This window comes from Marmota flaviventris, chromosome 6 (genome assembly GCF_047511675.1).
Source record: "Marmota flaviventris isolate mMarFla1 chromosome 6, mMarFla1.hap1, whole genome shotgun sequence".
In the NCBI taxonomy this organism is placed as follows: Eukaryota; Metazoa; Chordata; class Mammalia; order Rodentia; family Sciuridae; genus Marmota; species Marmota flaviventris.
The window spans coordinates 128,502,979-128,647,157 of record NC_092503.1 but is presented as its reverse complement, the minus strand read 5'-3'; the positions used below and the strand labels follow the sequence as shown (position 1 = coordinate 128,647,157).

General features: G+C 38.5%; 1 protein-coding gene, 1 long non-coding RNA gene, 12 other non-coding genes and 1 pseudogene across 15 annotated transcripts; 3 read left to right on the top strand and 12 right to left on the bottom strand.

The window, feature by feature from the left end:
* Window positions 1-7,940: 7,940 nt before the first annotated feature.
* On the bottom strand, window positions 7,941-8,012 carry Trnaa-agc (transfer RNA alanine (anticodon AGC)). Its single transcript has one exon. It is a non-coding gene; the product is annotated as a tRNA-Ala (tRNA).
* Window positions 8,013-19,129: 11,117 nt separating this feature from the next.
* On the bottom strand, window positions 19,130-19,201 carry Trnaa-cgc (transfer RNA alanine (anticodon CGC)). Its single transcript has one exon. It is a non-coding gene; the product is annotated as a tRNA-Ala (tRNA).
* A 14,405-nt stretch (window positions 19,202-33,606) lies between these two features.
* On the bottom strand, window positions 33,607-33,678 carry Trnaa-cgc (transfer RNA alanine (anticodon CGC)). Its single transcript has one exon. It is a non-coding gene; the product is annotated as a tRNA-Ala (tRNA).
* Window positions 33,679-43,626: 9,948 nt separating this feature from the next.
* On the top strand, window positions 43,627-43,698 carry Trnaa-agc (transfer RNA alanine (anticodon AGC)). Its single transcript has one exon. It is a non-coding gene; the product is annotated as a tRNA-Ala (tRNA).
* A 1,876-nt stretch (window positions 43,699-45,574) lies between these two features.
* Trnaf-gaa (transfer RNA phenylalanine (anticodon GAA)) lies at window positions 45,575-45,647 on the top strand. The gene has a single exon. It is a non-coding gene; the product is annotated as a tRNA-Phe (tRNA).
* Window positions 45,648-59,640: 13,993 nt separating this feature from the next.
* Trnaa-agc (transfer RNA alanine (anticodon AGC)) lies at window positions 59,641-59,712 on the bottom strand. The gene has a single exon. It is a non-coding gene; the product is annotated as a tRNA-Ala (tRNA).
* A 9,156-nt stretch (window positions 59,713-68,868) lies between these two features.
* Window positions 68,869-68,940, bottom strand: Trnaa-ugc (transfer RNA alanine (anticodon UGC)). Its single transcript has one exon. It is a non-coding gene; the product is annotated as a tRNA-Ala (tRNA).
* A 5,862-nt stretch (window positions 68,941-74,802) lies between these two features.
* Trnaa-agc (transfer RNA alanine (anticodon AGC)) lies at window positions 74,803-74,874 on the bottom strand. Its single transcript has one exon. It is a non-coding gene; the product is annotated as a tRNA-Ala (tRNA).
* Window positions 74,875-80,609: 5,735 nt separating this feature from the next.
* On the bottom strand, window positions 80,610-80,681 carry Trnaa-agc (transfer RNA alanine (anticodon AGC)). Its single transcript has one exon. It is a non-coding gene; the product is annotated as a tRNA-Ala (tRNA).
* Window positions 80,682-82,192: 1,511 nt separating this feature from the next.
* Trnaa-agc (transfer RNA alanine (anticodon AGC)) lies at window positions 82,193-82,264 on the bottom strand. The gene has a single exon. It is a non-coding gene; the product is annotated as a tRNA-Ala (tRNA).
* An 8,061-nt stretch (window positions 82,265-90,325) lies between these two features.
* On the top strand, window positions 90,326-90,398 carry Trnar-ccg (transfer RNA arginine (anticodon CCG)). Its single transcript has one exon. It is a non-coding gene; the product is annotated as a tRNA-Arg (tRNA).
* A 4,099-nt stretch (window positions 90,399-94,497) lies between these two features.
* Window positions 94,498-119,550, bottom strand: LOC139706063 (uncharacterized). Of its 2 annotated transcripts, XR_011707782.1 has the most exons (4): window positions 118,170-119,550; window positions 117,497-117,595; window positions 113,107-113,329; window positions 94,498-98,219 (listed from the first exon to the last, which is right to left on the bottom strand). It is a non-coding gene; the product is annotated as an uncharacterized lncRNA (long non-coding RNA). The 2 variants fall into 2 exon arrangements; XR_011707781.1 differs by lacking the exon at window positions 94,498-98,219 and having other exon boundaries at window positions 112,819-113,329.
* Window positions 109,945-110,861, bottom strand: LOC114080545 (mediator of RNA polymerase II transcription subunit 28 pseudogene; annotated as a pseudogene).
* On the bottom strand, window positions 113,431-113,536 carry Trnal-caa (transfer RNA leucine (anticodon CAA)). The gene is made up of 2 exons: window positions 113,499-113,536; window positions 113,431-113,476 (listed from the first exon to the last, which is right to left on the bottom strand). It is a non-coding gene; the product is annotated as a tRNA-Leu (tRNA).
* Window positions 119,551-120,098: 548 nt separating the features above from the next.
* Trim27 (tripartite motif containing 27) lies at window positions 120,099-137,901 on the bottom strand. Its single transcript, XM_027922154.3, has 8 exons — window positions 137,103-137,901; window positions 135,807-135,902; window positions 133,319-133,549; window positions 127,964-127,986; window positions 125,863-125,978; window positions 125,581-125,613; window positions 124,105-124,131; window positions 120,099-121,730 (listed from the first exon to the last, which is right to left on the bottom strand). The coding sequence occupies exons 1-8, from the start codon at window positions 137,520-137,522 to the stop codon at window positions 121,135-121,137; spliced, it is 1,542 nt and encodes a 513-aa protein (XP_027777955.1). The 5' UTR covers window positions 137,523-137,901; the 3' UTR covers window positions 120,099-121,134.
* Window positions 137,902-144,179: the final 6,278 nt, after the last annotated feature.

Below are 144,179 nucleotides of genomic sequence, written 5' to 3'. Positions count from 1 at the left end.
TTTTTAAATATTTACTTTCAGGGTAGATGGACACAACACAATGTCTTTATTTTTTTTATGTGGTGCTGAGAATCGAACTCGGGTCCCACCCATGCTAGGGGAGCGCTCTACTGCTGAGCCACCATCCCAGCCCCTCAACTAATTTTTTAAATATCACTTTATTTAAATGTTACTGAAAACAGGCTTAATAAATAAATATATATGTATATATGTTTTACAGGTAGTACTTGAATATATCTAGAGTGTTTTTATGTTAATCCCAAGTATTTACCCAACATAAAGAATATCTGTCGAGGTGTAGTAAAATAAATCTGACCAAACCCCAAAAGTAGAAAGTTCAGCAAGGCATTTAAAATAAAATTATCATGAGAATATAAAAAGGCAGAATCAGTGAAAACTAACCCAATGGAGTCCTCCTAGAAATAGATTTATGCTCAAAAAAATAAATGCGTGAGTAAACTGAAAGAGTAAATAAATCACAGGAAACACCAGACCAATTCCACGCAAAAATGCTAGCCCTGTTCAGTTTTCTGCAAGCCAAGTAAGGAGAGCCTAGAAAAGCACTTGAAGGATTGAGAATATATGGATGAAAGAAACTGGTGACTCATTCCCCAGACTAATGTCTTCTTGCATCTATTAGAATGAGGAGAGGGAAACACGAAATTTATTGAGAAGGCAGGATAAAGAGGAGATAGAGAATCAGTTCGCAATTTCAGTGTTTGGTGGCTGTAAGGATTCTGGCTGTGAAAATGTACAGGACAGCATTCCTCTAGTGAGCAAACTCCTGGAAGGTAACAGGCACCCTGTTTTCCACATTTGGAATATTCTGCAGTTTCCCCCAGGAACTAGTAAGATAATTAATACATGTGAAATGCCCTGCATGAGGAGGCTCTGTGCTAGTCTTATCCGCCTCAATCTTGATCTCAGACACATAGCTCCTGGGAGTAAAGGAACTTGCTTACCAGGTAACTACAATGTTTCACTAAGTTGGATGCTCCTGGGCTGCCCCACTAAGGGTAACTTCAGAAAATGGACTTTCTGGAGAGCTACACAAAGCTCCTAACTTTGCATATTGTAACTGCAGAACGTAACTGAGGAATAAGCTGCATAATGTTGCTAACTCTGTAACCTGCCTAATAACAAATGAACAATAATGGACTACTAATGTCAATGACCTAATGTAACCTATTGATAAATAAAGCTGGCAGCTTGGGCCAGAAACCTTCTTCCATTCTGCCATTCTGCTCCTGCACCTTGCTTCTGTCTTTGATTTCTTTACAGCTTTTTTTCTTTCTTTTTTTTTTTTTTAGTTGTCAATCAACCTTTATTTTATTTATTGATACATGGTGCTGAGAATCCAACCCAGTGGCTCACACATGCTAGGCAAGCGCTCAATCTGCCACTGAGCCATAACCCCAGCCCTACAGCTTTTTATTTCTTACAGGTGGCACAAGGCTGAGTATTCTGTGGGCAATAAGAACACAATAGAATGTGTTAACTTAAGATATCTTTTTTTTTTTAACGATGGCTAAACACAGGATAATGGGAGAAGGAGCTATAAGATGAACTGTCAGCAATAAGAATGGAGAGGAAGGGTGTTTGAAATAATGCGAGCTAGAACAAATTTCCTGTATCAAAAAGTTGTGCAGTGGCAAGGCCTTCAAAGAATTTGGAGAAGACCAACCATTTTGGATTCTTGCCTCAAGTGTAGTCAAGGAGAACCAAGAGAAGATACCATTTAAATTATATTCTCCTTACCTTCCTCTCCTGGATCTCTTTACTCTCCACCATGTATGTGGATTCCGACTTCTGTATATGTTCTCCAAAAGTGAGTATTCCCTCTCTCTGCACCCTCTTCTCTGTCTTCTCTCCCCCTCCCCCTTTCTCATTATAGATTTCCTAGTGGTTATAGGGTGAAGTAGTATCCCATTGTGGGTTCAAATTGCATTCCCTAATGACTAATGATGTTGAGCACCCTTTCAATTGTTTATTGGTCATTTGTTCCCCCCTACCTTTGGAAAAATGTCTGTGCAAATACTTTGCCATTTCGAAATTGAATCATTTTTTAAATTGTTGAACTATAAGTGCTCTTTATATATCCCAGATATAAGTTCCTTATCAAGTATATTTGAAATTATTTTCTCCCTTTTCCCATTCTTAGGGTTTTTTTCACTTTCTGGATGGGGTCCTTTGGAACATAATTTTGTAATTTTGATGAAATCTGATTTATTTTTTTCTTTTGTTGCTTGTACTTAAAACTGAGCAATGGTTTCTTAGAACATCAAGATGTTCTAAGTTACAAGGATTTACTCATGATTTCTTCTAAGATTTTTATAATTTTAAAAATTTTACCTATAAGTTTATGATCCAGTTTAAGTTAGATTCTGTACATAGTGTGAGGTAGGGGGTCCAAATTCATTCTTTTTTATTTGTATATTCATTGCTCTAACATCATCTATTTTGCAGTATTAGGAATTGAACTAAAGGGCTTTCTCCCTCCTTCCTTTCTGACAGGATCTCCCTAAGTTGTCCAGACTGGTCTCAAACTTGAGATCTTCTTGCCATAGGCCACCTCTCCATCTGTTTCAAAGACTTCTTTACCATTGGGTAGTTTTGGCATCCTTTAAAAAAAAAAACAAAACTGTGCAAACTTATATAAATACTCATTCTTTCATTGTGACACCTTTTGGGGCTATTACATAGGCTTGTTTGTATATCACTAAATTATAATTTTTAAACAATTTGATTTTTTGGTGCATTACAGTTAAACTGCATAATAGTGGGATTTCTTGTTACTAATTCATAAATGTACTCCATAGAACAATATAATTTGGTCAATTTTATCCCCCAGCACCTCTCTATTCCCTCCCCTCCTTTCTCCTACCAGTCCCCTTCTCTATCAGTCTCTTGATTTTCATGAGATTCTCCCACCTTTTTCTTTCTCTCTTTCAAGTATGAGAGAAATCATATGACCTTGACTTACTGAGTTTGGCTTATTTCTCTTAGCATAATGCTCTCAAGTTCCATTCATCTTCATACAAATGGCATAACTGCATTCTTCTTTATGGCTGAACAAAACTCCATTGTGTATGTATATGACATTTTATTTATCCATTCATCCACTGACAGACAGTAAAGCTGGTTCAAATAATGTTAGATATAAATCACTATAGTATTCGTACTCCAATTCTTTAACATAAATATCAAGGAATATTTATCCTAGTTAGCTGGATCTATAGTGGCTCCAGATAATGGTTCCATTCCTAGTCTTTTGAGGAAACTCCATACTGGTTTCCATAGTGGTTGTACTAAGTTACCATCCCATCAACAGTTCATTTCTCCCCATACCCTTTCTGGCTTTTCTTATTATTTGTTTTCTTGAAGGCTGCCATTCTAAGTGGAGTGAGATGAAATCTCAGTGTAGTTTGATATTCATTTCCTTCCTTGCTATAAATATTAAATATCTTGTCACAGACTTGCTGGCCATTTGTATTATTTTGTGAATTGTCTATTTAGTTTATTAGTGTTTTGTCAACCTTGTTGATTTTTTTTCTTTTTTAATGGTCACAGTCTGAGACTTCCACTGATGCCTTGAGTAAATAATTGAGGTATTTAGGATTTTTTTCTTTAACATTTTCAATGCATAACATATAATGTTTCCACCCACCATTCCTTTTTTATGCCCTTTACATTATTACAGGGCAGGGCCACTCTGTCCCCAGTCTTCCCTCCAGTGGGACATTCATTCCAGGTGACCACAGGTGGTAACTTATTTCATATTTCAGAGATTCTTGCCAAGCACTGCCAGATTTCCTTTGCTGATGTTTAAACTCTTCTGTATTTGACACATTTTCCTGATGTTAGGTTTCCTGGAATGCACTCTGGTTACAAATGTCTTGTGAGGAGAAATGCTCTCATTGGCTTCTTTCCTGAGACCTGGGTAGTTCTCCTTTTGAAGGAGGTCCAATGTAGTCAAGTAGCAAGAGAAGTTAGTTAAAAAAAAAAAAAAAAAAAACTATATCATATATATTTTATTTTCAAATTATTGAGAGCTCATTGGCCACAACCTAAGAATGAACTGTGCAAGGATTTCCATACAGTACAATGTAGATCTGCTGTATCTCATTTCTCCTTGTAATGAAAGGATACATTGTATTCTTCACTAAATGACCTTAATTCAGAGCTAATTTTCTCTAGTCACAAGGATTTTGAAAAACTACTAAATGGAGTCAAATTCAGGGTAGGCTCACAGGAGTTTCATTGCTAGTAAATAGGAGTCTTTGTAGCCTTTCTTTTAAATGCTAAGAAATAAATATCAGCAATTAGAAGGATTTTCAGCTCTGTTCATTTCTATGTTATTATGAAACAGGCTTCTTTATTTTTTTTCCCTTTAAAAAATATCTTCATTAGTGGGGTTGGGGCTGTAACTCAGTGGTAGAGTGCTTGCCTAGCATGTATGAGGCACTGGGTTTGAACCTCAGCACCACATAAATAAATACAATAAGGGTATAGTGTATATCTACAACTAAAAAGTGCATTTAAAATTTTTTTAAAAAGTTTTTATTAGTGCCTTATAGTTACACATAATGTTCGTTTTGACATAATCATACATCCGTGGAATACAATTTGCTCCATTTTTGTCCCAGTACTTCCACTTTCCTTTCCCTCCTCCCTCCCCCTGTTCCCATTCCTCTACTCTATTGGTTTTCTATTTGTTTACTTATTTGCTGGGAGCCATTAGCCAAGTAGGTATGACAATTTCCTTGCCAGCGTACCCCATGTTGCTTAGTGGAAGGACTCGTGGAAATAGGACATTTTGCAGTGACATTGCATGTAGGTGACCTTGTTCAAGGACCAGGGCGGATTAGGGTGTTCCCGGTTTAGGATAATCGGGTTTAGGGCGTTCCAGGTTTAAGATTATTCCTGCTGGGAATAGGGCATATCCTGCTGCCTGAGTTCCCCTTGAGTTCTCACGGGATTCAGACAGTATATTTTGGGAGACAGAAGCCCAGTGGTAGTGGATTTGGGCAGAGAACATGGATTTCCCCAGAACGTGATTGTAGACGGCTGGTGTGAGTTCGGGAATAAAGAGTTGCTGTTTGAATCTACAAGCTGTGTGGTGGCTCGTGATTGTGTGCCCAGCCAGACTGCGGCACTTATTGTTTTCTCTTTTTTAAAAAATTTTGTTCTAATTAGTTATACATGACAGTAGAATGTATTTTGACACACTGTACACAATGGAGCACAACTTCTCATCAGTAGTGTAATCATACATGTATATAGTGTAATAATGTCTGTCTCATTCTATTTTCCTACCTTTTGCTTTTATTTAATAGTCTTTGGGCAGGGAAAAAAACTACAGAAAATGAGATTAAGCTTTATTTAATTAAAATGATAACCTCTTGAAATATTGTTTAAAGTATTTTTATTTTCCTATCAGGGATCCATAGTCATGTGATAAAACATGAAGACTTAGTCCCAAGTTATGAATGTCAACTCTTCCATGAAATAAATTTATTTCAGGAAACTTACTATATTCTTTGCTTAATGATTAAACCAAGACCATCATCCCATTAACAGATAGCCTCAATTTTAAATGTGGGGAAGCACGGTTTAGGGTATATCTCTTCTGTGCCAGAAAGCCTTGAATTATTGCATGGACTATTTTTTTCCCAGTGAATAGCTTTGCAAATTAGAGATCTCAGAAAGTAGAAATTTTGAGTTTATAGTCCTAGGACAATCATGATAGAATTAAAAATAAATAAATAAATAAATAAAAGCTTCTCTCAACTAGGCAAGACTAATGTGAAGAAATTTTTATATCCCTTTGATTACTTCCTCTGTCCTTGATTTAAAAAACTATCTGGGGACATAACATGTCTTTGACTACTTTAGTAGCCAATAGTCTCTCTAGATAAGCTCAGCCTGAGAAAGGAATAAACTTGCAAATATACCTCTCGAATGTTTTCTTCTGCCTTTTTGGATATTTGGAGATAATTTAAGGGAGACTTTCTAAACCAGTGATTCTCAACCTTGACTGCATATTTAAAACACCTGTTTGAGGGGGCTTTAAAAATGCCAATAACCAGGTTACATACAGACAAACTAGAATCCCTCAAAGAGGGATCCAAGTATAAGAAAAAGTCAGCACTCTCCATGTGATTCCAACATACAGCCAAGTTAGAGAATCACTGCTCTTGTTGAATGAAATTTGGAGACTAGGGAAACTATATTGATTTCTGTCTCCTTTGAGTCCTTTCATCACATAGGGCACACACCCTACTGGACGAAATAAATTTGGACATTTTTCTTGTATTGTAGCTACATTTCAAAAGAAGTCTTTCTGTGTAGTCAGAAACAGACATTTCAAAAAATAATCTTTGAGCAATTGATCATAATCTGGCGATGACCTTGATGTGACAACAAAAGGAAAGGTGGAAAGAATGAAATGGAAGGCATAAGGAATAATTACAATTTGATACTGTTTACTAGGTGGAACTGGTATTTCACAAGGTCTAGCCTAGGCTGTGGGTGATACAGCACAATGAAAAAGCCAGAAACCAGAAAGAAAACATTCTGTAATTGGTTTCCACATTGGCCATAGCATCTGTTGATAGATGCTATGGTTGCTACTTTTTACTTAGTTCAGAGTGTTCTAATGTCTTTAAAGCTACATCAGACCTGTAATAATTATAGGCCTGTAATAGTTATTGGTGAGAGCAATTGTTCAATAATTGCGGCACAGGGTGATTTAATCTGGAGGTAACAGATGCTAATAGAAGCTAAATTTCAGGGCATCACAGTTTCATACACCCAGTCTAAGGCCCACACCTTAATTTTGGTTTTCCTTGGAGAGGCAGGTGGCACAAGCACTGGGTACACCTATGGCCATCTAGAGTTCTGACATAAAAGACAATAGGTAGTTATTAATACTTTTTAAGAATTTAATACCCGACCCTCATGTCCATTAAGCATTTGAGTTCACTGCAGGCAGGCTGAAACTGCTTATTAACTGAAGTTGCTTGAAGTCTTGGCCAAGTGGGAAAAAGGAGAACACAGGAAGTTCTGTCAATGTCCTTTACTTGTTAATGCGACAGGGTGTCACTAGCTGGAAGCTGAGGTTGAAGCTCCAAGATTAAAAAAAAAAAAAAAAGATATGCCCCTTTCCCAAAGGGGACTAGACCTTCCACTAAAGAGACAAAAGAGCTAGCCCGAGAAAGCCATACTCGCAATGAATAACCTAAAAGCTCCAGTTTTACAAACTGAACCTGTTTTTTCTTGAGAGGAAGAATTGAAGTGAGCAGTTTGAGAATCAGTGAGGCAAATATAGAAATTAAAAAAGAGGTCACATCCAAAATGATGTGAAATTACTGACAAAATGCAGTAACTGGGAAAGAAGAAAAAAAAAATCTGTGTCGAAACGTTTCTATATCACTTCTTTGTGTTTGGTTTCTGAGAGAACTGCCGCCTTTTGAGATCAATTTACCCAGTACTGCATATAGTCAGGCCTGGAATAGAGCATTTTCTTTCCGGAGAGTTTGTGTGAAATCCATCATCTCTCCAGGAGCCTGGAAATGTGAAACCTGAGACCAGCGCTCAGCCTAACCGCCCATCCCCCATCCCACCCCTGCACCAAAACCGAGTGAAAACACTAATTCATTCACAAACTTTTCTAATTTAACATTTATATTTATATAATTGAATGTAAATCTTTTTTTTCCCCATGGAACACCGTCAAAAATTATTCTTGTTTTCCCTTGTGGATCACCACCTGTAAAAGCTGCTGAGGACAGAGAATAATGAAATTTAACAAAATTTAAAAATCTAAAAGACTACACATAGCTAGAGCTATATGTAAGCACCGGGAGAAGAAGAATTTTCGAATTCTACATGGATGGGCTGTGATTACAATGTAGAAGAAATGATGGCGAGAAAAGGATTGGAGATGCTGGGGATCGAACCCGGGACCTCATGCATGCTAAGCATGCGCTCTACCACTGAGCTACATCCCCGACACGCTGCATTGCCTCTTTTCAAACCACTTTCATGAAATACAATACATTTACTCCCTTTAAATATTTACATGTGTTCTTTGGTGAGCGAGTATTAGAATTTTCATCTTCCTTTTTTATAGAACTTTGCCACCGAGGAAACCTGATGGCCCACATTTTGTTGACGTTCTGTAAGGAATGCCAACAGCCCAGTATCGGAAATCTCAGTAAGAAACACTCTCCCTGATCCGCCCTTTCAGAGTGACTTTCTCTTTTTAAAAAGACCTTCAGGATAAAGAATAGATCCTTCCAGGAAAGACAGAAAACGTTTTACCAATGACTATCTTTACGTAACTGCAGCCAATCAATTCCTTCCCCCATCTTCGCGTCCTTTTCTCGGACGGACGCCAGAAACCTCTCTGCACTTTTTCTTATGACAAGAGGAGCCAATGGAAGAAAGATTTCTGCTAAAATGATGATGATATGATGATGACGATGATGACGATACATAGAAACTTGTTTCACTCTCTTAACTGGGAGGGTTAAAGGGTAAAGATGTTAGATTGCCTCCCGCAGCCTCGTGATCCGCAACACAAATCAAATCCAGACCAAGACTCCTCGGGTCTTGCTCTGATTCTTCGGATTGAAAAGCCAAGAATGAAGCAGAAACGTGTTCTGAGATTGAGGAGCTCTACTTGCTGTTGTTTGATTTTCTGCTGAGGGGGTGATTCTACCGGACCTCTGCCTAGAGAGTTCAGGAAGACCTCAGATACAGTGACCTGTGAGCAATCAGGAAGGATGGACACGGAATGCCTAGTAGAAATCAGGGTAGAGCTAAGGAGGTAGTGTAAGGGGAAGCGTGGCAACACTAAGGATACCAGGAGGAGCAAGGGGAAGATGAGGCTGGAAAAGCTGTCTTGACAAGATGACACCAGCATTTCTCACCCCCTTTCCATTGCTAAGGAGACCTAAATTTAATAGTAGACCGTTTGCCTAACTAATGAGTGGTCTAAATCAATTATGGGTGGTTTTTGTTGTTGTTGTTGTTGCTGCTGTCATTTTGTTTTTTGCCAGTGATAGTTTGAAGCGGGGTGTGGCCTTCTGGAGGTTAAGACATAATGGACAGATTTCCCATAGGATTTCACATTTTCCTGCGAGAATAAAAAGAGAAATGTGAGTGAAGAGGCTTGCATTTTATTGTAGCATTGCTATTTGCTTTTCAAGGAACGCAATCTGTGATAACACTCAGGAATCTTGAGAGAACTAGATTAAAATTTTCTCTGTGTAAGTAATGATTGTTTAGCTAAGAGCCACATGTAAATGAAGTTGCTGTTGTTTGAACAAGAAACAATGTTAAATTACATTAACCATATACCAAGCACTAGACGCTTTCCATATATGGAATAGACTAAAAAAAATTATATACATATATATACATATATACATATTATATATATATATATATATATATATATATAGAGAGAGAGAGAGAGAGAGAGAGAGAGAGGCTACAGAAATTAAACAGCTTTTTCTAAGTCACAAAATTATTGATAAGCAGATATGCCAGAGTAATTTTATAGGGTATTGATTTAACATTTGAGCAGCCATCTTAAATGTTAATGGCCATTTTGTGATAAGTTTGGCTTTCCTGTACTTCCTCTCACACGAAATCTTCCCACCCCCATTAGTGACCTACCCCCTGGTACCATAACCCTAAGCCAATCCCAGAAGGACAGGACCCCTTTGCTCTGGAAAGCCCCATGGTAACATCAACCTAAGCCAATTCCATGCTATTCCCCACCTGCCTAGCTCTGACCCAAGCACCCCCAGCCTATCCCACAGTGACACAACTCCTACTCCAAACCCCTACCCTACAAAAGCTGAACACCCGAACATGTCGGGCCTCTCTCTCCTATAGAGAGATATTCTTTATTTGTCAGCTCTGAGAATTGAACTATCATGTATCTCGGCCTGGTATCCATCTTTCATTTCTCACCCATCTCTGGTTCCTCTTTCACTTCAATTTTATTATACAGTCTCACCAGATTATTCTTTCAAAATGTAAATTTTTGAAAAACACTTAATATAAATGTTATTTATTGCTGAGTAACACTCTAAATTTTATTTGGTTGGAAAATAATTTTATTATCTTACACATTCTGTGGGTCAGGACCTCAGGAGCGGTTTAATTGAATAACTGGGGCCCTGGTGTCTCATGAGTTTATAGTTATGGTCTACTGCACTTCAGTCCTGGTGCCAAAGTCCGGCTGCAGCAAAATAACCGGGGGTGAGGAACAACTTGTGTAGATTGATACAGCAGGAGTGGGAGCCATTTATTGTAGTACAGGAGGGGTATTTATACATTCCACACAGCTTATCTTAATTAGCATAAACTAGATACAGCAGTCAACCAATCTCCACACTTAATGGCTCGCTGGCATTACTTCACAAACCACTCCCTCTGGCAAAATGCCAGGCGCCATCCAGACTTGTTTACAGACTCTAACATCCTGGGAAGATTTTCTAGGTCTGTAGAATCTGTTTCCAAGATGGCTCACTCACATGTGGGTAGGGTTCTCAGTTCCTCCCAATGTAGGATATGGAAATGGAGGAAATTACACAAGGGTAGGATTAGGGCCATACTGGAGGTTAGCCATCAAAAAAAAAAAAAAAAAAAGATGCTTACATAAATGAGTAAACTGGAGAATATTTTCAGTGGCCACTTAGGAGATTGTCAATGTCAGAAATTGTGAGATTTGCCTTGAGTTTTCTAAATTTCATTAGAAGAAATGAAAAATTGAGGCTGGGCACGGTGTCACATGCCTGAAATCCCAGTGGCTTGATAATGCTGAGGCAGAAGGATCACAAGTTCAAAGTCATCCTCAGCAATTTGGTGAGTCCCTAAGCAACTCAGTAAGACCCTGTCTCAAAATAAAAAAAAATTTTTTAAAAAGGCTCTCAGTGGTTAAGCACCTCTGAATTCAATCCCTGATATCAAAAAAGAAAAAAAAGAATCAGAAATTTAAACAAAATTTTCATAAAATGTAATTTCCATTGTGGGACAATTTTATTGGCAAGTTCTATGATATCTTTTTTTTCTTTACTTTTTTTTAGTTATAGTTGGACAAAATATCTTTATTTATTTTCATGTGGTGCTGAGGATCAAACCCAGTGCCTCACACGTGCAAGGTGGGCACTCTACCGCTGAGCTAGCAGCCCCAGCCCCAAGTTCTATGATATCTTAATGAAAAACAGTAACTCCTATTTATACAAAATATTCCAGAAAATTTACAACTGTTATTTCAGAGTATAATATCAAAACCCAAAACCCAATGGCAATAATACAAGAAAAAAAATTATAGGATCACGTCACCAATGAACATAGAGGCAAAATCATTAAAAAAAAAACTAGCAAACAAAAATTAGAAATTAGAATATATTTGAATATGTTACTATGGAATGAGGTATTGTTTTATTTAGGTTTTTTTTTTTTTTTTTTTTTTTTTTTTTTTTGTGGTGCTGAGGATCAAACCCAGTGCCTCACACATGCTAGGCTAGTGCTCTACTACCACTGAACCATAACCCCAGCCCTGCCAGAGTTATTTTTAAGAACTGAAACATTTATATCAGCAGAGTTTGGGTAAAGCAGTGGGTAGAGTTCATTCAATCAGTTAAAAGCCTTAAGAGAAAAGGGGGAAAAGGAGGAAGGAATACTGCTCCCAGTCAGCCTTCAGACTCTAGACTGCAACATCAACTCTTGCTGGAATTGCTAACCTGCAGCTCTACAAGAGCTGAACTTGCTCTTTACAGTAACTGCTTGAGTCAATTTCTTAAAATAAATCTCAATATCTCAATGTAACAGAAGTCTGCCTCATGCTTTGAACATAATCCTTGTTTTTCTGTCATTATGGGTTTTTTTTAATATTTTTAAAAAAATTTTAAATCATAGTGGACACAATATTTTTATGTGGTGCGAGGTTCAAACTCAGTACCTCATACATGCTAGGCGAGCACTCTATCTCTGAGCCACAACCCCAGCCCCATTATGGTTTATTTTTAAACTGACATTTTCCCCCTTTCTCTTTTCCCCACCCCACTCCCCTCAATCTTGGGAGAATCTCTGTTCCCATCCTATACCAAGTTATTTGTCTTTGAGCAGACACATATTGTTATGCTCGAATTCGGGACCTCTAAAAGACCACCAGAGACCAAGATCGATGTAAGCAGCAAAGAGGTGTTTATTGCGAGCTAGCTCGGTCCTCCACACACACACACAGTGTTAGAGTCTGTAAACAAGTCAGGATGGCGCCTGGCAAAATGCCAGAGGGAGTGGTTTGAGAAGTAACAAAAGCAAGCAATTAAGTGTGGAGATTCCTGATTGGTTGACTGATGTATCTAGTTTATGTTAATTAGATAAGCTGTGTGGAATGTATAAATACTGCTCCTGTCCTGCAGTAAACGGCTCCCACTCCTGCTGTATCAACATACACAAGTTATTCCTCACCCCCTGATTATTCTGCTGCAGCCGTACTACGGCAGATGGTGGCCCGTACCGGGAGCCCCGGGACACTCGGGGGTAAGTGACAAAAAAAAAAAGCTGCTCGTCCATAGATAGGACGGGAGCAAATCTGCTCGTCCCTTGTCAGATAGGGCGAGAGGAAAAATGGCCATTTCGAGAAAATGGAGAAGATTGATACAGTATGTTTGTGTCTTGTTTTGTCTCAGTGTATTGTATTGTCTTTGTGATGAAAATATGGAAGGGGTGAGAAGTAAATTACTAAGGGAAGAAGGCACCCCAGTGGAACCAAGAATAGTTAGGGCATGTGTTGATAAGAGCCCAGGAACTCTAGTCAGAAAGAAAAAGAAAGTTCAGAAGAAGAAGGATTATCAGAAAAAAAGTTGCAGCAAAAGATTATTACTAAATACTTTTCGTTACCGGAGGGTGCATGAAGCGGAGAGGTGGCTGCCGAGTGTGCAAGCCGGTCACAGCGCAGCAAGGATTTTCCAAGAGGCTGCGGCGACTGGCCCTTCCCCACCTCCTGGCCGGGGAGCTGGCTCTTCCACTGCCGTGAGCCCAAATCTAGACCTGACCTGGAGGCACAGTCTCGCAGGCTCTTGCTCCCTGTGCCCAGTAGCAGTTTGAGTCCAGGACACTCCCCAGGGCCATCTGGAGCTGCCCAGGCACTACAGCCAGCAGAAGACACTACTGGTGTCCCTGATGTTTGGTCATTTTCAATGCCAATTAACTACAATGGTTCTCCCACACCTGGAAGCTGATGAGTAATGAGCACTATTAATGCTTATTTCAAATGCAAAAAAAGAAACCTTGAGATAATGTACTAAATTGTTCAGAAGGTTGTTTTCTTAGTGCAATGCTACAGGATTTTCTTTAGCCATCCGGAGTTCCTGCCTTCCTCCCAGTGCGGGTGAAGACGAAGGTGGAAGAATTTCCAGTGTTGCTGAAAACCGGATGAGACTTCGGCTGAGAAACGGGCGAGACTGCGGATCAAGCTAGTTGCCTGCAGAACTTACCTGGACTGTGATTTAAGCTAGCTGCCTGCAGCACTTACCTGGACTGTGATTTACCTGGACTGTGAGTTAATCTATTGAGACACTGCTTTACCTGGACTGAGACAACAAACTGTAATCTACAACAAATTGGAACTCGGTATCTTTGCTAACGGTGTCATTGCTGGTATAATTTTTCCAAGGGCTTCTTGCATGAAGCCATCAATTGGCTTGGTATTGTGACATTTTGTATCCTCCCCTTCTGCTTGTAGCAGATTATTTGTGGTGTTTATGTAAAAACCACTATGGTCATTATTTAAATCAAACAAAAGGGGGAAATGTTAGAGTCTGTAAACAAGTCAGGATGGCGCCTGGCAAAATGCCAGAGGGAGTGGTTTGAGAAGTAACAAAAGCAAGCCATTAAGTGTGGAGATTCCTGATTGGTTGACTGATGTATCTAGTTTATGTTAATTAGATAAGCTGTGTGGAATGTATAAACACTGCTCCTGTCCTGCAATAAACGGCTCCCACTCCTGCTGTATCAATCTATGCAAGTTGTTTGTCACCCCCCGGTTATTTTGCTACAGCCAGCCGGACTGCGGCAACACAGCAACTGGTGACGCTGAGAGGCCCCGAGCCCAGGGTTTGCAGCAGTTTTATACATTCTTTGGAGAAGGCAGGGACCCCCACATACGTCATATCATCTTTTAGCAAATCATCACACACCTCGGGAAAATCAAATAACAACTCTGAAACATGATTAGCACATTCACTAGCGGGAACAGGTTGGGTAGGGGTGATTGGTTGCTACAAAAGGGGTATTCATTTGAACTGATTGGTTTAAGCCAAGAGGGGTGTTCATGCTGAATTACATGGTTTCCCAATACCATAAACTACTGGGAGGGTCATCTGGCATCCCAGGTATTTCCCTGTCTCATGCTGATTGGTGGCTGCTAGGGGGTTGCTATGGGTCCCCACCTAGCCTGACTGAGTCAGGGACACCTGGCACAGCAGATCTCATTTGTAGATAAGCAACTTAGCAGGGCGGGAATGTGCTAGGAGTGCTCTGTGGGTCTTTCCAAGGACAAAGATCATGTCCCTTTCCTTGGACAGGCTTTGCTCTGAGGTAGAGGCTGATTTTTCAATATCACAGGAATAAAGTAATTCAGACTTCAGGGATGGTGCCAGAAGACCTAAGAAGAGCTATCTCCCAAGTCTACAAGTGAATTACCACCCATGATAAGGCACACCTGGAATGTAGCCTTTGAATGTCATCTCTTTAAAGGCCTCTTGTTCCCCCTGACTGGCAGAATCACAGCTTCTGGTCTGTGTATTTCTAGTAGCAAAACAATAAAACCTTTTTTCCCCTTTTTCTCAAAACCATGTTCTCATTATTGGATTGGCATTTTTACCAAAAACTTGGTCCTTGTCCCCAATGCCAATCCAATAACGAGGCCACAGTTTGAGGAAAAGGAAAAAGATTTTATTCTTTGCTAGCAAAGGAGTAACACAAAGGACTCCTGTCCTAGAGGCTGTGATTCTGCCCATCTGGGTGAACAGGGGGTTTTTAAAGAGGTAGTTCAAAGGCTCAAGGCATGATGTCTGTCAGAGTTGTAATTCACTTGTTAATTTGGGAGATAGTCATTTCCTCAGAAATTACTATGTTCTGTTGCCATCCCCAAAGTCTGAATTACTTCATTCCAATCATTGGTGTGTTCTCAAGAACAGATAACTAGTTTAGGATGAGGAAGAAAGGCCATCTGGTTTCCTCTGAGATTAGGGAGTGGGAGAGATTAGGAAGGAGCAAAGAGAGAGGAAGAGAAAGAAACATGTTCATTTTAAAAATAGTCTCAGTTACAGAGCAGCAAGGGTTATATTCAAAGCATAAAGTGGACCACTGTTACAGCATCAGGAGCAAGAACTGAGTTTTCAATAACATCAACAAATAGATCACTAGGTATAGCTCTGTGAACTCATAGTTCAGAATACAAAACTGGAAGTTCAGGATACAAAAATGGAAGTTCTGGTAGACTAGGGCATAAAAAAACTACCAGAGAAAATACAGTTGCAGAGAAAATCCACGGATCTAAAGGATTGCCCAAGTATTCAGCAGAGTTCTAATCAATATGCATGTGAGAAAACTACTCAAACCTGGAGAAAGAACTATCTGAATTAGAGGAAACAGTACTGAACACACAGGTCTGGAAAGAATATGTTTGTTTTCACCCAACTAGACTGTAAAACCTTACTATTCAAGGATCCTTAAGTTTGAGTACTGAGAAAATTCTTGCTTTATTTGTGAAAAATTTGCATAGAAATTGTACCTGCCCTACCTAACAAATCTTTTTTTAAACTATTTTTTTAAAAACAGCTTTACTGAGGTGAAATTGATATACAAAAACTTATACATATATTTAATTTCATAGATTTGCCCATATACATATACCAGTGAAATTTTAACAGTGGTTTACTTTATGCTTTGAATATAGCCCTTGATGCTCTATCACTGAGACTTATTTTTAAAATAAACACCTTTCTTTCTCTTCTTTCCCCCCCTTCCAAATCTCAGGGGATAATTGGTTGCCTTTTTTCCCCATCCTAGACTTATCTGTCCCTGAGCATACACCCACCACTGGAATGAAGTAATTCAGACTTTGGGGATAGCACTAGAATATCTCAGAAATTACTAGCTCCCAAGTTAACAAGTGAATTACAATTCCAACAGAGAACCATTGGAATGTAATCTCTTTAAATCCCCCCTCTTTCCCATATTGGCAGAATCACAAGCTCTGGGACAGGAGTCCCCTGTGTTTCTCCTTTGCTAGCAAAAATAAAACTTTTTCCTTTTTTTCAAAACTGTATCCTCATTATTGGATTGGAACTGTGTCCTCCTTATTATTAGATTGGCACTGGGGACAAGGACAAAGCTTTAGGTAACAAATCATCATCACAATCAAGTTAATAAGCATATCCGTAATATTACTCATCCATAAATAAGAATGAAATTATGGCATTTGCTGGTAAATGGAAGAATCTAAAGACTATCATGCTAAATGAAATAAACCAATCCTAAAAAACCAAAGGCCAAATGTTCTCTCTGCTATGCAGATGCTAACACACAATAAGGGTGGTGGGGGGTAGAATTTCAATGGATTAGACAAAGGGAAATGAAGGGGAGAGGGGGATGGGAATGGGAAGGACAGTAGAATGAATTGGACTTAACTTTCCTATGTTTATATGTGAATCCATGACCAATGTAACTACACATCATGTACAACCAAAATGGGAAGTTATACTCCATGTTTGTATGTCAAAATACACTCCATTGTCAAGTATATCTAAAAAGAACAAATAAAAAATAAGCATATCCATCACCTCCCAAAGTTTCCTTTCAACTCATTTGTGTGTTTATCTGTTAAGAATACTTAACTTGAGATCTATCTCTTGACCATGTAGTATGTTGCCTCACAAATCTTAAGAGAAAGACCTTAAAAATTCCTGAAAAAGGAACCCACATACTTCACAGATTGTGGGAATGTAAATTGAAATCACTATCTCTAAATAATTGACTATTCTTTGGTAATGGAGGGAGTTGAAACATTTGTATGGGTTAACCAATTACCTTGAATAGCAAGAGCAGAACCTTAAAAACATTGTGAATACTTATAATGTGAATTGTTTTAGGAGGTAAGAGGGGCAGTTTTTGTTGTTTCTGTTTTGGGGATACATTTTATATCATTTCATATTCTAGGCATTTTTAGTTTTTCCCAAAAGCTGCCACCAAGGATTGGGCCATATCAATAGATTCTTGTTGTGCCATCATGTCTTGAAGATACTCTCAGCTCCTGAAGAATGCTACTGTGAATTGGAAAGCAAAGGAGAAAGGGACTAGGATAAGTGGATTGAAGTAGAATCTGAATAATAAGGAATCAATTGTATAATTAGATAAAGAAATGGAACATTCCATGGAGAGGGAACAGAAAAGATAACAAACCTTGTGGTAGGAATTATCTTAGTCAATTCAAGAATCATTTTAAAAGGTAAGTATGGTTGAACTTAAAAATTTAAAGTCCTAGTTTTCTGAACCTTTGTTGTATAAACACAGTTTACTTTTCCTTAGTGCTTTTCACATTCAGTAAACAATCCAGGAATATTACTATTTTGTAAATTGTAGAAATGTTATATTGCAAAACTTAACTAAGATTTGTTTGCCACATTGCAAAATCAACTGGACAAGATGGGCATGACTCTTGGCTTTATACATTCAACACAAACATATTGGTGTCTTCATTGTGTTTATTTCATTCATAATGGTTCTTTTAAAGATACATGAACTTGAGTATATACTATTATAGTTTTCTAAAGTAGTTATTCTCAAGTATTTACATAAAGAAATAAGTATGTTTATTATATATTTAAATATCTTAATTTTCAATGCACAATTACATAATTACTGTCTCATTCACAGCCCAGTCATGCTGGGGCAGTAGGTAGTTTGCATTCCCTAATAAACAATATGTTTATTAGGGAATGCTTACATCAGATCAGAAACTGCTCCAAGAAGAGTTTAATGGCAACAGGATGACAGCACTTCCATCCCTCACAGTGCTTTGCCAAGCATTTCCTCCTCCTGATGTTTTGTCTAGTGGTGGTTGGCTGGGTGAATGACATGTATCCTTTCCACAGCTCCCTCAGTTCCTAACCTGTCCTAAAAAGGGTTTTTATATATCAGGCTGCAGAAGCAGGACATCAGCATCAGCTTGCCTAGTTTGCTTGTCTTAGCAATGGTAGATAAATAAATACTTGTTTCCATTTTCAGTGTATTTTTTTATGTGAACATAAACAAAGTAACTTATTATCAATATTCCAAAGCACTCTACTGAATCAAAGAATAAAAATAAGTGCAAGACAGAAATCACATAAATGGAAAAATTCATCAAATTCATTGTCCAGATTGCAACCTTAGTTGGCTTTTCAGTGCTGAGACAATCTTTTCTGGGTTTCTAACAAACTCTATCTACCATTTCCACAGGCTGTTTCTAACCTTTGCTACTTTTCTTGTCCTTCTGTGCTGGATATGACCAATTCTCCTGGGTAGAAATCTTGAGATGTAGTGAAAAATGAAATGACAATTAGGTTAGTAAGTGTAGCACATGAGGAAATTACTTCTAGGATGTACCCTTGGATACCAAAGTGCAACACCCACCCTCAATATTAAAAGAAAAACCACATTACCTGGCCTGTCTCCCAGACCTACCACCTACTTTCCACAAAAATAAATAAATAAATAAATAAATACTAAGACATATTAATTTCAGATTGTTTCCCATTGTAAGTGGGAATGGCAAGGTCTCATTTTAATACAGGTTGGAACATTATTTGATATGCAGCTGTATTCCCATTTCCTGGATTGTCCCTCTGGCACCGCTCACAACATAATAAAACACCCCAGGGAACGCTACAGGAAACAGAAAAGTAGGTTGCTAATTAAGCAAATGGAAGATAAATAAGCATAAAGGCAAGATATAGCTCCAGTTAAAGGAAATGATAACGAAGGAATTGAAACTAAGTATTTAACAATCGTAGCTCAAAGCCTGAATTAAACCAAAATGGCAATAGAAAAATCATCCTGGAGATGCCGGGGATCGAACCCGGGGCCTCATACATGCGAAGCATGCGCTCTACCACTGAGCTACATCCCCTGACACAAGATAACAGTGGGATAGAATTCCTGTCCTGTTAAAACCCCGAAGCATTTTGCGTAATTACCTTGCTATTTTGTGTCCAATTTGGAAGTAGAAGACTCCAAGCATGAATTCCACCTAAAGTGTCATACAGATTACATCCAAATACTTTTCCAGAGCACACCGACAACATCCAGCTCATATCGTTACTAAGAGCATAATACAAACCTAGAAGCTTTAGCACAATGGGTCCTTTATTTACCAAGTAGAATTCCAAACTGAAAGAATTAAGGATTCCTTCCCCCTCTTTCCAGTACTCTGAGGAATGTACCGCCAGTCAAGGCTCATGGAAAATGCAATCCAAATTCCTTGTGGCTGATTTAGGTTGAAGGGTCAAATGTATCTTTTGGAGCTGTCGCTCCCTCTTGGTCCTGATTGGAGAAGAAATTTGTTCATGCAATTGTGAAAATTCTGCCTGATCTTTGTCCACACAGGCGACGGATCAGCCCGCACAGACCATTTAGCCCACTGACATCGGAGCAGATCTGTGAACTTTGACTCCTAGGTCCTTCTCAGTCTCTGTGCAGAAGAATCAACCTGGAATCAAACAGCGTTAGGCCGAATCTGCGTGAGCCAGGAGGAGCAGCTGCTACAGCGCAGCAGCTCCGCTGTGATTCTTTAAATTAGCTGTACAATTAAGACTGCTGAGCCGCTGGAGGCACAAAGGTTTTTAGCTTTTGGTTCAGAAATTCTAAAGCAGAGAATAATGGCTCTTCCAAGACTAGGAGAGACAACAACAAAAGGAATGATTCATGAAAATAAATTATGTAATTTACAAGTTAGACTTCATTAAAATTAAGAACGTTGGCTCTGGGAAAGGTACTTTCAAGAGAATGAGAAGACAAGTCACAGACTGGTAGAAAATATTTGAAAACATAAAGTCCTGATAAAGGACTGATAGCTAAAAATATTCAAAGAACTCTTAAAATGAATCAATAACAAAACAAACAATCCAATTAAAAAATAGTCCATCAACAATGAAATACTATACAAACCTATCAGAATAGCCCAAATCCAGAAAACTGAGAGTAAATGCTAAGGGGGATGTGGAAGAATAGGAATTGTCATTCATTGCCAGTGGGAATTCACACTAGTACAATCTCTTGGAAGATAGTTTGTCAATTTTTTATAAAACTAAACATAGTCTTACCATGTAACCCAGCAATTGCATTCTTTGGTATTTACCTAAAGGAGTTGTAAACTTCTGTCCACATAGAAACTTCCACACAAATGTTTAAAGCTGCTTTATTCATGGTTGCCAAAATTTGAAAGTAGTATGTGAATGGATAAATAAACCATGGTACATCAAGACAATAAAATAGTATTGAATGCTGAAGAGAAATGAGTTTTTGAGTAAAAAAAAAGACACATGGAAAACTTAAATGCATATTACTAAGTGAAAGAAGTCAATTTGAAAAGCCAGTTGGACTCTATGAGTCCAACTAATGACATTCTGGAAAAGCCAGAACTTGGAGACAAAAAGATCAGTGATTGCCAGTGCTTAGTGAGGGATGAATAGTCAGAACACAGAGGACTTTTTAGAACAATGGCAATACTGTATATGATACTGCAATGATGGATACATGTCATTAGACATTCATCAAAATCCATTGATTGCTGAGAAAACTGGAAAGCCATATGTAGCAAAATGAAATTAAACCTCTGTCTCTCACCCTGCACAAAACTCAACTCAAAGTGAATCAAGGACCTAGGCATTAGACCAGAGAACTTATGCCTAATAGAAAAAAAAATTAGGTCTGAATCTCCACCATGTTGGCTTAGGAACCAAATTTATCCATAGAACTTTGAAAGCACAAGAAGTAAAATCAAGAATCAATAAATGGGATGGTATCAAACTAAAAATCTTCTTTTCAGCAAAAGAAACAATCAAGAATGTGAAGAGAGAGCCTACAGAATGGGAGAAAATCCTTGCCACCTGCACCTTAGATAGAGCATTAATCTCCAGAATATATATACACAACTCAAAAAAATTAACACCAAAAACAACAACAACAACAACAAAAAGCCCCCAAAAACCCAATCAATGAATGGGCAAAGGAACTGAACAGACACTTCACAAAAGAAGAAATACAATTGGTCAACAGATATATGAAAAAAATTTCAACATCACTAGCAATTAGACAAATGCAAATTAAAACTACAAAGATTTCATCTCACTCCAGTCAGAATGCAATTATCAAGAATACAAGGAACAATAAACATTGGTGAGGATGTGGAGAAAAAGGTACACTCATATATTGCTAGTGGAACTGCAAATTGGTGGAAAGCAGTTTGGAGATTCCTCGGAAAATTTGGAATGGAACTAAGATTTGACTCAGTTATCCCACACCTCAGTTTATACCCAAAAGACTTAAAATCACATACTGTATATGTAGAGCTGTTTTAGATTCACAGCAAAAGTGAGTGGAAGACACAGGATTCTTATATGGTATCTGCCTTCCCTCCCCTGGCACAGTGGGAATTCTTTTCAGTGGCATCACATCAATACTATACTATATGTTATAAGCATCAATGTTTATAGGAGCTCAATTCACAATAGCTAAACTATGGAACCAAGCTAGTTGTCCTTCAACAGATGAATGGATAAAGAAAATATGGTACATATACACAATGGAATATTACTCAGGCATAAAGAAGAATAAAATTATGGCATTTGCTGGTAAATGAATGGAGCTGTAGACTATCACGCCAAGTGAAATAAGCCAATTCCAAAAAACCGAAGGCTGAATGGTCTCTTTGATATGCAGATGCTGACTCAAAATGAAGCAGGAGAGGTTTATTGGATTAGATAGGGGGAATGGGGGAAGGAAGGGAGGATGGGAATGGGAAAGACAGTAGAATGAATTGGACAGCACTTTCCTGTGTTTGTATATGAATGCATAGCCAGTGTAAGTCTACAGCATGTACAACCACAAGAATGGGAAGTTTTACTCCATGTATATATGATATGTCAAAATACATTCTACTGTCATATATAACTAAAAAAAAACATATAAAAAAAGGAAAAAAAAAAAAAAAGGGTAAACCCCAGGGCTGAAGTTGTAGCTCAGTGGTAGAGTGCTTGCCTAGGATGTGTGAGGCACTGGGTTCGATTCTCAGCACCATGTATAAATAAATAAAATAAAGGCCCATCAATAGCTAAAAAAAAAAAAGCCCTAATGTAAACTATGGACATTGATGGTTATGATGTGTCAGTGTAGGTTCATCAAATTGTAACAATTCTACCACTCTGGTGGTGAGATAAGTAGGCTCCTGGGGAGAAAGAAAAAGAGACTCTTAATAGATGGAGGTCTGAAAATAGGAGAATCCTCAGTTATGTTTGTCCCATCAAACATGAACAAAACCTCCAGTATATGCTTGTAACAGATCAACTAGAATGAAAACATAATGAATTTAAATGTCACCAGATTTAAATACTTCCATAATGTGCCCACAACTGATTTATGGCTAGACTGCTTAACCAAAAAGAATCATTCAAATCCAAAATTTCAAATGATTGCCATGAGATTTGATTTTCAAAAAAAGTTGCCAGAAAACCTGCATATTTCTTCCCAGGAAAATCATATATGCAATCAAAGATTTCAATTCTGGGAGCCTCACTTGTCTTCTCTTCTCTGAGAGGCAAGTGATGCTTGCACTCTGCCTTTGGGACATATATTCATTTGCTATCCTTAAATATTTAAACCTCTTATTGTGCCTTGATTTTATTTATGTGTCCTGGAATTCTTTTCAGTGGCATACACCAAAAACCCACCAAGGCAGAATTGAAGTCTCATTGCTCCCTTGGAGGAATCCTCTGGGACCGTTGTCAGTGACAGTGGAACAATTGTGGAGGAGGCAGTGCCAGGAGAGGGAAGGCAGATACTATATAAGAAATTTCTGTATCTTCCACTCAATTTTGTAGTGAACCTAAAACTGTTCTAAAAATATAGATGATTAAAAAAAAAAAAAAGGAAATGTGGCCTCAAGAAAAGTGACATGGAAGGCATGCCATTCCATGCACATCCTCTGCCTGCATTCTATCCATAAAGAAGAAGGCAAAGAAAACAGTTTCCAGTTTTATGCTATGGCTGGACAAGTCAGATTGGCCAGTTGGTACAGGTAGGGACTTGCTTCTAGATGATGAAAAAAAAAAAAATACTCTGCCAAATATGATCACAATCCAGGTCCAATTCTCAGGCCTGGTTACTTAGGACATAATTAAAGAGATGCTAATGCCTTTTGCTCCTCCTTCTTTCACAATGACTTCCTTCAAGCAGATAATCCCTTTTCAATGTTGTCTTTTAAAAAGCCAATAAGTGAAGTAAGCCAATCCCAAAAAACCAAAGGCCAAATGTTCTGATAAGTGAATGCTGATCCATAATGGGAAGGGGGGTACATGGAAAAAATGGAGGAACTTTGATTGGGCTAAGGGGAGGAAGGGGGTATGGGGGCAGGAAAGATGGTGGAATGAGATGGACATCATTACCTAGGTATTCGTTCGTATGACTGTATATATGGTGCAACGCTACATAGCATACAACCAGAGAAATGAACAGTTGTGCTGCAACTGTGTACAATGAATCAAAATGCATTCTGCTGTCATATATACCTAATCAAAGTAAATAAATAATTTTTTTAAAAAAGGCAATGGGAGTGGGTAGTCTATTGAAATCTACCCAGCTGCTTACACTAAAGCTACATGTGTCAAGGTACTCCCATCAGAGAAGGACTTTGTCACTGGACAATCTGAGAAGAAAATCTAGCTCTTCCAATAGATGATAAAAACAGGTGTACTTCCTCAGTTCATTAAATTAGAATACTATACAATGGAGAAAATGAACTTAGTATTTTTAAAATTTACTTTTTTAAAATAGCATATTTTAGAGTACTTTAAAGTTGACAACTCAACTAAGTGGAAAGTATAGATATCCTATATGCCCTCTCCCAAACACACAGCCACAGCCTTTACCTATTGTGCATTCAATTGGTTAATATTTTGTTGAGGATGTTTGTATCTATGTTTGTTTTTTCTTCTTGCAATATCTTTGTCTGGTTTGGGTATTAGATAATTCTGGCCTCAGAAGCATTCCCTCTGCTTCTGTCTTCTAGAAAATTGTAGAGAATTGGTATAATTTCTTCCTAAAAATGTTAGAATTCATCAGTGAACCATCTGATCCTAGTTCTTTCTGTTTTGGAAGGCCATTAATTTCTTTAATAGATATAGGCCAATTCAGATTACCTATTTACTTTTTGGGGAGGGTACCAGGGATTGAATTCAGGGGCACTCAACCACTGAGCCACAACCCTAGCCCTATTTTATATTTTATTTAATGAGACAGGGTCTCACTGAGTTGCTTAGTGCCTATCTGTTGCTCAAGCTGGCTTTGAACTTGTGATCCTCCTGCCTCAGCCTCCCAAGCCACTGGGATTATAGGCATATACTATGGTGCCTAGCTTGTTTATTTCTTTTTGTGCAAGTCAATCAGTGTATTTTTCTCCCTTTTCCTTTTTACTGTAGAATATTTCGATATGTAAAGAGCAAAAATATTACAATGAATTCCTACGTATCCGTTACCCTACGTATCCGTTACTCACCTTTATTATCAACTGATAGTAATCTTGCTTCATAATCAGAGTTCTGATGTGTAGTTCTATTCTTGTGATGATTAGAATGAAGCAGAAGACTCGTACAACTTCAGAGACTGAGTCATGAAAGACAAGGTAATGTATTGTAGAGCAATAAAGAACTAATACATTGGTATATATTTATTTCCTATTTAGTCTTTGTATGAACTTTCTTATTGGATTTTTGTTGCATCTATATTATCAGAACACAAATACAATTTTGCTCTTATATTGTTGAGAGCCACAGACAAGTCAAGATGGCGCCTGGCATTTTGCCAGAGGGAATGGTTTGTGAAGTAACGCCAGTGAGCCATTAAGATGACAGAGATTCCTTAATGACTGACTGCTGTGTCTAGATTATGTCATTTAAGTTAAGCTGTGTGTAATCATTAAGATGATGAGGATTCCTTATTGGTTGACTGTTGTATCTAGTTTATGTTAATTAAGATAAGCTGTGTATGGGGCTGGGGATGTGGCTCAAGCCGTAGCGCTCTCACCTGGAATGCGTGCGGCCCAGGTTCCATCCTCAGCACCACATACAAACAAAGATGTTGTGTCTGCCGAAAACTAAAAAATAAAATATTAAAATTCTCTCACTCTCTCTTAAAAAAAAAAGATAAGCTGTGTATAATCAGTTAAGTGTATATATACCTCTACTCTCCTACAATAAAGCGGCTCCCACTCCTGCTGTATCAATCTTCACAAGTTGCTCATCACCCCCCGGTTAGTTTGCCCAGCCAGACTGCAGCATTATATTATTTCAATATTGATCTCTCTCACTCTCTCTCTCTCTCTCTCTCTCTCTCTCTTTCTCTCTCTCTTTCTTATAGCATTGCTGCTTGACATGACTTTATCTGGGCAAGTTTTTAAGTGAGATAATGATTACATTTTTAAACGTATGAAACTTGTCATGCTAAAGAAATTTTCTACCCTCACAAATTTTCTAAGATGACAGGTATAACAACAGAAATCAATATCAACTTTAAGAAGTGACTTTTGGCATTAATGATAGTGTTATAAAGTACTGGACTGAACAGTCTCTAAAGTGAGACATAATCTGATTTCCATCTTGGCTATTGTCAGAACTAAATTAGTTATCCACACAAAGTGTATGAATGAAAACCACTTCATAATGGGTGATTATTTATGTATATATAGGTATGTGTGAGTATATACATAATTTATATTTATACTATAATGTATAATATTATATCTCTATGCATATATATATATTTGTTAACACCATAAAATTTATTTTTTGCTAGTATCTAAATAATTGAAGACTTGTTCTTATTTTTCTAAATAAGTTCAATGACAAAGTAAAATGGAGTTAATTATCACAAGGTAATTGTTGGAAAATAATATTTTAAACAGTATAAATTTAATTTCTTAGTTTTTTAAAAATATTTTTAGTTGTGATGGACACAATACCTTTATTTTTATTTATTTATTTTTAAATGTGGTACTGAGTGTTAGCATAATTGCAGCCATCTTCCTGATCCCCACTGTCACTTTATGAATACTGTTTTTATTCCCAAGAAAGTAGCCTGAGATAAAACCTACCAGCCTGGAGACATTCTGGTCTCTTCCTTTTCCCTCATTGAGAGATTGAAGACAACTACTGGCCCCTGAGATGGGGATGTACTGGTTTCCCTGTTCTCTCCTTGAGAAGATAAAGGGACATGCTGGTTTCCTTGTTCCCCCTCTGAGAGATAGGAAAACTGCTTGTCTCTGTTTCCAAGAAACAAATTTGCCTTCCAGAAGATCAGGAGATGCTTACTTTGTCAGTTAAAACTAAACCTGCCCCTAGCGTGGGGCCATGATTCTAGCCTATAAAAGGTAACATTCAAGGAGGAGTTGCTGTTGTTCTTCATTGCTGGCTGCTGCTGTCGCTCTCTTTGTGCAGAGCAGCATTGTATCAGGCTCCTGACAATAAACCCGCTTCTTATCCTGGGTTTGTGTGTGATTAGTCCTGCACCACTTTTCTTTCACTGAGGATTGAACTCAGTGCCTTACACATGCTAGGCAAGCACTCCAACACTGAGCCACAACCCCAGCTCCCTTACAGTTTTAAAGACTGAAATCCAAGTTCAGGGTGCTAGCAGGTTTGATTTCTGGTGGATTCTTTCTCCTTGAGTTGTAGATGGCTGCCTGTATATTATTTTTTATGATAAACATAGTTTCTATCCCACTTTTTCCCACCGCAACCGTCATTACCATGACCATTGATTTAGGGACTAGTATCCTTGGAGAACCATATTAACTTCTGTTCTCTGCAAGTTTGTTACTCGTAGATAATAATTTTCAGATATTTTAGGAGGTGTTTTATTTTTTCCTCCAATATTGGAAAATATTGGAGGAAAATCCCTTCTATTACAAGGGATTCTTGAGGAAAACTGAATTGTTAAAGCAAGTAACAAAGTATCCTTCCACTCCTCAATATATAAATAGAGAGAAGAGGGCTGGAAATACAGCTGAATGACAGACAGAGTACCTCCCTAGCATGTGTGAGGCTGGGGTTCAACTCCTCATACTTTAGGGACAAACAACAGGGAGAGCATACTGGTAAGGATGGTCACTTGTCCGAAATGTAAAAGTATCATATTCCTTTGTTCTAGTCCTTTCAAGATTGTTCTGTTCCTTCTGGTCCCTTTATTCTAAATTGCAGAAGTGATTCAACTTTGGTATTTATTTGACTTAACTTTGGCAATTCACAAATTAAAAAAGTGATAAAAGTGTAAGAATTCTTTTTGTCAAAGATTCTGATTGGAAACTTGGGACATCATTAAACAAATAACTTTTGTATGTTTATAAGGAGCCTGAACTGAAAAACATGTGAAATTTGTGGGGGAAATAATATTGTATTATTTATCCTCCATTTCTTTGAACTCTTTGTCTTTAGCATTTGACACAAGACCTGAAATGAAAGGAGACCATTAATCTTGCCAACGACCCACATAGTCGAGATGAACTGTGTTCAACTGTTGAACTGTGTTCAACTGCTGCAACATTAAGCTAAGAAAGAGGCAAAAAAACCACATGACAGAAAAAGTAGTTTTCAAATCAAGGGAGGGACGGCTCTATGACCTTAAAGGTCAGCTTCCACGCTGGAAAGAGCACTGGAAAAGAGACTGTGGGGTGAGCCCACGTTTCCTTTATTTTATAGTGGAGACATTAGAGGGAGGATAAGGTTTCAAGGGTGGAGTCTTGCTTCCTGATATCTCCTGGTCAGCAGATTGATTGACAGCGAGTCACACTCATCTCAGGTACTGTGTGGGATCTGAGGCAGAGCTAGAGGCAGAGGTGCACCTGCATCATGCATTCATTCCATGACAGGGAGTTTGCAGAGCCACACCTAGCCCCTCAAGAGGCTACTATGCGCAACACAATCTACACACAGTGAATGACACAGCTTGGGACACATTAAATTGTATATATGTGAGTGAAGTATGATATTGTAAAAAAGTAATTCAAGATTTGCAGTCCTAAAAACTAGATCTTTAACTTAGTGCTATTTAAAAGTTGGTGATATAGGCAATTTCTGGAACATACTTCATTACTCTTTCCATATCTGTAAAGCAGGGTCATGTAAAAGTTTTTTTGTAGTATCAGATGATATCATACATGTTGTATGCAGTGATATCTCAACACACTCAAGTGATATTCCAATATAGTTTCTCTAGAACATCTTCTAAAACAGCACTCAGTTGGCTTCTATTTCCTCTCAGGATATAGGTGAGTTAGACTTCAGTTTCATATGTTTTGGGGACTTCTCAATACAGTATACTAGGCATTGGCATGTTTTGTCTTTTGTGTAAGATTTTGGGTTCCTCAGAAAATTCTGTGACTTAAGGATTAACCACACTGCCTTTCATTGAAAAAATGTTTCAAGAATGTTGTGCAAAGAAAAACTGGGCCCTTGTTACAAAAATTCATAAAATTATTTATGAGATATAGCTGGAGGCAAAAGGGATTTTTTTTTTTTATAAAAGAAATAAGCAAGAGTCTGCTTGGAATATAGTTTGCTCCAATCACAATGCAGAGGAATGGTTTACCAGAAACAGCTGACATAATCCTAGTTGTGCTTTACACCAACCCCAGAACCAAGTTTGAACCAGCCCTGTCCCCATACACAAATATGCGTGCCTGCACACATTTGCATATAACACCATCTTAATTCTCTCCCTCAGTGAGGCCTGTCCTTTTTATGTTTCCTATTCTCACATTCCAGCAGCCTGATGAGCCTTTTAGACCAACTGGAGAGGCAAGTTCTGTCAGACAAATGATGTTCCTTCTCCTTCCCAAGCTTAATAACTGTCATGGGATTTCTGAGAACATGAAAAAAGACTCATATAGGCAAAGGAGGGGGAAGAAACTAGTAACAGCCTCACCTGGGTATATACCCATTTAATGAGTTTTCTGGGGAAGTTCCAGCAATGTTATGCTATCTGGAATGAATCTAGAGCTAAAATCACCGTAGTTTACCATAAGGTTTTCCATAAATACTGTTAGTGAGATCCTAATCTTCAAATCAGAATGAACCCTTTTAAAATTCTCACTGTATCTCTTTTCTGTAGCTTCAAAATAAGAATTCCAGTCAGAGATTTCTGCAGAGTTGCAGTTTCAGAGTTTTCTAAATACCTTCACAAGATTGTATCTTAAATTTGTAGGCTTCTTAATCAAACCCAAATTCCTCCTTCATTCTGGTCCCATCTAACCACCACAAAGCAAAAAAGAAAACAACCTACCAGCAAGCAGAAGAACATCTTCTCTCATTGTTTGCTAAAAGGTACCACCATTTACACTAGCAAGAAGATGGGTTTATTTTTGAAAATTCATTCTCTATTCTGCTTTTCAAACAAAACCTTGATCTCTTAAATTTAGACCTACAAACAAAATCCTGAATTTTTAAAAGTACTTTTTAAAAAATTTTATTCTTTTTAGTTATACATGACAGTAGAATATATATTGACATATTATACATACATGAAGTATAACTTCCCATTGTGGTTGTACATGATGTGGAGTTATACTGGTTGTGTATTCATATACAAATATGGGAAAATTTATGTCCATAAAATCCTGAATTCTTCAGGCTGTTAGTTATTTTTCTATCCAACTGTTCAACCTCAAACCCCAGAAATGGGAAAGCCCATTTAGATAAATCTAAAGAGGGGGAAATACCAGCAGTTTATGTCTGAACAGGGACTTAAACCCTGAATCCTCAGATTAAAAGTCTGATGCTCTACCAACTGTGCCGGAGTACGGCTGCAGCAAAATAACCGGGGGGTGACGAATAACTTGTGTACGTTGATACAGCAGGAGTAAGAGCCCTTTACTGCAGGACAGGAGCAGTATTTATACATTCCACACAGCTTATCTAATTAGCATAAACTAGATACATCAGTCAACCAATAAGGAATCTCCATACTTAATGGCTCCATGGTGTTACTTCACAAACCACTCCCTCTGGCAAAATGCCAGGCTCCATCCAGACTTGTTTATAGACTCTAACATTTCCCCCTTTTGTTTGATTTAAATAACGACCATAATGGTTTTTACAGAAACACCATAAATAACCTGCTACAAACAGAAAGGGAGGATACAAAAAATGCCACAATACCAAGCCAATTGATGGCTCCATGCAAGAAGCCCTTGGAAAAATTATACCAGCAATGACACTGTTAGCAAAGATACCGAGTTACAATTTGTTATAGATTACAGTTTGTTGTCTCAGTCCAGGTAAAGCAGTGTCTCAATAGATTAACTCACAGTCCAGGTAAATCACAGTCCAGGTAAGTTCTGTAGGCAGCTAGCTTGATCCGAAGTCTCGTCCGGTTCTCAGCAACACTGGAAATTCTTCCACCTTGGTCTTTACCGGCACTGGGACGAAGGCAGGAACTCCGGATGGCTAAAGAAAATCCTATAGCATTCAACTAAGAAAACAACCTTTTGAACAATTTAGTACATTATCTCAAGGGTTTTTTTTGCATTTGAAATAAGCATTAATAGTGCTCATTACTCATCAGCTTTCAGGTGTGGGAGAACCATTGTAGCTTAGTTATTGGCATTGAAAATGACCAAACATCAGGGACGCCTGTAGCATCTTCTGCCAGCTGTAGCGTCCTGGGCAGCCCCAGATGGCCCTGGGGAGTGTCCCGGACTCAAACTGCTACTGGGCACAGGGAGCAAGAGCCTGCGAGACTGTGCCTCCAGGTCAGGTCTAGATTCGGGCTCACGGCAGTGGAAGAGCCAGCTCCCCGGCCAGGAGGTGGGGAAGGGCCAGTCGCCGCAGCCTCTTGGAAAATCCTTGCTGCGCTGTGACCGGCTTGCACACTCGGCAGCAGCCTCTCCGCTTCACGCACCCTCCGGTAACGAAAAGTATTTAGTAATAGCCTTTTGCTGCAACTTTTTTTCTGATAATCCTTCTTCTTCTGAACTTTCTTTTTCTTTCTGACTAGAGTTCCTGGGCTCTTATCAACACATGCCCTAACTATTCTTGGTTCCACTGGGGTACCTTCTTCCCTTAGTAATTTACTTCTCGCCCCTTCCATATTTTCATCACAAAGACAATACAATACACTGAGACAAAACAAGACACAAACATACTGTATCAATCTTTTTCATTTTCTCGAAATGGCCATTTTTCCTCTCGCCCTATCTGCCTAGGGATGAGCAGATTGCTCCCTTCCTATCTATGGACGGGCAGCTTTTTTTTTTTTTGTCACTTACCCCCGAGTGTCCCGGGGCTCCCCGTAACGGGCCACCATCTGCCGGAGTACGGCTGCAGCAAAATAACCAGGGGGGTGATGAATAACTTGTGTACGTTGATACAGCAGGAGTAGGAACCCTTTATTGCAGGACAGGAGCAGTATTTATACATTCCACACAGCTTATCTAATTAGCATAAACTAGATACATCAGTCAACCAATTAGGAATCTCCACACTTAATGGCTCGATGGTGTTACTTCACAAACCACTCCCTCTGGCAAAATGCCAGGGGCCATACAGACTCAGCCGTGGCTCTCAGCACAACTGAGCTACCCAGTCTCACCTTACTCCTAATTCCCTGATAACTTAATAAAGCTGAACACATTTGTTCATTGTCATCTACTCCAAGGCAATATATGTATGCTCCCATTCAATCATTTGGCTTCCTTGTTGTTTCTGGAAAGCCACCAATACCAGATGCTACTACATTTAAAACAAAAACTCAACCACACTGATGCCTTCTGAAGAACTTAGATATATGCAGACAACTCAGACACCTTCAAAAGTTGAAAGAGTTTGAGTAAAGAAAAGTGGGACCTTCCCACAGGACAAAACTTTTTTTTATCTTCTTTCCTTAAAGTACTTAGGGATCCACATTCCAGCCCTCTTCTTCCCACTTTGCTAACCCCAACCTAGCCTTATCACTCTTACCAAGTGCTCATCACTTCCCTTTCATCTTGGGTTCACTCCACATCCTCTTGAGTAAAATCTTTCCAGTAATTCAAGCAATGCCATCCAGGTTCTGGGTGTTTGACTTTATTGGCCGTGTTTCCCATATATGCCAGATTTTGAATCAAGGGAAGATTTTGAAATGATATAAATCACGATTCTTGTATGCAACGTGCTTTCAGTCTTCACTCAAAACTCCTATAGCGGTTGTCTATCATACAAAATAGTGGCAAAAGGAGAAAAGCATGGACCATTTTCACTCAGTGTTAAAGTTTGAGACACTCTAGGTATACAAAGTACTGGTTCATTTCATAGATCATCTTTTCCCTTGCCCTCTCCTTATTCCACAGAGAATTCCATCTAAAAGACTATGTATCCAACAGTTAATATTCTCCCTCCTCCCCACTGCCTTCAGTTTTTCAAATCTAAACTTCAGCAATAAACACACACACACACACACACACACACACACACACACACACCCCTAGACTGGCTAAACATATACTCTCACTTTACATGTTAGGTTTTGTGAATTCTTTCAGTTCTCTCGCAAGGACCTAAATTTCCCCAGGCAGCTTTTAACTTGTCTTCTTTATATCTTTCTGTTTTACCTTTGTCATCTTTGGGGAAGGTTTGCAGGAAAAGGAAACTGGGGAAAAGGGGAAATCTGAAGACCTACCTAAGAAAATGCCCCAGTCCAGATAATTTCCTTGGTGATGGAATGAAAAACCTATCAGAGTGGGCTGTGGGACAGCCTTGGAGAATGCTGACAGGCCAGGAAGATTCCTAAAACAAAAACAAAGAATCTCAGAGTCCAAAATCAGTTGAAGGGCAAGCTATTATTTTGTTTTTCAGAAATACATATCAGTGACTCCTTATTCACCCAATTCTTGTGGATTCTTTTCAGTCTTTATGCTATTTTCACTTCAGACGCCTTCTCTATAGCCAAAAAGGAAGTCCACATTGCTCAGAAAACTAAGAGAAAATTTCCATGAGCTATTTCTTTTCGTCTTCCTCTTTTTATACACTCCTCCATGACATGCTAAATAAAACCAAATTTGAATAGGGTAGTGGTTATTCAGGCTCTTGCTTAAGAAGTCATAGATCCTGGTGGGGATGATTCCTACTTTGTCCTCTACCCTCTTTTGCTGATGCCCTGCCCTAGGATGTGCTCTAATCCTCAAGGAGTAGAAATGAGAGAGTGCTAAATCTAAACCACTAGACTTCCTTTTCTTGTGACTAAGGGAAATACAGGAAAGGGAATGAGAGGAAAGTGGCTGATAAAAATACTTCTTGGAGGTACCAGGAATTGAACCAGGGACCTTGTACATGCGAAGCACATGCTCTACCACTGAGCTATACCCCCTAATTGATAGGCAATTCCAATCTTTCTTAAAATGTCATTACTATTATATACTGTCTGGTGAGTTCATCAGAAGAATAACTGCCTTGTAGTTTAAATAGCACATTTCTGATTCTAGGACCTTCTCACACCTTAACTTGCTTCTAGGTCCACTTACCAGCAACCATATGAAAGTACCTTGTCTCTATCAGGCAAAGATCCAGAAAAATCTCAGGTCTCCAACACATGTCATGGCAATACTGGTTCAGAATGAAGTGCTCCTTAGTCCAGAAGTAGCCTCCAACTTTAATCCAGCTGGCAAATTGAGCTTTACACAGCATTGCATCAGATGGAGAGCCAACATTCATTTTCCAGCTGACTCTCACAGCTGATCCAGGAATCCCACATACTAAGATCATCTTCCTTAGTTCTGATTCCACACTCCATCTTTATCCTCATTTGAGGATTATATCCACAAAACATTTTTTAAAAATATTTATTTTTTAGTTGTAGGTGGACATAATACCTTTATTTTATTTTTATAAATAAAATGGTGCTGAGGATTAAACCCAAGTGCCTCATGTGTGCTAGGTGAGCGCTCTACCATTGAGCCACAACCCTAGCCCCAAAGCATTTTTTTAACAACATCAAAACTCCATCAACTTTAAGTAATGTGACAATTCCCCCTCCCCCCCCTCTTTTTTTTTTTTTTTTTTTTTTTTTGCCAGAATTAACAAGGCAAGGGCAGATGCAAGGTGGTGAGAAAAGTTGGAGGACCCCGCAAAAGCTGTCAAAAGGCCTTTCCTCTGAGAACCCATTGACATAAGGAAAAGTCCTGCTCTACAGATATTTGAAAGAAGGAAGGAGAGGCCTGGAAATTTTCAAATGGCACCTGCCATCTGTGAATTGGAAAACCCAAAGGTTCCTGAGTACTGCAAAGCAAATAGGATGGGATTGTCTGGGCAATGGCACAGATCATGGCTTTGGATCACTGGCTGCTTTCAGTTTGGCTTATATGATCAATATGGAGATTGCTTCTTTCCTGAACCTTTCAAGATCCTTGCATAATTACGACAGAAGTATTTCAGGCAGGTTTTCATCTGAAGACTTAAAATTCTGAACAAAACTATTAATTGGTAAAGCCAAGGAACCTTGAAGGCATGCAATTTCCATGTTCCTGCTCTTAGCCCTCTGGAAGATTTCCTTGAGAAAACGAGTGCAGGCGGATGTTTGTGAATAAGTTATAGCTGCCAGAGGAGATTTTATTGTGTAAATTGTGGGACTTTCTATGTTGAAAAATAAAACCAGATCCCTATCACTCACCCTGCACAAAATTCAAATCAAAATACATTAAAGAGTTAGGAATTAGACCAGAAAACTTGCAACTTCTAGAAGAAAATATTTCAACATTCCATCATATTGATGCTGGCATAGATTTCCTTATTAAGAACCCCAAAGGGTAAGAAATAAAACCAAAAATCAATAAATGAAATGCCATCAAATTAAAAAGCTTCTAGATAGCAAAGGAAACCATTAAAAGCATGAAGAGAGAATAGGGGAATATAGAATGGGAAATAATATTTGCTAGTACTTCACTGACAGGGGATTAATATCCAAAATATATAAAGAATGCAACAAACTTAACACCCCCTCCAAAATAAAAATAACCCAATCAATAAATGTTCTCAAAAGAAGAAACACAAATATATGAAAAAAATGCTCAACATCTCCAGCAACTGGGAAAGTGCAGATAAAACTACACTAAGATTTCATCTCACTCCAGTTAGAATGGCAATTATCAAGAATACAAATAATAATAAATGTTGGTGAGGTTAGGGGTAGGGAAGGTACACTTACACATTGTTGGTGGGACTGCCGACTAGTACAACCACTTTGGAAAGCAGTGTGAAGATTCTTGAAAAAACTAGGAATGGAACCACCTTATGACCCAGCTATTCCACTTGTTGGTATTTTCCCAGAATAACTAAAATCAGTATATTATAGCAATATAGGCACCTTGATGTTGACAGAGGCATAATTCACAATAGCTAAAGTATGGAATCAACCCGATACCCATCAATAGATGAATGGATTAAGAAATTGTGATAGATAGAGTTCTACTTATCCATAAAGAAGAATAAAATTTTGGCATTTGCTGGTAAATGGATGTAAATGGAGAATATTGTGCTAAGTGAAATAAACCAGACACAGAAACTTAAAGATCAATGTTTTTTCATATGTGGAAGGTAGACTAAGATAAATGAAAGGAGGAGAAAAGGGTAGGATGTCATAAAAATATAGGGAAGATCCTCAGTGTAGAAGAAGTAGTAGAATGGAGGGATGGAAAAGGCAAGGCAATGCAGAATTAATTCTTTTTTTTAATATTTATTTTTTAGTTGTAGTTGGACACAATACCCTTATTTTATTCATTTATTTTTATGTGGTGCTGAGAATGGAACCCAGGTTCTCGAAGGTGCGAGGCAAGTGCTCTACCACCGAGCCACAACCCAAGCCCCCAGAAGGAGTTCTTAAAAAATCATTATGTGCATGTATAAATATAACACATGGAATTTAACCTTTATGTGTAAATAAAAAGAACTAATCAAATATAAATAAATAGATGAGTGAAAGGAAGTCTAGTAGAGTAGAGGAAGGAGAATGGAAGAGAGAAGAGAGGACAGGAAAGGAGAGGGGAATTGTGAACTGAAATCAAATTCCATGTGTGTATGATTTTGTCTGGATGAACCCAACTATGAGGTAAAACTATAATACTCTAATAAAAAATGTGGGCTTTTCAAATTTTGGGGAATTTCAGACTCTTAATCTAGGACTCTCCCAACTGAGTGAAAATGTCTACAATTTTATGTTCACTGATGTGTGTGGAAAGCACTTCATTCTTTCAGAGTTCTTTCCCTTTATTCAGAAGTCGGAATAAATATCCTGCCATATTTGGTGATTGATTCAAATTACTGCCATCTGTGTATGGATGGAAAGTGAGGGCTTGAAAAATCAGTGGGTAGGTTTTCTGCTCCTCAGCTTTCACATAGGCACAACTGGGAATACAAAAGGCTCTATTTACAAAGATCCCCAAGGGCCTCCTCCACTCCCCATACTTCTTTCATTTTTCTGTTCTTCAATTTACAGTGAAATAAACCCAAAGGAGTGTGATAATAAATTTACAGTGAAATAAACCCAAAGGAGTAAGTTCACACTTACTCCTTAGTAATATACGGTGATGATATATGCAGACCTTGAATAGATTAGAATTCACATATATGACCAAATAATTTTCCACAGGGGAAAATAAAAATTTTTTTAATAAATGGTTCTGGGAAAACTGTATATACACATACTGAATAATGCAGTTGGACCCTTACCTAATACTATACAAAAATATTAACTAAAAATGTATCACAACCTAAATGAAAGGCTTAAATTTATAAAATTCTTAGAAGAAAGCAGGGCAAAATCTTCACAGCAGTGAATTTGGCAATGATTCTTAAATATGACATCAGATGTAGGCAACAAAGGAAAAAATGGACAGAATGAACTTCATGAAAAAAAATTAAAATTTATGCATTTGACAAAACACTATAAATAAAATGAAAAGGCTATTCAAAGAATGGAAGAAAATATTTGCAAATCACATAGCTGATAAGAGTAAATATTCAGAATGTATATAAAGCTCCCCAAACTATCAAGAACTAAAACAATTGCATTTTTAAAACAAGCAAAGAACCTGAATATATATTTCTCCAAAAATAATAAACAGATGACCAATAAGCACATGAAAAGATACACAGCATCACTAATGATAAGGGAAACGTAAACCACAACTACACTGAGATACTACCTCACATTTATTAGGATAGCAAATAACAAGTGTTGATGAGAATGTGGAGGAATTGGAATCCTTGTACATTGTTGGTGAGAATGTAAAATGGTACAGCCAGTGTGAAAAAGTATGGAATGGTTTTAAAATAACAAAAATAAAACTACCACATGATCCAGCAAATTATGTATATAAAAAAGGATTAAAAAACAGTCTTGACATATATGTACCCCCATGTTCACAGCAGCATTATTCACAATAGCTAAAATGTGGAAGTAACCCAACTTTCCATTGACAGATAAATGGATAAGCCAAACTGGTGTATATATATATAGTGGAATATTTTTCAGCCTTAAAAATGGAAAACAATTCCAGAATGTACTACAACATGGATAAAGCTGGAAGTGATTATGTTAAGTAAAACATTCCAGTCACAAAAAGACAAATATTTGTATGATTTTACTTTGTAAGGTACTTAAGAGTAGTCAAGTTACAAGCAGAAAATAGAATGGTGGATGCTAGTGTATGGGAAAGGGGACAATGGTAATTATGTGATGGGTTCAAAGTTCCAGTTTGCAAGTTGAAAAGAGTATTGGAGCTGGATGATTGGTTATGGTTGCACAAAAATATGAAATATACTAATGCCACCAAACTATACTTAATGCCATTGAACTTAAAAATAGATGCTAACAAATTTCATGATATGCTTACTTTACCACTAAAAAAAAAAAAAAAAAAAAGTGAGGGGGGAAGAATGACCAAATGTGGAGAAGCCAGGAATAACTGAGGGCACTGAATTCTGTTTCTCACTGTGCCTTTCAGAAGTGAATGCAAGAAGGTATCTGTGAATTAATACAAATGACCTGAAAGCCAATAATTCATTTTGATCCAACCAACAAACTTCCATAGGAAAGACTGGGAGCTAAATAGGCTCTACCAACTGAGGTGTTTTTTTTTTTTTTTTTTGGTTTTGTTTTGATTTAGCACACTGGAACATTCCTACAAATTATTTTCTCATCTGTCCAGTTTTCATGCTTTAAGGAGCCTTGGGAGTTCTTTCTTGGTATGTCCACCCACTCCCTAGACTAGTAAGAACTAGCGTCATAACTCTCCAGGACATGGATACAAATGACTTTTTACATGCCAGGCATAAATGGATGCATATGGAAGGAGAGTGATGCCGCAGTCCGGCTGCAGCAAAATAAGGGGGGGGGGTGGGGGGGGCGGAGCAACTTCTGTAGACTGATACTCCCTTTATTGCAGGACAGGAGCAGTATTTATACATTCCACACAGCTTATCTAATTAACATACACTAGATACATCAGTCAACCAATCAGGAATCTCCACACTTAATGGCTCAATGGCTCGCTTTTGTTACTTCTCAAACCACTCCCTCTGGCATTTTGCCAGGCACCATCCAGACTTGTTTACTAACTCTAACATTCCCCTGGCAAAATGCCAGGTGTTATTTTGACTTATTTACAGACTCTAACAGAGTGAAGAGTAGGCAAAAGAGAAGAAAGTGAAGTCCTTGTCCTTCACAGTCTGTGTATTGAAATGGGCATGGGGAGGTAGAGGTACAGGGGTAAATCTAAAAGAAATTGCCCAGGACTTCTTACACAGCCTGATCCCCTTTCTGTTGGTGTTTTTGTTTTGTTTTGTTTTTTGTTTGTTGTTTTTTTTTTTTTCCTTCTTCTATCACAACTGAGTATTTAGTACTAATTCATTTTCATTCCAAGGGCCTCCATTCCTCCCAATTTGGAAGCTTCAATACAGTAGAAATATGCAGACATACCATCCCAAAGGAAAGAGTGTTAATTCTAATGTAGTTGTGCTAAAGTAGGTAGATTGAGAGGAGTCAACTCCACCAGGTTAAAAAGTACCAAGAGTATACATGGAGATGCTAGGGATTGAACCCAGGGCCTGATAAATGCTAAGCATGAACTCTACCACTGAGCCACACCTGCTCTCTACATTCATTACAATTCTTAAATACCTAGATACTGCAATTGTCTGCCAGTGTTCCCAGACATAAGCTAAAATGGCAGAATCTGTTTTTCAACTCTGCTGCCCGGAAACCCTTAAATTTCATTCTGGATGGAAAGTTTCCATTAATCCTACTAGGATCTTTCATAACTATAGAACCAAACCCTGCAAGGACTATTTCTGGCACTTACTGAGTGACAGCTTTTTTTCACTACCAAGGAGAGTCCCAGAATGGAATATTCTCTTAAAGCATCAACTTCCTTCTTTTCTATTTAAGAGCTGCCAGGAAAACATAAAAGGTAATGTTGGAGAGTACAAAAACCTGGATTTAGGTCCAGGTGGGGAGATACAAGTGAATTGGAATCAATTCACACTATCAGTGAAATGAAGAGAAAAGAATGTGTCATTCACAACTGTGGTAAACTGATATGTATAGCACTGTTGTCTGGAAAAATGAAAAAGCATTCTGCCCAAGATGCTTGCCCTAAGTTTGAGAGCCCTAGGGACTAAAGACTCCAGTGAAAGGATTAGAAAAGGCACTCTTGTTGATTTAGTGCCTCTTGCAGACAGAATCCTTTCTCCAGTGAAGCAAAAATGAAGGAAACAAGAGAAAGGAATTAGCTCTTTATAAAGCCTCCCTATATCTGGACAGGTCCTCAAACCCTATGTGTTCCTGGGGCACAAATGTAGACATTTCTGCCTTTATTCAAAATGTATAAAACTCTGAGATTCATACTAGTTGACCTGAAGTTCTTAGAAAGCTCAAGTAAAACCAATTTCAAGTTACCAGCTTCCAGATGAGGTGATTATTAACTGACTTTTGCCCTCTGTCCACATGGAGTCTTTACCTTATTCACAGGAATCTCATGGGTCCTCTTTCATGTAAGGAACTTATTTATTCTTTAATATTTGGCATACTACTATCATATCTGGCCTCAAATAGTCCTATCAGCAAGATAGAATTTGAGGATAAGAAAGAGGAAGCAATGGGTCTCATTAAGGAAAACATTACACAAACGTCCCACCCAAAGGTATATGGCAGAGATTTGTAAATTTATTCTGTAAAAGAGCCAGGGTAACTAAGTCAGGCTTTCAGGACTACAGTATTCCGTTGCAGTGCTCAATTCTGATGTTACAGCTGGAAAGTAGACAAAAGGATGAATGAACATAACTGTGTTGTTGGACACTGAAAATTTAAATATCAGAATTTTATCATGTCATGAGATTTTCTTCTTCTGATTTTGTCAACCATCAAAAAAAAAATGTAAAAAACATCCCTAGTTAATAGGTCTCCAAGAATAGGCAAATGATGGAATTTGGTATGCAAGTTATGGTTTTCCAACCCCTGCTTTAAAAAATCTGTAGGAGGATGGGAAAGTAGCTAAGTGGTAGAGTGCTAGTGCAGGTGGTCCTGGGCTTGATCCTCAGCTTTACAAAATAAAAGAAAAAAAATCTTGAAAGATCTCACCTAAAAACAGTCTTAAAAATTATATAAGAAAAATTTGTTGTTATTTCTAATTCTTAGGAATCTTTAGAACAATTAGACTACTTTGGTTAATTTAGGACTAGAAACCATTTGCTTTTCCCCTAACCATACAATGTGAAATGAGAAATATGACATTTTTTAATGGATATAAGATTTAAAATTTATTTACTCACTAACTCCTAATTTAAAGTTTTAAATTTTAATGGTTTTCAAGTTCACTTCTTTGTGAGGCCCTAGAATATGAGAAATAGAAAGAGGGAGAGGAGACAGAAAAGTCACCAGATTTTGATGTAGATCTGCTTTCTTTGAAGAAGAAAAAGAAGGAAGGGGAATTGGATAAGCAGGATCTCAGACTGCCAGACCAGTGGTAAATCTTCTACCAAAATCTCAGATTGGAGCAATATGGCAAGAACAGGCCTGCCTTTTGTATTCCTTAACTGAGAACAGTGTGTGGAAAGTGTACTGTGGAACCAAAATGGTGGTAGATTCAGAGATAAATCCAGAGTGCAAGAACTGGGACCACTTGCCAATTAAACTGTTCTCAGTGAGATCTATGACTGGTGCATTTCTACTACACTGTCACCACAGAACAGATAAATATTTCATGGAAAGAAAAACTTATGTTATTAAATTCAGTGTTTAACTAAATTATATTATAATGACAGATGTGTATGAAAGGTTTTTACCCTTTTCTTTTATATTCTAGCCTGCACTGTAAATTTTTTTTTTCTGTCTGGATTTTTAAAAATTTTAAATGTTATCTCTTTATATATTCCAGGTAATAGGCCCTTTTGAATATGTGATTTGGAACTATTCTCTCACTCTTTACCTTATATTTTCATCTTATAAGAAAGGTCTTTCACAGAATAATAATTTTTCATTTTGATGTAGTCATATTTTTCCTTCTATGGTTTATATTTTTAGGAAATCTCTAGAGTTTTTGCATACCTCTAGATCCTGAAGACATTTTCCTAATTTTCTTCCTCTAAGGGTTTATACTTTTCATTATTATTTTTTGTAGTGTTGGGGAGTAAACCCAGGGACTTGTATATGTAAGGCAAGCACTCTACCAACTGAGCTATATCCCCAGTTATATACCCTAAATGATACTGGGAAAACTGGATATCCACCTGAAAAAAAATGAAGGTGGATCCTCACCTAAGGCTTCTGATTCTGTTTTTGGCCAGAATGCTGTAGGAGAGTTGTTGTAGAGGAGCACTATATGATTTCAATGTTCCCAGCATGGTGATGTCAGTTTGGTCATTGTAGGTAAAGTATTACCACTTGGATTTCTTCAAGGTGAGGTTACCATTTTCATAAGTAATCTGTTGGGAAATAACTTTGAAACTATATAAATGTCTTGTTCCTCGTCAGACTTTCACCCATAACTTTAGCATTGCTTAATTAATTAATTTTGCCTGAATCAACCATTGCATTACTGTCATTTCTTCCACACTTATAACTTTGCAACTACTGTAAGAAAACCTTTCTCTTCTGCATGACCAATGTGATTCTGCAACCTGTACACTCAGAAAAATGAGAAATTATACCCCATCTGATTCAAATGTATGATATGTCAAGATCATTGTACTGTCATGTGTAACTAATTAAAACAAATTTAAAAAAAGAAGAAAACCTTTCTCTTCTCTCCTTTCGTCTTTCTCTTGTTCTTTCTTATCAGTATGAACTCAAGTATTCTTATTTTATTCAACAGATTATATTCCTTTATTGTTCAAAAAAATTTTTTTAAATCCTCAGTGTTTTAAAAATCTATTAGGTCCTATGTCCTTTAGAGCATCCTATCATCTTTTGAACACCTTCTTACACCATAGCACATAAAGAAGTTCCAGCCCTTTAAAATCTCATAGAAGCCTTGATTCCTTGTGGTGGAGATCTGTTTTAAGAAATAGAGGTATAAAACTAGTTCTGCTCCTTGCTACTACATGTAATGTATTTGCACTGTTTTTTGCTTTTCTCTGTCCTAGTTTCCTGTACACCTTTGTCAGTGATTTAAAAACATTCAGAGCATCATTAAAAAAACAAACAAACAAAAACATACTTAGTAGAATTTAAGATCTGTTTGTAGTTCTGTTCTATCCAGAATGCAGTTAGATTACAAGCATGCACAACCGTGTCCAGCGTTTGTTTGTTTGTTTCTTTCTTACTTCCTTTTTTTTCTACTTAGTGTTATCTTATTCGTTTGAGATCATTTTGGGTTTTTTTTTCCTATTTGTATTCAAGTTTAAAGTACTTTTTCTTTATATTCTTGAATTGATTTTTAAGTTTGCCTATATAAAACATTAACACGATTCCAAAGAATTTCTTTCTACACAAAGTGTCACTCGAAAAATTTTCAAAATGCAAGAGATTACTGTATCTTGGGACGCCCTCATGTGGAGAAATGTGTTCTTCAGGCATCTTGGGAACCGACTTTTGAGTAGGCTGACAAGAATGTGTAACTTCTCTGAACAGTGCCTTTCTGTCTAATATTGTTAACTTTTTCTTGATGTAGCTTTGAGACAGAATGCAACATAAAGGGTTCAGAAGAAACAGAATTAAAAAAAATCTTTGTACGTATTAAATTTCAGGCTCGGGTATGCAGGGGGCGGGGGAGTGCACAAGCGGATACATGCCACTAATATGTTTTTGAAGCAAAGTTAAACCAGCGGGGGTGTAGCTCAGTGGTAGAGCGCGTGCTTAGCATGCACGAGGCCCCGGGTTCAATCCCCGGCACCTCCAATTGGAGAACCGTCCCTTTTTGAAAAATTTCTGTCTGCAATTCTTAGTTTTTCTACATGGCAACAACAATATATTTTCTTAGCAAGTTTCTTAATCATTTTGGGATGCGCAAACTAACTTGTGTTTGTTTATGTTTTTTTTTCATGAGCTATACATTTTATTTTTTTAAAAAATCATATTATTTAAGTTGACAAAATTGTGTGCACTTACTTACCTGTTCTGAAATAGATATACATATATTAGAATAGCTAAATAGAGATAATCCATATATTATATCCATACCTCACACAATTTTGTGGTAACAACATTTCTTCCTTCCACCAGTCCTAAACTCAGACTCTCCGAGTAGTTGGGAGAGGGCAAATTCTTGAAAAGTCTGCAAAAATAGAAATGGACTTAGCATACATGGAAGCATCAAAGAAGTGTATCAGTACTCTGTCTATACTGATTTAGGAGAATTGTTTTATACTGGTGGGATGATTCAACTCTCTCTCCACAACAATGAAAGTGCACTTCCAGAACAAATTAAATTTTCTGTCGCGATTACTTGTTCGACAACACAATACACTCGAATATTTTTCACATTTTTATAAGCAATTAAACTTGTTCAAGTAAATCTTTTTCTGTTCTTTTTATAATTTTATCATCCCTAGTTATAATTTGGCTTAGCAATTTCACTTCAGGTTGTAATGAATTATTGCTTTTTCAACTTCTTAGAAAACACTCTCATTGTTGTTCCATGTAGGTAGTTGAGTTTATTTCTTCATTTTAAACTATTATTGACTTTTTGAATAAACAACGGATTAATATTGGTAACAGTAGACTCATATAGCACCAATGGAAAACACACAAAGTTATTTGCCTGTATTTTTAACAATTGATGCCACTCCCATTATCTTCAAGTCTTCTATCAACCATTTTCACAAGTTTATTTTCTCATGACAGATTTCTTTGGCTACTAAAATAGAAACACGGCTCATCATGGCAAATATTTCTTTCATGGCCATGCTTGGTCAGAGCCTGGGTTAAGGGATATTCTGAGGAACACAGGGGTTCCAACCATGATCTTCAGCATACCAGAAATATTATTCTGCCACTGTATTATGCCTACCTGTCCTCCCTCATCATTAAAAAAAAAAAAAAAAAGTTTTTATGAAGAAAAGCTGCTGTGATGAGCAGTGCCATTTTTAATTTTCTAATTTTTCTTAGAATTATGTTCATGTAAGTTGGGAGTATTGTGATGAGTGCTTTGTTAACATTCACATATATTCTCTTTGCAAAGTTACAGAATTATCAAGTTCCATTTCTTGATATCTTTAAAGATTATGAAAGACCAAAACAAAGAAAAAAGAAAAAAAATAAGGAACCCAGGAATTATTTTTTCTTTAATTTCCTTAATTTTCTGAGCTGTGTCTGTGGAAGAGCAGAAAGACCTTTTTATTATTGGTTCATTATAATTATACTTAATGGCTGGATTCATTGTGCTATATTTGTACTTGCACATAACAATTTGACCAAGCTCATTCCACTTTACCTTCATGTTTCCCAATCCTCTTTCTTCCACCTGGTCTTCTTGCTCTACTCTACTCATAATTATATCTAAAGTACTTCCCCATACCCTGCTCCCTGTCTCTCCCCTTTCTCTACTCTAGTGGTGAGATCCCAGAAAGGCTTTCTTTTAAATCCCTGTCCCCTCTTTTCTGTCTCCCTCCTCCATTTATCCACACCACTGTGCCAGGACTTTGATCCAAGCAGTTTGTGTGGGAGACAAGGATTGGGTCTGATTGAATTTAAGCAGAATCTGAACCAGTCTAAAAATTAAAGTTGAAAACAAAGTATTCGAAGTGAAGTGAAAGAAGCCCAGGGTTTTCAAGGAGCCGAGATAGCTCAGTTGGGAGAGCGTTAGACTGAAGATCTAAAGGTCCCTGGTTCAATCCCGGGTCTCGGCAGGTTTGGTCTTTTAGTCAAACTCAACAAAAGGATGATTGAATGGTTCCAATATGAGTAAAGAATGTAATGATCCATAGAGCAGAATTTGACTGCCCTTATATTCTAGATACCACATAGTGGTGTTAACTAAGTAAAAGGACTGGTTTTAGTATAACGTAATAATTCTTGATACATTTGTAATTCAGTAAAGAAATGTGCTACAAAGACAACTTTTTTGTTTGACATGATGTGTATGATTAAAAAAATTGTCCTGGTAGAGATGTGCATGACACTGAAAACGTCGTGCAAATGTCACTGAGTCACTATGATTTGAGGGACACACAGTTGCAGTATGAAATAAAAGAAAGTCTTAAACTATTGCTACAGTGACAACACACAAATGAATGAGGGGTCTGTGTTGAAATAAAATTGTGTATGTAGCCATGGAAATTTGAAATTCAGACAGATGTGGTGGGACATACCTATAATTCCAGAGACTCTGGAGGCTGAAGCTGGAGGATCACAAATTTGAGGTCAGTCTCAGCAATTTAGCCATACCCTGTCTCAAAAAATAAAAAGGAGGGAGTCACTCAGTGTTAAAGTGCCCCTGGGATCAATCCCCAGTACTCCCATCCACACACAAAAAAGAAAGATATTGGAATTACTTACAAAATTTTGCATGTTAGGCAATACTAGTTATTTTTTTCAGTCTTTTAAAATGTAAAAACCCTTGCTCACTTTGGCAGCATACATACTAAAGTTGGAATATACAGAGATTTGCCTGGCCCTGTACAATAATGACACAAAAATCATGAAGCATTCCATATATATTGTTTTTCTTTTAATGTAGAAAAATATTCTTAGATTGCAACCAATCTTTTACTCACCTGGGGCAGAGGACCCCATTGCAAATACCAAGATTAAGAGCAAGCACAATTTTGGTAGCCCTGTATGAGTTAGAACTGATTAGTAACAAAAGCAGAGGGATCTATCCTGTACAGACAGCCTCAAAGCTTTGTTTCCTATCTTGGTGACTTAAGAGCTTACTAACTAAACTACATGGACTTAAAGACTTGGATGGAGCACATATATTCTCCTAATTCATTTGATAGCCCTTGTCCTAGTCTGTGAATCTCCTTTGTATTGTCTAAAAATTCCATTTTTTTTTTTTAAAGAGACTACTATTGTTAACTCTCAAGAACCCAGTTTCTCTCTCTCCTCTCTTCCATATTTTTAGGGGTTCAATACCAGACCTGTGTTGTGCACTAGAAAAAGTCACTGGGTGAAACCCAGGGCCTTACACTTGCTGTGTATGTGTCCTACCACTGAACTACACCCCAAAAAGCCACTGAGGGTATTAGTTTCTCCTTCATTACACATTTGTCTTCCTCTTCAAACATGTGCAAATCATGTTAGGGAACAGACAAATGGGAGTGGTGGAAACAAGAAGTCAAGAGAATAATTGTTTAAAATGGGCCCATTATACTGACCCCCATATGCTTTCTTTTCCAAGAATCAATTTACCTGCAAACCTGCCTGACCTAAGTGGATAGGATATGTCACATTCCTCAGCCAATGATCTGTTAACTGCAGGAGAAATGCAGGCCCCAAATAATACTAGTAAGAGGAGCCCCTGAAGGCGGAGACTTTTGGGACTAGATCCTGAAATTCTGGGACATCAGGATAGTTTCATAAAATCTGTAAGAATGTATGGTTAAGAATCCAGTTGAAACTGGTCAGCATGGGCCAAGGTGACCTCGAATTGCCACGGGCAGTGGAGACTTGAAAGTCTGATGTCACCCTGCTGTCAATCAAAAGTCTGGAAACTTCTCTGGGATTCCCCCAATAAAACTGGAGTGCAGGAGAGGCACATTGTCCTTCTCCTCTTTGAAAGGACCCATTCTCTTCCTTGAGAGTTTCCCTTTTCCCTTTTCCTAGCCCTTCAATAAACTCATTACTGTTAACTCTGAGTGACATGTCTGAAATCTTTCTGACTTGGTCATAAGAATTGGGGTTTGAAAGGAGGGTCTTTGCACTGCCTCAGTTTCTTGTAAGGCCCCGGCTCTGTAACAATAGGAACTGCCTGAGCTCACTTCTAGAAATTGTCACCTAAAAAGAAAGAATTGGTGGGTCTTAAACCCCTGTCAGAGACTCAACATAAACAGGAAGTCAGTTGCCTTAGACAGCCTGAAATGAAAATACCTGGAGCAAATACTTGATTTACTTTCATTGCATTAAACCCTCGAGAAAGTTAAAGCAAGAAACTTTTCTGATCTCTGCTTTCCATAGAAATAAGAATACTCTCACACTGTGAGTTTCAGCAGTCTGATGGACAACAGATCTAATTACGAATCCAATGGTTAAATGTTCAAATTCCTTTAGTATATTTCCCCTTTATCTACTATTTTGAATTTAGCCAAGTGGTAGGAGCTACAATGACTATATCAAAGGGTTGTGGTAAAGATCAAAGGAGATAATATCTGGAAGTGCACTGCCAGTATAACATCTGGAAGTGCACTGCCAGTATAGTACACCAAATTCCAAATAAAGAAGAGATAAGGATCACCTCAGTTGTAACCTGGACAAGGGGAGTAGAAATTTTACAGATATTTCAAGGAAATATCAGAATCACAATGGCAAATACAAGTCACACAGAGTCCAAGAGTTAACAAGCTCATTCTTTTTTGTTGTTGTTGATGTTGTTTGTTTTTTTTTTTAGAGAGAGAATTTTTAATATTTATTTTATAGTTTTTTTTTCCCCCTCAGCAGATACAACATCTTTATTTTGGTGCTAAGGATGGAACCCAGGGCCATGTGCAGGCCAGGCAACCGCTTGAGCCACATCCTCAGCCCTCATTCTTTTGTTTTTAAAAAATACCCATCATGAGCTCTTAGTCTTTCAATTCTGATTGCTCAGTTCTCATTATACTAACATCCAGGGTCCCTTTTCTCCATAGCCATATAAAAAATCAGGTGTCAGATGGTGTAGCATACATTTTTAATGAGACTCTCCTTCAGGCATCTTTCACCATATTCTAAACCCAATTCATCTCCTCTATCTAACCCCAGACCAAATTCCCAAATTGCATGCATGTGCCCCAAAACCAAGCAATAAGCAGAAAATTTCACTTTTCCTCGTCCCTTTACTGGTACTCTAAAAGGTACCACCATATCTACAGAAGCCAAATTAACATTATTTGACTGCCTTCCTCTGTGCATTGCTCCTTTTGCTTCCCCAACTCCTCAAGTATCTAATCCTACGCCTTTAAATTTTCTGACTCCATTTAGACTCCTCCTCTTCATCCTTAAAGCTGTTCTTGAATTCACTCATGGAACCACTCTAAGTGCTTCCCCGAGGTTAGTGGTCTCCCTTTGTTAGGACATAGTAGAGTGATTTTTAGTCAGTGTTTCCACTGATGTGACTAAAAGACCTGACAAGAACAATTTTAAGGAGGATAAGTTTATTTGGGGACTCACAGTTTCAGAGATCTCAGTCCATAGGAGGACAGCTCCATTCCTTGGGGCTTAAGGGGAGACAGAACATCATGGTAAAAGGGTGTGGTGGAGGAAAGCAGCTAGCATGATGATCAGAAAGCAGACAGAGATAGACTTCACTCACTGGATACCAAATATATACCCCAAAGGCTCGCCCACCTCCTCCTGCCATGCACTACCTGCCTTTGCAGTTAATCCCCATCAATTCACTGATTGAGTTAAGGCCCTGATAACCCAATCACTTCGTCTCTGAATGTTCTTGCATTGTTTCACACATGAGCTTTGGAGGGACACCTAATATCTAAACCATAACAGGTGGCTACATAATCAGTTTTGAATAATTTCTTGACAACTCTGGCTTTCCCCACTCACAATTCTGTATTTCAGACTTGCGCTAAGAATAAGACACCTTTGCAATTGCCCAGAACTGCTTACTCAAGAAAACACAGGCTTTTAGTGGATTTCTTTCTAGAAGTTTAAGGTGGTAGTGGAGGGGACATAACCCTGAACAAATTTGGAAGTTACACCCTCAAATTCATAATCTGATCCTCTACTACCTGAGGTAAATAGGTACAGGGATTCACTTTTCTAAGAATCTACTCAAGGAAAATACAAACTTTGCTTTGCATTTCAACCAAAAAGGCTTTAAAAATCAACTGCTTCCACCTGTTAGTGATGCCCCAACCCAGAGCTGCTGGTTTATTCTTCTATTTTTTTTTTTTTTTAACACACCGAATTTGCTTTCATCATAAGTGCATGATCAGGATAATCCAACTTTCCTGCGGCTCTTTGAGAGCCATCAAACTAATGCCTCCTGTAGGGAAAAACAAAAACCTAAATCTCAAGAGCATCCTTAAAATGTTCAGCCTTTCTATTCAAAATAGAATGGTCACAACGATTTCAACTGAAAGGTCTTGGGGGAAAATCAAGCTAGATTTGAGAGTAGGAAGAATCCTTTAGCCAACTTCTCTAGAGGTAAGGAGCGACTCTTTGCTTCCCATTTATTTAAAGGAAGGACAGGAATTTGAACATTCTAATACTAGACGTTTTGAAAAACATGCGCAAGCCCTTTTTCCTCAGACTGTTCCTCTTCTGGGTTGTTCTTCTCCCACCCTCAAACCTTGCTGCCTAACTTCCTCAAGACTCCAGGCATTTTTTTATTCTGCCTGTTCCTCCAATTTCCAACTTCCTCTTCCTGGTGAAGTTTACCAGCATTTTACCTTATTCACGTTTACTCATTGAACTTCATATGTGGTTCCTAAACCTGGCTGACCGGAATCACTGGAAAGGATTTTAAATGATTAAGATTCTTGCCCTCCCCACTTTATTTTTAATCAACTTAGGAGTTGAGTAGTGGGTTCAGGAATCTTTATAATATTCTCAGCCATTCCCTAGGTTTAGATATTATTGACATTCTTTTAAAACATTATGTGTCCACTACTCTGTGCCAAAAGTAAAAAGAAGTATATCTTATGGGCTTCATGGCTCAGCTGGTTAAAGCACCTGTCTAGTAAACTGGGGGCCCTAGGTTCGGATCTCTGTGGGGCTTTGGAGTTCTAATGTTGGATTTAGTTCTTTTTCTACCATGGATGGCTCCCTTCCCTTCCACCTCAGACTTGGGACAAAAGAGGTTCCAAAAGGCCTAGAGGAAAAAAATTGGAAACAATTTTGAAACATTCACCCAAGGCAGAACTGTATAAAAAAAGAAAAGAGCAGGACAGAGATTAAAGTTTCCTTTCTACCCTATTTTGTTTTCCAAACCGAATCTACCATTGGGTTTTTGCTGTGTAGTATTATTTCAGGAATGCCAAACGAAGAACTAAGAACAACTAATTGGCATATAGACTGTGGATGTGGATTTTAATATGATACCCGCCATCAATCTAGAGATTAAAATTCAATTATATCACACCAAAAACAGATAAGGAGACGTCAAGGAAAGAAAACTACAGCTACAGTTCATCCCTTATGAACTTAGATGCAAAAATCCTTAATTAAATATTAGCAAATCATGTTCAACAACATACTAAGATTGTACACCACACGGCTGGGGTCGTGGCTGAGTTGTTAGAGCACTTGCCTATCATGTGTGAGGCACTGGGTTCAATTCTCAGCACTGCATATAAATAAGTGAATTTTAAAAAAAGTTCATCAACATCTAAAAAAAAGATAAAAATATTGTACACCTCAATCAAGTTGGTTTTATTTCAGAGATGCAAGGATGGTTTAATATATGCAAATCGATTAATGTAATTCATCACATAAATAGAATTAAGAGCAAAAATCACGTAGTTATCTCAATAGATGCAGAAAAGGCCTTCAAGAAAATCAAGCACCCATTATGATAAAGACATTGAAGAAACTAGGGATAGGAGGAACCTACCTCAACATCATAAAGGCTATATATGAAAAACCCAAAGCTAAACTCATAGTAAGTGGGGAAAAACTGAAAGCATTTCCTTTAAAATCTGGGTCAAGACAGGATGTCCATTCTCACCACTCACCAAATCAATTAGATAAAAGAAGGAAATAAAAGAGATAAAAATAGGAAACAAAGAAGTCAAATTATCACTGCTTGCAGATTATTTGATCCTGTACCTAGAAGATCCAAACAAAACAAACAAACAAACAAAACTCCACCGAACAACTACGAGAGCTAATAAACAAATTTGGCAAAGTAGCAGGTTACAAAAGCAACATACAAAAACCAAGAGCTTTCCTACATACCAACAATGAATCTCTGAGAAAGAAATCAGGAAAATAATTCCACTCACAATAGCTTCAAATAAAATAAAATACCTAGAAATAAATCTAATCAAGGAAGTGAAAGACCTCTACAATGCAAATTATATTCTTCAACTATAAAATATTGAAGAAAGAATTGAAAATCTCAGAAGATGGAAAGACCTCCCATGTTCATGGATATGCAGAATTAATCTTGTTAAAAATGGTCATACTACCAAAAATAATATACAGATTCAATGAAATTGTGGTGAAAATACCAATGACATTTTTTACAGAACTAAAAAACACTATTCTAAAATTCATTTGGAAGAATAAAAGATCTAAAATAGCAAAGAATTTCTAAGACAAAGAAGAAGGTGGAGGAGGAGGAGGAGGAGAAGAAAATAAATGAAAAAAAAAAAGCTATGCTGGATGCATCACAGTACCTGACTTCAGAGCTATAGTAACAAAAACTTCATGGTACTGGCATGAAAACAGACCCATAGACCAATCATACAGAATAGAAGACACAGAGACAAACCCACACAAATACAGTCATCTGATCCTTGACAAATGAACCATAAACATACATTGGAGAAAGGCAGGCTTATAAACAAATGATGCTGAGAAAACTGGTTATCCATAGGTAAAAGAATGAAACTAGACCCTTATCTTTCACCCTGCACAAAATCCAACTCAAAGTGGATCAAACACCTAGGAATTATACTAGATAGTATGCAACTCCTAGAAGAAAACATAGGGTCAACACTACATAGGCCCAGGCAACACCTTTCACAATAGGACCCTTAAAGTTCAGGAAATAATGCCAAAAGTTAATAAATGGGATGGTATCAAATTAAAAAGCTTCTGCACAGCAAAGGAATGTGAAGAATCAATACGGAATGTGAAGAGAGAACCTACAGAATGGGAGAAAAATCTTTGCCAATTACTCTTCTGACAGATTAATATCTAGAATGTATAAAGAACTCAAAAAACTTTACCCCAGAAAAATTAAATAACCCAATAAATAAGTGGGCCAATAAATTAAACAGACACTTCTCAAAAAAAGAAATGCAAATAGCCAACAAATATGAAAAAATTGCTCAACATCATTAGCAATTAGGGAAATGCAAATCAAAACTACACTGAGATTTCATCTTGTATCAATCAGAATGGCAGTCATGAAGAATACAAATAATAATAAATGCTGGAGAGGATATGGAGAAAAAGGAGTATTATTACACTATTGGTGGATTGTAAATTAGTACAACCACTATGGAAATCAGTGTGGAGATTTCTCAAAAGACTAGGCATGGAACCACCAAATGACCCAGGTATATCACTTCTTGGTATTTATCCTGAGGAATTAAAGTCTTCATACTACGGTGATACATGCATACCCATGTTTATAGCAACACAATTCACAATATGAAACTATGGAACCAGCCTAGATATCCATCAACAGATAAATGGATAAAGAATATGTGGTGTTTATATACACAATGGAATTTTATTCAGCCATTAAAAAAATAAAATTCTGTCATTTGCAGAAAAATGGATAGAACTGGAGATCATTATGTTATACAAAATAAGTCAAACTCAGAAGGTCAAAGGATGTATGTTTTCTCTCAGGTGTAGAAACTTGGGAGGAAAAATAAAAGAAAGGTGGGGTTGAACCTCATGGTAATCAAAGGGAGATCAGTAGAGGAAAGGGATCAAGGGATAGAAGGCAGAGAGGGAGAGGGGAAATGCTGGGGAGTGATATTGGCCAAATTATATTGTTATATTGTCTGCATGTATGAATATGTAGCAACAAATCTCATCATTACGTACAACTACAATGTACCAATAAATATGTGAAACAAAAGGAATTAATAATAATTTTAAAAATTCAACTATAGGTGTAAGTTCAGATGTCTTCAAAAAATTTGTGAAAGCATGCTATGAATGTCAATTTAATACTGATTAGGGCCTCCTATAAATGTACAGGCCCAGTGCAAAATGAAAAGATGAGGTTCCCTAGGCAAAAAGCAAGGGAAAGGTGCCATTAAAGGTACTGAAATATACTGGTTTTCCATTCTTTATCAGTTTATTTCTCTCTTCCCGGGCCTCTTCTGGTACCTTTAAATTTGCTATGAACTAAAATTGTTAATTCTCAACATAAACTTAGGTCATCTTTATTTTGCACTCCAAAAACTTAGTTATTTTTGTTTTGCCAGCAAAATTCATGGGATGTCAAGATCTCCCTGTGTGTATGGAAATGTAGACATAAACATCTTCTGCTCATTTCCTTTGTTAAGGTCCCATCACACTATGAAGCACAAATTCAAAGTTATAACTGATTATTAGATTTCAAGATAGTAGACTTGATAGGGTCACTAGCTTTTCAAAGTAAATGTTGAGACCCAGGATTGAACCTGGGACTTTCAGGTCTTCACTCTTCCACTCTCCCAACAGAGCTATCTCAGCCCCTCCCACTCAGCTGCTTCTTCCATTTCCTTTTCAATATTTCGATGGTTTTCAACTTTAGAAAGTTTCAGATTCTTAAAGGTTGCTTTTTGTTCAATGTACTTACCCATCCAGAAAAATTCGGAAATTTATTGTCTCCCATGCATATTGATAGGATTCAATTCCTGCCAACTGTGGACCAGATCACTAGAAGAGGGAGACAAAATTGTGACACATTCAAAGAAGGCCTTTCTGTTTTTCCACATCCTGTAGTTGACCACACAGCTCAGGAAATTAAGAAAACTAAAGAAAAAAAATTAGGAGCTCATTATTTTTACTGTTCATCTTTTAGTTCTTTTATAATTGTCAAAGAGCTGAGAAACAGAACCCAAAGTTAATTTCTGTGGGGCCAGAATTCTCTCCTACAGATGATTTTGAGTAAGTTGTTCCTTTATCCTCTTTCATCTACTCTTTACCCTAGTCTTTTGTCCTGGATGGTACAGAAATCTATGGAGTACAACTGAAGCAGCCCTAATGGAAGTCCATTGTATTATATGTTAGTAGAGAAATGTGAGAAAAGGAGGTGGTGTTGTTGAATAGCTAAGGAACAGAGAAGGAGGATCAGGAAATGAAATGGAAAACACATACACTTTAAGTACACATTCTATTACCAAACAACACTCTCATAGGTAACTAAGCTACATAATAGAGCTTAGAATACTGTAAGTATCTCTAGTTTAGAAAATCTAATAGTTGGTAGGAGAAAATCCACTGAAAAATAAATCTGAAATCACCAAACTGGACCCTGTATAATTGCTACACCAAGAGAGAAATTATTGAATTTCAGACCAATTGACAATGCTTGTGCTCCTAGGTCATTTTTAGTCCAATCTGAAACATAATTAACTCTAGAAAGTGCAAACTAATCTATAGTGACAGCAATTAGATCACTGGCTGCTTAGGAATGAATAGGCAGGAAGAAAGGGGAAAGGAGTTTAAATTATCAGCATGTTCTCTCTTTCACTCCCCCCTTTCTGGATTTGTCAATGTGAAGACATTTCTCAAGATATGAAATTGAGGGAAACAACTTGATTGGAAATAAGAAGATATGATTTTCGTTATAGAGTACATTTTGTACATAATATGTCCTAGATTTTTCAGGGAACAATGATATCTTGTTTTTTTCTTGTAGATTGCTGGCAAGAAAGGCAATTTGGTCTAGAATTGCCTTACTCTCCAAGCATAACTGCAAAGGGGGAAAAAAAGAGAAAGGGAAGGAAAGAGAAAGAAAAAGAACAAAAACTTTATTTTAATATATATATATATATATATATATATATATATATATATATATATATATTTAGTGGACACAACATCTTTATTTTATTTGTATGTGGTGCTGAGGATTGAACCCAGCACCCCCAAAAAACTTTTAAATACAGAAAATGTGCATCTTACTTCCTGATATAGGATTAAAAAAAAGAAAAGGTACTACATGTGTAGGAATGTAGCTCAGTGGTAGAGCTCATGATTTGCATGCATGAGGTCCTGGATTTGATTCCCAGCATGCCCATAAGTGTGTATGTGGTTTTTTTGTTGTTTTGTTTTTTGTTTTTAAAATTTTGATGTCTTATTTCCCAATACTTTTTTTTTTAATTGATACTTCTCAATTATACAAAATGATGGTTTTCATTTTGTTGGCTTTTGTACAGGGTGATAGATAGAGATCTAGTTTCATTCTTCTAAATAAGAATATCTAGTTTCCCAAGCACCATCTGTTGAAGAGTTGCTGGCATATATCAACTTACCATCAATCAGTACAAGTGTGAACCCAAATGAGGGGAGAGCTATAGGAAGAATTGGAAATGCATGTCTTTAATTTTTCCTATCTTCACCCATCAACACTTATATTCAGTATTTTAAACCATTAAATTAAAACCTTGCTGGAATACTTCCGTCAATGTCATATCAAAGTTCCTGAAACAGAAGCACCATAAGACCTGGAACTGTTTATGGAGCTCATGTGTCATATACATAAAAGCCAAAAACATCCCCCATAAGAGAATAAGACTTTACTTCTGTTCTTCCCTGGTCATCCAATACAATCCTATCTATTTTGTGTTTTCCAAGACTTTCTTGTGTTTTCCAGGACTTTCTTGCGTTTTCGAATTCACTACTGGCAATCTTAGGAGATTTAGTCTTTCAATTATCTACTGTATGTATCCAGCAGGCTGTCTTTACTACTCTGCCTTATGTTTGCTGATGCCCTGTTCATTTTCCCAGTCTGGAAAATATCAGTTATTCAAAGTTACTCCACCATATGGGAGGTTCACACTTTGGTCCCCAGCACTGGGAAAAGGAAATTATTGAAATACGTGGGATCTTAGTGGATTCTTTTCTTGAAATCCTTTGTGAACATCCCTATACCTGAAGTGAGGGTTAGAGATAGTAGTGTGGAGCCAGAATTAAGAACAATCCCAGGACTAGAGTTGTGGCTCAATGGTAGAGCATTTGCCTCCTGTGTCTAAGGCCCTGGGTTCAATCCTCAGCACCACATAAAAACAAGTAAACAAAACATAAAAGTTATAAAAGAGGAAAAAAGGAACAATTCTTAAATTTTGTAATGCATGAATGAAGATTGAGAGTCAGCTGGAAAGTAGATGCTGGCTCTGCACCCAACTCAATGTGGTATGCAGTTCAACTCTCCAATTCAACTGAAGTGGGCAGTTGCCTCTGAGCTGAGAAACATTTTGAGTCAGTATTGCTGGAGATTTGTGTTGGACATTTTGTGTTTTTTCCTGGCAGAGGCAAGTAACTTTCACGCAGTCAAGTAGACAGTGGAGCAGGCTAACAAATATGACAAAGTCCTAAGGTCAGAAACAATGTTATCCAAACCCAAATCTTACAGTGTTAGTAAAGCTACCAGATAGTACCAGGTTAGTAATTTCATCACCAGTAAAATTTAAGCCAGTGAACTTTTGCCAACAAAAACTGAAGACCACATCAACATTTTATAAATAATTTGCAAAAGAACTTGCGATTATGGGGTGTAGTTCAGTAGTAGAACATACGCTTCTCATGTACACGGTACTGGGTTCAAATTCTGGCTCCTCTACTTCTGGTTTTTCACATGTATCTCCTCATATTACTTTTAATATTTGAGGAGAGACCACAAATGAATTATTTCCATTTAGTTATGCCATTTCTACTCTGTAAACCTTAGTGCTTTCCAAGACGTGGGACTCCACAGGGAAGAAAGAGTAAAGAGAAGAGAAGAATCCAATCCATCTATCAGAATCTCCTCCCCAAGAGAGATTATCAAGTCTGAAGCCATATTAATAGACTTTAGTTTCCACTTGGCAGTATAACTAAGAAGCCAAGACAAGAAAAGAATGGAAAAAAATTAGCAGTCCGCGAAAATTTTCCTTGAGTCTCATTTTTGGGAGCATGGATCATGTTTGGCAAAGGAACAGAAAGGCTTACTATGAGTTTCCTAACACCTTTCTCCTCCAGGCTCACTCCTCCATCTCCTCAGCCTCAGAGAATTGGACATAAGCAACAGAAGTGCTGAGCATTAGGTCCAAGTTTTTTGAGTAAGTCAACGCTGGCCAAATGGAAGGTGGCACTTTATTTTCTGTACAAATCATGTATTGAGTGTATGTACTCAACCAGTTCCATTTTTCTTTACCAAAGCCTTTGTTTGCATGCTGCCTTGTGTATTACCATGTTTTTTTTTTATTGTGAAGTCATTTTATTTAAAGGATATTAAATTTCTTTGTTTTGGAGAAGCTAAAAGCATATTTCTTGGGCTGGGAATGTGGCTCAAGTAGTAGTGTGCTCGCCTGGCATGCGCAGGGTGCTGGGTTTGATCCTCAGCACCACATAAAAATAAAATTAAAATGTTGTGTCCACCGAAAACTAAAAAATAAATATTAAAAAAATTTTTTCTCTCTTTCTCTCAAAAAAAAAAGCATATTCCTTGAGAATCTGGAGAGGGAGCAGGAATCAATTACAAGCCCAGTTCCCTCTGGGACTGAAACTCGGAACTAAGCTTTAATCAGCTAAACCATGGAAACTTCTACCACGGCCATTTCTGAGCTATCCCTGTCAGGAATGTTGTGGTTGTGCTGCTGTTTAAATTATCTATGGGTAAAGACTAAGTGAATGAACTTTATTTCTTTTTGATTCTCATTTCTTTGGCTCTGAATAAGGAAGCAAAAAACAACCTGGACCATCTTCTATTTCACCAAGCACAGATGCCAACGCATCTTTTCCCTCTCATCTTTACAATATCACTAATCCAGTGTGGAGAATCTCTCAGGCAGCTGTCAAAAGCTGTGGAACGTAAGAAGTTTCCATAAAGCAATAGAGCATTGGCCATTTTAACTCTCAAGGGAATCAATATTCTGAACACCTTTTTTCCCAAGAAAAGTGGAAAACCCTATGCCCTAGGACCTTGAACTCAGCCAGGGACATGCATAGACAATGATAATTCAAGGGGCCTCAGGTTGGAACACCAAATGTGCTTCTCCTTTGCCAGATAGATAGACTCTGAGGTATCGTGAATTTCCCATACCATTCACAACCTGGCTCTCAGCCCAGTGAGAAATGCTAGGAGGAGGGCACAAAACAACAGAACCTGAAAAGCGCCCGCATTGTCTCATCTCCTTTGTCTGGTCTTCCATGCAGGAAGCCAGAAGGTCCCTTCCTCCTAAGGGAAGTGGACTAAAAGCATTTGTCCTACAGGAAGGCGCAATACTTACTGCCCCGCTGGCATGGCTTTGAGACCGACTATCAGCTCTGCCTCTGAAAATATTTTCCTCAACTTTGGCGGCCTCGAAGTTTCGCCAGAAGCGTCATTCCCTTGGACAGCGTCTTAACCATGACTGGTTATCGGACCAACCTCTTGTCACCCACCAAGAGTCAGTGTGGTGGAAGTGTAGGAACGTTGGCGAAAGGAAAATTTTCTTCAGAGGTTGCCGTCTGTCCACTCACAGGTCAACTGGGACAGGGAGAGGGAGGGAACTGAAGAAATTTTCCCCAAAGCCTTTTCCCCCTCTTTCCATCTTTTTCTGACAGTAAAGGGAAACGAGTCTTCCATGGCTGGCATCCTTGTGGTTTTGCTTTCAGGAAATACTGAGTTAGCAGTTTCTTTTATTTCAGTAAAGGGTTTTATTATGCAAAAGCAGATTAGGAGACCCAAAGACCGTCAAGGTCCATTGAAATGGGTATCAGTTTACCATTGTTGTGAGTAGGAAAAGTACAAGGTTAGAGAAAAAGTTGAAACAAAGTCATCATTCTTTAAGTGTAGGCGTCAGGGGGAAACGTGAAAGAAAACACCAAGAGTGGAGGTGCTGGGGATTGAACCCAGGACCTCGTGCATGCTAAGCATGCGCTCTACCACTGAGCTACACCCCCACGCATGGCGGCTGAGCTACACCCCCAATATCCAATAGTTGCACGATTTCATATTATTGATTTACACTCTTGTCTAAAGATGCCACTTTAAGTCCTGGTAAGGTAAAGACTCCTTGATTTCTGTTTCCAAAACCCCTGAATTGGACCTGTTCTGAAAGCTGTCCTAGAAGGAGAAACGCTGGCCTCCTACAGTCTTGCCCTTACAAAGACTGCTTTTAGCTGTCGTTGTGTAAGTTCCAGTCCCCTTAAGGGGACTGCCTATGAAGATGCCAAAAGGACAAAAAGTACAGCGGGAGAACACAAAATTTTATATATAATTTTATGTAATTTAGATACAACAACAAGAAAAAATAAGAAAACAATATAAATCAGAATGCGGAAACGTAATTGCCTGTAGCTAAGTGTTGAGAGGTAGATCAACTGCCGTGAGTGTTCTATTTGCCGTTTTTGACAGGTTTTATTGTAGTTATATGTTTATATGAATTCACCAAAGCTCATCCATTAAAATGTGTGCATTGCAGTATAAATTACACTTCAATAGGTGTATTTGAAAAGCAAGAAAAGAAAAATTCTCAGAAAAAGCTGAAAATAATAAAATAATTAAAAACAAACAAACAAAAAACAACATGATCCAGAGTTCTTGCAAAAGGAAGCTGGTTCTCCTTTTCCTCCTTCCCTTGCCCACTGCTTCAATTGTCTTGGCTGATGCTAAACCTGACCAAATAGAAATATAAATAGGAGAGCATCAAAGGCAACCTGTTGGCTGGGTGTGGTTGTGCAGGCCTGTAATTACAAGGTCTTGGGAGGCTGAGACAGGTGGCTTTGAGCCAGCCTCAACATTTGGTGAAGCCCTAAGCAACTCAGTGAGACCTTGTCTCTAAATAAAATTCAAAAAGGGGTTGATGATGTGTCTTAGTGGTTGAGTGCCCCTGGGTTCAATCCCTGATACTAAAAGGCTCCCTGTTGGGTCATATTTTTACTTTATATGTGACCAAGAAATGGAGAAGGAGAAGAAAGGAGAAGCTGAGTCAGAACTCCTGGAGAAGTAGGTTTGAATCAGAAAAAAAGTAAAAACTAAAAATACAGAGAGTTAAAACAAGGGCTTCAAATAAAAAATCCAAATAAGAACAGACCATATTCAAAAGAAAGATTATTGCAAAAGGGTGAATACTCCAATCTTAGAAACCTAGATTATCTCAAAATCAGATAAGACTTTCCTGTTATAGGGAGAGAGTGCTAGGCAAAAATTTTGCTTTTAGTGTTTGCTCAGGCTTTCAGAAAAGCAGATTTGAAGAGCCTGAAGGCAGAAGAGTAGAAGGGAGGAACTCCAGGGACCTGACTAAAGTTTTGTCACAATAAAGCAGAGTATGAGAATTTAAAGGCTTGGTCACTACAAAGCTACATCTTCTCATTCATCTCTGGGATACCTCTAATTTTCTGAAGCTCCGATTTCTGCACATTTTGTTAGTAGTGTTAGATGTAAAAAGGTGAATCTAAGGGCTGTGGGGTGTGGCTCAGTGATAGAGCATTTGCCTAACATGTGTGAGGTCCTGGGTGCCATAACAGTAATGAAAGGAGACAAATATATAAATGGAGAGTCTATCGTTTCTTATGTGTAGCAGCTTATAACAAGAGGAAAGTATTAGAAATAAGTATCAAATAATAACTGCATGCAATTTACATTGCAGTTCTAAGCAGATAAATTGTTAAAGCTTTAACCTTCCCTTAAGAGTGGTAAGAATCAAGTCTCCATTTGGGACTTTTCTGGTTTTCACCAGATATATCTTACCTAAAATGCAAGGATATTAAAATCAACTTTTCCATGATTAACACACTTTTTTTTGCTAACTGAACAGGACCTGGCAGGATTTGTTGATGAAAACTGGCATCAGAATAGAAATGGAATAATTTATTTAGTATTTTGTGATAAATTGTTAAGCAATGCATTTATCATTTTATTCTACTCTAAGCCCAGTGGCAGTTTAGAAAGTTTAGTCAATACTACAGAGGATAAATGCTTCAGAAATGAAATACACAACAGTCTGAAGGATTGAAAGAATGAGAGAATTTTAAAAATGAGCCAGAAAGTAAATAAACACACAGTTAGGGTAGAGAGCTATGTCTTGGATCATGATTTCTGACTGCCTCATGGCTGTGTTTGCACTGGGAACTTCCTGTGCAAAGATTCAGATCAAGATTGCCCAGTTGTAATGGTAATTCCTGGCCTGAGGTGGCTCTGTGCAAGCAGGGAGCTATATCAGGCTGGACCTTGAGCTCACCATCTGCCAGGGGTAGAGAATTCTGGGCATAACAAAATAACCATGATGTCTCACAAGTTTCACTGTGAACTTCAAGTCTGTCTGCTTTATAGAAACTTTCCCACAAATAACCTTTTGATGATAAAACCTATATAAAAAAATGTGCTAAGTTAGCTCTGAGTCATTGTTCCTCCATCAGAGGAGAATGTTCCACCTGCTCTCAGCTTTTCCTCTCTGTATTTGTTTGTCTTTTCTCAATTCTCCATCGTCCCTCACCAGCCATGCAGCTCAGGGCAGGTCAGGAAGAAAGAATAAAATTTGGAGAAACATGAAGTATAATGAAGTTATTTAGCCTAAAGAAGAATCTAAAAGGAGATATAGCTCAATCTTTTGGAAGAAAGGGAAATTGAGGGCAGAGAAGATGAGTCTAGTTCTAGATATGTTGAATTTAAGATGTTTATGGAACATCTTACAGATGTCTGACAAAGATTGCCGCAGTCCGGCTGCAGCAAAATAACGGGGGGTGGGGGGGGGTGGTGACGAATAACTTGTGTAGGTTGATACAGCAGGAGAGGGAGCCCTTTATTGTAGGACAACAGAGGTATTTATACATTTCACACAGCTTATCTAATTAACATAAACTAGATACAGCAGTTAACCAATAAGGAATCTCCACACTTAATTGCTCACTTTTGTTACTTCACAAACCACTCCCTCTGGCATTTTGCCAGGCGCCATCCAGACTTGTTTACAGACCTTAACATTAACCACTCCCTCTGGCAAAATGCTAGGCGCCATCCTGACTTGTTTACAGACTCTAACAAAAGATATACACACAGAAGTCAGTAGAGTGTGATGGCCAGGAGACTTAAAATAGTGAGTAATCATTAGGCTCATGTTAGGAGGGAATGGACTGAGTGAGGAACTGAAGTCAAATTTGGAAATTAGGATCTCTTTAATGACATTTATGGAAAATAAAGAATTGAGTTCATGGCTAGAGTGTTCTCGAGCCCTGAAGTTTACACTGGCTAGTGTTATGCTTCTTGAAACTCTGATGAAGACAAAGAGAAATTCTATTCACATTTCTAGTGGTTATTTATCCTTTCTACTTTGCTTTACTCTCACATTCATTTATGGAAAGTACCACTGAGCCCATTATTTAACTTATGGAAACAGACTATTCTGACAGAATTTCTCTCAGTTGACTTATACAAATGGTCAAATAGAATAATAGGAAAGAGTAAAGAGATGAGCTTACAGAAGTGGAAATTAGAGAATTGTCATACACAAAGATCAAGTTCTATTGTATGAGTAGAATGTATATGTATGTGGCAAAATGCTGCTGAGGAAGGAAAAGTGTACTTAGATGTTTGATCATATAAAAGTACAACTAGGAAAGTTTCCAGAGTTGCTGAGTGAACATTTCTTGGTGCTGCATCTGAGAGAAACTGGATGTTTCTTAGATTCATGAACATTTGTATTAAAGTGTTGGTTTAGAACTTCTTTCTTTCTTCTTTTTCTTTTTTTTGCCTGCCTTATACCACAGAATTATTTATTAAATATTTGTCACAATTGGTATACTATCTAACTATACTAATGTTGAACCATCCTGTTGTGCTGAAGGCATAGGATAGTTTCTTTAATAGAGAATCTTCTAGTGATTTAAAGATTATACTCAGTATACAGAACACATTCGTGTCCTATTATACTCAATTCAAAATAATCTGCAACATATCAGTTGGATGTTTAACATTTCTAGAATCTTAAAAAGATGGTATGTGATTAGATACTGTCTTGGATTTGTCAGAACCAGAATGTTTGGGTCATGTTTTTTCTCTAGGTTTGCCAGTAATTAGTTTTTATGTTATTCTTTGCAGTTTCCCAAATGTATTTATGTGTATATCTATCTTTGCAACATACCATTTTACTTAAACATTGTTGGCCTTATTTGGAGAAGATAGTTTATTTATGTTTTAGTTGCATTTGGAGAAGATAGTTTATTTATGTTTTAGGAATTTCTCTATTTTCCATTAAGTCAGAAAGTGAGAAGGTTCTGAAATTTTACCCTACTAGAAAGTCAGCAAGTTTGCCTGCCTTACTTTTGACAGAAAAAATATATGACTAGTGAACCAGAAACAGACAGTATGTTACAGGAGAAGAAGAAGAGGGGTGAGGGAGGGAAGAAGAAGAAGAGGAGGAGGAGAAAGAGGAAGAGGAGGAGAAGAGAGGGATGGAAGGAAGAAAGGAAGAGAGAAGAAAGAAAAAAAGGAAACAACTTAAATATTTGTGTTGGTTCCTCTTGTCCCAATTTCTGCAGGGCAACATGAATTATCTATATATGTACTTTTGCATTCAGGAGTTTGCATAATAGGAGAGGAACCCTTATTTCAGGAGACTGAGGGTTTTTTTTTTAATTGTTGTTCTTTTTAGATATACATGACAGTAGAGTGTATTTTGACATATAAACATGGAGTATAACTTATTCTAATTAGGATCTCATTCCCATTCTTGTGGTTACTTGTGATCTTATCAAGAGCAACTACTATAGAAGAAGATCTAGGAGCAACCAGGAATCTTCATACTCCTTTCCAGAGTGGTTGCACCAATTTGCACTCCCACCAGCCATGTACAAGTGAGCCTTTTTCCTCACATCCTTGCCAACATTTATTGTTCCTTGTATTCTTGATAATTGCATTCTGACTGGAGTGAGATGGAATCTCAGTGTAGTTTTAATTTGCATTTGTCTAATTTGCATTTGTCTAATTACTAGAGATATTAAACATTTTTTAATATGTTTGTTGTCTGATCATATTTCTTCTTCTGTAAAGTGTCTGTTCAGTTTCTTTGCCCATTTATTGATTGGGTTTGTGTGTGTGTGTATGTGTGTTACATTTTTTGAGTTCTTTATATATCCTGGAGTTTAATTCTCTGAGGTGCAGGTGGCAAAAATTTAGGAAACTGAGTTTTTTAGGCTGGGGTTGTGGCTCAGTGGTAGAGTGCTTGCCTCAAACACATGAGGCACTGGGTTCAATTCTCAGCACCGCATATTAATAAACAAAGCAACTAAATATATATTTATATATAAAAAACTGAGTTTTTATCAGGTTTGCTTGTGACTTCATTAAAAGAAAATACTAGGAGCAACTAGATTCTGAGTTCGAGACAAAGTTGCTAGCTGCTCCAATTGCTTCTACTAGCTCAGAATTCAAGTTCATTGCGTGAGAAAATATAGGATACAGCAGCACATCTTTGAAGCAAATGTGTACCAAACCTGAGATGCTTCCATCTCTTCAGCTCATACTTGACTACAAACATTCACTTACCGATCATCTAAGAAAATAAGAGGAAAAGACAGAAAAAATAAATAAAAAGGAAGAGAAAGAAAAATGCTACTTTCTCTCTTTGGTAAACGGAGTGTTTACCTCTGAGTGAAGCGATTAAAAAAGGAAGTCTTCACAGTATTTGGAACAAAATTAAGACCCATGATGTGAATGGCTGCCAGTCAAGACCATCATCAATACTTGGGCCAGCACCTGTGGTAGCCAAACCCGGCACTCATTTCATCTTGACAACCCTGTGGCTCTAGTTCTGAGACTCCAAGAAATGAAAGATAGGGACCACCTGCTAAACGAACTTGTTTGCCAAGTTATTTCCTTAGACCCCGTTTTCTCTGTGCGAAAAGGGCTTCCCAAGTTCAGCCAATTCTCAGGTACTACCTTGAGAGAAAATCTTAAATCATCTCTGCTGGAGCGAGCCAAGAATCGGTACTGTTTAACCGCCCCGTTCCTCAACCCCCCGTCTTTGCTTCACTCTCACATTGATTCTGCATATCAATCAGATTTGACAAAATCTTAGAGACTGGCACGTGAGCGAGCAGACTTACTTAGGAATTTCAATCATAGGAGGGTAGTTGGTTGTGATGCGACTTGTTGTACTGAGAGGGAATCTGAAACAAGGTAGTGCGCGTGATTGCGGCCACCGCGTAAAAGAGGGATAAAGAAGTGGGAGAGAAAAATCAGTCTTGCGCAAGATTTGGATAGGCAAGAAGGCTGGGAACATCCTGGGCGCCCACCTCCGCAGCACTTCCTCTGTCCGTGATCAGCAAGAGAGGTCTTTTCCGGTAAAAGAAGTAACCTAAAATCGCTTTCCCTCAAGAATATCCGCCTTTGTTTCCAAGGCCATTAAGGCTTTAAGGGAGGCTCGACATTGTTTTAGTCGCTAAGGCCTTGGGAGCACGCGTATGGTTGAGTTCTTGTTTTCAGTACTTGCAGGTGGTATTGATGGCTACCAAAGGAAAGCCACTTTTTTTCTGATCCCCGCCTGGTTGTAAAAGAGAAAGTGTTGAATGTAGAAGCTATGCACGCTTGCGCCTGCATCTTTGATAGGATAAAGTTTTTTAGCCTGTTAAGCTTGGAATACAAGACACACACATGCGCGCGTGCGCAATAAGTTGGTCAATAAAACACTAAATTAAACTTAAAATGGTTTTCAGAAGTGCTTTGTTTCTAAGTAGATGAGTGTAAGGGTTTCAACCTACAAGGCTGAGTCAGACCTCTGAATCTAATCTTAACCTTTCCTTCACTTAAGTAAGACTCTGAATTTCTTTGTAGAGAATCTCACCTGCACTTTTGCAGTAGATTTCTATATTGTCCACATCCAACTCTTGGAAGCATGAAAAGCAAGAAAAGCCAAGAAGGCCCTTACATGAGTTAATTGGAAGTAAAGCAATGGGTAAGATGTGAGATTTTTTTCCCAAGGAGGGAAAGGAATAGTCTGTTAACGATAAAGACATTTCTTTCCATGGCAAAAGTCTGACAATACTGGGAAGATGTTGCCATTACACTTCACACACAGTGTAGATTTTAACAATATGATCTTGAGACCAATTAGAATGGACCAATTAGAGAGGTAGCTGGGGTTGGAGTCTCAATCATGAGGATGGAGAGAGTGATTCAACTCTGTCATAGGGCTTGGAATCTTCCAAGTGTGTATTTTGTAGTAGAAGCTTCAAATAGCTTGACAAGGCCACAGGTATTTTTGCTAGAATGAGTCTCCTGGTGCCCACAGGAAAATGAAGACCTCTTTTGGGTGACCTCCAAAGTCACCTAAAATATTGAGGATCTGAAAGAGATGAAAAACCCATGCCCATCCCTGATATGAAGCAAATACAGGTTTCTCTTTCCTCTGGTGGTTTGAGTCCTTAATTTTTTTTTTTAAGAGAGAGAGAACTTTTTAATATTTACTTTTTAGTTTTTGGCAGACACAACACCTTTGTTTTTGTATGTGGTGCTGAGGATCCTAAAGTGCCTGGACAGAACAAATGCATACTAGAAAAACAACAGCAACAACGACACACAGAATGTTTGGATTACCTCCCTCCAAAAAGAAAAATATTCTGAATTGCCCCCAGGGTACACAACCAATCCATACCAAGCAGGTTTCATCAGTGTCCCTCCTAAATATCGTTATGTTGTCTTTTCAGTGGAAAAGGGAATCAAGAAGTAAGAACATCCATGACAAAGAGTATTGGACTGGTAGACTGGGACAAATACTGGCTTCCATTCCCTCCCAAAGATTCTTCGATTCAACAGGAAATATGTACACAGATAATAGCAATTTTGAAAAGATAAAGTATTGGAAATCCTTAAAAGATACCATCAATGGATGAGAAATCTCTAGGAATTCCCTGGTTATTAAAGCAGGTGTAATTGGATTGTTTTTACCAACAAAAGAGCAGAAGACTTGCCTAGCACATGTGAGGCACTGGGTTTGATCCTCAGTACCACATAAAAATAAATAAATAAATAAAATAAAGGTACTGTGTCCATTTAAATTTAAAAATTAAATAAATAAATAAAAGTTCCCAGGACACCTGTGATGAGTGTGACCTACTCACCTTTTACTCTGCATCTGTTTTCCACTGTGATAGATGACCTCTTCCCCTGCTTCTTTATATACGGACTTCCTTTTGATATTAACAGACATTTCCAGACAATGTTTTAAGATTTAGAACAATGAGGAAAAAGGAGTGACCGAGAAAATATAGAAAAATGAATCTTATGTCAATTGGAATGTGTTGATATGTATTTATTTCTTCTACTTTATTGTTGGAAACCCTCTAATACCCTGACCATCTTCCTTCTACTGCCAAGCTTCCCGAGGTCACTCATTTAAAAAGAATCAAGTTCCACAGCAATCCACGTTTCATTGTTGGACAAAACTTTTCTGAGCTCTCTACGAAGGTTGATTGAAAGAGGTTGGTGGAAAAATCAATGGCATTGTGCTTTCTGCTTTTGCTCTGTTCTTTGATTCAGAAAACAAAAACTAATGGAAAACTCCCTAGATAGTCTCTCCTCACCCAGCCCTTCTCCTTTGTCTTTTGATGTCTTTAATAATAGTACAAAATGTATGTCAAAATTAACTGCCTGTTGGAGGCTGGGGTTGCAGCTCAGTGGTAGAGCGCTTGCCTAGCATGTGTGAGGCTCTGGGTTTGATCCCTAGCACTACATAAAACAAAATGAAGGTATTGTGTCCATCTACAGCTAAAGATATATATATATATATATATATATATATATATATATATATATATATATATATTTTTTTTTTTTTTTTTTTTTTTTAATTAATTGGCTGTGAATGTATACACTTTGGCGTTATAGGGACCCTGATGGAATTGCGTTTTGTCCTGCCCTTTTCCTTTTGGGTCTTCTGTCGTCCCAATCGCCTTAGGTGACGTCGAGTTTCACAGCATAAAGATCGGAGAGAATTCAAGGCAATCCATTAAGTTTTGTTATTACTACGTGCAGTGCTTGGAACAGACAAAAGTTAGGTGAGCTAACGGTTTATTATTTGAGAAATAAATTAGAACGAGTTGGGCAGAGCAAAAGTTTAGTACTGGAGGTGCCGGGGATCGAACCCGGGACCTCATACATGCAAAGCATGCGCTCTACCACTGAGCTACACCCCCTTCGCTGTTTCCTTGCCTTTTAGTATCTAACTAGAAATAAGTTTATTTTTCTGAGGGTTTTTGTTTTTGTTGTTTCCCCCAGTTCCTGAGGGTCATGGTGGTAGCAGTTAGTCTCAAGGAAATTTACGCAGTGTGCTTTGGGCAGAAGACACTTAGGAACCAGAGGGGTGTACAGATTAGAGTATAGGACTTGAGACGGAAGGCAAAAGATTAGAAACCAGTGTTAGATAACTACAAGTAGTTTCATTTATGGTTTGAAATTTATTTAGTTCTTGGCAAGAAATCAAGTTCCGGATTCTTTTGATTTCTTCCAGAGACACAAGGCTATTGAAATTTCACTTTTTCCTAGAACGTTTCATAATTGTTGTGTGCTCAACCAAATATTAGGGGCTGGATTTGACGAAAGAAAACCACCGTCAGAAGACAACCCGAAAGTGATGCGTTCAGCATTTCATGGGTAAGGGTCTTTTCTAACCTAGGCACCAGATTAAGTTATCTAATTTAGGAGACTCTGCCAATAGTACTAAAAATAAATTCATAAGGCATGAGTTAAGTAATAGCTTCAGAGATAGAGAGAAAGTTTGAATTACGAGAGCGAGACCGAAAAACAAATACCGGACTGAAGGCGGGGAAGTGGTGGAATCATGACTTAGAAAAACAGGCCCCGGATGCCGACGGTGGCCGGGGTTCCGGGCGCCCGCAGGACCGTGCGCCCTCCAACTGCTCTCAGGCTTCTCTTGACCGTTAATATCGAACGAGCTGGGAGGAAAGAAAAGCGTTGCTGCGGCGCGGGCTGCTGGGGACTGGAGACCGAGGGGTCATGTAGCTGACACTCCAGCGTCTGGCCGGGAAGCCAACGCCCTCTCTCCGCCGGGGATCTCCAGCAGGCTGCAGCTCCCAGTTAGCGCCGGAAAACTAAAGCTGCGCGCGCACCCTAGTCAGCTAGCGTGGGACTTCCTCCTGCTGGGCTGTGCTCCTGCCCAGTCAGGGTCAGCCTACTTGGCTGTCTCTGTTAGAGTCTGTAAACAAGTCAAAATAACACCTGGCATTTTGCCAGGGGAATGTTAGAGTTCGTAAACAAGTCTGGATGGTGCCTGGCAAAATGCCAGAGGGAGTGGTTTGAGAAGTAACAAAAACAAGCCATTAAGTGTGGAGATTCCTTATTGGTTGACTGATGTATCTAGTTTATGCTAATTAGATAAGCTGTGTGGAATGTATAAATACTGCTCCTGTCCTGCAATAAACGGCTCCTACTCCTGCTGTATCAACGTAAACAAGTTGTTCGTCACCCCCCCGGTTATTTTGCTGCAGCCGGACTGCGGCAGAGGCGGACAGGCAGAGGCGCCTGTCAATCAATACTGTTGGCAAAATGCCAGGGGCCATACAGACTCAGCCGTGGCTCTCAGCATGTCTCCTCTGCTGAGTCCCAAGGAAAATGGCGAAGGGCTGACTTGCGCTAGGGCGGCGGGGAGAAAAATAGTTTCCTGGCAAAGGAGTGGCGCATTCTGTCACTCAGCAGAAACCCAGCAAGCGGACAGAGTGCTCAACAAACTAGAAACTTCCTGCCGAAACCTCCAGCTGCTGTTCTGATCCACTGACTCCCAGGGATCTCTCTACCAGGAGGCGAGCGGGCGCAATACCCCTCACAACCTGTAGGAGGCAGGAATCCACTCTGCCCTACGTTTCTCTCCTCCTTCTCATTCTCCTTCCTCCAATAATGTTGGTTATTGTTTCTGTTATGTATACAAACCTCTTCCACCAGACACGAGGATTATCGACCTCACAAACTTCTGGTGGCTCGACCCATGGAGTATTCACCTCATACACAACAGCTGTTGTGGGTGCACTTCCTAAGACAGTTGACTTCAATTATGAGTAGTAGGACTCTTGCTTGGATTTTTTTGTGCAATGTGAATCAAAGAAAAGAAAAACCTATCCCCCAGAAAACACACACACACACACACACACACAATGGTTTCAGTTCCGTTCATGGTGATGCCAACAAAGATCAATGACACTCCGGGTTTGTTGAACACCACCAGCCTAGACCTCAGCTCTTGATGTAATTCTTGAGTAAGATTTAGCTCCGGGGAAAGTGTATCAAAAACAAACCATAGAGAGCCTATGAGCGAAACATCTGGGGCCAGCACTTCAATGACAACTGTTGCTTGGGATCTGGCCAGTTACCAAATTTATAACCCCCGGGATATTACTGAGGTTTCTCTTAAATTTTTATATAGCCTTTACTGGAATGTAAAGACATTTCTGGAAACCCGGGGACCTTGTAAATGTCATGCTTTTTCATTTTAAGAGTATTAGTGTAAGGGGAATTTTTCTAAATGCCAAAGTTTAAGGCAACTTTCAATGACCTCTGAGAATGATAAGCTTCTGGATCATATCTGTTTCTCCTTTTGTCCCTTGTGTTTAATAAATATTTGTCCCTTGTGTTTAATAAATATTTATGGGATACCAAGAACTTTATGCTCTGAGACATTACGACTCTAAATGATGGCTTCACCAAAGAAGGTCAAGCTGAATTTCAGCCCGTCCTTCCATTCCCTTTTTGGCCTGATGTCCATTGCACAGCTGTACCTGATGGGATTTTTGACTCAGAATAATGGAAATTATGTGTGTTTAAATTTTGGGTGATGTGTTTCTTAGCAGGTATAAAAGTGGAGAACTGTGTTGTACAGGAATTGTGAAAGTGATTTTTTTAAGTGTTAAAACAATATTAATGAGGTTTTAAAGATTACTAGTAAATGAAAAAAACAAGATGATAGTCCCTATTAAAACTCTGATTTGCCAGTGGGCAATGCTGCAGGCCTGTAATTCCAGTGATTTGGTAGTCTGAGGCAGGAGAATCACAAGTTTGAGGCCAGCCTTAAGAGTCCTACTTCCACACTGGAGGGAGAGAGTGAACCCACATTTGTTTATTTTTATATGGGGGATACACAAAGGCTTTTCCATAGAATATTCATCACCAAAGAAAACATGGAGTGGGCTGTCCATGCCCAAAGGGTAACACCCAACTCTCCATCTACAGAGCACCCTCCATAACTGAGGGAAGACTGAGGTCATGTGCTTTGCATAATAAGCCACAAAATGATTTGCAATGCCAGACCAAAATCTCCTTGGCTTCAAGGCCTAGTAGAGGCAATGCAAATAGCTTAGAGGTAACCCCCCATAAAAGCACCTGTTTCAAATTAAACATCAGCATTCAGCTTGCAAAATAGTTTCTTGATAATTAAACAAATTGCAGCAGAAGACCCATATCAGTTGCTGTTTCCTTCATGAAGAAGTCAGCAGGATAACTGAACTCTAAGGGCTTCTTTCTGTGTTCAATCTGAAAAGTGGAACCAAAGAAAAGCAGTCTTTTTCATTCCAAACCATGAAGATAATGTGAAGAAAGGTATCCATATTTCAGTAGGGGAATTGGCTTGATAAAAGAAGCAGGACTACCCACTCTACAAGACAACATAGAAATACTTGCCGTGTCCTGAATTCAGAATTTTATTTTGAGATAAATATAAAAGCACCTAAATGTCAGGAAAGTGTTCGTCTTGTGTGATAAAGATTCTGGCATTATCCAACAGACGAAATCAGCTTCCCCAGGGCCTGCCCACCCCAGACCCAGAGACCAAACAGCCACATAGCCAAGGTGCTCCTCACACTGCCATCTTTGCTTCTCACATCTGCCAACCCTCTCTCCTTTGATCTTTACAACAGCCTTTTCTACATAGTCATCATTGTCCTCACTTTTCAGAAACTGAATGGGAGAATAATCAAATTTGAAAACTATCCTACGCCTCTGACCTCAACAGAACTTGCTCCTATGTCTTCAATCTCTCCCCATCTTTTCTCTTTCCTCTACTTAAAAGTTTTTGAAGCCTCCTCCTCCTCCTTAAAAAGAAAAGAGGAACCCCAGTCTGGAAGAAGATATTTAAAAATGTATATTTGAAGGATTCTTTTCTGGAATTATGTTTATAAGTCCTACAAAGCACTAAGAAAAAGACTAAAAACTCAATAAGAAATAGCAAATTAACATACATATCATGAAAGAACATGCCCAAAACAGCTATATAGAAAGTGCTCAACATCATATTTTATCAGGGAAATGCAAATTAAAAGGATAATGAAAAAAAAAAAGCACTCTTCACCAGAATTGCTTAACCTAAAAGAACTGATAATGTGTTGCTAAGTATGTGGAGCAACAGGAACACTCATAAATTGCTAACTACACTGTACATCTATAGTTCTTAATATGGAACTTTAAGTGTAAATGTTCTAGGTGTGCACTGAACTACTATGAAAACTTCATTCTGAGTAAACTGGGGGAAAGATGGAGGAGCGACAGGAGTGCCAGCTGGCCTGGAAATGGAAGGAGCAGGGAAGAAAAGGAGGAACAATTAAAGAGAGTGAGGGAGGGTGGGGGGAAACAGTCCAGGAAAAGCCTCCAGAAGATCATTAGGATTTGGGTGGGTGAGTGGTGGAGTGAGTCTAAGAACCACATCTCTCCTTTGCTTCTTCCAGATGTGAAGAAGGTAGATTCATTTTTGTCCCTAGGGAGATGGGCTTGTCCCAGAAGATCATCTGGCTCATTTTGCCCAGTTGTCATGCTCTTTCTGTCGCTAGACAGGCTGAGCTCTTTGGCCACACACAGGAGGTTGGTTTTTTGTTTGCCACCCAGGAACTGCTGATATTGGTAGCTTCTCAGCTAGCTGCTGGGATTTCTCAATTTCCCGCATGCCTGTGTTGAGTAGAAGTGATGTATCTTCTGGCAGCTTTCAGACTACACATGTTGGAGACTGTGGAAATGTCTAATTTTATTAGGTTTCTCTTGAAAAAATGAGAAAGTAAGTTCTCATTGGTTTGCTCCACTTAGATCTAATGTTTAGAAAATAAGCCTATTAAACTCAACTTTCCCCTGAAGAATTCTTTATGGTATTTGCAACCAGCTCCTTTACTCCTTGAATCCTGCTTATGGTTCAAAATGACACTGAAGAGAAGTTGGAATTGTGGCTCAGCAGCAGAGTGCTTGCCTAGCACATGCAAGGCACTGGATTTGATCCTCAGCACCACACAAAATAAGTGAAATAAAGGTATTGTGTTCAACTACAGCTAAAAAAAAAAAAAAAACTTTTTTAAAACAAATGACCATGAAGAACCTCCTAGAGAGGAGGTGACCCTGCCTCCCAGGGAAAGGCAGGGTCACTGTATAATCGGTGTTAACAACATGTGCAGGGTTCTCTCCTTGGCCTTAGTGAAGGCACAGAGGCAATGTAGTTCAGCTCCTCTCAAGTCCAGTGACTTTTGACTTTGCAGTTGGCTTTGAACCCACTTGGTAGACAGCAGATAGTTAAAGCTCTTGGAGAATGAGAAAAAGAGAGGAGAAATTCTGGAAGACTTCTGGAAGAAGATTGCTTGGCTTCTGCAGATGGTAAAAGACTACTTTTCTGATGGATGTGGATGATCAAGTGACTTGTTTTACTCCCTTCAACAGCATAAAATAGTGCTGAAAATAAAAGTAGATTTAAAAAAAAACAAGATAGTATTAAGATGGTTGTAGATGATCCTCGTATGGAATTTTGCTTAGCAATGTGATATTAGAATCTGAAACATGCCAGGAGATAAGTAGATAAGTAGAGTGTGGTTGATAAGGAGCCCATTGTGACTGAGAGATGAAGAATTCATTATTTGTTTTTATGAAAAACTTTGTTTTTCATAAAAGTTTTATGAAAACTGCAGATTCCCTTGGGAAAATAGAAGTACCATTTCCCCACCAGCTGCTCTATTCCTCTTTTGTCATAAGTTTGTAGTTGATTGTTAGTGTGACACCATAAATGTGACTAGGATAGTCAAAAGTGGAGGTACTGGGGATCGAACCCAGGACCTCGTGCATGCTAAGCACGCGCTCTACCACTGAGCTATACCCCCAGCACACCCAGTTGTTTGTTACTATATCTGAGGACCACCTTTGTCTGAGGCTTTACAACTTTGTTTTCAATTCTGCTGTTTCTAAATTCTATATAACCTGCAGTATCTTTTAGACACTACTACACAGGAGAAAGTACCTAAACGGTAGAAAAAAGATACTGTTCCTAATCTGTGGTCAGCCCATGAACAACCTGCCCCAAGGTCTGCTCCCCATCATATTAAATTGCCTGGAGTTGCTTCGTTCTATCACTTGAGGGCGACTTGGCATAAAACACTCCCTTACAGTTTTTCTGATTATAACTTTCTGTATTCATTTCACTCTTGGAAACATGTTAATGTTTTACATAGCTTAAAAAAAAAACTGACTCAAGTGTGTATGAAAATACCCTCAAATTGAATACAAGTACAAGCAGATCTAACTGCATTTCAAAAGAAAAACAAAACCACAGTGAAGAGAAAAAAAAACAAATCAATCTAAGAAAATTTGTTCCAATTGTTAAGACAAAAAGAGCAGCAAACTCTATGTAGCAGGTTTGTGTGTGTGTGTGTGTGTGTGTGTGTGTGTGTGTACTGAATGGGTTTGAAACTATAAATTGACAGAACTCCCTTCCCTCTTTATTGTTCATGCAAAAACAGAGAGAGAGAGAGAGAGAGAGAGAGAGAGAGAGAGAGAGAGAGAGAGAGAGAAATGGGTTTGAAACTATAACATCCTGGAAGTTCTTTAATTAGGCCATGATCCTACCAGAAATGTTGATCATTGTCAGGAAAATACAAAGTAGAAGTGATTGGATGAACAGGAGACAGCAAATGAAATGGCCATTCTTTCACAATAGTGAAAATGTTATAGACTTTTGTGTGAACTATTTTTCTCCTCCTCCTCCTTCTTCCCTTTCTCCTCTCCTCCTTCCTGATCTTCTTATTTGCATCAAACAATTTCCATTCTGACACATAAATTGAAAAATATTTTTTCTTCCACTTCATTATGTTATAGTGATATTGCAATAAACCACAGAATCGATCTTAAAGCAGGAGATGGAAACATCTTTATTCACCACTGGCGGACCAAGGGGCAAGCTGCAAGTCTACACCCTTTGACCCCTTCCAAGGGTTAGAGTACACTGTTATAGTCCAAAACCACATTAATCATAAGTGACTGTTGCTATGATTCAAAACCATAAACATCATGAGATCTAAAATCATAAGCAGAAGGGTAAGTGGGTCAGAATGACCCTAGTTGAGTACAAGTTAAAGAATGGTTACTAATGTCTACACAGATATTCTCTGACAGAATACATTTGTCCAAGAAAAATGGAGACCAAAAAGAGAATAATTTTATATTGTATAAGAAGAATAGAAACATTTGCATTTCTAAGCAGGGTGTGCTAAGCAGGATCAGGATGGCAGAGGTGGAGTTTTCTCAATTCTTACATGATATGGAGTCTCAAGGTAAAATGGAGTCTGTTTGGTCATTGCCCTGATATATAGCCTGGCCCATAAAAATCATAGTAACATGTTTGATGTTAACTGACATTTCCAAGACATGGTTTTATTTTATTATTATTTGGTACTGGGGGTCAAATTCAGGATATGGGGGATATTGAGCTCTACCATTGAATCACACTCCCCCCAGCACCATCAGGCATGATTTTTTTTTGGAGATTTTGAAAGAAAGAAAATTGAGATTAGTAATAAAATGAAATTGGATAGGACAAAAAAGCATTTGGCTCATGTAAGCTAATTCACTTAGAGCAGATTCCTTTTCTTTCTTTCTTTTTCATTCATTCTTTTTTTTTTCTCTCTTTCATTGTTCATGTTTGGCAGTGCTCTAGCTCCTTGACAAACATCATTTTGTGGAGGCATGAACCACTCACTAACATAGTATTCGTATACCCTCTGATTTGTTATTGGACCAAACTTTTGGCAATGAAGAGAGGAGTTGAGAAAACTGTAGGAGGACTTACAGTTCTTCATCCTAAGAAATTCTCAGAAAACTAGCAATTTTTTCTTGGGTCTGGCTTTTTCCTCTTTTTTTAAAAATATTTTTCCTTTATTCAATAATGGTAGAAAATAGAAGTAAACATGACAAGTTTGTTATTGTGGTGGGCACATTTTGTTGTTTTTGAATATAGGGAATCTTCTGTGTAGCAGACTCCTAAGAATGTCAGGCCTCCATCCCTGGAACCTGCAAATGTTACTACCTTAATTGAAAAAAGTATCTTTGCAGATGTGATTATGTTAAAGACCTTGAGAAGGGGAGATCACGCTTATTATCCTGATACGTCCAATGTAACCATAGTGGTTTCATAAGAAATAGGCAGGAGACTTCACAGTGTGACCACGGTGGCAGAGACTGGAATGATGCAGCCACAAGTCAAGAAACATTGACAAAGTTCAAACTGGAAACTATAAAAAAGCAAGGACCAAGTTTTCCCTGGAGCCTTCATAGTGACCACAGGCCAGCTAACACCTAATAATATTCTTTTCAGACTTATGGTTTCCAGAAAATGTGAAAAAAAAATTCTGTTGTTTTCAATCACCAAATTTGTGGTTATCTGTTATACCAGCCATTGGAAACTAGTAGAGTATGTAAGCCGCTTCTCTCTGCCAGTCACTTTGAATGGTTTTGTGGATCGTGAAATCTAAATGTTAAATTTCAGCATTAAAATGAATGTCTTGGGTCACTTGTTTACTTCTTTTTTGAGCAGGCAATAAAAAGAAGTAGGATAGGGCTGTGGCTCTGTGGTAGATCGCTCTCCTAGCACACATGAGGCACTGGGTTCAATCCTCAGCATGACATAAAAATAAAATAAAGGTATTGTGTTCACCTACAACTAAAAATATATATATATTAAAAGAAGTAGGACATTGAGTATGTGTTTCCCTGAGGAGGGCATTGGGGATGTCAGGAGTTGAACCTGGGGCCTGTACTCCATCACTGCGCCATACCTCATACCCCAAGAGCATTTTTTTTTTTTTTTTTTGGTTCCAGGGATTGAACTCAGGGGCACTTAAGCACTGAGCCACATCCCCCAGCCCTTAAGCACTACTTTATGTAATGACCTAATGGATAACATATGCTTCCACATTACCACTCAGCCAATAATTGTGTCCAAAAGCCACGTATCACACATTCACAAAGGGTCTCACATACAGCCATGCAATCTTTCTTCTCAGATTTTCTTAATCTTTAATTTTTCCTAGAGAAAGCTCAATAAAAGATGAGTTTTTGTTGCTAGGCTGGTGGCCCATATCTGTAATCCCATCGGTGACACAGACTGTAATCCTAGCAATCTGGGAGACGAAGGTAGGAAGATGGCAAATTCTAGGCCAGCCTCTGCAATTCAGAAAGGCTCTGTCTAAAAAAAAAAGGGGGGGGGGGGGGAGGCGGGGGGGGGGATGGGGATGGGGAGATGGCTGGGGATGTAGAAAAATGAGCTTGTTGAAGGATAGGATCTCAAAATGAAATACAGAAAATTTCAGAATTTGTCTACAATGTACATTAAAAGGAGTCACTATTAACATGGGTCATAGTTAAGCACTGCTTATTTTTACATAAGCACCTCAGTTTGTCAAGTTATTTGTTTATATTGGCATATAAATTTTGAATTATTTTTATCATCTTATATTTCCTTTGGCTTTCTCAGACCAAGTTCTTAGATTTTTGCTTCCCTATCCTATTCTCCCTTAAATTTCAGTGAAGAGCTTCCTTAGATAAATCTACAGTTGGAAGGATAAAATATATTTCCATTTATGCCTGAACCGTACAATAATATAGAAAAACAATGTTAATCATTCATGGTATTCTTTCTCATGCTTTGACTATATTCCTTTTGCAAAATGACAAATATCCTTGGTGGGAGCCAGTCGGTAATTTTCTCCTGACACAGTGGGTATAAGTGGCAAACAGACGTTGTTCAACTGTATTTTCAAGATAAGAAAGAAGAAAGTAAATATATCAACAGAACAGAAATTTCTCCCATCAAGGAGAGTCTGGTTCCTCAGTATTAGCTTTGTATCTTTCTTTGGAACATTGAATCTCAAAGCCAAGACATCTTAATCTGAGGAAGAAAGTCTTTGAGAATTTATTTTCTTTAAAAAAAAAAAAAATGCCCTAATAACTTGACTGGAAAGGAAGTGATCTGATATTATCCATACTGGGAACTAGGGATTTCCTAACTCTAGCTGTATCCTTTAGTTTACATCATCATTATAGTTGCAGAAGATTTTGAATCTTCAAAATCAATCACTGTTTAAAACACAAAAAGCAGTGTTAATAACAAAAGTTCCTGAAGATTTGGTGCTAAGTGGTGGGGAAGAAGCAGTTCTGATATCTGAAATGAATAAAAGATCTTATTTTAAATATTGTAGAGACAAAAATATAGACTTTCCAGGTCACATTATAAGTTAGCACAATCTTTACTTCGAAAATTTGAAATAAAAAAAATGTTTTGAAGTTGTAAATGGACAGAATACCTTTATTTTATTTATTTATTTTCATGTGGTGCAGAAGCTCGAACCCAGTGCCTCATACACTACAGCCCAAGCCCAAAACTTTGAATTTTTCATTAAAAAGAAAATGGATTTTTTCATTTTCAATCATACACAGTGACTTAAAAATTATTAATGAATATCATGTTATCACAGAGGGGAAAACAGGCTGGAGTTGTGGCTCAGCAGTAAAGTGTTCACCTAGCACATGTGAGGCCTTGGGTTCAATCCTCAGCACCACATAAAAATAAACAAATAAAACAAAGATTTAAAAAAATGGTTCAGCAATAGAAATATTTTTACAATTTTTTTTCTACATTAGGAACTCAGAAAAAAATTAAATACAACTACTATATTTATTGTATACTCCCTTTTAACCCACGTCTTGGCATTCAAACGAGTGTTTCTTAAATTTTAATGTGTGATGATTCAGTTGAGGATCCTGTTCAAATGCTGATTCTAGTTCAATAGTTCTGAGGTGGAGATAAGATTCTGCATTTCCAGCAACCTCTCAGGTGCCACCATTCTTAAGATCCAAGGATCATTTCTTTCCAATAGAGGGCGCAGCGGTCTTAGGTAAAATTATTTCTGTCAGTCTAGGAAGTCTGTACCTCTTGGTAAGAGTGAAGGTCGAACAAAACTGGAAACCGATCTGTGAACTTTGAGATCTCAAGCCTAATGTTCTTCCCAGTAAAGCTATTTTTCGGCAGAAGCGTGACGACGCCTTACTTTCATTGATGAAAATGACTCAATTTCCCAGTTTAAACGGTTCCACGTTTTTCCTTGCTTAGTTCTCAGTCTGATCGGGACAACCACGGCTCAGAAAACCAAAGAAATTAAGGAAAATGCCAAGTATGTATGATATGTCAAAATACATTTACTGTTATGTATAATTAAAAAGAACAAATAAAAAATAAACACACACACACAAAAGAAATGAAGGGAAATGGAGAGCTCGTGGTTTTCTTTTGTTGAATCTTTCCATTCTTATCTTTTCTTTCTTGCTTTTGAAACAATACCAATTGGAACCAAACATGAACGGGTTTGTCACTTTGGACAAGGCAGTTTCGGAATCGCGATCTGCCAAGTCTTCTCCATGTTTTTCTCATTTTGCTTATGCAGCCAACCTAGGTAGTAACAAGCCTGAACAGAAATGCGGCGGTTAATATTAATGGCCAACCATTGTGAAACTGGTTTACTTTGTTTGAGCAAGGGTCAGAAAAGCAGTGAAAAACCTGGAAAAACTCTGGAGGTGCCGGGGATTGAACCCGGGGCCTCGTGCATGCTAAGCACGCGCTCTACCACTGAGCTACACCCCCTTCTAACCTGCCACCTCTCTGGAATATATTCAAGACAAAACACTGCCTCTTGATAACGTTTTAAGAAAACAGGAGTAAACTGGAGTTCACTCTACCTAATTTCGCTGTTTCCGAAATCTACATCTAATTTTTGTGTTCCGCCTCACTGAGAGACCTATAAACTGCATTCTAGACCAAAAGCCTCTTTTCTCGGTAGTGGGACCTTTCCACTCCTGTCACTTTTCTGCCGCCACTCCGAGCCCAGAGTGAAACTTTTTTTTTTTTTTTTTTTTTCTTGTGACTTCACTCTCCCGGCTCTTTCCCCTCTGCTGTAAAGGGCTGTAGAAAGTCACAGAGCGTGGGACACAAAAATATAGACCAGATCCTGATGAGGAGGGGAGACAGGATAAATGCAGAGCGGTTCCTGTCGGTCGCTGCCAAGGCTCTATCGGCCTCGGTGCGGGCTCCAGAACCGGGTGCCGAGATCTTTGGAGGCTAGGACTGGGAAGAGAAGGCAGAAGGGGACCTGCCAGCTGTGGTGGCGCCCACTTTGGGACTGAACCCTCTCCCTGGCCCCGAGATCTCTGCGAGGGCGATGTCAGGGAGGGGGCTACGCTCACGACATGAATTAAAGCCCTCCTCTCTTTTGGTCTGGTTCACTTACCTAGTTCTTTGAGGCTCTGGACCTCTCTTGTTCAGTCCACAAAACCACAGCCCCTCAGCAAACTTTGGGAAGTCGCTTCTATGGAGAGAAATATATAGGTGATTTGGTAAATAATGGGTTTCTCCACTCCTATTATTCTCCAATCAAAAATTAAAAGAATGTCAATTATGCATGAATAAATCCTCTAAACCAGTCTTCGAGGGTCACATACAACAGAAAAAAAAAATTGTAATTTTTCGGATCCCTCGGAAATTGTCTAGGGAAGAGAGGGCATTATGTTTGGGCTCAGTAGGGACCCCACTACCACCACTCCTACCACCATTCCTTTGTAGTACTTATGAATCTCACTAAAATAAAAACTAGAAATAATGCAAACAGTATTCTCTGATCATCATGGGATAAAACTAGAACTTAAAAACAAAGTTTAAAAACAAAATCCTTCCCACAAGTGAAATGTTAAAAACGTGCTATAAAATAATTCTTGGGTCAAAAAGGAAATATTAATTTTAATTGCAGAATTTCTTGCAAAGGACAAAAGGAACGATTCAGAAAATGAAGGGATCTAAAGAGATTTTCCTGTGTTTTTTACTCTTCGCTAATAATGAGAAATGTAATCTGTATTACTGGAGTTATTAATTTGGAATTTTGCTTGTTTTTCAGGTTCTGGAATTCCGAGCGAACGGGTATTCTACCACTGGTTTCTTCTTGTTTCTCACCTGTTGACGCAGCCACCCAGGTGGTGCCAAGGCCTTAGAACAGAAAGGAGTCGATATTAAAAGCAAAAGAGAGTCGATTTGTTTTGTTCTCCTCGTGAATTAGAAGAACTAAAGTGTCCTAAAACGAAGCGATACCGAAATTGTGAAGAAAATGGAGGTGCCGGGGATTGAACCCGGGGCCTCGTGCATGCTAAGCACGCGCTCTACCACTGAGCTACACCCCCTCACGCTCTGCTTGTTCGCAAAATACTTCTATGGCCTGTTACTATTGTTTTCGACAGTGGTGAGAGATTCCATTTTGTCAGTTTCAAAATTCGAGCCCTTTTCATTCCGATACTGTCTCGTGGCTACCAAAAGAAAATTGCAAGAAGGAAAACTGAATGTTATGCTGAAAATCCCCGTTTTAGTTCAGGGATTTCCCACTGCCGGATCGGCAGGCACTGCAGGAAGGATAAGGGACGTCCTGCCTGGCCACCCCTAGGGAAAGGGCTGGGATGGTGATCTCAGATTTAAAAGGCTGCCCTACAATCGTGGTTATAATGTTGGAAAATAAAAAGAAGAGATTTAGCGTTGCCATGGGGATTTAGGTCCAGGTGTAGAGAAGACAGGAGGATATTTAAGGTCCGTTTGCATCGGTCAGCAGTTAAGGCTCCCTAAGGTTGCCGTGCTCAGTCCAAGCAGGATGCGTCTCGGAAACTCTGAAGCTGGGCAGTGAGAATCCCCGAGAGGCGCACAAGAAGAAAGGAACTTCAAGGTCTCACCAGCGTTTATGGCGACCCCTTCCGGGAGGAATCCTCCACGAAACAGAAGGTTCACCAAGGAAAGGCGTTTTAAAAAATGGACTACATCTGCTCAAGGAATTAAATGTGTAAACCTCCGTGCTACTGAAAACCATCGAGTCCTTAGGTACCTCCACTCCTCGGCGCAAACACCAGGCACTTCCGCGGTCTGCCATCCTTGGCACAATTTTCTACCAATAAATGAGTTTGGGGAGCAAATTTTAAATCCTTATTCTAAGTTTTCTTTCGATTCTTTCTCATGCCTGTGAAGGAAGTTCCTATCTCTCCTTTGGTCGTTTCCCAGCTCTGCCGGTCCATGCCAGTCAGTCCGGGTTGAGACCCCGCCGGGATGGCTGCCCTGCACCAGCTTGCCAAGGAGTGAACAGACAGAAGGCTGTCCTCGCACCCAGAGGACGCCGACGTCCTTTGACTGGATTTGGAATACACAACTACAAAATATGGCAATTTAGCATTTGAGAAAACACCAAAAACCACAAGGTCTCTCTGACATTCTTTGGTGCCTTCTCCCCTGAAGTGGGCCATAAAACTTAGAGGATCATCCGGTGAAAGTAGGTCACAAGACCCTCATTTTTGACGAGGTCTTTTCTATACAAGGAGAAAAGGGATGAAGACACAAGAGGCCAAGAAGAATCTGAACAGGCTTTACTAAGTTCCCCTCAGTTTATTACCATTCAATCATATGTTCTATGTCCAAATCTAGAAATAAAAATACAGGTTTTCCAATTTCCTTTGATATTCATTTCTGAAGGTTCCGGTGTCTTGTAAAAATAAATAAATTATTTAATTAATTAAATAAATGCATATGACGTTCTCTGTGGTTAATCTGCCTTTTGTTAGGAGGCCTCAGTTACGAACCTAGCAATTTGTGAAAAAAGTTTTTCTCCCTTACAACTTCCTTATAAGTACTTTCCAGACAACAATGCAGAAGTCTCCAAAGGAAAATACAGGGGGTGGGGGGGTCTATTAATAAAAACATAAGCTTTCCAGGCAAATTTCACACTGAAGAAACTGAGTGCTTTTGGAATTTCCGGCAGAGGAACTGGAAATTTGGGGTTATTTAAATCTTTTCCAGTTGAATTTGATGACCAGGAGGTTTTGGGAACCACTAGGCCTAGCTCCCTTAGTAATGAGAACTGAAATTAACTAGGATCCCAGAGAAAGTTTAGAATAAGGAAGGAAAGAGAGATATGAGAGCAGGAAGCAGAAGAGGTAGGAGGATGACTTCTGAGGGAGTTGGTCTCTTTTAAAGAGATAAAGATTTGGCCAGCTCCAAGACCCTGCAAGCCTGTAATCCCAACAGCTGGGAGGCTAAGGTATGAGCATCAAAGCCAGCCTCAGCAATTTAGTGGAGCCCTAAGCAATTTAGTGAGAACTTGCCTCAAAATAAAAAGGGCTGAGGATGTTTCTCAGTAGATAAGTTCACCTGGATTCAATCCCTGGTAGAAAAAAAAAAAAAAATAGGATTTGGATGCACAGATCTCAACATGTGCCAGCTCTTTGTTGCTCATGTGATTTCTCCAGGTAGTACAGAAGAAAAAAAAGCCGTTTCTGTAAAGTATGGAAGCAGAAGTCACTGATTCTTTTTTTTCTTTTTTAAGGTAGATGAAAGGGAAATAATAGATCCTTTTTATTTTTTAAATATATTTATTTTATGTTTATGTGGTGCTGAGAATCAAACCCAGTGCCTCACACACGATAGGCGAGCACGCTACCACTTGAGCCACATCTCCAGCCCAGTCATTGAGTCTTCTAGTCAAGTTTTCCACAAAGTTTAGGTGCATCAAAATCATCAGGACAGCCTGTTGAAAAATAAATTGGGGACATGATCCCCAGATTATCTTATTCATTTGGTCCAGGTGGACCCTAAAAATTTACAGTTTTAACAGATTTCCAGTGATTAGAGCTGAAGATGCCCTAAATTATGTTACAGATCAGAGTATGGAGAAAAGAAAGAAATAATAGAAGGTCATTTTTACTGACAGTTTCAAGCCAAAACAACAAAGAAAAGAAAAACTGCTTGTCATTCCTTTCCTATATGTTAAAGACTATCCATCAAGGTGTCATCACATTCTGGTTTTAGTACCAACCAACCAAGAAGCAGCAAAAAATTCTCTTTATTGACCATCCTCTTATCTCAGCCCTTTGCCTATCCTTCCCCTCTTATCTTTACCCAATATAGGTTCAATGTAAACAATTTATATTTTCTTCTTCCATATTTTCATTATAAAATACCCAGGTTCCTTAGATCTAATAGAGTTGCTATCTGGCTATGCTGCTGGTAGCTTAAGGGATTAACCCCAGGACGAATACATTTATTTTTGGCTAGCATCTGAAACAGCTTAATAAACCCTTATTTCAGAAACTTCTTGGTCTTCAAAGTTTGATTTAACACTAGATTATGCTGATAATCCTGGGGCCAAATTTCAGAACCTCTGCATAAGAGACCCAGCTCCTTGGGCTGGGGATATACCTCAGTTGATACAGTGCTTGCCTTGCTTGGATAAGGCCCTGGGTTCAATCCCAAGCACCACCAAAGGGGAAAGAAAAAAAGAGAGAGAGAGAGAGAGAGAGAGAGATCCAGTTCCTTTTGGCTGAGACTATCATGACTTTGAGAGTAGTAGTATATCACTGCTCACAGAGTCACTAGATGGGCTCTGCATTCCTCAGATACATCTGCTAAAGCATATGTTTGAAATTCTTTAGTCATGTATAGCTGCATTTTGAAAGTATCCACAAGAAAATCAGCCTTTGTGATTATGAAGGAGCAGTATTAGGTGTGTCAAAGTGGGACATGGGTCTGCTTAGGCTTATGCAGCTCCAGCTGCAGTAGGAAACACCAGCTTTTAGCATATATAGTTGGGAACCCAAGGCAAAGAATAAGAAAAAAAAACACAGACTGCAAATATTTATAATTTACAATATTCAGGAAAAAATGAATTTTCTTAGAATTAAGCATCTAAGAAGACTTTTATTTCCAGCACCTAGGTTTAAATGTCAATACATATGTACACAAATTAATGTTTTTCTTCTCCAAGTAAAAAGATATTAAAACCCACTTGCTTCTGGGATACTCTTCATAGCATTTATAGCTGGTTCTTCTGCTCTTCACACACTGCTATTGATTAAAAAGAAGTCTCAACAACAAAACGGTGAAAAAGCTAGGGTTAGCATACAATCGGAGAGTTGTTAATCATAAACCCTGTTCTCTGTTCTGCTCTAAGGAAAGTCCAATGAGTTGCTTCTGTAATTGTTCAACAGAACAATGCTAAAGTTTTAAAGTAGCAGAGGTTTTAAGGATATAAAGGAAAGATCCTATATGAGCCAGAGAAGGATTTAGAGACTTGCTGTTGCACTCAGATAATACATTGCTGTACACACTCTTGAGTAATATGAATGTTATTATTCACAATAATAAGAAGAGGAAAACCATGATTTTTTCTAGTTTGGTGTTTATTTGCAAGAAGTGGGATGGTATCCAGAGGGGATGAAAGTTATGTTTGTTATAGGATAAGAATTTAAGATACTTATATGGGACAGCCTCATGGAAATATTTAATAAGTATTATGATGTTTGGGTCTGAAAATCTGCGGAGAACTCTTATCTATCTTTGCTTTTATGTATCTATGAAATAGAATGCCCATGAATAAAAACAGTTAGAGGACCAAAAAAATGACCTTTGAGATTTGGGGATGAAAATTCATTAATGAAATTCATGGAAAACTAACAAAGATTCTTTGCTTAATCAAATAGTAGTCAGGTTTCTAAAACTTCTCCTAGGCCCATCCGTGTGCTTCCTTATAAAATCCAGTTTGATCAAAGAAACCTGATAAATCAGTTTAGGAAGAAGTCCCCTCTCTCCCTATATGATCATCTTCTATGTCTGATTGAGTTCCCTATCCTCTGGATAAGCTTTTGCATGTATGAGCACATTTGCTGCTGAACTACCTGGAATTATCCTCTAATTTTCCTAACTTTCCATTTATTTATCTTTTCCTTGCACTCTCATAGATTTCCTCAGCATTTGAGTGTGGAGATCAGTGAGAGTGATTGAGAGTCCAGTGTCTGAGATTGGGGTCCCTGATGACTTCATTCCCAGGAGCTGTGTGCCTGAGAGCAAGGTGAAACCTATAAGAATCTAGCATAGAGCCTCCCATGGAGAGATTGCCATAGCATCCTGCACCTTTGCACAGAAACTTTCCCAGACACCAAGCATGCCACAGCCATGAAGTCATCTGGGACCCCAATCTCAGACACTGGTCTCCCAATCACTGTAACTGCTTTCCACATTAGAGAGTCATCACCACATGAAACTTCCCACGGAAATCTCTTTTCAAAGATCTGAAGGAGGAAAATATAAGGTAAAATGATCCCATCCTACCTGCTCTTTTACTGCTCTAGCTCTTTGTTAAAGGAAAAGAGAAGGGAATTCCTAAAAATCCCTATCCAGATAATTGGGCATGTTTACCTTTTACTATATAATCCTTAAAGGAGGACAGTAAAACACTATGTCCCTCAATGTCCCCAAGCCAAAAATCCTCCTAAGTTAAGGCAAGAATGAGAGCAAGCCTGGGCTAAAAAGTCCAGATACATATTATCCCAAGGATCCCCTTCCCCTTTGTTTCTCAGCTTCCTGCTGCCATGAACTGAGTAACTTTCCTCCCCTGCACCCTTTAGCCATGATGCCCTACCTCACCTCAGGCCCAAAACAATGGGTGTGTTAGTCAGCTTTTCCTCACCATGACCAAGTACTCAACAAGTGCAACTTAGAGGAGGAGGAAAAGTTTATTTTGGCTCACAGTTTCAGAGACTCAGTCTATGGTCAGCCAATTCCAATTGCTCTGGGCCCATTGTGAGGCTGAACATGGGGGTAGAGGAGGAGCACTGCTTAGCTCATGGCAGCCAGGAAACAGAAGAAAAGAGGTTGCAGCAGGGATAAACTCTTCCAGGGCATGCCTCCAGTGACCCACCTCCTCTAGCCATGTTCTATGTTACCACCCAGCACAGCAGTCTTTTCAGATTATTATTTCATCAATTGGATTAATCCAATGATTAGGTTATAGCTCTGATAATCTAATTATTTCAACTCTGAACATTTCCACATTATCAGGAGATTTGGGGGGAACCTCATATTCAAACCATAACAAATGGAGTCAGTCGATCACAGACTGAGACCTCTGAAAGAGTAAGCCCAAATAAATTCCTTCCTTTAAACTGTTAATGTCAGGTATTTGGGTCACAGTAACAAAAACCTAACTAACACAATGAGACACTGACTTAATTTCTCTTAACTCTTTTTCTGCATTTGTAAATGTAATCGACAAGTACTGAAGATACTTAGGGGACTCAAATCATCCTAGAGCCTCCCATGTAACTTATCTAGTTTCCTTATTGCGTAACCTGCATAGAGTCAAGAATTATGTACAGACCAGAGTACATACTTTCATTCTGTGACCTCCCTTACTCGCCTAAAGTTCTTTTTCACTCCCAGATTCAATGAATTTGGGGAAGCAAAGGATGGAGAAAAAGTAAACGAGAACAGGAAGTCTTGGAGCAGGGAGGTTGGCAGCTTGGCACAACGTCTTCTCATCCAAGGACCCATGGAAATGACTGAAAAAAAGTATTTGGAAGAATAAAAATATTAACAGCCCTTTAAAAGGAAAAAGGTTTTAGATAAAATGAACCAGACATATAAAAAATAATGACATAATTTAAACCAATCTTTCAAAAAGGGAAAGGGACTCTAATAATTGGCATTCCTTATATTTTTGTTGCATTCAACACACATATAGAATGTGTCACCTACAGATTCCAGTTTCCATTTACAGTGAGCCCTCGGTATCCATGGGTTGGTAATTAGTGGATTCAACCAACTGTCCATTGAAAATATTCTGGAAAAAAAATTCCAGAAAGTTTCAAAAAAAACAACAACAAAAAAAAAAAAAAAAAAAAAAAAAAACTTGAATTTGTGGCGAAGTGCTGCACTAAATTCTCATGAATTAAGTGATGTATAGGCATGGTATTAGGTATTGATAAGTAATATAGAGATGATTTAAGTCATATGAGAGAATGTATGTAAGTTATGTGCAATGTACATAAGTTATATGCAAAGACTACTTGCATTTTACATAACCGACTTGAACATCCATGGATTTTGTTATCTACGGGGATCATAGAATCAACCTTCTCCCATACTGAGGGCCCTCGCATGTAAAGCAAGTGAGAATTTTAAGATGTTTTGAATTTGACAGGAGAATCCTCTTCACTTTTTGCACTTCATATTTGTTCATGGTGATATTGTGTTTTATTAATAATTGCTGCATCTTTATACAATCTTTTCAGCTTTTAGGGTAAAGGTTAAATACCTTCCTAAATGAATCGGGGGCATTTTTGGCCCCTTTTGTGTTCTGCAACAATTTATATAACCCTAAACGACAGGAAAGCGCACATATTATTATTCTAAAACATTTTCTTATAAGACCTGCTCCCACCCCGACTCCATGGTCAATGTTCCTAGGTGCGAGCACTGAGCTACTTCTAGCTCAAAGTAGACTCTCTAAAAATGTTGACTGAATGATTCTACAATAATTTGAGTTTGGTTTTATCCCCCAAAGAAGACACTTTATATGAAAACAGTAGGGGGGAAAAAGGAGAAACTGTTGGGGAAAACTTTTTGTGGGAGAGTATAACATTGAGGAAAGGAAAAGTTTTGCTTTTATTTATTTTATTTAAAATAACTCATTATTTTCAAGGAACCAAAACTATGACATAAATGGATAGACAGATGTTATTACTTTACTTCTAGTGTGGAATGTTTCTCATCTTTTATCCACCCACACTTTTGAAGACTGTGGGGCTCACCCCAAAACTCTATTGCTCAGTGGGTTAGCCCACAAGTGAGTTAATCTTGACAACTCGTCAAAACAAAGTTAAATTTGAGAAGTCTTTGAGGTGTCAAGCTGGAAGTCATCTAGGCTCCAGAAAAACACCACCCTGATCAGCAGCCGTTGCCTACATTCCTATAAAACCAATAGTGTTAATTAAATGAGTGACCTATTTTTTTCCCCAGCCTTAAGCCAATCTTGCACTTCCACAGCAAAACCCCATTTTCCAATGTCACCATCACTGTTCTCAGACTACCAATCTCCAAAGGTGTCCTGTGTGCGCGCTCTCTCGCTCCTCCGCATTGTTTTTGTAAGGATAACAACTGCAGTATCAGACCAGGTTGAAATTTCTTCCTCTTTACCCTGTCCTTCCATCATCATTAATCAAAGACTGAGTTCACACTGAAGAACCATCTAACTACCTGCTCTTTCATTGTTCCTGGGATCCAATTTTTAGAAGGTTTTGTAAATTGTTAATTGTTAGTGAATTTTAATTTCAAATAAGGAAATTTTAATTGAGGGATCCTTACCATTAGAAAAGCACCCTTCCCCCAACTCGTTATATTGTCTTTGGCTATTACGTGAGTAGGCCTTTCTACCAGATGGCCGCGTGGCCTAATGGATAAGGCGTCTGATTCCGGATCAGAAGATTGAGGGTTCGAGTCCCTTCGTGGTCGGAGTTTTTCCTTTCCCCTCTCCTAGCACTACTGAAGAATTAAGGATGGAAAATGCGCAGTGAGAATTGATTTGCGTTGCTGCAGTATTTTCCCTCTTGTCTCTGTCACCTTAACTGATTGCTGCACTCATAGTTCTTATGGAGTGTTTGCTGTGATAAGTGGTTTACAAATGTAGAAGTAAAAAAGCACGTCCTCCACAAAGGTAAGAAAAAGAACAAAACAGTTTCAAGTTCTACGAAGAAAATAGGCAAGGAGGTCAGTCTCCAATATTTTAAACAAAATTTTGTTGTTTATGAAAGCATGATGCAGGGGTTTTATTGTTTGTTTTGAGGCATAAAATATATTTAACATAAACAGTGCATTTCAATTATTTTAAGTGTAAAATTCAGTGGCATTAATTACCTTCAAAAAGTTGAACAACTATCAATGAAAACTATTTCCAAAATGTAATAACTTCCAATTCTCTACTTTCCCCCAGCCCTTGGTCACCTCTAGTATAATTTCTGTCTTTATGAAATTGGCTATTCTAGATATTTCATAAAAGTAGAATTATACAATATTTGGTTTTTTGTTTGTTTGTTTGTTTTGTGTGTGTGTCCTGTTTCACTTAGTAAATGTTTTCAAGATTCATCCTGCTGTACCATGTATCATAGCATATATGAGAATTTTATTCCTTAACCATGCTTGGCAGCACACATGCAACTTCAAGGCCAGCTTTGAAAGGCCCTGTCTCAAAATGAATAAAAAGGGTTGGGAGTATAGTTCAGTGGTAGAGATGATTGCCTAGAATGTACTAGGTTAAATACCCAATACTGGGGGTGGGGGGTAGAGTGTATGACTGAATAATCAATAACAACATCAAAACAGAATTTGTGATAATGCAATGTTTTAAATTTTTATTGTTTTTAGATAAGAGAGTTACTTGTTCCTAGACACACTAGGGATTTTTTAGTATACACACCACACCATTAAACTGTGTTGTGAGGTGCAGTCCTGCTGCAGCAAAATAACCGCGCGGGGGGGTGCGGCGGGGGGGGGGTGTGACGAACAACTTGTGTACATTGATACAGCACGAGTGGGAGCCCTTTATTATAGGACAACAGAGGTATTTATACATTTTACACAGCTTATCTTAATTAGCATAAACTCCATACAACAGTCAACCAATAAGGACTCTCCACACTTAACCGCTCGCTGGCATTACTTCACAAACCACTCCCTCTGGCAAAATGTTTACATTTTGTTTACAGACTCTAACATTTGCCAGGCGCCATCCTGACTTGTTTACAGACTCTAACATTTCACCCTTTTGTTTAATTTAAACAACGACCATAGTGGTTTTTACACAAACACCATAAATAATCTGCTACAAGCAGAAGGGGAGGATACAAAATGCACAATACTAAGCCAACTGATGGCTCCATGCAAGAAGCCTTTGGAAAAATTATACCAGCAATGACACCGTTTGCAAAGATACCGAGTTACAATCTGTTGTAGATTACAGTTTGTTGTCTCAGTCCAGGTAAAGCAGTGTCTCAATAGATTAACTCACAGTCCAGGTAAATCACAGTCCAGGTAAGTTCACAGTCCAGGTAAGTTCTATAGGCAGCTAGCTTAAATCACAGTCCAGGTAAGTTCGGCAGGCAGCTAGCTTGATCAGAAGTCTCGTCCGGTTCTCGGCAACACTGAAAATTCTTCCACCTTCATCTTCACCGGCACTGGGATGAAGGCAGGAACTCCGGATGGCTAAAGAAAATCCTGTAGTATTCCACTAAGAAAACAACCTTCTAAACAATTTAGTACATTACCTCAAGGTTTTTTACATTTGAAATAAGCCTTAATGGTGCTCATTACTCATTAGCTTCCAGGTGTGGGAGAACCATTGTAGTTACTGGCCTTGGAAATGATCAAACTTCAGGGACGCAGTAGTCTTCCGCCTGTAGTGTCCTGGGCAGCCCCAGATGGCCCTGGGGAGAGTCCCGGACTCAAACTGCTACTGGGCACAGGTTTGGATTTGGGCTCTCGAAGTGGCGTCCGGCTCCCCGGGCGGGGGGCGGGGAAGAGCCGGTTGCCACCGCTTGGAAAGCCCTTGCTGCGCCATGACCGGCTCGCGGGCACGTGGCAGCGGCTGCGCCGTTTTATGCACCCTCTGGTAACGAAAAGTATTCAGTAATAGCCTTTTGCTGCAACTTTTTTTCTGATAATCCTTCTTCTTCTGAACTTTCTTTTTCTTTCTGACTAGAGTTCCTGGGCTTCTATCAACACATGCCCTAACTATTCTTGGTTCCACTGGGGTGCCTCCTTCCCTTAGTAATTTACTTCTCACCCCTTCCATATTTTCATCACAAAGACAATACAACATTTCAAGACAAAACAAGACACAAACATACTGTATCAATCTTTTCCATTTTCTCAATATCGCCATTTTTCCTCTCTCCCTATCTGCCTAGGGACGAGCAGATTTGCTCCCGTCCTATCTACGGACGGGCAGCTTTTTCTCGTCAACTTACCCCCGAGTGTCCCGGGGCTCCCCTACGGGCCACCATCTGGCGCAGTCCGGCTGCAGCAAAATAACCGGGGGGTGACGAACAACTTGTGTACATTGATACAGCAGGAATGGGAGCCGTTTATTGTAGGACCACAGAGGTATTTATACATTCCACACAGCTTATCTTAATTAGCATAAACTCGATTCAGCAGTCAGCCAATAAGGAATCTCCACACTTAACGGCTCAGTGGCGTTACTTCACAAACCACTCCCTCTGGCAAAATGTTTACATTTTGTTTACAGACTCTAACATTTGCCAGGCGCCATCCTGACTTGTTTACAGATTCTAACAGTGAGGCAAGGTATCTCTTCTCATCACTCCTAATCAACATTGTACTGAAAGCCCTAGTTAATGCACTAAGTCATGAAAAAGAAAGAAAAGATACATAGATTGGGAGGAAAGAAAACGCTTGCTCACAGAAGACATAATTGTCTATACAGAAATTCCCTCCAAAAAAAAAAAAAATTTTTTTTTTTTTTTTTTTTTAATGAGGAATGGAGCAGGAATCATCCAAGATGGACCTAGAGCACCTTGTAGTGCCAGGAAGATGGCACTTCATATTTCTTCATATTTTTAAAATGAAGAAGTAAGAAAGACACTCCCAGATAAGCAAAAACCCAGAGAATTCATTGCTAGAAGGCCTGCTTTACAAGAAACAGTAAAGGAAGTTCTTCAGGCTGAAAACAAGTGACACTAGACAGTAATTCAGAATCCACATTTTTTTTTAAAAAAGGTAATTAGGTAATTACAAAAGATAATAATAAATTGTATAATTATTTTCTTAACTCATTTTTAACTGATTTAAATAACAAACTGATAGAATAATACATATGTATTAGGGGATCTATAACATAAAAATGTAATATATTTGACAGTAACAGTATAAAGAAGGCAGGATGAAACAAACTGTAATTGAGTAAAAAAGTAACAGCAGATGGTAACTCAAATCCACAGGAAGAAATGGAGAAAAACACTAGCTGGGGAAAAAAAATATCCGCCAAGAGGAGGAAGAGAAGAAGAAGGTTAACACAACAAAAAATATCTGTGAACAAACTTCATCTTTCAGTTTTGTTTGTTTGTTTTCTTTTGTTGTTATTGTTGTTTGACACAACAATAAATTGTTTAGGGCCTGGCTAAATTGCTGAGGCTGGCTTTAAACTTACAATCCTCTTTGCCTCAGCCTTCTGAGCCACTGGGATTACACTAGCTCTTTTCAGTTTTTGAAACCTTTCTTTACACCTTTTAAAAAGTTGCCTCTAGTTGGTAGAGTGGGTGCCTCACATGCACAAGGCCCTGGCTGCAATCCCCAGAACTAAAAAAAAAAAGAAAAAAAAAGAAAGAAAGAAAAGAAAAAGTTAACTCTAAATGTGTCATAAACTTAAATGTAAAAGCTAAAAGTATAAAACTCTTAAAGAAGACATAGGAGTATATTTTTATGACATTCGGCTAGGCAAAGATTTCTTAGATATGATACCAACGCACAAGTGTAAAAGAAAAAAAATAAATTCGACTTCACAAATTAAAAAATTTTGTGTTTTTAAAAATACCATCAAAAAAGTAAAATAAAATCCACAGGATAGGAGAAAATATTTGCAAACCATATATTTGATAAGAGAACTGAATGCAGAATATATAAAAGATCCTTATAAACCAGTGGTGAAAAAATAACCCAATTAAAAACTGAGCACAGGAGGGCTGGGGATATAGCTCGGTTGGTAGAGTGCTTGCCTCACATGCACAAAACCCTAAGTTCAATCCCCAGCACCACCACTACCACCCTGGAAGGAAAAGGAAATGAAATACATTTTCCTGAGAATATAAAATGTTGTAACTACTTTGCAAAACAGTTTGTCATAGAGTTACCAAGTGTAATTATAATTTCCTTTTAGATATAGGTCCAAGAGAAAACACATATCCACATGAAAACTCTGTCAAGAGTGTTCATATCGGCATTATTCATTTTAGCCAAAAAGTAGAAACCCAACAAATGTGATGAATGGAAAAATAAAATGTGGTTTATGCACACAACAGAATGTTATTCACCCATAAAAGAAACAAAGTATTAATACATGCTACAATATGAACTTTGAAAATGTTATTTTAATATTAAAGAAACCAGACATGAAAGATCACATATTCTATGACGGTCTTTATATGAAATGTCCAGAACAGGCAAATGTGCAGGGACAGAAAGTAAATTAGTTATCTGGTAGTTGTCTGGGCTGGAGAATGCAAATGAGTTAAAGTGAAGACTAGAGGACTAGAAGATGCAGGGTTTCTTCTTGAAGTGATGAAAATATTGCAAAATTATTGTGCTGATAATTACATAACTCTGAATATACTATAAACTTTTGAACAATATACTTGAAATGGGTGAAATGGGTAAAGCCCTTTTTTAATATTTATTTTTTAGTTGTACACAATACCTTTATTTTGTTTTATTTTTATGTGGTGCTGAGGAGCGAACCCAGGGCCTCACATGTGCTAGGCAAGCACTCTACCACTGAGCCCTAAATCTCTTTTCAATAAGTTAAAAGGGCTAGGGATATTGCTCACTCAGTAGAAATTAAAAGCAGAATACCATTTAATTATCACCAAGAAAATGGAATGCTTAGACATAAGTTTTTTATTTTAAATTTAACAGATACATAAAACATAAAAATTGCATTTATTTATTGGAGAATTGTGTGATATTTTGATACATATATGCACTATGTACTATCATTTTAAAAAACATGTATGTATGTATGTAAGGTCAGGGTGAAGCCTAGGGCCTATGCATGCTAGCCAAGCACTGTACCAGGGAGCTGCACCTCTGCCCTTTAATATCATTTTAAACTTGCCTATCTCCTCAAATACTTATCTTTTTATGATTTAAAAAAAATTTCCTTCCTCTAGCTTTTTGAAATATATGGTACATTATTGTTATCATTTAATCCTAACAAAACTTCATGAAGTATGTACTATTTTATTCCCATTTTGTAGATGAGCCTCTAGAGGTAGAGTTCTAGAAGCACTAAAAAAGAATGAGTTATTCTGATTGTTGCCTAAAGATCAAATTTATGTTTCAGTTTGCAAAAACACTGAATCAAGTAGCTGAAAGCTTGGGATTCCTCCGCAAAAAAGGGGTTGCTAGACTGGTGACAGAAACCAAGATGGAAGAAAAGAACATGAAATTTGGGTTTGATGGAAGTGGGAACAATCTGTGACTAAGACTGGCAAAATCCTCTCGGTTTACATGGCTGAGGAGTTTGCTTTCATCCATCTTAACCTCATCAACCAAATCCGGTGTACAACACGTAGTGGGAGTGGGGGTGAAGGGGACGATCAATTAAACCACGAAACACATCAGAATTACAGCATGTTTCTCAAAGTACGACCCCCACCAGTCGCACTGGCAGAAAATTTGTTAGAAATCCCAATTATTGGCCCCATTCCAGACCTTCTGAATCTGAAATTCAGGGTGGGCCAGGTAATCTGAATTTTGGTTGCCACTGCAGGGGATTATAATGCACGCTACCGTTTCAGAACTGTTGGTTAGAGAAAAGAATTGCTAGAAGAGGTAAAAGATTACATCAGAAGTAAACGTAAAGAAACAGTGTACCTTCATTCCCAGAGGCTGCTGTGACTGTTTGCCCCGCCAGGACAAGCAGCAAGGGACCTAAACTGAGTTCGAAGCCAAGAGGCAGGTGGAAAGGGGATTACCCCACTCTCCAATAATCCGGAGGGAATCTCTGTAGTTGGTATTTTTGCTTGCTCCAGAACAGCGATCTCTTCCTCCCCTCTAGCTACAATCCGCTTTCCACCACCTTTATTGTCTTCTCTATTCCTATCAGAATGTAATCTCCATGAAGGCACAGATTTTTGCCTGTTTTATTCATTACTAGCACACAGTGGACACCACAATGTTTGCCAAATGAATGCATTTAAATTATATTCATTCTTGAAAATGCACAAAATCTGAAAGATTGAAGACAAAGCCCAATATGGAACCAAATTGGCTGTTATCACAGAAATCTTGGGGAAAATTGGCTAGAAAGGAACAGAACGAACAGAAACATTTAACTTTTTGTATATTAGACTTCATGTTTTTTTTTTTTTTTTTTTTTTTTTAATGGAGGGCAGTGAAGCCTATTGATGGATATGCTGGTGACTGTCTTTGGCAAAATGGCTTTCCTGCTACTGAGTAAGAACGACAGAACTACTAAAAACTCGGATTAGACTATTTGCAAACTTCTAAATTGTTCCCAGTGTCGACTCAGTCCTGGTCAGTGCTAAATGAGTGTCAACTAGATTAGTTACCTTATCAACCACATTTCAGAATTCCTCTTTGAAACGAACTTTCTGATGTAAGTAACAACTTGAACTTTAATTAAATGCTTTTCCATACATGTCACATTTAAAAGCGTTCTGGTTAGAATGAATTAGCAAATGTTGGATAGATTGACAGACAAAACTGAGCTAGCAGGTGGCTCACCACTGTAATCCCAGCAACTAGGGAGGCGGAGGCAGAGGATCACGAGTTCAAAGCCAGCGTCAGCAATTTAGCAAGGCACTAAACAACTCAGTGAGACCCTGTCTCTAATAAAATACAAAGAGGGCCGGGGATGTGGCTCAGTGGTCCAGTGACTCTGAGTTCAAGCCATTATAAAATAAATAAACAAATAAATAAAAATACAAAATAAATACATAAAAGACGGACACATTTCCCACAGACATTATATTTATATGGTTTCTCCCCATGTGTGTCATCTGTTGTTGAACAACATATGACTTGCTTCTGAAAGCTTTCCCACATTTATAAAAGGATATCTCCTGAGTGGATTCCATGATGGTAAATTGAGTTGGACTGACCAAAAAAAAAAAAAAAAAGGCTTCATCATATTTGTAGTCTTTCTTCAGTGTGGATTCTTCGATGTAGAATAAGGTGAAAACTTTGACAAAAGGTTTTTCCACAGTCATTGTAATTTAAGGTTTGTCTCCACAGTGGATTCTCTGGTGTACTTTTAGGTTGAAGTTCACATAAAAGGCTTTTTCCACACTTGCTACACACATATGTCTTCTCTTCAGTGTCAATCTGCTGATGGCTAATACAGTAGAGTTATGTGAATAGTTTCCTTGAGTTTTCAGAGCTGCCCTTGTGTTTGTTGGCTTCTCTACCATCAGGAAGCAAGCACCTCTGAATCTTTCAAGTATCTTCACTTGTGATTTTATTTATTCAGAAATGTTTTGTGTAAGATCAGTTCCCTTGTTGTCAATCCTGGCCTACCATCTGAAAAAATATATATATAAACATGCAAATTATCTCTTTTATTTCACTGTCTGGAAGTTTTAAAAATGATAGAAATAATACTAAAGAGGCAAAGCATATAATTCAGGCAGTGGAAATCATTCCTGAGTAATTTTTAGTTTTTGGTATTTTTTGTATTGTTCATTTTTAGAAAAGCATAAAGAGTTTGTTTAGTGAAATGAAAGTAATGCTCCAAGATGTGTGGAGTGGTCTGCCTCTCAGAGAGAAAACAGCCTTTCTGGGTAGTCTTTAGAATGACTGAACTTGTTGAAAAGTAGGGGTATGAAAAATAGGACTTTTATTATTCCTTTATCTTATTTACTTATTTAACTGTAATATCTTATTTAGTGCTACTCAAAATTGCCAGATGACATTATACTAACACCACATATAAACAAATAAATGAATAAAGGTCCATCAATAACTGATAATTTTTTAAAAATGCAATCAATATATACCCTCCTCATTGACAGCCTTATTGCCAAAAAAAAGTCAGCTGAAATAAACTGTGTTTAGTGATGTATTGATTTAGCACCTACTGCAAATTTATGAGACCAGTGAACCATACTTTGAGTAGCCCTGCTGTTTAGCAGTGTTTCAAACGAAGATTTTATCTGTCAGTGGTAAAGAGAAACTTAAGTGTAATAATTACTAATTCATGATGCTAAATAAGTTGTTTATATCTTCCTACTTTTTTGGTACTGAAAATACTATTAAATGATAGTGATAGAAGATAGTAGTTAGGAATAGACTTGTGTCCCCAAAATTCATATGAGAATCCATAACCACCAAATCAGTGTGATAGTATTTGGCTTTTTGGAGGTATCAGATGACATCATGAGGAGAGAGTCTCCATAATGGAATAAGTGCCCTTATAAGAGACACCATAACAGCATTCTCTTTCTCTGCCATGTGAGGACACAGCAAGAACGTGACCACCTACAAGACAGGTAGAGAGCCCTTACCAGGAAATGAATTAGCTGGCACCTTGATCTTGGACTTCTTGGCCTTCAGAACTGTGAGAAAATTACTTTCTAAAGTTTAAACCATTTATCTGAGGTATTTTGTTATGGCAATCCAAGCAGATTAGAATAGCTGTTTTATTCACGTTCTTTCTTAGAAATAAAGGCTTGGAAACCCTATAATTGTGACTCAAATTATTCTTTTTTTTTAAATTTATTCTTTTAAAAATATTTTACATGCCCTTGAAATCATAGAGTCTAGAAACTACTATTTCAAGTGTGATTATAAAAGTAACACATAAAAATTTTAACTACAATATCATCTGATTTTTCAGGTTTTTGTTTATTTCATAATTTTTATTTTCCATTTCTCTTCCCAAAGTTACACAAATTATGTTCTTTAAAAGTTTTAGCATTTTATGTTATGTTTTAATATATGATTAATCTGGTATGTGTATATACATTGCCTGTGATGTGAGGTATATTTTACTTTCTTATAATTAAAAATCCTTTATTCAAGATTCAAGGATGAAAAAGATTAATCAGAGTAAAAACTATTTAATAAGGTATTTATAAAAGTAAGGGCAAGGTTGAGGGAAACTAACAAATTTTATGAAGCACCTTTCCTTCTGTAAACTTGAAGAGGTAGGAGGTAAAATAAGAGAGAGCCATTATGGAAAACTTGTAGGAGAAGGTGAACTAACTGAAGTTATTCCCACCAAAAGCATGTAGAAACCAACTCACAGTCTAATAGAGCCTTATAGGAAGGAATAAAACACCTTGCTCTACTTTTGTATATTCTAAGTTCATCTCTTTGGTGTCCCTTTCTGATGGAACTCAACAAGAAACCACATAACAAGGGGACTTATCATGAAGCCTACAGCATATGTCTCACCAAAAGGTGAAAGATGAAGAAAGGAGCCAATATAGCAGCCATTGGTTACATGAGGCTACTAAGTATTTGAAATGTATCTAGTCTGAATTGAGGTGTGCTATGTGCTAAATAGACATTAGGTTCCAAAGAAGTACTAAGACAAAGAAAATAAACATGAAATACCTTACTAATAATTATTTTCCTTGCAAATTATGTTGGTAATCCATTGGGTTAAATAAAAATATATTAAAATTAATTTCTCTATTTATTTTTTTAAAAAAAGAAGTAAAGGAGTGCCGCAGTCTGGCTGGGCACAAATGCTGCAGTCTGGCTGGGCACACAATCACGAGCCACCACACAGCTTGTAGATTCAAACAGCAACTCTTTATTCCCGAACTCACACCAGCCGTCTACAATCACGTTCTGGGGAAATCCATGTTCTCTGCCCAAATCCACATCCACTGGGCTTCTGTCTCCCAAAAAATACTGTCTGAATCCCGTGAGAACTCAAGGGGAACTCAGGCAGCAGGATACGCCCTATTCCAAGCAGGAATAATCTTAAACCTTAAACCTGGAACCTAAACCGGGAACGCCCTAAACCTGATTATCCTAAACCGGGAACACCCTAATCCGCCCTGGTCCTTGAGCAAGGTCACCTACATGCAATGTCACTGCAAAATGTCCTATTTCCACGAGTCCTTCCACTAAGCAACATGGGGTACGCTGGCAAGGAAATTGTCATACCTACTTGGCTAATGGCTCCCAGCAAAGGAGAACAAGGTAATATTTTCTGTATCTTGACGGTAGTACTATATATCCATACATATGTTGTCATTTTTTTACATTCGTGATATCAAAATTCATCTAACTATAAAACTAAATAGGGTAAATTGTATCATATATAAATTATATCTCAACAAACATGACTTTAAAAAGAAATCTAGTTCATCAAGTGTTTTAACAGTATTGGGTGCATACTAACCACATGATAAATAATGGCTATTATTATGATTCATTAAAACAACCTGCATCAAACTGTTTCATAGCGGGATAGAGAGGGGGAGCATGGGAGGAACAGACAAACTCTAGATAGGGCAAAGGGTGAGAGGGGAAGGGAGGGGGCATGGGGTTAGAAATGATGGTGGAATGTGATGGACATGATTATCCAAAGTACATATATGAAGACACAAATGGTGTGAATATATTTTGTATACAACCAGAGATATGAAAAATTGTGCTCTATATATGTAATATCAATTGTAATACATTCCGTTGTCATATATAACAAATCAGAATTAAAAAAATAAAATAAATAAAAAAGAACTATATAAAGAAAAAAGGATTCATGACCATTTAATATAAAAACTATAACTAAAAATTTTAAGAGAAAAATCCATGGAAATCTCAACTTTTCCATCTCTAAAGATACGAACAAAAATCAGAAGCTTAGGTATTCTAGATTTGAATAAAGAATACTGAAATTTGCCCATTCTCTAATTGCTAGGCAGTTTTTTTTTTTTTTTTTTTTTTTTTTTTTGCTAATTGCTAATTGCTATGCCTCCCATCAGACCAGAAATCTAAACACCCCTTACTTCCCAGAAGATAATTCACTCTCTCTCAGCTCACTCAGTTCTCTAAGTCCTTCAGCACAGACACACATTTTCCTAATTTTTGGAAGATGCTTCTGCACCTAGGCCTCAAGTTCATGGGTCAGGAACTGCTCCAGGATCTGCTCCTTACTGGGCAGTGCATCTCAGGTTTCAGCCCTATCCAAATAGCAGGAGCAGGTTCAGAACCTCTTGGGGTCCAGGTGTTTCTTTGTAGTGGCACTGTCCCCCTCCACAGAAAATCTTAACTAAGCTCCTCCAGAAATCTTCACCATAATTGATTTTAAGACTATCAGCAAAAGTGTCTCTACAAAAGAGTTTAATGTAGGTGAACTTCCTATTTTCCTGTTGCTCTATTTTATTTGGCCATAGGCCTGGAAGAAATCAGCACTCACAAAAGGTGCTGAACACCTCTTTACTAGTTTTTCACACTTACCCAGTATAATAGTTTGTAAAAGTGTGTTTGCAAAATTTTCAAAATTATTCCCCGCCCCTGGAGTTAACTGGGGCCCACTCCTATTCCAGAGACTTTGATTCTGCCGTCAGCAGGAGGGGTGGGGGTATTAAAGGAACTCTTCAAGGATTATATTCCAGGTGTGGTCTGGTGGTGGTGGCCCTGGTGATGTGGTGGGGGGTCCCTGATGATATGTTAGGATTCACTTGTTAATTTGGAGTTAGTTGCTTCCTAGATCCACTGGCAGATATCTCCTTTCTGTGAAGCACAGATAACTCAAGGTAATCTTGTTCTCCACCCCCAGGTTAGGGAATGGGAGAGAGGGACAAGATGAAAAGGAAAAAACTTGTCCCTTTTAAAAATAAGCATTAGAGATCACCTAGACTGCGCTGTATGCCTAAAGACAAATATACAATCCTGAAAATAAAGTTGATCTCACAGCGAAGATAGTAAGAAACCATGAACAGAATATCCAAGAATTATGGGATACCATCAAAAGACCAAATTTAAGATTTATTGGGATAGAGGAAGGTTCAGAGATTCAAACCAAAGGAATGTACAATCTCTTCAATGAAATAATACCAGAAAATTTCCCAAGCATGAAGAATGAACTGGAAAATCAAATACAAGAGGCCTATAGGACATCAAATGTACAAAATTACAACAGATCTATATCAAGACACATTATAATGAAAATGCCTAGCTTACAGAATAAGGATAGAATTTTAAAAGCTGAAAGAGAGAAAAATCAGATTACCTATAAGGGAAGACCAATACAGATCTCAGCAGACTTTTTCAACCCAGACTGTCAAAGCTAGGAGATTCTGGAACAACATATACCAAGCTCTAAAAAATAATGGATGCCAATTAATAATCTTATATCCAGCAAAATTAAGCTTCAAATTTGATGCTGAAGTAAAAACCTACCATGATAAACAAAAGCTAAAAAATTTATAGCAAGAAAGCCTCACTACAGAACACTCTTGGCAAAATATTCCATGAAAAGGAAATAAAAAACAACAATGAAAACCTGCAAAGGGAAGAACTACAATAAAGGAAAAGCCAACCAAAGGAGAAACCAAGTCAAGCAAAATATAAAAAATAAACAAAAATGGTTATAATACAGTTCATGTCTCTTTCAATTGCTGGAGATAAGATAGGTGCTAAAGTTGAGTGACCTAATGGTTATGAACCACCAGTTCAATAATCAGTTTAAAATTCAGATTTTTAATAGTTACAAATAAAAAGTCCTCTATGTGGAAAAAAAAAAAGCCTCAGAGCAAGGAGGGCTGAATTCAAAAGGTGAAGTGGACCACTGTTACAACACTACAGATAGTATTTACAGATCTCTTACTTTGTACTAGGAACAATTATGCATTTCACATACATTATCTCATTTCATTCTGGAATTCAAACTCATGGTAGCTGATCTTCTGATAGTCAATAATTTGAAACTGGAAAATACCTTGGCCTTTCACCTCAGATGTCAAGATGCTGCTAATTCCCTCAGGTAGTTCACCTTTTGTTTTCTCAGGGAGCTAAATTCTGGTGTTTGGGAGAGATTGTGGTGTTTTTGCAAGTTTTTGAGGAAGAGATTTAGCAGTAGGTATTTCCCTATCCCACCTGACAGATAAATGCTATTTACTTTAAAAAGTTGAAGGTGGGGGTGAGAAGTAAGAAATTCCATCAGTGTTGTGAAAGCTTTTCAGAGAATAATTAATTCTTACTCCATGAAAAAAATAAACAATATGAGTTCTGCAGAGAGAAGTAAAATAAATCCAGGAACACAGGATACATTCTGGAAAAGAAACCATCTATTCCCACAGTGACTCTTGAAGGGAATTTAAATTATCCTTTCCTTTTGTTACAGAGCTGAGGCCTTTGGGAAAACTGAGGTAACACAAAGACCCCCCCTTCTTCAAACCCCGATTTTTGCAATCAAATCAGAAAGATTTCAGACATGTTGCTCAGAATAACAAGAATGACTTTATTGAAGGAACAGGAAAAAGGAGAGTGTATCCTCTCAGAAAGAGGGACAATGTGCCTCTCTAGCACTCCAGTTTTATTGGGGAACCCAGAGAAGTTTCCAGAGAGTCCCTCCCAGGGCCACCTCTTGACTTTTGACTAACAGCAAGATGACATCAGACTTTCAAGTCCCCATTGCCATCCTGACTGGTTTTATATATATATATATATTTATTATTATTATTATTATTATTATTATTATTATTATTGGTACCGGGGATTGAACCCAGAGGCACTTAACCACTGAGCCACATCCCCAGCCCTTTTTAATATTTGATTTATTTAGAGACAGGGTCTCATTGAGTTGCTTAGGGCCTCCCTAAATTGTTGAGTCTGGCTTTGAACTCTTGATCCTCCTGTCTCAGCCTCCCGGGCCACTGGGATCACAGATGTGCACCACTGTGTCCAGCTCTATGTGGATTCTTAATCATACATTTTTACAGATTTTATGGTTAGGTAGAACTACCCTTATCTCCCAGCATTTTAGGATTGAGCCACAAAAGTCTCTCCCTTCAGGGTAACTTGGGATCTTCTTATCAACATTATTTTGGTACTGTATTTCTCCTGCAGATAGGTAGTTTGCTGAGGAATGTGACATATCCTGTCCAGTTAGGCCAGGCATGGCTGCAGGTAAATTGCTTCTTGGAAAGAAAGCATGTGGGAATCAGCAGAGTGGGCCCATTTTATGGAATTATTCTCTTCACCTTGTACTCCCATCATTCTCATCGGTCTGTCCCCCTAATACTTTCTTTTAAATAATCTGTAATTTAGTTTTCTTGATGGAGAAAATAGTTCTATGGAGGTGAAGTATGCAGAGCACCCAGGATTCCAGAGTTAATGGGAGTGGAGGAAAAAGGAAGAGAGACAAAGAGGAGGAAAGAAATGAAGTGGAAGCTTTCACAGAAGAGATTACTAGGGTCATTAATTCTGAGGCTCATAGTTTAAAACTATAAATGATTAGATCAGATACAAATTCAAGTAAGTCATTTCCTCTATTTTTCTTTCCTTTATTATTATCATTATCTTGAAATTAATGAAAATAATACCTGAAAAACTTGCATAATAGCACTGGCATGTAACAATAAATTTCAAATAAATGCCCATTATTATTCCATACTTATTGGCTGGAAAATCATTTCAAATTGGAGGACACTTTCCGAGTTGTAGAGATAGATGCCTATATTAGCCATGTGTTAATAAATTTAGCTTTTATTTGAGATTTATGAGTCAGGGAAGCCTCCACCATATAAAATAGGCAATGGTAGAACAGTGAGTTTTGCAAAGTAGGAACAAAGAAACAGAACAACAACAAAATCTAACTGGTTACATCAGGTTACTTTTTTTTGTATAAGGTTTAAAGTCTCTGTATCCTGGAATTGTAACAATTAAAGTTCTGGTTCCTTTGCCACCTGATGAAGCAATTGCAGAGACAGATGGGAGGAGAATGAGCTTTACTGGCAAGAAGCTGGCAAGTTGGAAGATTCCATTTTGCCAGGATGTTACTTTGGTCATTTGGTGAAGGCCTGAAGGTCATTTAGTGGTGCATGCCTGTAATCCCAGTGGTGGTTAAGTGCTCCTGTGTTCAATCCTGGTACTCAAAAAAAAAAAAAAAAAGGAAGCTAAAGACAAAGGAATCAGAAAAGGTCAAAATGGCAAATGTGCCCTCCATCAAGGGGTAGCAGACACAAAGCTTATGTGGGGTGTTCAAAGACTTTGATTTTGGCATAGCCAGGTGAGCACTGGAATAGTCATTAATTCTTGCAGTTATCAATTACCTTTCAAAGTTGCCCATAGGTCACCAGGCATTTCAGATATTACTGGTTCCTGTAAACTTAAAGAAAGATTACTAATTAAGATATGACTGGCAGTGTTCTTTCATGTCTTCTCTTACTTTTCAGGCAAGTCTGGCTTTATTGATTAATTATTTAGAAAGGGAGGCATAGGGGAAGGAAGCAAAGCAGAAGCAGTGAAAACAGACTTGCTAGTGCTAGAAGAGAATTAACCCATTTATCAGCTTCAGAATCTCCTGTTTTCAGGAAAAACTGGTCTGTTGGGGGGTCAATTTACTTCCTTAATGGTTCATTTTGATTATGTGGCACTTAACACTAGTTGGTTTGGTCTTTCTACTGAGGCCTACTGAAGGAGGTCACTCTAAAACAATGACATCCCATAATTTTGGTTTAACCAAATTCAACCCTAAAACCCAATTCTGGGATTGTGTTAGTTAAATAGTGGAAGTAAGACAGGATATAAAAAGTAAGGATAGGTAGGAAGAGACAAACAGGAAAGGAAAGAGGAATTAAAACTTTAAAAACTCCATGAACATCCTCAACCTTCACCTCCCCCCAAGGCCTGTTTTCCTCCATTACTAAATTCTTAAATCAATCTTAGAGAATTGTAAGTCTAGTGAATTAGTGCCTATATGCCTTGTTGGATTACAGAATGTTTTTTAAAAGAAACCTAGAGAGAAAAATTGTTAAAGAACCATCATATATATGGGCATAAGTCAAGTGCTGACTATTAACCAGATAATGTCACCTGAAGATTCTGAAAACAACAACAACAAAAACAGACCCTCTGGCCTGCTCTGTGTGCTACTATCACAGGAATCCAGCTCATTAGGCTGATGCCTACCCATATTTTTTATGTTCACCATTTATAGCTTCATTTAAAAGAAGAAGCCAGACACCCCCCAAAGCAAGTTTCACTGTTCAGGGCCTTCACTCCTTCTCCCGTTGAGTGCATATCCTGTTCTATTGCTTGCTTTCCTGAATAAATCTCCTTGTTTTCCTAAATAGATCTCTACTTATGCTTATTTTGAAGCATCCTGAAACTTCTTTCTATGTTTTAAGTCATGATCTGTGAGGACGGAGTTTCCCTTCTGGGAACTTTTTCTGACCCCATATGGTGACAGAAGAATATGTTCAGGTTTTTTGTTTGTAGTTGAACCCAGGGCCTTATTCATGTTAGGCAGGCACTCTCCACTGAGCTACATCTTCATTCCATTGCCTCTACATCTTCTTAAATGGGGAGAGAGGGTCTCACTAAATTGCCCAGACTCATCTGGAACTTATGGTCCTCCAGCCTCAGCCTCCTGAGTAGCTGGGATCATAGGCATGGACCACCACAGAAGGCCAGTTTTCAAGGTAGTAATTACATCGTGTCCCAGATGTATTCTGTCAAGAAAAATTGATTAAAACAAACAAAAAGATTTCCAGGGCTGCGGTAGTAGCTCAGTGGTAGAGAGGTTGCCTAGCAAGTGGGAGGCCCTGGGTGTTAGAACAAAGAGACCAGTCTGGATGCAAACTTCACAGATCATTTCAGCCTTTATTCAGGAACGGGACTACACCTAGTGGAATGGACTCACTTTTCTGGTGGAAAATAAGCCACTGAACAAAGGAAGAGACTGGGCTTATGTAGGTTATACTGAGAGGTGACTTAATTAATGAGTGTGCCAGCTTGGGCACTCAGGAATTTGGGGTCTGTTTTACTGGGCAAAATGTGAGGGAGTCTAGGGTCAGTAGTCAGTCTCTGGGATTTATCTTACTGGACCTGATGGAGGAGCTGGGGTCAGTGGCTTATATCTGGCAAGGATTAGTATGTTGGCCTCTTTCCAGAGATTGCCTTTCTAGGTTTGATGGACACCTCTTCTCCAGGGTTTGTTTTATCACCAGGAAAGAAAGTATTGGGAAAGGATCAGTGTTCTCAGTGTATGGCTTTCCTTCCCATTCCGTTTTCCCAGGTCTCACTATTTTGGGGGTTTGTCATTTTCCATATATAATAATACTAGTTTCATCCTCATCCACATAAAAAAAAATAAATAAATATATTGTGCCCATTACAACTTAAAAAAAAAAAAGATTTTCAGGTATTTATCTGGGGCAACTTTTATTGTAATTTTGAGTTATCTTACAACTTGTGTTTTTACTTCCTAATTTCAGGAAGTAGGAAACTAACAATAGTCCAAACGATTTTCATCCATTAGAACACAAATGACCAGTTCAGTGGAAAGCAACTAATCATTATTCTAGATATTGACATGTTTTTAAAAAAATCTATCTGGTATATTTATTCCAGAATTCCAGATTATCTACAAATATGCAGCACTTTGAATTTTCTTTAGAACAACTGTAACACCTTTCTAGTTGCTACATTATTTGCTTGATTAAATGGGCTTTTTTTTTTTGGAAAATCATTATTTATTTGACGGATAACTTCTGAATTAATATAAAGAAATGACAGTAACTTGTATTTACATTCATTCAAAACATTTTCATTAAGCACCAAGTAGAATAGTTTCTGATCTTTTCACCAAAAACACTTTTATCATTGAAAGACTGCCTCAAACTTAGTTTATTTTGTGGGGGATGGGGGGGGGGGCAGGGATACCAAGGATTGAACTCAGGGACATTCAAGCCACATCCCCAGCCCTATTTTGTATTTTGTTTAGAGACAGGATCTCACTGAATTGCTTAGCACCTGGCTTTTGCTGAAGCTGGCTTTGAACTTGCAATCCTCCTGCCTCAGCCTCCTGAGCCACTGGGATTACAGGTATGTGCCATCACACTGGGCGTTTATTTAGGTTTTTAATCAAGAAACCTAAAGCTGCCAATCAGAGCTTCTATCTGGCATGAGATGACCAGGTTAAAACCCTAAGAGTAAAAAACAACTTTTAAGTTTTGACTTATACACTCCAACCAAGGGGAGATACGCTGGCCTCAGGCTAGTCATCACAGGTCATAGGTCCACAAACCAAGTATCATCCTCACAGGTCACAAACAAAATGAGTAATATGTATACACAAAATGAGTACAAAATACATGTTCCTGTATATTCCAGGGGAGTAATGCCCATTTCCCATGAGCATACAATGCAGCAAGGAGCACAAAAAAAGATACCATTCACTAACCCACAAGACAGTGGAAGGAAAAAAAGCCCTGTGCCCTGGAATGGAGTGGAGGCTTTGTGGACCAGGTGGCATCCAGGCCACACCAGGAACATGAGTGGATATCAAGGCGCATGGGAAGGGATCTTCAGGGTTGGAAAGGACAAAATGAACCAAGACACAGCCACAGACCTACTGACTATTCAGAAGACAGAGGAGTGTTTGTACTGGCTGAGGGATATAATCTAAGAGTTGCGTAAAACAGAAAATAGAAAACCTCTTCTGACAAGAGGGCACAATACTTTCCCCACAGAGGATCCACATGCTCTCGGTGGAGGTGAAGGAGCTGGGGATCACTCTGCAGGTCACCTCCACCCCAAAGCCCTAGGTTCTTGGAATCAAATCCACTGAACAAGAACCTTCCTTCATGTAAACTGCCTTTTCTCCAAAAAGTAAAATAAAAACACAAGCAAACAAAACAAAACAAAACTCAAAAGAAAAAGAATCAGACCAAGCTTTGACCCCTTGTCCATCACTTGTGTCCCAGCGTCATGCTAGGGAGACTGGGTCTGCTGTTACTCACACTGGTTCATTACTATGAGGCCTCCAGCATGTCGTGCTCCCAACACAGCTCCCTCAACACAGCAAACACCACATAACACATACATTCACCCAAACAAAAGGCAGCATCAACTTAAGGATCTCTGCTAACCTAGCATACTTGAACCCTTTTTTCTGACATATTTACAAAATATCTGCACTCTGTACTGCTATGGAAGCATTACAAATGTTGCATTAGATTCCTCTTCTTGAGGTAGTTCAAAGTCTTGAGATAGCAAATTTACGTATTTTTCTGTACTACCATGGATGTGTAGTAATCATAAAAGACCAAAAACCAAATTCCTTCTCCCCTCATTCTAGGAGTACTTTAATTTTCCCCCTCGGATCATAGCAAACTAACAACTGGGGGGAAAAAACTATATATAAACTACATAAAATTTTATAAACAAGCAAAAAGCCAAGAAAAAAAAAATCTGTGGAAAACTAATAGTCTAAACTTTGCTACAGACAAAACAAACAAAATGAAACCTCACTTTGTCTACCAAGCACTTTATAAAGTACTAAGTAATTAACAGCTCATAAAAATTGGGGAAATTTTTAGGTGGAGGTAAAATTAACACCAACTCATTCTCTAGCAAATAGCTGTTCTAAAATGCCACGTCCACACAGAGAGGTCTGGAGGAACTGTCTGCAGGAGGCTACCTTGTAGGCCAGACCTCTCTCAGGTCTGCTTCATAGGCGCAGGGATGTTGGCAGATGCCTGTTCCAGGTAGGCCAAGGAGCCCTGAGGGACCTCAGCTGGCTTTTTGTGCTGCACATTGATGTCCTCCAGCACCTGCTGCCAATGCCTCAGCTTTGTCAAGTGCTTCTGCACCAGCGCATCTTTCCGCTGCAACTCATTTCTTAGTTCTGAGACGTCCTCTTTTATAACTTGCTCAGGTTTCTGAACAGACAACTGCAATCTTTTTTGTAGAAAAAAGCATTCTGTCTGTCTTGCAATATCCAGAAACTTCTGGATACACTGATCAACACCAGTTCGAATTTCTTCCTGATCGGTGCCATTGACATAATCTTGACTCACGAGAGAAGCAAAGCAAGCCTCGAACGACGACTCCAGCTCGTCCACCAAGGTGCTGCTAGAAGTCCTCGGCGCGCCAGGCGCTGCCTGAAGAAGCGAAGCCTGGCCCGGGAGTCCCGGCGCGGGTTGCGGGGGACCCGGCGGCTGCCCTGAGAACATCTAAATGGGCTTTTTGACACAAATTCATTTTTATTTGTATTAGTCATATTTTATTTTATTTATTTCTATTTTTTTGGTGCTGGGGATTGAACCCATTGTACACATTAAGCACTGGCTTGGGTCACTGAGCTAGATCCCCAGGCCTCAATTTTATTTTTTTAAGAAAAAAATATTTTTAACAATTTGGAAACAATTGAGGCATATACATCAATGGCAGAAACAAGACATCAACTTTGTCTGGCTCATAAGTATAGCTTCAAAGACCATGATTTGGGTCTGAAGCTAGAATGCGCTTTCCTACTCCTTTCTCCTTTGTCTAGGCCCTGGCGCCCAGTAGACACTCTTTGAGGCAAGTTGGAAAGATTCAGTTGGGCATGTCTATAAAACATCAACACAAAGAACTGAGGGAGACCACAGCACAGCTGAACATTAAGAAAAAATGTTGGTCTAAGAAAGAAAAAAATTTTAATAAGATTAATAATTCCTCTGCCTGCAGGAAAGAGCAAAGAAGGAGTGGAATGAAGTTTTGAATTATCTTCACAGCAATTCTTCACAGTTTTGTAAACTTTCATAATCCCTCCCTCCCTCCCTCCCTCCCTAAAATTAGTCTTTAAAATACAGTGCTGGAAATGTAGTTCAGTGGTGGAATGCATCCACAAGACACCGAGTTTGATCCACAGCATTGCCAAAAATAAAAACAACCCCCCCCACCACCACCACCAAACTACTGCGGCAGTCATATAAAAAGTCATTATGTCACAATCCTTTTTTTTCTTTTACTCTAGAAATTTCCAGGCGAAACACTGCTATCTACCCCCTCCCCCCCACCCAATACTATCTTCTGTTTTCTAACTCACCTCCAGTTCTCCAAAAGGAAATACACATTCTTCCAAAGTCTTTGAAGATATACTTGTCTGCTCCCCGGGGGTGGGGAAAGTGGGGATGTCTATTAAGGCAGTGATACACATGAATTTGTTATATCATGCCTTATTCTTTTATATATTTAATAATAATAATACTAGAAATCATACAAGAATTCATTTTATTTCCCCTGTGTAAACTTTTATATTAGATTTCTTCCTTCCTTTCTCTGTTGGAGATTAAACCAGGACCTCATGCTAGCTAAGCAAATGGTCTACCACTGAGCTACACTCTCAGCTTTGTAATCCATTTCATATCTCACATAATGAATTTAAGTGCTGCAAGGATCTAGAATTGCTTAGCATTACTTGAAACCATTTGGTTCCAGCCACCTGAGTTCAGACATTGCCTCCCAAATGGCTAGATCTTGTCCATGATGACTATCTCCTGAGAATCCTATTATTAGATAAACCAGCTTTCATTTCTCCTGCCCATTTTATCACATTTTTATTATGAGGATAAAATCAATAATAAAATTAATACAGTGCTATTATGAGTGGTCAAATTGAAAGAGAACTGTATGATTATGCATATATAAATCTTTAATAGCTGGCATTAGATGTTTAGTTTGAAGGTCTATGACTCATATTCTTCTGAGAGATAAGTCTTGCAATGTGGTATTCCTGAAGCAGAGCCAAAGTTATTTAACTACAATAAAAGCTCCACAAGGCCAGAAAATTTCATTTTTGTAAACTTAATTTTTTATATTTTACTGTCATACCCTCTGATCTGTATCCTCTGGCACATAATGAACATTCATTAACTATTGATTGGATGAATGATAAGTTCAAATATCCCTAAATGTTCCGTTGAAAAAAAAGAAGAAGAAGAAGTGGTTAAACAAAGTAGGTTATAACTATCTTATGGAACGATTTTCAGTATTTCCTTTGTGAGGAAAAAGAAGTGCTTCAAGTGGAAAAAGTCCAAAAAATTAGTAAATGAAAAATATTTCAGAACGGTATAGTATGATTTCATATCTATTAAAAATGAGATATTTATGAATACATATGTAATGCAGAGATAAAACTAAAAAATGCAATTGACGGCGGTTATATTTGGGAGAGAAAGTATACATTTCATATTTTATTCAGGAGTTAAAAGAGTATTCAATTTTGACGAGACAATAATGATCAGACGCCAAGCTGAGTGTGAATGAGCATTTTACAAGGGAAATGTTTGAGAACTAGTTCTATGACTTTTGATAGTGAAGAGAGCAAAGGATCCGTTTTACGATTTCTTCAGAGACCGCAATGTCATCAGCCAGAATTGTGAAGTTAATTGTTAGAAAAGTGCTACAGGAAGCATCCAGGGGAATACTTGGGTCTGGGACACAGAGGATGTACCTGATTGTAAACTCTTTTCTCCTCCAGTATCGCAGGACAGGTAGCAACCGGGGTCCCAAATTCCGTGACTTTCAGATCATCTCGCGATCCAGCAGACAAGCCATTTTCTTGTATCCCATCCTTTATTAAGCGTCTATGCCTCAAATCTCGCGGTTTCTTGAAAATACCGCGATGCTTCCGCTGCGGATTTTTTTTTCCAACGTTGATAGTTTGTGAGAAAATTCTAAAAGTGAAAATTTTAAAAAGTAGTTTGGTAATCATTTATAAGTTAAATCATTAAAAACAATGTGTTTTTTTTAAAGGGGAAGAAAAGAAAAAGAGACGTGTCAGAAGTGGGATTCGAACCCACGCCTCCATTCGGAGACCAGAACCCCCAGCGCGGGGAAGCGGAGCTTGAGTCTGGCGCCTTAGACCACTCGGCCATCCTGACACCCTGCGGCACGGTAGAGATTTTCTAGTAAAGTAGATCTAGGAGCAATCAACGTTTCTGTGACATACAGAGAAAATGATGTCAGTATTTTTTGATAACTGTTAGAGAAGACTGCCACCTGTAGATTGAAAGTGAAAAAGAGTTTGCAGGCGGGGGAAAACAAAATTTATGAATAAAATTGGATACAAATTTCTTTTGAAAATGAAAGTCTAATGCCTTACATCTGTCATCTCCATCTTCAGAAGGACCTGCAAACATTTCCTTTCCCCAGCAGGCCCAGATTTCAGGAAGGAAGGAAAGAACATCTTTTTGCCTAGGTCCCTCGGTTGGCTTTCCGACCTCCAATCTTCCTTGAATTCCTGCTTAAAGTCAGAAGTCAGGCTTCCTCTTGGGTTTCCTTCTTTTTCTGTTTTTTTTTTTTTTTTTTTTTTTTTTGTGGTGCTGGGGATTGAACCCAGGGCCTTGTGCATGGGTTTCTTTTCTATGAAGATGGACGAGAAATAAAAATACAAAGCCCTGAAAAATAGACACCGGTTTTATGGTACGGCTGCCTCAGATCCCCATATTTCGGCTTATTTTGTCTCCAGAACTGCCTTGCCGTTTGTTGAAAAGTTTCTCTTGGGCCGGGAAAACGATACCCGGGGCACAGTGGGAAGACAGTGCCCGTCTACCATGGCTCCCGCCGATACTGGGGCCTCAGCGACTAGGCGTCTAGATCACGAGACTCCTGCAATTATACCTTCGCTGACCTCACCCCCTTCCCTACCCCGCCTGCAGTCTCTCTCAGGTGTTCCCAATTAAGTCTCCAAGGTGTTCATTGCCAGGTCGGGAAACTTAGTGGTAGTTTTCAACAGGAATGTGCCACATTGCCAGACCAATTTTTCAGCTGTTCCTCAGTTTTGCACCAAGTAATCAGTCGGGCTCTGGACTTGGAAGGCCCGAGGTCGCATTTCTTAATAGGCCCCTGAGACCAAACAGTAAGAAATTATTCTCCCAACTACAGCAAGAGATTGCTAAAATAACGTTCGTTCCAAATAAATTAAATTAAATTAAATAACGTTCGTAAGACAAATGCTGCCCAGGCAGTGCCAACAAATTTCGTGGTAAGAGCTCAATAAACTCAACTGTTTTAACAGCTTTTTCTAGCTATATTTAGAGAGTAGAAATATATTTTAATTAAATTTTGTCCTTATAGGTATTGTTTTGAACACACAAAAAAAGGGTTTCCTATTCTTTTTGTAAGGCAAAGGTCTCTTCTTCTTTTTTTTTTTTTTTTTGCTTGAAGAAAAGTTTCAGTAGGTCCTATCTTGGCTTTCCATAGATTCCTCGCTTTCAGATTGTACTTTTGATAATTTAAAAATGGGGAGTGAGATATACAGTCAACACTGGTTTCTCAATCTCCCTTCCAGATATGAGATTTGCTATATTTTCTTTGATCGTCTACAGCTCTACTGGAAGGAAACTGTACCACAAGTGATTTCTGACACAACCACACCATTAATTACTTGTAATTAATGTTTTTCAGTTGCAAAGTACACAATTATAGAAGATACAAATAAGTAAAAAAATAAAAATTATCCATAACTTCTTCACTTGTTAGAATTTAGTCCTATCATATGTCATACAGTTCTCAAAAAGTCATGTTTAATATATACTTGGCTAATTTACTCTTCAAATTAACATATTACATATATACTTTTTAAGAAGTATTCTTTTGCATAAATTTTCATAACTGCAGATATTATATCAAATGTATTATCAAACACTGGATTTTTTCTAATTTTTTATTTTCATGAGCAATACCGGAAAGAACAATTTTGTGTAAATATTTTCAAGCATCCATAATTATTTCCTCAAATTTTTATAAGAGGAATCACTAGATCAATGATTATCCAGTTTTGAAAACTTTTAATACATGCTGTTCAACTACCTGCTTAAAAAAAAAAAAAAATGTTGGAGAGGGGTTGTGACTCAGTGGTAGAGTGCTCGCCTAGCACATCGCGAGGCCCTGGGATAAAATAAGGGTGTAAAATAATTTAAAAAAAAAAAAAAAAGTGAGGCAATTTAAACACCTCAAGCCTGACCAACAAAAGATACTAGGTTCAAACAACAGAATATTTTAATAGGTTAAAAATGATAATACATATTTTACAGATTATTAAGTTCAACATTCAGGTTGAAAGGATTTTTATACTTCCTCAGTAAACTGCTTATCAAATTTTTATTGAGGTGTTCACCTTTTCTTACTGGCTCATAGCTCACTTTATGAAAAATAAACTCTATGACATAGTTTCTACTTACCAAGAACATAAGGAGAAATTCCCCTCATATATACTAACAAGAATTTCATTAAGTTCCTTTGAACATTTAGTTTATTTCTATCTCATGGAAATTATGAGCTATAAAATAAAACAGGGTCCATCTTTAAAACCAAATTGTGGCCTACATTTAGCTTCCTTGGAATGTTATGCTGTGCATTTACTTTTGTTCGTAGTATTTTTTTTTTTTTTTTTAATTTGGTGCCACCCTGAGTCTTTCTTCCTTTATGGCATGTTAGGCTGTGGCTCTCTTGATTTTGCTTTAAATGGCTTTACATCTTCTTTGGAATAAGATGAGATATAATTAAATATGTAATTGTTTTTACTATTGACTAATAAATAATATTTATTATACAGTAGGACTCCCCCAGAGGCCATCCTATAATTTTATGAAAATGTCTTCTACAAGAGGAAATTTAAAGGCCTAACAAATTATTTAAAGATGGTGGTGGAGACTAAAAAGGAAACAAGCTGAAAGTGGTGGTCTACATAAAAAACAAAACAAAAAAACACATATAGTAAGGGGATTGAACCCAGGGCCTCATGCATGTTAAACACCCACTTTACCACTGAGCTACACTCCTAGTCCCTGGAGTGTCTTATATGAAATTCATAAAATTATCTATCTTGCTTTCTGATATCTTGTCTAGGATTCACTTTTTCTTTTCTTTCTTTTTTTTTTTTTGTGGTGCTGGGGATTGAACCTGTGCGTGTGAGGCAAGAACTTTACCAACTGCACTATATCCCTAGTCATCAGGATTCACTTTAGAATTGGGGAGGGAGAGAGTATCAAAATTGAGATGAGGTTATATTATTGGTCATAAATTGATAGTTGAAGTTGGGAGATAGGATGGTGGTTTCATTATACATTTCCCCCATTTTTGTGTATACTTAAAAGGTCTCTACCAGGAAAGGTTCAATACAGAAGTAAAACAGTTGTGGATGGTAGAACACTTGCTTGCATCTAGAAGCACCAGGTTCAATTCCCAGCATTTCAAAACTGCAGAGGGGGAAAAAAATGATGTATTATCTCATCAAAAGCATCAATGCAAGTTGTTTTGGCATATTATTAAAAAAAATATGTTGTCCTAGTGACTTGGGAGGCTGAGGCAGGAGGATTTCAAGTTTGGAGCCAGCCTCAGCAACTTGGCAAGGCCCTAAGCAATTTAGCGAGACACTGTCTCAAGATTAAAAAAAAAAAAAAAATTTAAAAAGGTGTGGTAGGGGGTAATAATCAGTGGTTAAAAACCCCTGGGTTCAATCCCCAGTACCGAAAAGTATGAAAAAATAATAATATTTAGGTTAAAAATGTGAAATCTTTCTAGACTAAAATTCATTCTCTTCACTTTTTCTATTACATTCTTTCGTACCACAAACTGAACTGGATTTGGCATCACAGCCCATAAAAATCCAAATTCTATATGCGCTTTGAATGAAGAATCTGGTAGAGACATGAGTGTAACCAAAAGGGTTATCTTCAGATGCTCTGCTTACATTTCAAATGGTCAAATGCAAAATTAAGGCAACAACTGAGCCAGGTATGTTTAATTTACACTTCCTCAACACAAAAAAGGAAATACAACTAGGGCAATACTGTCAAATACAAGTATTGTTTGCATGTCTTAATATTTAAAATACTTACTTGGCAGATCCAATTAATTCCCTTATAATAATCCCACCAACTCTGGTTTGGTTTGGGGCTTTCTCATTATTCTTTGTGGAGACTTCATAGCAGGAATTTCTGGGATAAACAAGGTTCAGGATATTAATTCAGTAAATTAATTGCATAGTTAATATTTATTGCTGGACCAAGCTAGTGGGCATTAGGCCCTCAGCCTCAAGAAAAAAGAGTACTAAGTAACCCATAGTGGTAGACTGCTTGCTTGGCAGATTCAAGGACCTGAGTTCAATCCCTAACATGGTGCAGGATTTGGAATTTGGGGTGGGACTAAGGTACTAAGAAACGTAGACCTAGCATTTCAGCTTCCTCTTAAGATTACTGTGGTACACAGAGTCCTGAGATAATCTTTTGTTTACTTCTTTTTGTTATTTTTCCTTATTGACTTTTATTTTTCCAAGGACAGAAACCATGCTATCTTGTATTCTCCCCCATAGTCAGGTTCAATTAGGATACCCAACACTGGTTAATTGTGTATTTGAATCAAAGGATCATTGTCTTCCATTTGTTGAACCTTTTGAGCTTTGTTTTATTTTTCTGGGAGATGTGATTTCCTCCTTCATATACCCTTTGTTAGAGACAATCAATGACCATAATAAATGTTAATAGATAACAGTAACAAATGACTTTCATTTACCATCTGACAGCAATTTGCTCTTAATTTCATAGTGTGCCTTTAAGTGGTAGGCAATTTTGACATAATCTCTCATCTTCTCTTAAATGTACATGGTAGAGGATAGGAAGCATACTCAGGTTCCTTAGTTTCTGAACATCTCTTCTGGGCCTCATCCGCTCTTGGGAAAGGTGCTCTTCTCTGCATTCTGGGCTGTACCAGGAAAAATAAGAGCAGCTCAAGACCCAAGTGTGTGTGCACATGCATATAAACACACACATACAAAATTCTCCTCCATTAGTAAAAAGAAGTTGTTGTAACCCCAATTAAAAAATTCAGGTGTTCCAAAGAAAGAAATAAAGAGGAGCCAGAAGAATCCTGAGTCCCATGTTTGTCTTTAGTGGCCCATATCCTCACTCAATTAATTCATCTGCAGATGAGTAAAATTAGAATATTTACAAGTTTATTTATCCCCAAACTAGCATTTAAAAACAAAATTTAAATACCTATAAACACACACCCCCAAATTAGAAGCTAATAACACATTATCAACCAATATCCTCTTCTTTTCCTTCCTTCCCCACACTTCATAAAAATAACCATGATTTTTTTGTTCATTTAAGAAGGGTATCTTAAGTATATAGTTTTTGAAGACTTTTTTCACCCAGCATTAAGATTTACCCTTATAGATATGTCCATAGCCTCATCACTGGGACAGTAAAAACCAGGAGTCCATTTCAAGGGCATATTTCCTTGAAAGCGTACAAGGTTATCTTTATTCTTCCTTCCTGCTCCAAGGGACTAAGTGAAAGTGGAATGTGATTTTTGAATGGAAGTCTTGACTCCATTTTCCAGTTACAGAACCTCAAGTCTACAGTAAATAGTCATAGGCAGGCGTCTCAGGTTGATGAACTGGCACGTCAAGGTGTCCAGTCTCTGCTCTGCCTTTCCCATGTAAAAAGCATAATCTATGTATATATACTATGTGTAAGAATCTGAGGTATGTGGTCATGTGTTCCATCTCAGTTTGAATCCTGGCTCTGCTGCTTCCTAGCTATACACCTAGGGTAAGTCATTTACCCTGTTTCGGTTTCTTTATCTGTAAAATAAGGGCAACAATACACACTTCATGAGATTGTTGTGTTAAGTCTGTTACTCTTCACACTATGTTCCAAGCATTGCTCTGTGAATCATAATTTATATGCATGTATCTGTTATTCTATGCATTTATATCTCAGAATAAAATGGTAAAAGCTAATCTAGCCTCATGGAATCCCTTTTCTGTAATCTCTGAATTATTTCTCATAAAGCCTGATGAATAAATAAATGACACATTATCAACAATTCATGATAGCAATGAAAGGATATATAGCTAACAGAATCTTGTCTTCAGAAGCCATGTTCAGAAGTAGAAAAGATCAAATTCCTGGAAATAGAGCCTCTCTGCCTCATATTTCTTCCTCAGTACATGGTGACTAGGTACCCCAAGGGTTTGGGATGGTGGTTCTGTTAGGAAGCAAAATTTGGGCCTTCTGACATATTCCAAGCCAGGAATATCCAACATTACTTTTTTTTTTTTTTTTTTTGGTACAGGGGATTGAACATAGAGGGGCTCAACCACTAAACCACATCCCCAGCCCTTTTATTATATTTTATTTTGAGACAGGGTCTCAGTGAGTTGTTCAGGGCTTTACTAAATTGCTGAGGCTGGCTTTGAACTTCTCAGCTTCCCAAGCTGCTGGGATTATGGCCATGCACCACAGTGCCTGGCCCCAACATTACTTTCTCAGCACCATTAGAGTCAGTGTCAGGGCACTAAGAAACTAGTTTTATCACCCAGATGTAAGAAAAACATTGGCCAGAATAGGATTCTGAAACCATAGTGGAAGTTGACACCCTACTTGCTCCATGTGTGAACCCAATCTGACCAAGACCCACAACACAACAGCAATGTAAACATCCATATTTACTTTATTTTTTAAACAGAGGAGCATATTCCCAAAGAGAAGTAAGACCAAGAACCATCATGGGGCTTGCTCAAAGTAACCCGCCTTAGCCTTCTGATTCCAGAATGTCTCAAGATCCAGTGGCCATTTGGGATGGAGTTGCCCCTTGATGATACACACATTATGAAGGTGAATTTCCCCATCTCCCAGAGGAGATAGAGAAAAGGAGGTAAAAAGGCAACAAATTTCTGGAATACTAGAATTCTTCCAGAGATAGTTTAACTGACCACCAGTCCATAGATGTGCCTGGGAGAGGATCTAGAAATAGTAGATGGTGACCTGAAATGATGTGCACCCAGCACTAGGAGACACCTGTCATTAGTATGAAGGGAACAAATAAAGCCCCAGAAAAGATTTAGAGGCAGAAACACTGATTAGAATATCCTCTCATGGTAGAAGTGGGGCCACTTTTCACCATTATTGTAAAATAACTTTAACTAACCCAAACACATATAGACCCTTGTTAGTAAAAAACTGGCAGACTGAAAATCAAGGGTAGACGTACTTTTCCAAGAAAAAATTGGAATAAAGGAAGCCATGCTAACAGGGCCTTGCAGTTCCATTCTAGGTTCTCAGAAAGGATCCCTAGTCAAGAAATGGCAGTAAAATTCCCATGATTATTATGTGGACTGAGCAAGAGGAAGCCAGGCTAAGCCAAGATGGTGTAAGTAACTTGAGTGGCTCTCCAAATCCAAAGATTATTATTTGCTGTTTATCTGGTTTCTATGTAAAACCAAAAAATGTGAAACACTGGAGGAGGACATCTGGTTTTTATTTTTGGGAAATATTGATACTTCTTGTTACATCTCACAATTTGCAGGGGAAGGAAAAGGATAGTAAAGAACATGGACATCCTGTCTGCCTCTGCAAGGGCATGGAAAATGGTACCCAGCTGTGACAGACAGGAATCGGCAAGGCAACAAGATGCCTTGTGCCTGGGGTACAATTATAGCCAACAGCCCTTTTAGTCTGCATTCACCTCTTCAAGGGGATGTCTCCATGGAATGACCATGACTCCCAACATGGCCAGAAAACCCATCGATCCCACTCATGGGGCAGATGATCAGAGGAGCTGCGCTCTTCCCTCCCGAGTAACTCAGACTGAAGTAGGGCCGGACAGGCCCACAGAAGGTAGCATGAGAGAAAGTAAAGGTGTGACACCTCTCTGTCACATTGTAGAAGGAGACCTCACCAGCATCATAGTCCAAGAAAATCCCTACCCGCTGGAGAGGGGTCCGCAGGGGAAGGGCAGTCATTGGGGACGTAAGTGCCCAGTATTCTTTCCCATACCACAATGACACTGCCCAGAATCCATTCTGGGGGGCTGAGGTTACTCCACCTTTTCTGCATACAGAGTCTTCACAGACACCTATGGTCCACTTGGCTTTATCTCCCACCTCTACCTCCCAATAATGTCTCCCAGCGATGAAACATGGAGAGCCCAAGACACAGGGAAAAAGATTGAACCGCTCAGGGTTGTCAGGCAAATCCTGTTGGAGGTAACTATATCGCACTTGCCGCAGATTATCAGAAAGGATCAGGCTGGGGTAAGCTGTATCTGGATCCAGAGTCACGTCCACTGCAGAAACACAAAGGGGAGAGTCAGCCTGAAGTCCAGGAGAGCCCACTCAAGAACACCTAGCCTTTCTTCTATCTCCCTGGGTATAGAATAAGAGCTCCTTACTAAGAGGATACATTCATCTTATGAAATACATCTTAAAATTCACATTTCAAAAACTACTGTTGGATTAGGTGGTTGCCTTCTATAATGATGATATAGTGAAATACTAAAATTTTACCCCCATTCCCACTTTTTTTTTTTGGTACTGGGAAATGAACTCAGGGGTACTCAACTACTGAGCCTCATCCCCAGCCCTACTTTGTATTTTATTTAGAGACAGAGTCTCACTGAGTTGCTTAGCACCTTGCTTTTATACTGAGGTTGGCTTTGAACTAGCAATCCTCCTGCCTCAGCCTCCTAAGCCGCTGGGATTACGGGCATGTGCCACTGCACTCTGCCCCCTTCCCTTTCTTTTACATCCTAAGCCACAACATCCATTATTTACCAAATTTGAGTTTTGTTTTTTTTTTATATTTTCACAATCACTTAATTTGAAAGCTATAGGGGTCAAAAGTTCCAAAGAATTCAGATTACAACAGTTAAGGTCTCGCACGCACCCTATAATCAAATATTAACATATCTGCTGTGAAACATACAAATGTTCACATGATATAGGATAAAAGCTCTAAAGAGTCTCACATAAATTCAGGTTTTGGTACCTTAATTAATTGGCTGCAAAACAATGTAGGGGAGGGGGGTAACAAAACTTTGGCTTTCAAAGAATTTGGAACTGTTGGTAAGGAACTGAGGAATCTGGACCAATTTGCCTACTTTCCCATTCACTCTTATTCATTCCATTAGGTCTTTACCCTGTACATCTGAATCATTCATTCTATTTTCTTCTAAGGCCCATATCTTCCTCAGTTTTTCTTATTTACTTATTTATTTATGGTACTGGGAATTGAACCAGGGTCTCGATCACTGAGCTACATTCCCAGCATTTTTAATTTTTTTAAGACAGGTTCTTAAGTTGCCCAGCCTGGCCTGGAATTTTTGATTCTCCTGCCTTAGCCTCATCTGAGAGGCTGGGATTACAAGCATGTGCTATTGTTCCTAGCTCCCCAGTTTTTCTTAACCAGCCCACACCAGTACTCTTCTTGCTTTTAAATTTAAAACTGTATAATTCATGTCATCTCTTCTGTTATTTAGCACTACTGCCTCTTGCACCATATGGTACCTTCTTGCTTCAAAAGCACTGATGTAGTCTCTCATTTGCTCTTCACATCTTGTTTATGAGAAGGATTCCCAAACATTACCTCTCAGAAATCAAAACACAGTCAGACTAAGTGACTCCCAACAAAGGTTCATGACAGGACACCAGTAGAGTGACCAGAACCCTTGGTTCTTCAATCTGTTCACAATATACAATATCCACCCGTCTTTCCCTTTTTGGTGCTAAGTATTTAACCCAAGGCCTCACCCAGCTACCTGCTCTACCACTGAGCTATATATACCCAGTCTTGGGCCTACCTCTTTCTTATGTCATGAGTGTACCTCATATCTTCAACCAGACAATGTAAACTACAAGGACAGGGCAGTTAGTATCTTATACTCTTTTGTTTCCTTTAAAGTACACAATGTTAAACTGTATGGTATAAAAGCAAAGGATTCAGTTAATACTTATTTAAAGAACCAAATATGGCTCACAATCAGTGCAGCACCAAAGAAGATCTTTTTATATGTAGAACCCTTCTCTTCATGAAGAAGATTCCATTCAGCTTCTCTGAACTATAGGATAAAGGTGACTGTCAAGGGGAAGGGAAGTTTCAATCTTTTCCCATAAGTAGTGATGGGGGGCTGGGGTTGTGGCTCAGCGGTAGAGCACTCGCCTAGCACCACATAAAAATAAATAAATAAAGATACTGTGTCCAACTAAAAAATAAATATTAAAAAAAAAAAAAAAAAAGTAGTGATGGAATGACCAAGATTCCTAGACTGTCTCTAGCACTAGAGTTAACAGTTGAGCTCAATCACTCCTGCTTATTGCAAACAGCATGTTGCCCCTGAGGCTGAGGAGGCAGAGCAGTGCACTATAGTAGATGCACAGAAGTGTTCTAGTTTGGGGAACTGCAGTTGACACTCTATGATCCTTCTTATCACCTGAAATTGACCCCACCCCACCCCACCACCACCACCAATGGTTTTAGCTCTGAAGCACCTTAGGTTGCAAAGATAACTGTAATCACACAGAAATATAGTGGATTGTTGTTATATGCCATGTTTACATACATAACCTAAAGAATCCTAATTACGTTAATTCTCCAACAAATCATTCACAATAGTAGTTAGGTTCACAAAATTTTTATTCCTTTCTCCTGTATATATCACCTACCTGAATATAACTGAGCCTCTCGCAATTCTGAAAAAACAAACAGAGAAGTTGTTATGAAAGCCATTTGAGTATTTCCAAGGAATACGTAACTCAAAAGATCTTTGGTTAGTGCGCTCCACTAAAAATCTCAGAAATCCTGTTGTCAGCCATGCAGATTTCCTCATACAATGTATGACTTCATCATCTAGCTAAAGACGTTAAGAGAAGGGGGATTGAGAATCTTTGGTAGAAGGAAAACAACATGCCTAAGACTGGAAGAATATGAAATCAAATTGAACCAAGCAAGAATTCCACCCTGAAGTGAGCTGGCTAGCTCTGTAGAGCAAAACAGTTCAAATCCCAAGTCATACACAACTCCTTACTTTCATAAGCCGTCTGTGCTCTAAGGGCTGAGTGGCTCAAGTGACTACTACTGTGGGGCAAACAAGACCATTCCTAGTCATTTTCACATATGTTCTTATTGAGCCTTTTAAGTAGAAAAAGAACCAGAGACATTAATAAGAACCACATCAAGAAAAGCTATGTCTAAACCATCCACTGTATTATGGAGTTTCTCCCTAGCTGTCTTGCTTATGAAAGACATGTCCTAAATCTATATTGAAAGAGGCCCCAAATAAATATATAGCTAAGATGCAATAAGGATTCAGCATACATGATATGAGATTATCAAAGATTATGGGGGTTAGTACTTTTTAATAAATAAGAGTCTACCTACTTGTAAGAATTTCCGACTCTACCAGACTGCCTAAAAATTTTAATATTCAGCATTTGGCCAACTCCTAAGTGAAAATGGTTCATGAGCAGAAAATTTTAGATTTAGAATACTAGGCATTGAACTCAGGTGCTCTATTATTGAAGTACATCCCCAGTCTTTTTTATTTGAGACAGGGTCTCACATAGTTGCAGAGGCTAGCCTAGAACTTGAGATCCTCTAGCTTTAGTCTCCCAAGTCCCTGAGATTATAGACAAGTGCTACCATGCTCAGCAACATTGTAAACATTAAGTGACATAGGTGGGCCCACAACCTTAGTAGTCTGATTCCTGAATGCTGGCTCAAAAATCACTTCCTTGGTGTTATCTCAGTCAGTGCTGCTCATTCCTCCTGGCCTAGTGTGGCTCTGTGTCTACAGCTATAAGAAATCAGTCAATTAAAATTATAAATACTGGCTCATGTGAAATGGACAGTGTATGTTCATTCTTTTTCCTAATTAAAAAAAATTTTTAAATAATCAATTTAATTCTGGATTACATTTTAAGTTGCCTATTTTTCTCTTCCATATAGACTGAGAACGGATTAGATATAGTTAACCGACTTCAAATGAGAACAAGAGGCTATTAAATGAAAAATTTAAGACTAAAAGAAAGATGTAAAATATTAGAGATCAACCATCTTATTTTCCCACATTATAAGTTCAGATGCTCTTCCTCTTGTGAAATTCCATCATCAAAAGTCCAGTATGTAATAGGTGAATTTACCTTGGATTTTCTCCATATCTGACTGCATTTTTTCTGAGGAGAGAAAAGGAGAAGATATTCAGTTTGCATCCCACTATTTGGTTTTCTTTTTCTTTTTTTTTTTTTGTGGTGGTGGTAGGGATGAACCCAGGGTCTTGTTCATGTGAGGCAAGCTCTCTACCAACTGAGCTATATACCCAGCCCCCACTATTTGGTTTTCTGAGAAAAATATAACCTTTTAGGCAATACATAGATTATAATAGTATAAATTAATTCCTCTCATGACCCTTCTCCTCACATTACCTGTGAATTGCTTCAGACTCTCCGTTAAGAATAGACATTTTTGGGCAAAAATGTGGATTTTCTCTTGCAGATCTGGAGGTGTGATCCAAGGTTCAGGGATCCTGATTCTTTCAGCCCTAAATTTAAAAAACACATGTGAATCCCTCCCCAATTATATAGCCTATCATGGGCCAGAACAGATCCTGAATCAAACTTTTCAACATAGGCAGACAGTCTTTAGAAACAGCTACTGTAGCTTTTTATGTCTTCTCTTACAACTATAATCCTCTAAACCAAAACAAGGGAGATAATCTTACCCATTTTCATTTTCTGAGAAATTGGTGAAAATCTTCCAGTGGAAACTATATGGAAAGCTACTATTGAGGAGATTGAGAAGGGTTCCATAGAAGGGGTAGGTTGGCTAGGAGGACTATGGTTATAGAAACCAATTAGCAAGTCTTCAAAAAAGTTTACTGAACTAAATGCATTACAAAACTGACTATCAAAGGTGTAGAGTCCATGATGAAGTCCTTGATATTTACAGTGGGCAACTATCCATAATCTGCAGGTTCCCAAATATAGGAGGAATAACATCTTTAGACAGACAGACAGACATTATATGAAGGACAACACCCAATTTTCTCACATCTAAAAGGAAGTCTATGGCAAAGACTGTTAGTTGCCCACCCAGTGCCTCTTCTCCTTTTTTCTAAATTTAACGGCTCATGGGTGGCCAGTCTCCCTTATAGATGGATATGACTTTGTAACTGAGGTGGCCAACGAGAGATTAAGAAGTATCTCATATTTTGAAAACAAATTTGCTTAAAAAGAAATGTGATTTTCTTTCTCTTGGCTGGCATTCTAGCAGCTACTTCGTCGATATGAAGACCATACTTCAGAGATGATATAACAGCAAATGGGAAGAAATCAGAAATATGAGGATCACTGGAGCCACTCTACCAGCCCTCAGTCTACCTACCTGCACATTTCTTATACGGCAACATATTTTTAAAATTATGTTGAAGCCTTAAGCCAACGGAATTTTGGATATCCTATTTCACATAGCTAATCCCAGTCCTTAATATCACATACTACTAGGTCTGTGCGATCTAGGCCCTTATGATGGGTCAGAAATGGTTATTATCAAAAAGTACCAGATAGAGGCAATATTTTCTTGGAACATCTATCTGGGACTGGTATAAGTTCCAAGTTATCTCCATCCTGAGGACCCTCAACAACCTTATTCCTATCAACATGTTTCTATAACCATAGTCCTCCTAGCCAACCTACCCCTTCTATGGAACCCTTCTCAATCTCCTCAATAGTAGCTTTCCATATAGTTTCCACTGGAAGATTTTCACCAAAAATTTAGGATTTTTAACTTAAAAATTTAGTTGATTTTTAATCAACTTCAAAGTTTTGTAAATGTCAGCTTCCTGAGGCCTATTAGATTTGCTCTTACCATCAATCCTACAAATATAACTCTGCCCTGGTTTCTTGCCCTCTTCAAGTTCTCCCTTCTTTTTTGGTCATGTCCCCAGGAAGCTCTTCCTCATATTCCTCTTGGTGCTGGGGATTTGTGCATGCCAACCAGGTATTATACCACTGAGCTACATCCCCAGGCCTCCTCATCTTCCATTTGGTAGTATTATAGAGAAATAATGAGAAAAGTCAGAATTCAAGTGGTTCATCAGTAATTTTATACCTCTAGGCTCATTACACTTTCTTTAGGCCCAATTTCCCCCATTATAGCAAGAGAGAAAGAGAATGATAAATAGATTCTAAAATTCATATTAAGTAACAGCCATAATGTGTCCTTGTAATGTCCAACTCCTGTAAGTTCCCAACCTCTCCATGGAAGTGTCCTCACACCCATAAACACCAACACTCTCAAATGTGAACCCCTATCTTACCCCACCTCCACAATTTGCCAATAATTTCCAAGTTTTACAGAGAACAGTTGTGGTTAATCTAGTTCTTAGCACACCGGTGACTCTTCAGAGATAGGTAGCAATTCAGGAAGATGTCCATCTCGGGCCCTGGGCTCCTTTCAGGATTTACAAATGTGAGTGAGACAGTCTTCTTGTGCTTGATTTAACACTAGGGGGAGAGAAAACTATACCTGCTTAATGTGTCCCCGATGTCCTATAAGAGAAAGGAAAAGGATACTATGAGAAGCTATTTATAATTTGAGTTTTCTTTCACAAATGTTCATTAAAAACCCAACTATGGGCTGGTCTTCCTGGGAAAAGCCAGAGAAAAGAATCATTGGAACATAACTCAGTTTCAAGGATCTAAAAATCAGGCAGAAGAAACTGAGATTTATTAACTCTGTCATTCTACTCTTGGATGTCAATAACTTATACCCGTCTGCCTTGCTTTCTTTTTATTGTGAATTAGTTTCAAATACACAGAATAGTTGGCACTGCAAAGTACTCTTCTATAGTCTTTTACCAGGTTTGCCAACCTTTAACTATTCACATAATTATTTAACCTTTCTCTTCTCACATATAATATATATATGACATATACATCTTCAGAACCACTTGAGGTAATTGTTTACATTCTATCCCTTTATTCTTTCATGTGTAGTTCCTCAGAACAACTACTTTTTTAAATAACTATAGCACTGTTACAAAATTCAGGAAATTGGAACATTGATACATTTATTTTATCCACAGTCGTAGGCTAATTTAATCAACTATTGCAATAATGTTCTTCATAGCTCCAACACCCCTACCCCCATTCCATGTAATCCAGGATCATTCATTGCACTTAATTACAATTGATGTGTATTTAACTGGAAAAGATTCTCAGAACTGACTTACCTTTCACATTACCATTATTTGATGTAAACTAATTATGTTATAGGATGTCCCTCCATTTCAGTTTAAGACATTTCCCTCATGATTAATTCCAGTTATACCATCTTTAACTAGGGTATGTTATAGCCTTCTAGAGTACATATTTGCTTGTCTCTCACTGGTAATACTGATTTTTTTTTTTTTTTCTCCCAGTACTAGCAATTGAACCCAGGGACACTTTTTATTTTGAGACAGTGTCTCACTAAGTTGCTGAGGCTGGCCCTGAAATTGTGATTCTCCTGTTTCAGCCTCCTAAGTCACTGGGACTACAGGCAAGCACCATGCCCAGTGGCAAAACTGATTTTGATCATTGTACAATTACTATTTTTTCCTCTTGCAATTAATAAGTATCTATAAAATACTTTTCATTCTCATCAAACTTTTCCCCTTAGAGTTAGCATTCACTGACAAGTCTTATTAATAAATTTTTACTATGATGGTTGCCAAAAGGTCATTTTTTAACTTCAAAATTCCTTCTATGTTTAGTTGACATTCTATTAGAAAAAAATTTCCCTTCCTATTTATTATTAGTGTGGACTCACAGATTATTTTATTCAATGTGCTATAATATATTACTGTTCTTATTTATTTTGGTGCTCAAAAAGTCTCTGAGACTTGGCAAGAAAGTCCTTTTTACTCCCTTCTCTGTCCCCTCCCACCTCATCTCTCCATCTCTATTAGTGTCTAGTTATCCTTTCAGATTCCTCTGCAAAAATAGCATACACATGTACTTTCCAATCCCTCTTCCTTTCTTACACAAAAAGCAACATACTCTATGTTTTACATTTTTATTTTTTTCACTTACCAATATGTCCTGGCTTTTTAGCTCATAAGTATCATTCTTATGCTTTTTTAAGGTTGCATAGCATTTTGCTGTGTATATATTCATAATTGACTAAAAAATCTTCTAAGTTTAGAAGACAGACTATATCCAATATTTTGCATTTACACACATTGCTACAGCAAGTATTCTTACTGGGTATTTTCAAATATATTTTCATACTTAGGTATATCTTCAAGGTAAATTTCTAGCACAGATTTTTAGATAAAGTTTAACTGCTTGTGTGTGTGTGTGTGTGTGTGTGGTTTGTTAAATATTGCCAAATTTTCCTCTGAAATGGTTTCATGATTTTGCATTTCCACCAATAATATGTCTCTCCCACATATTTGCCAATGGCATATTATGCTAAAACTATATTGTTGCCAGGTGTGATGGCTCACGTCTTGTAATTCCAGCAGCTTGGGAGGCTGAGGTAGGAAGATTGCAAGTTCAAGGCCAAGGCCGTCTCAGCAACTTACCAAGGCTCTAAGCAATTTAGAGAGACCCTGTCTCCAAAAAAAAATCTATATATATCTCTACACTAACTGGTAAGGGGTATCTTAGCATTTTAATGTGCATTTTCTTTTCTTTTTTTCTTTCTTTTTTTTTTTGTGTGTGCTGGGGATTGAACCCAGAGCCTTGTGTTTGCAAGACAAGTATTCTACCAATTGAGCTATAGCCCTAGCCCCAATGTGCATTTTCTTATTACAAATGCAGTTGAGTATTTTTTCCCATATGTTCATGGGCCAACTTTTGCAACTTGCCTTTTTAAGTCTTCTGTCCATTTTCCTAGAAAATTTTGATTCCCCGCCCCCCTCAATTTTAGTAAGTTCTTTATATATTGGAGCTTTGGTACTATTCGTTGCAGACATTTTCTTTGAATCTGACACTGACTTTTGACTGGTTACAATGCCTGTGACATTTTTTCTCTTATGCTAATACCAACTACTTTAATTTTACAGACCTTTTTATTATACTTTAATATCTAATAGGGCTAGTACCCGCTGCTCTGTTCAGTGTATCCCAGAATCTTTCTAAATTCAGAGAAAAAGCTTGTTGGTCTTTTTATTGAAATTGCATTAAACTTATAAAAAACTTTAGAACTGACAACTTAATGCTGAGATGTCTTATGAAGAATATCTTTTTATTTCTTCACTTCTATTTTGTGTTTTTGAGAGGTGTTCCCTTCCACATAGGTTTTTATATAGATTTTCTCAGTGTATTTCCAAGTACTTTTATCTATTTTCTTTCTCTTTTTGCTATGGGAAATGGTATCCTCTTCCAATACATAATATATTTTCTAGTGGTTGTTATATACGCATATGGAGGCTGCTGATTTCTGTATGTTAACTTCTTTTCCTATTCTTATAACTTCAGCTTGTTTTCTACAGAATTCCTTCATAAACACACTTGATTGTCATCATCAATCATTAAGTCCATGATCCCTCTTTCTTTTTCCACTTTCCTTATCATCCAGCTTTGGTTTCATTATCTGTATATTCAAAAATATTCTCATAAAAACCTTCTGCTTAAAAAAAAAAGTTTTAAAATTTTGAGTATGGTGTCTGCTTCAACAGCAGATATAGAAAAACTGAAATAACACAGCAAAGATTAGCATTATTCACAATATTCACTAGTCTACAATGTGGATACAACCCAAATGTTCATTAAATCTTGAGTAAACAAAATACAGTATATATCCATGTAATGGAATATCATTCAGCTATAGAAAGAAATAAAATATTGAATATGTACTACAATATAGATATAAACCTGAAAAAATTATGCCAAGTGAAAGAAGCTAAAGACTATTATGTGATTTTACTTATATAAAATATCCAGAATAGATAGATGCATGGAGCAAGGGGTTGGAGGCAGAAGGGGAAAGGAATGACTGCTTAATTATATGTGATTTCTTTTGAGTGATGAAAATGTTCTGGATCTAGATAGTTATTGACAATTGCACAACATTGTAAATTTACTGAATGCTATTTTGTGCCACAGAGTTACACAAATAGTGAAATTTATATTCTGTATATTTTACAAACATTTCTTAAAAGAAAAAAACAAACAAAAAACTCCAATTATCTTAGGCCTAACTTCTTTCTCAGTGTTTAAACTAGATCTGACACAAAAGCACAAAAGAAAATCACAACAGGACAGGATGGTTCTACTATAAATGACTGGTTTAAATCATATCATTTAAATCATTATATTATAAATTATCCTATGTCTCACGGACTAACTGGCTTTCCCATATTTTGAAATAATAATTTCTTCCCATGCAAGAGAGGACCTTCTGAAACTAACTTCTGAACATATGCTTTAATTCCCATTCCCCCTGCTTTCTCAGGGACAGCACACTATCCTGAAGCCCATCACCGCTTCGACATCTTCCCTCACATCTGGATCCTTACAACACAGACTTTGAAAATAAGTTTAACTGGTTTCTTTAAGCATCTCCTCCAGATAAAGCCCCACAAATCTACTTCATCTCTAAGTTTTTCTTTCATTTTCATTTTTTAAATAGTCACCTACTCTCTCATAGTCTCCATTCACCCCACTCCATTCACCATTTAACTCCGGCCCAAAATTATTCCACTGTGGCATTTCTACATAAGGTCATCAATGGCAGTCATATTTTAAACCAAATGGATATCAGCTCTGATATTATCTGACATCAAACACATTGGACCCTGTTGTCCACTCCCTCCTTCCCAAAACAGTCTTTCTTTCTGATTACATTCTGCCTCTCTGGTCAACTGTTCTCTTTGCAAGCTCTGCCTGACAATTAAATAGCAATGTATGTTAAGAATTAAGCTTTTCTTTTTTTCTTGTTATTTTAAAGTAAGAGTCAATAAATTTTTTCTTAAAGGCCTGTAGTAAATATTTTAGGCTTTGTAAGTCTTTCAGTCTCTGTGAGCCATTCAGTCTGTCACCACTACTCAACACTACTGTTATAATGAAAAAGCAATGATAGAGGATATACACCTGAATAAGCATGGCTGTGTGCCAATTAAAAATGTATGGTCACTGAATCTGGATTTCATATAATTTCACCTATTGCAAAGTATATTCTTTTTCCAATTATCTTAAATATTTGCTGATACTTGGTCTATCTCATCATCCCTTTTAATGGCCTTTGTCAACAACTGTAATAATTATTTACTTATTTTCTGGCTTCCACACTGGAATATAACTCAGGGAAGCTTACTCACCACTTAATCCCAGTGCTTAGAGCAATGCCTGATCCACAGCAGACAATTAGTATGCACTGAATGAGCGAACACATGGGCAATAGCTCACTGCCTGCAATCTTACCTGGCTAGATCTACTGCAGCTCTCTCACTACATTAAAACAGTAAAATCACAGGACTACCCAACTCCTGCTCAAGTGCTTGCTATTTTGTAGCTATGGTAATATACATTAAAATTACAGGATAATGGAATGAGGAGCTCTTCAAATGGCATGTGATCCAAGCCCCTCTTATTGAAGTCACTAAGACCCAAAGATATGAAGAACTTTGCCCATGATCAGAACATTTATCAGGGCAGGCCAGGGCACCAGGTCTTCCCTTTGCCTTTTCTGAGACAATGTAACTGATAATCCAAGTTGTGTCAACCACAGCTTCTGGTGTATGCTTTTCTTCCAACATACTCAGTACATGAGTTTGGCACCTGTGCAACTCCTGCACAGTTAACCAGGAAACAGAAGGTCCTGGATACTACTTGGCAAAGGAAAAAAGAGGCTATTTTTATTGGAGGTGTCTTAGGAGGATTCTTCATGTCTTACCTGAAGGAGCTCCCTGGTGGGCTGCTGCTGCTTCTCTTCTAGCTGGGCAATCAGGCTGCTGAGGTGGGAGATGTTGCAAGAGAACTGGGTGATGGCACCATTGATACTGTTATAGATGGCCAAGTCTAGTTCCTCAAGGCGGGCCAGAAGGCGATACTCATGCTCCTTCAAGGAGTGATACAGTTGTTCAAACTCCCAAACAATCTTCTCCCTTTCCATCTGGGTTAGGCTCTGTGCAGATGATAGACAAGGGCAGTGAAGAGAAAAGGCTCATTTCTAGAGCTCTTTTCACAATTCTCCCCTGGTGACTCACCCCAAGTCAGTTTATCCAAAGATACTAAAACTTATTCATTATTTCACTGTGTTCACTTACTCATTATTTATGATGTTTACCATAATGGCAAGGAACTGAGTTATCCTAGTGGTTATTAAAACACAGTTCCTGCTCTCATGTGCTACACAGAGTCCTGGATGGGTAAAGACAGAGTAACAGGCTGCTGTGGAAGGAGGTATCACAGTCTTCACAGAATCAGTGTTCACACACGAATTCACCAAATGAGTAAGAGGAGGGTTTTCTAGGGAGAAGAAATAGCACAGGCAAAAAAGTAGGGAGAGAAGGCCAATGGTTCTATCTGTCTGGAGTACATAAGTGCTAAGGAATGAAAGCAGAAGAGTTAAGAGGAGACGAGAACATACCAGGCTAAGGAGTAAGGAATTTGTTGCAATTGAGAGCCATAAAAGATTGTCACACAGAGAAATGACACAATCAGATATGTGTCCTGTGTGGTACAGTTTGAAACAAACACAATTTCCTTGGGCCCTTCATAATCCATGTCTTCTATATTTGGTTTTCAGGGGTGTTCACAAACTGCCCTGTCTCACAGAGCTTGGGGAAGTACTGAGGTTTTCCCTGGTTCCCTCCTGTGGCTAACTTGTTTGTCACAGCTTATCTATCCTTCCTTCTCTACTCCCATGTCCCACTGTCAGGACACTATTATCATTTTGTTCTAAGTCAGGGGTTAGCAAATGGCTTTAAAGGAATCAAGTAATGCTTTATTAGAATCCAGCCATAGCCAATCATTTATGTATCTGATATGGCTGCTTTTGAGATAAAATGGCAGAGGTGATAATTGTGACATATTCCAAGTAACTAAAAATATTTACTATTTGGTTCTTTATGTAAAGTCTACAAACACCTGTTCTAAATTCACCTGTTCCCCAAGAACATTCCTCCAACAACCATTCCTCTAACCACCCTTCTTAAGCATATACTCACTGTGCAACTTAGTAACATGTACATACCTGGGTTTATAAATCCTTTTCATAAGTTTATAACTCTTTTCAGCTGGATAAGTCTTTCAAAGACATAAACCATACAATAAATCTTAAAAACAGTAAATCAAAGCTGAAAGAAACCTTAAAGATCACATAATTCAGTATTTCTCAAAGGAGGTGCCATTAGAAGGAATAATTCTGCCTAGCATGGGACTGTTTCTTGCGTTGTTAAGACATTTACCATCCCTGCCTTACCCTTTCCAATTACTCTAATCCTCAGTCACAAAGAAATACCCACACACACCATTGTAGGGAAAGGACAGTACTAGCCTTGCTGGAAAATCACAAGTCTAGTACAACTGACCCATTTCATTGATGGGGAAACTAAGGCCAAAAGAGGTGGTTGCGCTCTATCCATCTAAAAAAACTGGCTAGTGTCAGAGCCACTAAATATGTTCAGGCACCCTGATTTTCAGAGAAAGGTTGTCCCTCACTTTTGACAATCTTCCCAAAGAAGACATTATAATCATTTCAGTCTACTCAGTTTCACTGAGATATTTCATCCAAGGGGAGGTGAAGTCTCAGTGGATTGTGGGAAGTGCACGTAGTGGGATCTAAGGACACCAAAGGAATGAGTTCCCTAGCCAGGAGTTCTTTACCATATCCAGATCAGGACTAAAAAAATTTCACATAAGATTAGCTTAGACACTACTAGTCTAGAAGTTTGCTTTTTAGATGTAGATACCTTTAAAGGGTACAGACTTATTTCATTTATTGTTCAAAAATAAATTTAAATGGCTGAGGTTGTAGCTCAGTGGTAGAGCACTTGCCTAGCATGTGTGAGGCACTGGGTTCGAGTCTCAGCACCACATATAAATAAATAATATAAAGGTCTTTAAAAAATCCCAAGATACAAAACAAGAAGAAAAAAAAAAAAAAGATCTATCAACAACTAAAAAAATGTTTAAAAAAAGAAATTTAAACAGTTGGGCAGTGAATATACAAGTGTATGTTATAAAAGTCTCTATATTTTTTTGATTTTTTAAAACGAAACTCCCAAATTCTTCTATCAGAATTAGCACATTAGCCACTTTTCAAGACCTTCAGAGACTGGAGCAAGAAAGCAGAGTGAAAAATTCAGAACTGAGGCATTGTCAAGAAAGAGTAACATCTCTTGGCAGAAGTGATATCTAAGAATTCCAACAACCCTTACCAAGAGTTCAGCTCGTGCCTGCTCCCCCTGTGCCCGGCGTCTCTTCTTTAAGTCTTTTACTCTTTTTAGATGGTCCAGTTGGTTTTGGATTTGTTCCTAAAGAAAGCAAAAGAGTTGGCAGACCTTTTTAGTATAAGCCTGGCTACTTTTCTTATCACAAATGGAACCCACAGTCTTAATGCCAAGTCCCTGCTTAAAGCCTGTCCTCAGACTATACTGCCATGCACCAGAGAAAAGCCTAAAGCTCGGGTGGCCACCAAAACTATCTTTTGGCAATTTGTGATTCTTAAACACTGAGTTACCCACCAGTCCCTGGAAGGATGCTGCATGGCTTTGTGGAAAGGTAACTAGACTAGGAAGGAGCTTAAAGTTCAATTATAGCTTTTCCACACAGGCACAGAGAAAATGACTTCTCTTATTTTCTTAATGGATGACATAGGTAAACAACGCCTTCCCAACATACTAGGAATTACCATGAGTGAGTGAAATGATATAACTGGAAGTTCCACAAATGTTACAAGATTAATTATACATGGATGCACTCACATTTAAACAGGGACATAATTGTGTATATATCCCTGCAGTCCTCAAAGTACAAAAAAACACAAAACGTCATGTATTCATTAAATGTCACCTAGAACTATTTCACGTTATACTTTATTTCCATGTTAGTTTAGCTGTCCAATGTGTGTTCAACAGTTCACAAAGTGTTTTGTAAGTCACATTTCACTTAATCTTCACAATAACTGTTATCTCCTGAGTCTGAGTGGCTAAATGATTTACTCAAGCAGTAAAGAACTCTGTTCTTTTCCATGAGCTTCTAGAACAGAAGGGTTAAAGTGAGTGCTGGAGAAATACTCGTAAACCACGGAATGGGCACTGCTTCAGGTACACAGTCAACGTTCAAATGTGTTTTGTCTGATATTATCGTGGAGCCGGTGGGAATACGAGTGTCTCATAAGCTTGTCGATGTGTACGTGTTTTTACGCACATCTTTTATACTGTCAAGAGAAGGCCTTCACAGGCCATCTTTATGCACAATGTGTGGGTGAGACAAGCATACAGGGAAAGGAGTGTGGGGGTGGGGAGACTTCTGTTTTCCTCGCCAGCTACAGGTTTTCTTCCCAAATCTGAGTGCAGAGGCTCTATAGCGGACGGAGAGGAAATGACGCCTGTGAACCACACGTCCGGCTCAGCCATTTTCTGGGCGGAAAAAAGGGAAGCCCCTTTGACTCTCCCCTCCCTTTGTCCGATTCGCGCTCCTACCCCTCCCCACTCTTCGCGCCGGACCCTCACCTTGAAGCCCTCCACCGCCTCCTCGAGCGGTAGCACGCTGTGGCCGCGATGCTCCCGGGAGCGGTCGCACACCACGCAAATGGGCATCTGGTCCTCCTCGCAGTACAGCTTCAGGGGCTCGCGATGCTTTTCACACACGCCCATCTCGCCGCCGGGCCCTGACGGTCGCTCGGTGCGCAGCTGCTTCACCAACTGGGTCACGTTGGCAAGATGCCGGTTGGGCCGCATGTGCCGCTGCGGGAAGGTCTCTCGGCACTGCGGGCACGACACGTTAGTCTCCGCTGCGCCCCAGCAGCGGGCGAGGCACGCGCAACAGATGTTGTGGCCACAATCGAGCATCATGGGCTCGACGAAGTATTGCAGACACACGGGGCAAGTGGTCTCTTGCTGTAGGCACTCGGCCACGCTCCCGGAGGCCATAGCGGGGGCCCGCGGGGGCGCACGGGCATGGGCCCGGGCGCCGAGCTCTGCGCGGAGCCCCACTCTCCTGTGCTCTCTCTGGTTCTTTGCTCCTAGGCGGCGCGGAGAGGCTAGCTGGACGGACCGAGGGCGGCGCCTCTCGAGCCCAGATTCCAGACGTGCCCGCACGCTGGAGTCTCGGGACGGCCAGGCCTTTCCTTGAGCGGTTGTGCTCCGCTGAGTGAGCGTAGGAATACTACCGCCCCACAAAGCTGGGGGGCGGGGGGGGGGGGGCGGGGGGGGGGGCAGGAAGAGGGAGCCGGTGTCCAGGTTCTCAGGGCCAGGTGCGCTGGGCGCGTAAGACAACGTGGCCGCGTCCGAACCGATCCAGGCGGCCGCGTCTGCCCCACCCCGGCGCGAGCGGAAGAGGCGGCCCGGCAGGCGGGGCTTAGCCCGCGCCTCCAGCTCCCCGCCAGATTCCGTGGCCTGGGGCTTGGCTGTTTCCTCCTGCAGACGACTGAGAGGCCCAGCCACCTGCCCTTGAGTGGAACGCGCCAGAACTGGAGCCTCCAAGATCGGTCACACGAGCAGGTGGTGTCTGCTGTGCGCAGCGGTGGACAGAATATCCCCTGCCAGCCCGGTCCGGGCCTACATCCAACCTTCTGCGGCCGCAGTGCTTGGACCCCTAGTCTTTTGTTGGGTTTCCTTTTGGTGCCCAGGCCTCGGCCCCTGTAAAAGAAAGATGGCTTTGTGTAGGTAATGGGAAGCTCAGACTTCTGGCTTCCCATGAGGCCCAGAGGATGGGAATAGCAGATAAGCCCCACCTGGTAAGTGAGACACTTTAGTAACACACCCAACTACAAGTACTCAGGATTCTTAGAAAAAGAAATGTTTAATTGTCACACAGTAATATTTCTATAGGTCAGAAACAGACCAGTGCATTTCTTCTACTTTCCATTCAGATTGGTTTGCTGATCTAAGCCTCAGTTTCTTCTCCCCCAGAATGGGAATGATAACTATATCCTCACAAGGAGGTAGACTTTGTTTTATTTTGAACTATGAGGATGTTGATCCATTACTTTCATTGAAATTATAATAAAATATCCAGTGCATTGGGTTGTTGTATTGAATAGAACCTAAAAAATGTTCATTTCTTTCTGTAGAGAAACACTGAAAATCCTGTGATTGTAGGGGTCTTATAGTTCCGAAAATCCATTCTCTTATCCAGTAGACGTCCTACTCTTACATTGCCCCCTCATCCCTGAGTTGGTATTTCCTGCTTTCCTTTGGGATTTTCTTAGTATTGTTCTTTTATCTGAGCAAGAGGAGCTTCTCCTTCCCAAACATCACTTAAGAGGATTCCATTCTGGTCCTCTTACCTATGGGGCACGAAATCCAGGCACTGAATGGACTAGCCAACCCTAAGCCTACCTTTCCCTCTGAATCATACTCTTGAGTACCCAGTGTTGAAACCTCAAGTGTAAATCACTTTAGAGCATTTCAGTAAAATGCCAGGCCACATCAAAGTTTTATCCTGGTTTGAAATTGAGTCACAATTGAAATTTGGAGAAATTAAGTGTATTTCTACTCTGATTTACTTTGAAAAGAATAAAATGTCAAAACAGTGTATAAATACAAAAGATATGATGGTAGATAAGGCTACCTATCATATCCTTATTTTAGGGACACAGGCCTGGAGATTGACTTTGTTTTTTAGGATTGATTGTGTAGTCCTGCTTCCCCACATGTTGAAGTTTGAGCATTAGAGAAGCACACTGAGGCAAGCATATGAAGCAGGATTTATTTAAAAAGGGGTAACATAGACTTCTGTCTGGGAGGAAGAAGGGGCCCCTTAGCTGGTATCCTAATAAGTGAGGTGTTCTGCCCTTTTTATATGCCTTTCCCCACTTATCTTTCTCCTTCCCGCATAGGTGACTAGGCCCAGGAATGCTTGGTAGGAGGGCCAAAAGGTGGGAAACAGGTGGGCTGAAGGGGGAAGGGCAGGATGGAGTAGCCAAGTACATATTAACAACCTTATAGCTCCTTGTAGAGGGGAAATTCCTGGGACAGGTTACCTTGGCAACTGGTTGGAGCTGGGGCAGGTTCTTGATTAGGGTAGAGGAAGGGCTCTGAAGGAATTAACATTTTAATCCCTCAGGGGACAGTCTCCAAAGTCCTTTCAAAATTGGCCTCCTTGATCCAACCTGACTCGATTTACCTATCTACACTGACTGCCTGTCTAATTCTGGCTTCATTATCTTAGCCCCTCATAACTTCTGGAGGCAGATGATCTGGAAGTAAAGAATTGAAGAACAAAATAGATTAGCGGGATGGTGTGGGAGTAAAGGAAAGGGAAGATTTATATTCCGTAATCACTATTAGTCCCCTTTCTTAAATGATTACTATCTTCCTTTCACCCTATAGATTTAATTCAATTATGATTTGCTCTATTGCTCAACTTGCCTGTTCATTTTAATTTTTGTTACTATACCCTGACCTATATCATTGAAACAATGTATCAGTTTGCAAATGTTTTTGAAAAGAATTTGTAGCCAGATAAATGCAACCCTTTCAGGTACTTGTCTCTTTGTAGTCTTTTTCTCCAATCCATTTATGTATCACCTCCAAGGAGATAATCATCCTTAAAAACTATAGTGCTTTTTTCATTCTTTCACTTCTTATTCAGAAATCTTCAAAATTTCCCTTTTGTCTACAAAACATTGACTAAACTCTTTGATCTACAGGCCCTATAAATAATATATATGGATTAATAAAATGTTTTAAAGTAATTTTCTATTTGCTAACTTTCCTCAATCTACGTTGCCTAAGGGAACTAGTGATTTCTGTTGTATTGGCTAAATCCAGGGAATCTTTGACAATCTCCATTTGACACCTCACAGGCGTTTGACACTGTTGACACCCTCTTGTCTTCCAAGCAGCAAACTGAATAGGACTCCATGAGACAGAAAATATTTCTACTTCCTCTTATCTCCTCTTATCTACCCTTAGCCAAGAGATACTTTTCAGAGTTAGTCTGGAAAAAATAGGAAAAACACAAGGTACAACACATAATGTAAAAAATAGCCAACAGATTGATGGAACACAATAAGAAATTGAGACATAGACCACAATGTCAATAAGAGTTTAGTATAAGAGAAAGAAAAAAATTGCAGATTGGTGCTGTACATTCAGTAAATGATCTTGGAATTATTAACAAGTTGTTTGATAGGAAAAAAAAATCACATCTCACTTGTTACACCAAAATATATTTTAGATCAATTCAAAAAACTTTAAAAAAAAAAAAAAAGTTTCAATTTAAAAAATTAACCCAGCGGGCTGGGGCTGGGGCTCAGTGGTAGAGCACTTGCCTAGCATGTGCAAGGCCTGGGTTCAATCCTCAGCACCACATAAAAATAAATAAATAAAATAAAGGTATTGTGTCCAACTACAACTAAAAATAAAATATCTTAAAAAAAAAAAAATCAACCCAGCCAGCTGGGGTCATGGCTCAGTGGTAGAGCGCTGGCCAAGCATGCATGAGGCACTCACTGGGTTCCATCCAGGCACCACATAAAAATAAACAAAATAAAGGTATTGTGTCCATCTACCATATATATGTAATATATATATGCCGCAGTCCGGCTGCAGCAAAATAACCGAGGGGGGGGGGGGTGACGAGCAACTTGTGTAGATTGATACAGCAGAAGAGGGAGCCGTTTATTGCAGAACAGGAGCAGTATTTATACATTCCACACAGCTTATCTAATTAGCATAAACTAGATACATCAGTCAACCAATAAGAAATCTCCACACTTAATGGCTCGCTTTTGTTACTTCTCAAACCACTCCCTCTGGCATTTTGCCAGGCACCATCCAGACTTGTTTATGAACTCTAACATTCCCCTGGCAAAATGCCAGGTGTAATTTTGACTTGTTTACAGACTCTAACATTTCCCCCTTTTGTTTAATATAAATAACGACCATAGTGGTTTTTACAGAAACACCATAAATAACCTGCTACAAACAGAAAGGGAGGATACAAAATGCCACAATACCAAGCCAATTGATGGCTCCATGCAAGAAGCCCTTGGAAAAATTATACCAGCAATGACAGCGTTAGCAAAGATACCGAGTTACAATTTGTTGTAGATTATAGTTTGTTGTCTCAGTCCAGATAAAGCAGTGTCTCAATAGATTAACTCACAGTCCAGGTAAGTTCACAGTCCAGGTAAGTTCTACAGGCAGCTAGCTTAAATCACAGTCCAGGTAAGTTTTGCAGGCAGCTAGCCTAAGCTGTAGTAGCAGAAACAGCAACAGCTCCGAAGTATCGTCCGTTTCTCAGCCGAAGTTTCTTCCGGTTTTCAGCAACACTGGAAATTCTTCCACCTTGGTCTTTACCGGCACTGGGATGAAGGCAGGAACTACGGATGGCTAAAGAAAATCCTGTAGCATTCTACTAAGAAAACAACCTTCTGAACAATTTAGTATATTATCTCAAGGTTTTTTTACATTTGAAATAAGCATTAATAGTGCTCATTACTCATCAGCTTCCTGGTGTGGGAGAACCATTGTAGCTTAGTTATTGGCATTGAAAATGACCAAACATCAGGGACGCTGGTAGTGTCTTCTGTTGGCTGTAGCGCCTGGGCAGCCCCAGATCACCCTGGGGAGTGTCCCGGACTCAAACTGCTACTGGGCACAGGGAGCAAGAGCCTGCGAGACTGTGCCTCCAGGTCAGGTCTAGATTTGGTCTCGCAGCAGTGGAAGAGCCAGCTCCCCGGCCAGGAGGCGGGGAAGGGCCAGTCGCTGCCGTCTCTTGGAAAATCCTTGCTGCGCTGTGACCAGCTTGTACACTCGGCAGCCGCCTCTCCGCTTCACGCACCCTCCGGTAATGAAAAGTATTTAGTAATAGCCTTTTGCTGCAACTTTTTTCCTGCTAATCCTTCTTCTTCTGAACTTTCTTTTTCTTTCTGACTAGAGTTCCTGGGCTGTTATCAACACATGCCCTAATTATTCTTGGTTTCACTGGGGTGCCTCCTTCCCTTAGTAATTTACTTCTCACCCCTTCCATATTTTCATCACAAAGACAATACAACATTTCAAGACAAAACAAGACACAAACATACTGTATCAATCTTCTCCATTTTCTCAAAATCGCCATTTTTCCTCTTGCCCTATCTGCCTGGGGACGAGCAGATTTGCTCCCGTCCTATCTATGGACGGGAAGCTTTTTTTTTCGTCACTTACCCCCGAGTGTCCTGGGGCTCCCCGTAATGGGCCACCATCTGCCGCAGTCCGGCTGCAGCAAAATAACCTGGGGGGGGGGGGGGTGACGAACAACTTGTTTACGTTGATACAGCAGGAGTAGGAGCCGTTTACTGCAGGACAGGAGCAGTATTTATACATTCCACACAGCTTATCTAATTAGCATAAACTAGATACATCAGTCAACCAATAAGAAATCTCCACACTTAATGGCTCGCTTTTGTTACTTCTCAAACCACTCCCTCTGGCATTTTGCCAGGCACCATCCAGACTTGTTTATGAACTCTAACATTCCCCTGGCAAAATGCCAGGTGTAATTTTGACTTGTTTACAGACTCTAACATATATATGTAATATATATAATATATGTATACATGTGTGTATATATATATATATATTGTATTTTATTTATTATATATATTGTATTTATTATATATATATATATTGTATTTTATATATATATATAGTATTTTATTTAGAGATGGGGGTCTCATTGAGTTGCATAGTACCTCACTTTTGCTGAGGCTGGCTTTTTAACTCGCAATCCTCCTGCCTCAGCCTCCTGAGCCGCTGGGATTACAGATGTGCGCTACTGAGTCTGCTTTCTGATTGATTTTTTTTTTTAATATTTATTTTTTAGTTTTCGGTGGACACAACATCTTTGTATGTGATGCTGAGGATGGAACCCGGGCCGCACGCATGCCAGGCGAGCGCGCTATCGCTTGAGCCACATCCCCAGCCCTTGATTTTTTTTTTTAAATTTTTTTTTAGTTGTAGATGGACACAATACCTTTATTTTATTTATTTATTTATTTATTTTTATATGGTGCTAAAGATTGAACCCATTGCCTCCCACATGCTAGGCAAGTGCTCTACCCCTGACTACCATCCTAGCTCAACCTGATTGACTTTAAAAAATTTCTTTCTAAATGTTACTCCAATCCAGAAGCCACAAATTGATTGATTTGATTACATAAATGTGGAGACCAACCTCGCATGTGACTGAGTTAACTCTCCTGCTGGGCGATGTGGCATCTGGCACCCATGCTGCTAGACTGCCCCACTCTTCTAGGGTTCGAGTGACTGTCTTCCTGCTCGGTGTGTCTTCTTATAGCCCCATGGGTAGGGCTATGCTCACCTGTTCCTTTGTAATATTACCCCTTGCCCTGTTTAGGATAAAATGTTCCATGGAAGTGCCTTGTGTGAGTCCCCTTCCCTTACTGTGCCCTTGGGTGTGGCCTGCTGCAGTCAACCTGCTGACAGTGGACATCATGAAGCTGGACTCGGCCCCCTGAAACCTGACCCCTTACCTCATTTGAATAGCTTCTCCTCAATAAAAGGGGTTAGCGCACATGCATTTGTGTTTGTGTGTCTGTGTGTACACGTGTGCGCACACTCGCGCTCTCTCTCTCT

Excerpts from the sequence above, each read along its gene's own strand:
- Trim27 (XM_027922154.3), bottom strand. The coding sequence starts at position 137,522 with ATGGCCTCCGGGAGCGTGGCCGAGTGCCTACAGCAAGAGACCACTTGC. Across the intron at positions 127,987-133,318 it reads CCACCAGGGAGCTCCTTCAG|GACATCGGGGACACATTAAG; the intron begins GTAAGACATGAA and ends TTTCTCTTATAG. Across the intron at positions 125,614-125,862 it reads GAGTCTGAAGCAATTCACAG|AAAAAATGCAGTCAGATATG; the intron begins GTAATGTGAGGA and ends TTCTCTCCTCAG.